The sequence below is a fragment of the Lytechinus pictus genome, chromosome 14 (genome assembly GCF_037042905.1).
Source record: "Lytechinus pictus isolate F3 Inbred chromosome 14, Lp3.0, whole genome shotgun sequence".
In the NCBI taxonomy this organism is placed as follows: domain Eukaryota; kingdom Metazoa; phylum Echinodermata; class Echinoidea; order Temnopleuroida; family Toxopneustidae; genus Lytechinus; species Lytechinus pictus.
In genome coordinates, this window is record NC_087258.1 from 6,448,872 (window position 1) to 6,593,050 (window position 144,179).

At 37.7% G+C, this 144,179-nt stretch overlaps 5 protein-coding genes across 5 annotated transcripts; 3 read left to right on the forward strand and 2 right to left on the reverse strand.

The window, feature by feature from the left end:
• The first annotated feature begins 580 nt into the window (after positions 1 to 580).
• On the forward strand, positions 581 to 30,884 carry LOC129276713 (BLOC-2 complex member HPS3-like). The gene is made up of 21 exons (XM_064109489.1): positions 581 to 689; positions 4,628 to 4,873; positions 5,394 to 6,189; positions 6,933 to 7,039; positions 7,602 to 7,786; positions 8,409 to 8,519; positions 9,430 to 9,566; positions 10,230 to 10,481; positions 15,403 to 15,520; positions 18,859 to 18,942; positions 19,398 to 19,555; positions 21,017 to 21,188; positions 22,269 to 22,367; positions 22,677 to 22,778; positions 23,311 to 23,409; positions 23,652 to 23,715; positions 24,287 to 24,444; positions 25,554 to 25,682; positions 27,146 to 27,326; positions 27,986 to 28,209; positions 29,785 to 30,884. The coding sequence occupies exons 2-20, from the start codon at positions 4,660 to 4,662 to the stop codon at positions 28,162 to 28,164; spliced, it is 3,345 nt and encodes a 1,114-aa protein (XP_063965559.1). The 5' UTR covers positions 581 to 689; positions 4,628 to 4,659; the 3' UTR covers positions 28,165 to 28,209; positions 29,785 to 30,884.
• Positions 30,885 to 34,834: 3,950 nt separating this feature from the next.
• On the forward strand, positions 34,835 to 54,250 carry LOC129275979 (RING finger protein 207-like). Its single transcript, XM_064109089.1, has 15 exons — positions 34,835 to 34,927; positions 38,767 to 39,013; positions 40,282 to 40,393; positions 40,937 to 41,081; positions 41,753 to 41,834; positions 42,391 to 42,639; positions 43,211 to 43,352; positions 44,034 to 44,257; positions 44,766 to 44,982; positions 46,529 to 46,621; positions 47,417 to 47,509; positions 48,012 to 48,181; positions 49,951 to 50,154; positions 51,612 to 51,815; positions 54,162 to 54,250. The coding sequence occupies exons 2-13, from the start codon at positions 38,796 to 38,798 to the stop codon at positions 49,991 to 49,993; spliced, it is 1,788 nt and encodes a 595-aa protein (XP_063965159.1). The 5' UTR covers positions 34,835 to 34,927; positions 38,767 to 38,795; the 3' UTR covers positions 49,994 to 50,154; positions 51,612 to 51,815; positions 54,162 to 54,250.
• An 11,735-nt stretch (positions 54,251 to 65,985) lies between these two features.
• On the reverse strand, positions 65,986 to 74,850 carry LOC129276712 (protein-S-isoprenylcysteine O-methyltransferase-like). The gene is made up of 4 exons (XM_054913110.2): positions 74,598 to 74,850; positions 68,825 to 69,083; positions 68,187 to 68,404; positions 65,986 to 67,845 (listed from the first exon to the last, which is right to left on the reverse strand). The coding sequence occupies exons 1-4, from the start codon at positions 74,814 to 74,816 to the stop codon at positions 67,669 to 67,671; spliced, it is 873 nt and encodes a 290-aa protein (XP_054769085.1). The 5' UTR covers positions 74,817 to 74,850; the 3' UTR covers positions 65,986 to 67,668.
• A 21,205-nt stretch (positions 74,851 to 96,055) lies between these two features.
• On the forward strand, positions 96,056 to 106,643 carry LOC129276710 (integrin-linked kinase-associated serine/threonine phosphatase 2C-like). The gene is made up of 8 exons (XM_054913108.2): positions 96,056 to 96,124; positions 97,168 to 97,392; positions 97,809 to 97,926; positions 98,400 to 98,600; positions 99,537 to 99,624; positions 101,952 to 102,073; positions 102,710 to 102,911; positions 103,667 to 106,643. Exons 3-8 carry the CDS (start codon positions 97,862 to 97,864, stop codon positions 103,808 to 103,810), a joined length of 822 nt encoding a protein of 273 aa, XP_054769083.2. The 5' UTR covers positions 96,056 to 96,124; positions 97,168 to 97,392; positions 97,809 to 97,861; the 3' UTR covers positions 103,811 to 106,643.
• A 17,436-nt stretch (positions 106,644 to 124,079) lies between these two features.
• LOC129275975 (alkaline phosphatase, tissue-nonspecific isozyme-like) lies at positions 124,080 to 135,599 on the reverse strand. Its single transcript, XM_064109728.1, has 8 exons — positions 135,458 to 135,599; positions 134,558 to 134,781; positions 134,083 to 134,257; positions 133,398 to 133,573; positions 131,588 to 131,789; positions 131,099 to 131,242; positions 124,512 to 124,703; positions 124,080 to 124,186 (listed from the first exon to the last, which is right to left on the reverse strand). The coding sequence occupies exons 1-8, from the start codon at positions 135,597 to 135,599 to the stop codon at positions 124,080 to 124,082; spliced, it is 1,362 nt and encodes a 453-aa protein (XP_063965798.1).
• Positions 135,600 to 144,179: the final 8,580 nt, after the last annotated feature.

Below are 144,179 nucleotides of genomic sequence, written 5' to 3' on the forward strand. Positions count from 1 at the left end.
CATTTGTAGTGACCCCTGAATATTACTGTTTTGTGAAAAGACATGTCATATAACCTCATCTTATCTTGCATCCGATTTTGATGAAATTTTCAATGCTTATATTGTTTGATATTTCTCTTTTTATTCAAACCAATTTTTTGTTGGTGGATTTTTACCAAATAATCATAGTGGGCCTAATTTATATGCACATTCAAGGTTGTGATGGAACCGATGACGTCACCTACTCACTATCTCTTGTATTTTTACAATATGAAATATGAAGTGTTTTTTTTTCTCTCATTACAATATGAAACAATTTTATAAGGTTTGACTCCTCCCTGATCATGCCATTTTTGCAACTATTGTGATTCTTGTTGTGAAATCCTTATACGGTAGTGTGACAAATAGTAAGTGAAACCATATTGCTATATCATTTTTATTTCACATCCAATTCAGATGTAATATACAGCACTAATTGATTATCTCTTTTTATTCACAATAACTTTTTGTTGGGTACCGGGGGCCGGGGGGGGGGGGGTACCGGATGGACTTGCCCTTTTATAATCATGGACCACCAACAACCGCAAAATAAAAAGGAAAAGTCTGACTAAAGACTAACCTTCGTGATGGACATAACAAATATTGTTTGAGGAAAAAGGAGGAAAACATCTTCATACACGGTCTAAATTTTGTCCTAGTGCCATACTTTGGTTAGTTGTATGTATATGAATTATGTATGTTGATTTTATATGCTATTTATGTATGTTCTTTCTGTCCGTTTAAGATTGTTTATGTCCGTGCGTGAGCTCATTTCTGCCTGGCCGTGCATCCGCCGCCGAGCCTTGGCCCTGGCTTGGCCTTGGGGGAGGCGAGTGCTGCACTGCTGGGGCCGCCGGACTCGGCCCGGTGACGGTGTGACCATGAAGCTATTAATAATAGCTTCATGGTGTGACTGTGAGTGTAACACTAACGCCTAACGGTAAAAATTAAGTCAAAGACTAAGTTTAATACAGTCAGTGTGGGGGTAAAACCACTGGCTTTGCATTTTTAGGAAACATATAAACAGTAGAGGCGCTGGTCCAAAAATTGGGATTGTCCCAGAAAACAACTTAACAAGGATATCCTCACTCCTCGGGCTCATCATATTCATATAATATAAACCAAGACAAATCATGACTCATGTCTTGATAAATTGAGACTGTCCTGTCTATGGGGACGTTTTTTTTTCACTCCCCCTACGGCAGTACGGGACAAAGACGTCAATTACGGGAATTGAGAGTGCCAAGTAGATTCAGTGACCGTAATTCCCCCTCAGTTCACCATCTATTTTTCATGACTTACTGTCTTCCATTAATGAAACCTGATATGTTTACATTGACTAGTGCACTTGATTGGTGTCGGCACTTGACAGGTGAATGAAATTTACTAGATTTCTTGTGTGAAGAAATCTGTAATAACTGGGACAATCCCAATTTTCTGACCAGCGCCTCTACTGATAAACTAATAAGTTAGGACAGGAATAACCATCTTTTCTCGTGATTCCTTTATGCATTTATTTCTCACATTTATTTACTAATAGTTTTTACCATGGCCATGCATCATTCATCATTTTCATGAATAAATCATGATCATTTTTAATGGCAACATTTTTTTAACATTCTCATCTGATTATTTTTTTGTCCTAGATCTAACGACAACAATACTGTTAGAATCTAGAAACGGTTTACTTATCACAGACTGACATGACGGATGTCAGCCATGCCCATGGCTAACCTATCCTATTAGGCTCGGAATGGTGGAGGTTCGACTGACGCGTAACTGCACCATCTAAAAGGGTGGGCTATTATTGGCTCTCTTCGATTAGATCAACTCCTTAATTCCTGTTTTTGAGGGAGAAAGTCGAAGCATGTGAATGAAAATTAAAATTTTAAGAATATTTATCAGCATAGGCCTGGAGACTAGGGGCCCGTTTCTCAACACCTGGACAAATTAATCATATCTTTATCCACCAACCACGGAGTTAGTTCCATTCTTACTAAACCTGTATCACGAAAGGCTTCCTAAATAGAATACCTTGATATCGATACTATCGGTAAAAAGAGCAGACGAGACGTAGCCTTAGTCACAAAATAGCATAATTTTCAAAAAGAAAATTTATGACAAAATTGCAGATATTGTGATGAATTGGGAAATACATCTTTTCAAAATAATAGCACAGGTGAATTATGCATCGATCATACATACTTAGACCATGAAGACTGGAGCATTCAATTGCTGAGAAAATTAAATTATGAATAATTCAATTTTATGACTAAAAATCACTTGTGAACGTTGAGATGGGTACCCCCGGGATATCCAATTTTAATAGTTTACGAAAGTAAACCATAACGATTTTCTTTGTAAAATGATGATAATTATACGGTCTTTTACGATTCCAAACGTCATCAAAATATAGTTTAACAAAACACTTTTAAATCTTTGATATATCACCGAAAGATACGATATTTGACAAATTATATGCATAAATTAGAGATAGAATTTATCCAACTGTTTAATAATAGGGGTCTGAAAACAACAAATACGAGTCCAGTTATGGATGGCCTGACGTGGTAGAATCTTTATCGATTAAATTTTTTCAAAATGAATGGTTTTGTGGTGTTTTACCAACAGTTTTTATAGTTTATTTGTATTACAATTATCAAATGAATGCATTATCCCACTTGTTTTTTTATGTAATTTCAACCTCTATGATTGATAACGTAAGATTATAATTTTAAAATTTCTTAACACTTTTGCACGTCATAGTCTACCCACGTGATGCCACTACGTCATTAAGAAAGAAGTTATGACAGGTTCGGAGGTGTCATAAATATTTAGTGAGGTTGTTATACCCGATCTTGGTAAAGAGGACTATGTGAAACGGTTAGCGGACAAGTAGCTCACTGTCTCCGATTTAGTCAAGAAGTTAGACTTATGACAGTGTTGAGAAACGGGTCCCAGAGGTCTATACCAGTTTCTAATGTGATTTAAAATCCAACATTTTTATTCCAAAGAGCTAGTGTGGTGTCGGGTTCCATCGATCGTTCGTTGTCATGTTTCTATTGCAGCATATTCATACGAACGAATGTGCCAGCCAATCACCTTTGTGTTACCATATTGTTTTCTCCGTCAAAAGGGGGAATTGAGGAGTAATCAAAGAGGGTATGGTAGCGCACCTTTTTCTCCATAGACGCTGTTTTCGCGATGCAGAGGTACCAGAAATGTACCTCAAAACACCCCAAAATTATTTTTTAAATGGAAATTGTGTACGGTGTACCCACCTCAATTCTATGGATAGGCTATCCCTTTTCCCGGTCCATAGTTGTAGAATAGAATTATGATTCAAGCTGGTTTACCCTGAAAAAAATGATGAATAGAGTCAGGTACCAATGCGCAGGCAGGAATTGCAATTGCTCATGTACTATATGCTCACGCAGAGGGGAAAAGACAAAATGGGGAATTCTCTGTTTTTAAACTCTGCCAAGCAGTACACAAAAGCATCGGTACCTGTTTGGCCATTTTATGCATTGAAGAGATTGAATGCTGATCTATTCATCATTTTTTTTCAGAGTTAACCAGCTCAAATCATAATTCTATTCTGTGGACCGGGAAAAGGAATATCCATAGAATCAAGATGATTGTATAATTTCCATTTTTAAAATAATTTTATTGGTGTTTTGAGGTACCTCTGCATCGCAAAAATCCAATAGTTTATCTATGAGCGCAATTATCTTTGTCATTTCCAAGTCCAACAATACATGAGCATGATGAATTGAAGTGGTCAATATGGTCATGATGTCAATCCTAGCAACATAAACAACAGTTTAAAATATCAATGATCAAAGAGGAAAATGCATTGTTAATGATGTTAGCAGCTACTCTCGTAAAAGTTACTGCCATAGACTACTAGATTCTAGAATTCCATCTTGTACTGCTCTCTGGTTGAAAAAAAAGGGGGGGGGGTGTAATAACCATCAGCAAATCGCAGCCTCTGTGTTAAGTTCCTTCAGCAAGAATTCATCCACAGTCACTGTGCTGCAATCTACCCAGGTGAGCTGGGGTATGGCAAGAAGGAATTCCTCAAGCTATGAACACAAAATTAGTAGCCTATCTAAGCCGGAGTAATCGGCATCATTAGCACCTAATAAGGTGGATACGTGCTTAATTTTTTTTCTACCTTTTTAATCATGGTTTTTTTCTTAGGAAATTGCTAACCTCATACAAATTATTTTATAGATAGGTCTATTCAATTCTGTATGAATGTTTGCGCATTGTGATTGTGTACAAAATATACACTATATTTTTAAATTACATTCTGTGTACTTTGGATGAGATATCCAAACCCCATCCCCTCCATTCTCCCCATCTCCATTCTTATCCTCTTTCCTCCTCTCCCCTTCCCCTCCCTCTCCCACTTTGCTTCCCCTCCTCTCCCCATCCCCTCTTCTTCCCCTTTTCTTCACCTCTTTCCTTCCCTTCTCCATTTCCCTCCATACCTTCCCCTTCATCTTTTTCCCTCTTCCCCTTTTTCCCTTTCCTATCCCCTTTTTCATGAAGAAATGGGACTTATCAGTTGAAAACAATGAGAAACTTTCAATTTATTCTGCAGGGCCTATAGAGCAATAAAAAGTAGAACCAGACATGGTCCAGGTACTATCCTGTCACCACTTCAAGTCTCAGACTGTTGTGAGTCCAAGCCACGAGCCTCACATCATCTTTGCTTCAGGAAAGCACCTCTTTGTGGCTACATCGCATCACACAGTTGAGGTGTACTTGCTTGATGGATCGGACTGTACCCTCGTCCATATAGTCAAGACTGCTGGCCTTGCATGGAAAGGAGCATTCTGTCTACCTGGTGAGAGATTCAAATATAACCTTATCACCAGAGAAAAGATGATGAAAAATTCTTTATCAAAGTCAAATCTGTTGTGTAATTATTTAATACCTCATTTAGTCAACTTATATCTTGTTAATATTTTTTTCCCACTTATATTTAATATGGTTGCATTGCTTATAAATGATTTATTTTACACTAGATCTATACTTGGACAAAATTCATATTCATGTGGATTTGTAAATGTTCTTCATATTACAGAAGACTAATGTAAAAAAAATAATGTACTCTGATCTTATTATCCTTTTGAAATTTGAATGATACTAAAATGAAGTTTTTAACAGAAAATTAAAAAATGAACTTGCTAATTTGACAATCAATTGCAAGACTGATTGATTGATTTTTAAACCAAATATGAACCTTCAGTTGATTTGAGCTCAGTGAAATCCGATAAGAGTTGCTACACAGAAATCTTGTAAGACATTGAAATTGCTGTGTCCCATGGACCTTCTTATATTGAATAAATAACTTATTATTCCAGGAAATTACATACTTCTCCTGGAGGACGAGGATGGCAAGTTTAACAATGTGAGAGCTTACTTCAACTGGGATCAATGCAAAGATACAGATGAGTCAACCAAAACTAAGTCAGGTTCACCAACCAAAGTAGTTCCAACTGAATCACAGGGCTTGGAGGTTGTTGAAGTGCGCCCCAAGCGTCATGTGCAGTGTTTCGCTTGCTGCAGTGGGAATGGGAACCTGGTCTTGGGCATGAGGGATATCATCAGCATTTACCGATTACTTCTCCATTCCGGCCAGCGCGAATTTAAGCTTTTCATCGATATCGTCATTGATGGCTTCAAGATAGCCAATGTTGATATCTGCGGTGCCCATCTTGCCTTCACGTCATTCCATGAAGCCCACGTCCTCCGCATCAACTCCCAGAAATTCCACTTATCCTGTGCTGCAGATGGTATCCCGGCTGATTCAGCAAGTGTAAGAGCCACAGGGTCGTCGAAGCCTTTGGAGGGTAAGTCCCACACGTGCAAATCTGCGTTGGATTCTGTCCCGGACCCTAAGCCATCGGATACAGAGCAAGACAATTACTTTGTCAATGATTCCCATTTTATTGAATGTACTTTTGATGCCAGGAGTCTGTCAGTGAGACCCTCTGAGCCGTCGGCAACTCACAATCGAATAATTCTTCCAAGTATCCTTGATGAGGAGTACCTTAAACAGAAGGGCGGTCCTGCGGAAACCCTTGGGCCAGTCAGCAGTATTCCTGGCATTGCACCATTCAAAGTTAGACATGCTGAGAAGGCCAAATCAGGAAAGAGGTAAATGAATATACATGTTTATACAATCATTTGTGTCTTTAGATAGACACAACAAATAAATTGACAAATGGAGGCTTAAAATCAAAGTTGGATAATCATTTATATTGTCTGTTGTGATGTTGTGGCCCTTATTTTATTTTTATTTTTTTACTTCTCTCATTTCTATATTTCTCTTTACTCTTGCCATAAAGGCAAGTTTACCGCAAAAAGTACTTGTTCACTATTCAAGAAATGGTGTCATTTTGATAAAATTTTGTACTTAGGGTAGCCTATATTGTGCAAAACTAAATATGGTTGATTCCTCAAGGGAAATGGGATTACCGTAAATGGCAACAAATGCTGGTTAATCTTGGCTGCTGGCTGTAATAGTCAAACCTGCTTAAGTGATCACCTGTCTCAAAAGGCCATTAACTTTGTTTCCCTTGATAAGTATCCCCATTTAAACATGTATCAAAGTAACATGTTCATAAAGACCACCTGCTCAAGACTATTTTTTCTTGTGTCCCTTGGATGGTCTTTTATAGTCAGGTTTCATTGTATTTAGTTGTTTATTTAATTGAAACAATTGATTGTTAAAGGTATACTGTATTCACGCAAGTCTCAAGTTTATTATATTTCTCTTCAATAGATCATCTTATTATAATAAATATGAACAGATGATTGCATAATATTTTGCATGAAAAGAAACCACAGGAAGTTTTGGAAGGCGTTTATGGTATTAGCTCCTTATTTTTCAACCTTAGGTCCAGCTCAGAGAAAGTTCCATCCTATGTTCATCTGCTGTACTGTAGGTTTCCCAGTACAGAAGCCGGCCTCATGCTCGCACAACTCCTGCCTACCTACACAAAAGGTATTGACATAATATTACTATGGTTTAGGGAGGTGCCCTTGCTGCTGTACATGTTACGGACTACTGTTTTTTTTCCAGACTATTCTCTAGGTTTTATCAAGCACACACAACTTAATATTTCACTCTTACATTTCAAGTTAAACAATTTAACACTTTAAATTTCATATATTATTGTTTTCAAGGAAATCATTAAAAAAATGGAATCAGTTTCCCCAAAATTTCAGTCACTACTTCAGTCTTTCCCATCCATCTTTACTTTTGTACTTTTTCACACACACAGAGAAGAGAGAAAAAGAGACAGAGGTGATGCAAAAGAAAGAGATTGAGAAAGAGAGAGTATGAATTATATATCCTTTATCATGTTTAATAATGGGACTTGCTATATTTCCTGTTTCAGCCTTTTCACACTGGAGAAAGCTCAGAAAGAGAGGGAAAAAAACGAGGGGGGGGGGAGAAAAAGAGTGAGTGAGCGAGAGAGAGAGAGGGGGGTGGGAGGAGATAAATATCAAAAGCATAGCCTTTGTCATAATTGATGAGATTTCTTTGTGATGTCCTGTTTCAGCCCCCTTTACACTGGAGAAAGCTGCATCGGCACAAGCACAGACTTCTGAGTCATTCCACAGTCGAAAACTACTTGGCATGTGTTGCCTCCTCAGTACCCCCAAGCAGGGCCTGGTCTATGACGTCACGGGCCAAGTTAGTCCCCTCTCTTGTTACCTGTATACGGGAGAAGCCATATCTTTGCAGGTAAGTGGTGGATACATGTAGTTTTTGCACCCCCCCCCCCCACCCCGAACTCAGGCATTCTTGGGGCCATTTCATACAGCTATGGTAACTATGGAAACAGCCATGGTAACAAAGCTCAGCAGCCAATCACAATCAAGATTTCCATGGTAGTAACAATAATGGCATAGTTACAATAGTTGTAAGTCATTGTGAAATGGGTTCCAGGGGCTACAAACCACTGTGTTCAATATTTAATGGTGATTTGTTCCTTGTAGATTGAATGTCGCATTGAGTAGGCATCTATATATTGCTGTCTATCTAGAATATTCTATTCCAATGCAGAAAATTTTTATCATTACATTTTCTCTAGCTCCAAGTGCTGTTTCCAGTGCCCTTTGCATTAAATTATTGAATCCTACCCATTTACCCACTCAGCATCAAGTGCATTCACACTTTGATGAATGATATTTCTATGTCATTGAACAAGTCCAATCTGGCACATAGTATACTTCAATTTTTTTTGTTATTCGTAACACAGGTATTCAGTGATTTTCACTGACTATTTCTGATTGGCTCAGAGCAAATTTGTCGGGAAAATTAGTGACAAGATGCTTTATGAAACACTCCCCTTATGTTTCCACAGGCTGGGGAGGATTTCCTGTATGCTGCTTCATCCAGCGGCCTGGAGACCTACTCCCATAGAGTGAGTGCAGCCGCTATCTACAATAAAGAGACATTCGATTGCAAGTCTAATGTGAGTGGACTCCCTTTCTCTAATCTTACTCCATAGCTTTATAGTGATATCTTTTAATGTTTACTTTGTGTATAAGTATATATCAAAGACGAAGCAGAGGCCAGACTGTCCGAGGCCAACACCAAAGATGAGGCCAAACTGTAAGTGGCCAAGACCAAAGACATGATCAGACTCTCTGAGACCAAGACCAATGACATTATCAGACTGTTTGAGACCAATACCAAAGACATGGTCAGACTATCTAAGAACCAAGGCCAAAGACAGGGTCATATTATCTAAGAACCAAGACCAAAGACATGGTCAGACTGTCCGAGGCCAAGACCAAAGACATGGTCAGACTGCCTGAGACCAAGGACATGGTCACCAAGGTCTTCTGAACCCCAATCCAAGGACTTGATATCTGAAGCCAATTATGAGGCCAAGGCCACAGTTTTGTCATTGAGTCTGGCCTCAAAGGAGCATAAATTTATTGTAATTTGAATCTTTGGTAAAGATCCTGTAATAATCAAATATAATTATACTCCCCCCCCCCCCTCAAAAAAAGAAAACTTTCAAAACCAAAGTGGCCTTTAGATTTTTTTTCATCAGTTTGACCATTAATCAGATTTGAGTGCCTTCTTTAGGTTATGGTAAACATTTTTCTTAATAATGGGCCGTTAAATGCTTTACTTGTAAATTATGTTAATATAAGAAAGCAATAAAATAAAACAGTAAAATCTTCTTTAGCAACCACCTGAATAGAAAGACCACAAATTATTTTCCCTTGAATAATGTTTCACATTGAATAGTATTAGAGAAACCTGTCTATGAAGAACACCTGCTCATAAAGACCAGATTTCTTGTCTCCCTTGGTTAGTCCCTATAGACAGGTTTCATTGTATAAGGATTGTATCTCTACCTCTCCAATTAGGCTTGCCCTGATCCGACTACGGACATCTGCCTAGTAGGACTGCGGCCATTCTTGAGTGTTCAGAAGGTGGTGTCATGTGACAGTCATGTGATTCTCCTGTGTAAGGCACCCAATGACCAGGGAGAGGAGTCGGGCAGGTGAGTCCACCTGTCACTTTCTAATAAACATTAGACCCGGTGGCTGTTTCATAGAGCTTTTCGGAAGTTACGCATGACTTGTCCTTGACTTTATGCACAACTGGTGACTCTTTCTTGTGCTAAATGATGTATCCCTATGTAGCTGACTTGGCATCTAAGAACATCTTCCAGTCATGTGTAAAGTCGTACATAACTTTACGCACAGCTTTATGAAACACTACCCTGCTTGCCAGTCATAGCACCAAGTTATATATTGAAACTAGATTCCATTTTAATAAATTGATTCATGAAATGTTATTGAAATAAGTAATTGCTTGTGTTCCATGATATAAATTATCACCAAAGCCTTAAACCTGGCATTGTATTTTGATATTCTGTATGATGATATACAGTACATTGTGTTATCTTGCCACTGCAGGCAACCATTGACATATCATACGAGATATACATCATTTTAAACAATTCATATTCAGACAATTGATGTTCTATCATTTGTAATGGGTGTCTCGGCACTTCAGAGGTACAGAATTATTTTCACTAGCATATGTTAAAAGCTACTGAAAATCCTTGCATCTGATTGGCTGAGAGCACATTATTCGGTGAAAATCAATGACAAGACTATGTATGACATTCTCTTCTGTATTCTTTCTCTTTCAATCCCAGTGATTGGAGTGTTTATGTTCTTCAGAAGGCCCCAGCCTCCGACCTCCTCGAAGACATGATCGAGCTTGCGACAGGTTTCCGACAAGCAAGCATCTCGGCCTACCAGCATCTCATCATGGAGGCCCATCTGATGATGCGATCCAAGATGCTCCAGTGTTGCCATGGCGATGAGGAAGACGAGACTGAGGAGTACAGAACAATCGAGCATCAGTATCGAGAGACGAGTGCTCTTCTTGGCCAGATTTATGCGCAGTAAGTCACTTCCTCATGATGCATTTTAGGTCTGCATGTAATTCAATTTATTTGATGCGAAAATCATTAATATTTTTTGTGAGATTTTTACTTGTAATACATATATTTATAAGCTTATGGTGTGTTTTTATGCAACCAATTTTGTCAAAAATATTTCTGATTTTTTACAATGGAGACAGACATATTTCTAGCTGTTGTACCATTCTTAATTTTATTTTGTATTTGCATTTGTAATTACATTTTTATATCCCCTGCCAGACGAAAAAATAAGTCGTGCAGTTCAAACTACTACCTCAGTTTTTAACCAATTCTCATGACATTGGTATTGATGTAAAGATGTGCGAGACATATTTTTTTCTGTGTTTGTCAGAAATCATGTTGCCATGGTAACAATATGATATGGCAAAAATTGGGTAAAATAATTGCAGTTTAATTACTTCATCACTATTCAACCAATTCTCATGAACTGTGGCTCACACATGGGTTACGAGATAAAGATGGGCAAGACACATATCTTGTGTGTGTCGTAAATTGTGTTGCTATGGTAACAACATATTTTTTGCCTAAATTAGGTAAAAATCTGTCGGTTTAAACTACTTGATTAGTTCTCAACCAATTTTCGTGAAATTTGGCTCACACATAGGTCTTGGGGTAAATGGGCAAGACATACCTTTTTCCATGTGCTGGAAACTGTTGCTATGGTAACGGCAAAGGGCCTGGGTATTAACAACCTTCAGTGATAGTTCTAGTTATTCATTCATATGTTTATTATTTTATTATATTTTATTTCTTTGTTGTTATTGTTTTTTGGGGGGCATCTCGCATTTTGTAACCTTGTCAATAAAAATCTTCTGTGTAAATTACCTCAGATGAACAGCAAATGTGAAATAAAAATGTTACAACTAAAAAATAATCATGCTTCATAGATATTGAATTTAATATTGTTGATGCAAGGTTTTATTTGTTCTAACAGACTTTTAAGTCTATGATAATGGAATAATCACGGAGATATGTGAATGAATTGTACTACTACTGTTTTGAGACAGGGGAATACATTCAATGACTTTACCTCGTACATGCTTCAAAAGATTTTGCCCTATTGTTTATGAAATCTGTATTCTGTGTTGTGTGATGATTTATCATTGATAATGGTAAATGTTAATTATGTCAAGGCATGTAACATTATGCAATTAAGAATAAAAAATGGTTTGTACATGTAACTTTGTCCAAGATTCAAAATGAACATTGCATATTTATCTACAGTCATATCATGATTATAAGGTTTTAGATCAGATATGAATTGCCAGAACTCCACTATTTTTTATATAAAAGTTTTAGGTACTTTTTACTGAATTACTATGCTCTAGAAAAAGATCGATATGCCTCTTATCTTGTCAGAAACATTTTTTTCTTTGAGTAAAGTTAATCCCTCCCTTTGAAGAGCAATGGAGATAAAATGCCTAACTCAAGGGCGTAAGTGCTGAAGCAGGAATCAAACACATATGCATGTACCATAATAGGTTTATGATCATTTGGTCTACAAGCAGTCAACCGCGTAGCCAGGATTTCATTTTGGAGGGGGCGGTAAATGCACGCAAAGCGTGCCAACACTTACAGAGCGCGCGAATCGCGCTCCCTAGGGGGTGGGTGCAGGGAGGGGGAGTTTCCCCCTCCCTTGCGAAGCGCAAAGCTTTTGGTGTTTCATAAATTAAAATGAAAAGGAGCCTTGTCTCTAGTAGCTATATTAGCTCCAATTCAGTTGACTATATTGTGATTTTGAACCTTGTTTTCATGAACCTTGTTTTCAAAAGTGATTGTGAATGCACAAAAAAGGAATACAATGGAGGAAATTAATATAATAATAACCCCGCGCGAAGCGCGGAAGCTGAAGCGTTTTATCATTTTTTTTGCCATGAAAAGGGTCCTGAGAAAAGGGTATTCTCAATGATATATTGAATACTTCCCTTGGAAAGATCAGATTTGATTCCAAACAATTTAGCGACAGTGCACATATTTAACTCGCAAAACAGAGGAGAAGAAGTGTATATGCCGGGAGGAAGATATTCCTCCCCGCGCAGAGCAATGAAACTCTGGAATTTCAAAGAGCGGACGTTTCATCAAATGCAGATATCTCTAATACCCCATCGCCTCTAATTCAATTGAATTTCTAAGATTATTGAATTTCATTACAAGGAAAATAGTGCGCCAAAAGTTGAAACTTCTGTGATTTATATTGAAATTATATAAAAAAGGATGCCTAATTTCTTTGACTTATCCTGAAGCGCTTCATTTTGAATTATAAAGAAACTTAAGTGTCATTCAAAATTTCAAACTGAGGGCGCAAAACAGGACAGGAGATGAATGTGCAGGGAAATGACATGAAGTTTAATAGAATTTGATAACAAATATTGTACTTTTTTATTTAATACGACACGAATTTTACACCTTCCTCTTTTAAAATTAGGAACCTGTATGCCCCGAAATTATGGTTGTTTAGTAATGAGCTGAAAAGCGGGAGAAGTTGACTTTATGGAGGTAACGGCAGAAATTGATATAAAGATTTTACACGCCCGGAGCCGACCCGAACAGAAGTTGCGCGATCAATTAAAAAAAAAGATAACTTCATATACTTCGGCCTAACCTTACTCTAATTCCATGCCCTAATATATACATTTGAACTTTAACTGGCAAGAAACACATATAGCTGAGGTGGAAAAACAGTGTTGGGAAACAATGGAGAACTTCAGTATTGTCATTTAACCGCGCGCAGCGCGGAAGCAAAATTCATATATAAATTTAGAGCAAGAGTGAAGGAGTTTCTCTTTTGAGAAAAAAAAAGAATAAAAAGAAAAAAAACACAAAGCTACCTTTCTTCCCTTTCCTCCCTTCCCTTTTCCTTTTCTCCTCTCTTTTTTCCCTTCTTTTTTTTTCTTTTTGGGGACGTTTTTGGGGGGGCGACCGCCCCCACCGCCCCCCCCTGGCTACGCGCCTGCAAGCAGTTAGTCTACTCCTCGAATAATCTTGACTAATCTTTGTCTACACTACAGTTGGTCTAATACCCACTTTGTAGTCTAATTCTCATTTAGTCTAATGCCCAGTTGGTTTAATTCCATTATTCTTACTTTGTCAACTTGATCAATAAACTGTTCATCAATTTTTTTATTCATTTATTATTCATTCGGCACTTGAAACATAAAGCACATCTAAATCATATATACTAAAGTGTTGTTAGACTAAATGGAAATTAGACAAAATAATAATGGACTAACTAGCAAGTGAACTAAATTGTTAATACACAAACTGGTTGTTGACAAACTAGGATTAGACCATGTGGGATAAGACCAAATGGAAATTAAACATTTTTTTTAAAATAAACTAATGATCCGACTAAAGTGGAGTTAGACCAAATGGACTTTTGACAAATGGGCTAACTAGCAATTGGACTAAATGGTCTATACATAAGCTTGTTGCAGACCAACTCGGATTAGACCATGTGGGATGAGACCGAATGGAATTTAGACCAAGTGAGTGTAGACCAAGTTGCAATTTACCCCATAATCCACTTGATAGATCCTGCATGTATCTGTAATATTGCCTTTTAAGCATTATCTGCTCACACTGTAAATAAAAATATATATCTCCTGCAATGAACAGTATATCTGGTCTTGTCCAAATGTTACTTTTGAGCAAACATTAACATTCTGTTATTATTCTATTAACTCTCAAGGAAATATGGCCATTTACTGATAAGGAATAATAGCCATGCTCCTACATCAGTCTTTATGATGCAGTTTGACATCCTTTATGATATTGCCTTTCCTAATGCTGAAATTACATCTCGTTTTAAATAGAAGGCCATGTAATTGTTAAGCATTCTTCTATTATTGATATTCTATAAGCTATCAAGAAAACATGACCTTTTTCTTATGGGGACAGTAGCTCTACTACACACTTATCTATTCACAATGTTCTATATCTTCTACATAATAATTGCATGTATACATGTGACTTATTACACACAAATTGAACATACTGAAAGAATTGTATATACTTTTCAAATGGGCATTTTAACCTTTTATTATAATTCTTGTAGTGTTATTCTTTTGAGGTATCAAGGAAATATCATTTCCTTACTGAAGAGAGTAATAGATCTGTCCTTCCATAACCTCATAATATTGTTGGTTTCTTGTTGGTGAAGGCAAAAAGAAAAAAACAAATAAAGCATTCTAACAGAAATACAGAGATTACATGTATTTCCCAGCAAAGTAAAGTGTGTTCACATATATTGGACAATTACTTTATAGTAGTTGATAAAAATCTAAATACTTGAATGGTGAAGTCCATAAGAACCACTTTAACGTTTCATGAAAGTATGTTCACATTTTTGGAAAATTATACAACAGTAGTAAATAAAAAGCTTCAATTGAATGATGAAGTACAACATGAGCATGAAATGATAACAAATAGTATTTATTTTATTCTAATTGAAGTCATTCAAAACCAAATGAAGATTGAATATTTGTCAGGCTGGAGTGTTTTTTTTAAATGAAATGTGTTAACATTTCCAGGTTAAAATAATGCTTGTAGGTTAAAGATTATTTTTTCTTTCATAAGTGAACATTTAGGACTTTACTATCTGTATTTATCTGTACATGTACAGTACACGTATACAGATCCTTAATTCCTATACAATTTTATCTCTCTTATGATCCATTGTGCATGCTAAAGAAAAAAGAAAGAACTGACACAGTTCTCCCTTGTGGCCAATAAAAACAAAATCCCAAATCTGTAATCTCTGGTTTTCCCTCGTGCAAACATATACGCATGCAATAGAAAAAAAGAGAAGATAATAAATTGACACAGTTTTCCCTTGTCGACCATGAAAAAGCCCTAAATCTGGGATCTCAATTGTCTTCCCAAGGTCTACTAATGCCACAGACTCGTCGCTTGCTGTTCCGTACCTCACGATGTCTGAGCATTCTTTGTCAGAGGTGTTAGAGGCAGTCACTGGATCCTTCACAGAGCCTTTCATACCAGAGGTAATTTTCACATCTTTTGAGTAGTTACAGTTGATACAGATCATTCAAAACTATGGAAGGCCAATACTGTCATAATTTACGATCTAGAAGACATGCAGAAGTACTATGAAAGGGGCGTGTCTGAGCATTCTATCTCAGAGGTGTTAGAGGTAGTCACTGAATCCTTATAAAAAACTTTCATGTTAGAGAATTTCATATCCCTCAAAGAGTTTCAATTGATATAGATCATACCTAACTATGGAAGGCCACTGAGAGCACATCTTGAACATCTTACAAAGCTTTGATTCTAGAAAGACTCGTATTATACAATGACAGATCAAACAGGAGAATGTAATAGATGAAATTTGAGCAAGAGAGAAGAAATACAACATTTCAAAAATCCTTCAAATATCAAACGAGAGGTAAATTTCCCTTTTTTCTTGCAAAAGAGGGGAGACACATTGGAGTAAACGATGAAGGATGTTTCTTCAAATAAGCAAAGGTTTATTTACTGTTTAAACACTCTTGTCTGAAGTGCTCAAGGCTACTACAATAATCCTTCACAGAAACTTTTCTACAGGAGTTGATATTTACCTGGGCCACGTAACATAAAGCATAGCGATTGATCGTGGGTCTGATTTTACAATTGATCATACACAATAATCAATGTAATCAATCATAGAAATCATTCTCACGATCATTCGCTTAGGTTTATGTGAACAAGCCAAGGCCATGATTTCATAGCAGGAGAGAAAAACAAAAATCATTCACTCAAGCTTCGTAGCAGAGCTTATCCGCTCAGAATTCAAACATATAACACTAAAAGAAAAACATTGATTCAGACTTTTGGAGTAAAGATAATCTCTATTTGTAGAATGGGAGTGTTGGGTAGGAGGATCATTAATAATCAGATTTAATGGTTGCTTGGTTTCTATTGTAGTTAAGATACATGTAAAGATGGCGCTCTTTCATTGTAATGAGCTTGCAGACAATTACTATGTGAGGCATTCTTAAGGAAATATTTGGTCATCAAAGCAGCATTATAGTTTTTGTTCTCACTATCAATATTTTTATTAAAGTCAAAAAGATTTGTCACCCCCCCCCTAGAAAAAAGGAATGAGACATTGAATTTTTATTCTTTATTCTTGATTTACTTAGCACTTTCTAGAATAAAAAAAAAACAGTATCAACAAATTGATAACAAAATTAAGAGGACAAAGACTACAACGTTGCAATTTTGTTAACAGTTCATGTAGTGTAACATATGGCGACCATAGTAAAGGAGGAGAGGAGACAATGAATACAAAAATTATTCAAACCACCCCTGATCATTAATCTTAAACATTATTCTTACTCAGTCCTTGACAAGCGCTCAATGGAAATCTTATCCGTAAAAGAGTTATGTAATATAATCCCATATCCCTTGAGGCTTCATTCGCCCATGAGTAACATTAATGTGCTTTGTGAGATGTAATCCTATCTATCAATTAGTGGCATGGGGGTATTTTGTCACTTTGCCACCAATTCAGAAGTCTACATCAGGGCCCTGTCACATAATGCTTAGTGATTGATTGTTGAGCTGATTTTTACAATTGATCATACACAATAGCTTATATGGAATCGATTGCAGAAATCAGCCTCACTATCAATCGGTAAGCTTTATGTTACAGAGCCCAGGATTGTCCTTGATGCCCAAGAGTTGCTCAAGTAATGTGTCCTTCCTTTGCAGAATACTTTGTAAAGGGTCTGTCACACGTAGGGTCCCTTGCAGATAGAGTTGCAATTAAACGCAAATCTAAAAATCAATTGCAACTTGATTTTAAACCAATGACATGCATACATGTATTATAAGAATGATAATAATAATAACGTCATATTTTACCCAGGGTAGCCTTTTCACTTCTCCCAGTGGGCCCTGATAATGTTATTATGGACTTGCGCTTGAAGTTTTCAGTCGCGTTTAATGCAAATCTTCATGCAACAGGCCTCTGGACAAATAAAGCCACCGTATACCAATATATTGTGGCATGACAAGCCATACTACGACATTGCATCATGGCACTTGACAAGCACAAAAAAGTATGATTATATTCCAATAGAAGTCTGTACACAAATGGAAGAAGGACCTGTGAAACCTGTTTATTTATGTCAATAATTGTATTTTTTTCAATAATTGAAATTGTGCAGGTCTGACAACCCCTTAAGAAGAAAAAAAGTATAGAGGCTCCCCATGATTGCTTTCAAAAGATATATTTACACCTTCCCTCTCAGGAAAAAATCCCATAAATCATGAAAACTTGTTCAGGTCTCAAAACATGTTATAAGATGGTTATTCTGCCTGTACCATGTAAATTTCTTACAAGTACTTCTTAGCCTTTAATAAGTCTTGCATTCCTATAGCAAAGAAGGTGCATTCTTTCTTGCTTTGCTTGAAAACTTATTATTGATAGTTTTTACACTGCAAGTACATGTATCCCTGTGACCTTAATCCGCTTTTATATAGCGCTTAATACATCGGAACGATGTGTCTATGCACTTTACAGATACATTATTACCCCGGTCATTGGATTCAATCAGTCATTCCCGCACACCATGTGTGCACATCCTCCACTCCCCTCCCTGGGGAGTAGAAATCCTGCAAGCATTTTTTTGTAGGGATATCACAAGTACTTATGTGCATGCTGTCAAAATATTAGGGTCCTGTTTCATTAAGAATTACAAATGTGCTAAATTTGTAATTTGTGTAACTACACCATGATGGAAACCTTGATTGTGATTGACTTCTGAGCCCAGTTACCATGGTATTTGGCATATTAAGCCTATTTATGAAACTGCCTCCCCCATATTTTTTCATGATGAGGTGGTGTGAAAGCACCTTTAGAGGCTTCTTCACAGATCTGAAGGAGCGGGTCTTAAGGGTTTACGTCTGTTCCCATTGTGATGGGAATGATTAAAGAGGTATCTTGCAAGGTTTCCTGTTCATAGCAGGATTCTTTGTGATTCTACACAATAGAATTTGCTTAGGCTATGTTTACATGGAACCACTCTAAAACTTGTGTGAACCTTACTGATTTATAGAATGGGTTAACGTGTCGGATGTCACTTAGTTTCAGCCAAGAGAATATGATGTTGGTTTGATGAAAGCATATTGATTTGTCAATGTGATGACCAAATTAAAAACTTCCTCTACAAAGTTCACATGTATCACTTTTGGTAGTCCTTCCATTTCTGTTGTCAATATTTTTATGTTTTTTTATTTGGATTTCTAATGGATAATTGATTGATGTATTTTTTTTTAATCGCTATTTTCGGCCCTTATATGCATTAAAACATTTCTATACATCTTTTTTTTTTAATAGGATCATCAGTTTGGACTAGGGTTAACAGATTTCTTAGACGTCAAGCTCTTCCAGGAGGATTCTTCCAATGAACCACTGAATGAGGTCAGAATAAGAGCTTTATTGTGATCCTTCTCTATTGGGTTAGCATGATATGGAGTCACCCCCCTCTCCCCCATGTTTGACAAGTATTAAACAAGGGAACAAAAAGGAAAGGAAAAAGAAGGGGAAAAAAGAATGAAGAAAAAAGAAGATTATAAAGAAGAGAGGTCTGGATGTACACTCTATTACCCATGTTACTTCTTTAACAAAAAACGATGTCCTGTGGATAATCTTGACCCCCTCCCACCCCCAATCGCAATACCTTGGCACTGCTCAAAGGTTGAGGTTCAAATCCCAGCTTAGCGCACACATTCTTTCTGTGACTCGGACATTGATTTAAACCAATTTCATGAGCTTCATTAAAATTATGCAAAGGGTGCTCTTCCCAGTGAAGCCAACATTGTTGAAGCTTTACAAACCTTGTCATCAATATATTCATCTTAACATTATTTCTATAGGAGATTGCAGAACGTATAGTTGATGTTTATCATCATATCGTTCCTTCGCGATGCTCGCAGCTCTTTCTTTCAACTGAGGTCAAAGGTTATTTGAGTCCACAGAAGAAGTTGGAAGTCCTTCAGAGTTTAAAGAAGCTGCAGTCAGAGAATAGTTATCAGTGAGTTTTTAGATTTACCCCCTTCATACCTTTCTAATTTAATTGTATGGCTATGCAAGAATCTGTTGTATGAGAATTATAGCTGTTAACAATTGCTGTCTATCTACATTTAGTCTGAATGTCATGTAATGTATGTTTGGAAGGTACTTGTTTAGTTTTGTTTTCGATGAAAATTCGGTTGAATATCTGCTATTCACCGTTGACTGACAACTGGTACTTTCTTTTCAATATTTCAACATATTTTCAAAAAAATGGTTGAAAATATTCATATCAGCCCTAGCCCTCAGAATACTACAATTCCCCTCTCCCTCTATTGAGTCATCAACACTAGTCTGTAGGCACAGACCCTGATTAAAATTTAGATCAACAAGTGGGTCTTCACACAAGACTAGCACATATGCCTTCATTACACAAATCATTGTAGGCTACACATTCAGACCAATTAACCCAAGTGAAGGGTTTGCACAACAGACTACATTAACATCATGCTGTTCAAACCCTTACTTTGCAAATAGCACTTGAGTATTGAAATGAAGACTGGGCAACAGATGGCGCTATTCTACAATAATATTTGGGACTTCCATGCAGGCTCAGTCAGATCCACATCAATACAGTTGAAAATAGTACCTTACTGTGGAAATGAATTGGAATGAATTAAGTGAAACTTGATGACAGAAGCAGAGGTGGCTTTATTGAAGGATTTGTGTAGGTGTTAGAAGATGGGGAGGGTTGATCCCTTACAATTGATGTTTTATATGAAAGTATTGAATTTTGTGTGATTTTTAGCTGGTGAAAAAAATGTGCAAAAAATGCCCTGGCACACAAGGTTCATGATAGCATGCAGAAATCAAGTGGTTAGAACATAATAAGTGCCAGTTTAGTGGAGCATTTTGGCCTAGTGGATTAGTCGCTGGACTTTGAAAAGAGAGGGTCATGGGTTCAAATCCCAGCCATGGCATAATTTCCTTCAGCAAGAAATGTATCCACATTGTGCTGTACTTGACCCAGATGAGGTAAATGGGTATCTGGCAGAAATCAATACCTTATAATAATAATAAATAATATGTCCATTTACAAAACGCAGTTACAATGCGCATATTATACTCAACTGCGCTTTGATACTTGGTATCATAACCCGGCTTTAGCTGAGCCGCCATATTAGTAGGCGCTTAAGCGTTCAAGGAATGAATCCTACTGGGTACCCATTCACCCCATCTAGGTCGAGTGCAGCACAATGTGGATAAATTTCTTGCTGAAGAAATTACCCAGTGGCTGGGATTTGAACCCGCGACCCTCTGTTTCAAAGTCCAGAGACTAATCCTCTGGGCCACAACGCTCCACGTATACCTTGAAATGCATGTGCTTTGTAAGGCCGCCATACTTAAGCCAGGGTAATAATAAAGTATTCTAAGTCATTAAAATGATCATCATCAACACCTCCTCTGTTCTCTAACAATACAGGTGGTCAGCCAGTGATAATATAGCCATGATCCTCATCAATCTAGAATTGGGTGAGATGGAACAAGCAAAGTTTGCCACGTCTTGTCTTACGTCGGATGAAGTAACGCATCTTGTTCCCGACAACTCCTCCCTCATCCTAGATGCAAACAGACAATTCACCGACTTTGCCAAGGTAATCCAAAGATATATTTGTATTTGTATTTTTTCCAACATTTCCTGTATGTTAGTAAAAAAAAATGTGATAGTGTTAATTTATCTTCAATCCTTTCTAAACAAAGGGACTCCATTTTGTTATGGCCAAATAGATGCAGAGAAATCCTACAAAATGCACTTGAAGGAAAGGAAACAAATTTGTACAGTGAATGTCTATTTTCAATGTAACAGTATACAAATAATGAATGTTTATGAGTGCAATGGACAGAATACTTCACGAGGTGAAAGATGAAATGATCCATTCAACGAGGCGTAGCCTCGTTGAATGGATCATTCATTTCATTTTTCACTGAATGAAGTATTCTGTCCATTGCACGAATGAAAAGAACTGTCATTATTTGGTTTATATGACAACTAAAAATAGATTCTTTTTCATATGAACTTTGTGAATTTCGATGCAAAATATCCTCATGCAGTGCGAGCAAGGTCTGTTGATTATCGCGTACATACAACATGTGCGCTACAAACACGAGTGGTGTCTGTAGTCTGGGTGCGCGCATGCTATGGACAAAATCGTATGGATCCAAAATTGCACAATGAATGGATATAAACTTGCACGGTTGATGACGTCATTGTAAAATGGGCTGAATGATCGATATCAAACAACCAATCAAATGACAAGGACCTATCGAGGTGTCATATGATATTTTTTATTGTCATTAAAAGTCCCTTAATTGATGACTGTCAGCAATCACCCAAATTTGGGTCTATAGATATTTCCTATTCCTAAAAAGAAAATGTAGTAGTGAAAATATGCTTGATGTTGCCAATTTTAGGAATAAAAACTGATCAAATTAGGCTTTCAAGTTTTGTCATGAATGTGTCAAATGAATTTCCTAAAAGATGTCAATGTCGTTGGAGATGTACTGGAATTTTCCCAAGGAGTGGAGATATTGCATATATTGCATGTAGGAAAGGTTACACCTTATCACCAGCCTAATAGTATGTTAAAAAATTCCATACATGTACATTATGAATCAAAGGAAGGCCATTTTTTTCCTATACTTTTATTTTAAAAATTATCTTCGTCTCTTTACAGCTGATGTGTAAAGAAGCAACAGAGTGTATGGTTGAGGTCTTACTCTGTCTCCTAGATCATGATCAACTCACTCTCAAAGAGACTCTATGTATTCTCAAGGTAAGAAATAGAGAGTCAACAGAAATGACTCTTTGATATGGTTAAGGGAGCAAAATGGAACTCAGTATCAAGAGATCTGATATAACCTAAATCCTAATATAACTAGGTGATGTTTCTTGACCCTTTCATTGCAGTGGATAATAAAAGGAATTCATAATGCATACGTCTTTCACAATGAGTGAAATACATCCTGGTACAAATCCAAGGATGTGATATATTATTCGTAGTTGATTTCAAGGCATTTCAACTTTGTTCCTCTTTGCGATCGCCAAAACTTTGGGTTAAAGTCTCTAACCTTTTTTTACGCAGGAATACAGCCCTGTTTCACTAGGCAGCTGCCCGTTGCTGACCAGATTACTAGAATTGGTGATGTGCTCTGGAAAATGGCAAAATCTTTACTCTGAAGCTATGGTGAGAATTCGTTTAGAGATTTTCATTCTTAGATATATCTCCCACATATACATTCAAACCTGCTCTAGCTACCACCTGTACAGAAAGACAACAAGTTCTGTTTTTCTTAGATAGTTTTACCCATTGCAATATGTATCAAATCAACCTGTACAGAAAGAACAAATATTCAGTTTCCCTTGGATAGTCCCCCCCCCTCCCCGTTGAAATAAGTATCAAATAAACCTGTCCAGAAAGACCACATATTTGGTTTACCTTGAAAAGTTTTCCCCATTGAAACAAGCATCAAATAAACCTGTCCATGAATGAAGAATGCAAGTTAAGTTTCTTTTGAAAAGTTTTCCCCATTGATATGTGCATCAAGTGAAACTGTCCATAAAGATCGCAAGTTTGGTCACGGGTATCAAAGGAAACTGTTTCCTAAACACCACTTTTCTTGTTCTTGTCTCTCTTGGGTTGTCTTTCTTGGAGAGCATTGAAAATGCTGGTTATTATTACTATTTTCATGAACTTTGATATTTTATTCCTATTTTAGCCAGAGATTGTCTCGATATACCTATCCCAGTTGCTCCATGCTGACCAGCCTTCTATGATGAACACATCCAGAGCTTGCAGACGTACACATGCACATGTGGTAAGCTACAAATATCATATCCTCAGCCCACAATATGCTTGGGAGTTGCCTTTATATAAAAAGGAAAAAATATATTTATATTTTATTTTGCTTTTGGTTGTTGTGATCCATTGTTCAAGTATAGAGTATTCCCCCTTCCCCCATTGTTTTTGGTTGTTTGGGATTAAACATTTAATAGTCATTATTCAGACCCGATGTAGTCCCCACCCTTCATTCCATCCTTTGCATTTATTTTCTTACAGCCACAGGGAGACGGCTGCTTTGCTGCAAGATTCAACTGGCTTAACAAGCTCCCTCCTTTTCAAGGTAAGAAACACTTTATCAGGGGAACATTTCATGAAACGATAATAAGATTTGCAGTGATTATTTGTTATAAGCTACTGAAATCTGTGCATCTAATTGGCTCAGAGAAATAAGTCAGTGAAAAATCATGAATTGTTTCATGAAATGCTTCCCAAGGTCAGGATAATTCTAAACAAGTTGAGGATTATTCAAAAGGATATTTTTAGGAGAGAGCAAGTCTGGGGAAGTCAGGAATTATTAATCAAATCTTCTCGAAAGTCATGGAAAGTGATTTATTCAAGATACATTTTGAATGATGTTGAATTGATTTGTGTAATGAAGTACAGTTAGCAAAAAAATAATAATGATAATAATCCACACTCAGACAAGCCCTCGATGAATGACATTCAATAAACACGGAAACTAGGAATCAGAATTCATGTTATGGCAGGAGAGGAAAATTAATAATTACATGAAATGCATTAGCAAATTAAAGCAAAAAACGTGTGTAGAGGATAATTAAACTTGGGGCAAGTTTCTTGTTAAACTAGAGTAGTGGTGAAGTGCTTTTTTTTTTCCTTCTTCATTTTTCAAGGTTCTTTGAGGCAGACCTGCACTGGTCTAGAACAGAAGGCCAGGACCTGGAGGCTACAGAGAGGCCGGAGTGGTTCAGTGACCCAGCCCCAGACTCCCACAAAGAGCGGGGCTCCTTGTCCATGCTGCTGCTGTAATGAAGTCCTTATGAGATTACAGGTCAGTAAACCTCAGTCAAGGTTCCAACTTATCAATGTTAGTGTGTGGAGATGCAATGATTAAGGGGTTCATGAACATAACTTTTCCTTTTCATGGTTAGACGCTGACAAAGAGTAGGGATTCTTGTTCCTGCTCTGCTGTAATGAATCTATGAGATTACAGGTCAGTAAAGCTCTGGCAAGGTTAGCCTTGTGCCATGTGGAGATGCTGTGATGTAAGGGTTCATGCATATGACTTCTCTTTCCAAAAGGTAAATGCCAACCAAGAGCAGCGTCCCTGTTTCCCTAATGAGAGCACTGGTCAGTAAACCTCAGTCAAGGTTCCAACATAGCCATGTGGGTTTTCTGGAGATAGATAGATAAATGGTTTATTGATTAAAACATAATTGCGACAAAGCCGAACTGCAATGAGTTTATAAAGGTACAGAGGCTGTGATATAGGATTATTGCTTGCTGTGATTTAAGATTGCACATTGTTTATTTTTTTGTCTGAAGGGTTTAGGGTCCAATTTTGTTTTGCTTACCAAATTTGATTAGCATTTTTGTTCATAAGAAAAAGGCTCTCAACTACTTTCTAAACAGTTCTATGTAAAAATCTGCTACACAGAAGACTCTTTGTGTAGCATTCTTAGAAAAAGTGTAGCAAATTTGGGGAGCGTTTCATCAACATTTTCAACCGAAAAGTTGTCAGATCTGACAACTTTCCTTGATTCTGATTGAGTTAGAAGCACTGATACTATGGTAACAGTCAGATAAAACAGGACTTGTCTCATAAAGTCCTTTCATGAAACACTACCCTGGAAAATTATTCCCTGTATCTGTAGGGATGGCATCCTTTATGCAACTCTCCACCCAGGGGGTGTTTCACATAAATTTAAGACTTAAATGTGTAGTTGCGCGCGATATAAAAGGCACGACGGCATTGGTCAGATCATGCCAAGAGGACGCGCACTACTGCGTATTGATCAATAAGATTGCATGTTGCATTTCATGTACCCGTCGGCATTTAAGTGCGACATAAGTCTTACTTAAATCTTTGTGAAACACCCCCCAGGTTGTTAAGTTGCTTGGTGGCAATTAACGAACAGATTTCCTCTCTCTTTTGTATAGAGTCTTCTCTGCTCAGAGCACTTGACGGATGAAGTATCATTGTATGTCATCAACGGCATTGAGGACATGAAAGAATGCAGGGGAAGGGGATCGTTGCAGCTCCTTTGCCAAACAAAACTAGATACAAAGGTCAGTTTGATAGGAGGATGTAAAAAATGAAGTAACATCTCATCATGATAATATTTCACCGCTTTAGAGCCAAGTACCTGTGTAGTTGCAGCAAAATATTGTTAAATGAAATGAGTCTTTAAAGAAGATGAGATTAGATGAGTCTTTAAAATCAAAGTTGTCACCGTTTCATCATATATCTAGATCTGGATAATTTGCATGAACCTAACGTACGTGTAGTGAAATCATGAAATCTAAGCTGAAAAATTACAACACTGGATATTACCAACACAGATAAGTACATGTGGGATAGTGTGTTATTATTACTTGGCAAAATACCTGACGCCTGACTAGAATACCATGCTTATTTACACATCCTCTTCCCAAATTATTGTGGACATATTTTCTACTTGGGTGGTCTTTTTATTGGATTTTGTTAGAATACATTGTAAAATCTTTAACTCTATATCTTTGATATAATACTCAATGCAATCAGATTTCTCTTATTATTCAAATCAACCACTTGTTGGGATGGACATTGAACTTTTTAAAAGCACACTCTTCAGCCCTCGTGGGCAATGGGTTGAAATTGTTAAAGTCCAAAACTGGATTATATTATTGTAATGAAATCACATCAATTGAGCACAGCTAACAACCTTTCCTCTCATAAACTCTCTTCAAACTCAGTTTCAGTCATCATCAACCAGGGGAATCACATTATGATTTTATCATGTGATATAATGCATGGAATATAGCATTTATGAGGCGCTGATATCTAGTTGCTTATACAGTGATGCACTATTTATACAATTCCCAAGAATGTTCTGTAATCTGATTGGTCCAAATCAGATCACATGATATTCAGCGAATTGCACTATTGCTTCCAAAATGCACTATCCTGCACTCTGACGTCATACCAAATGTACTATCCTGCACTCTGACGTCAGAGTGCAGGATAGTGCGAGGTCTGGAATTATCTACAATTATCTAGAATTTAGATCAAATATTATAGCATTCGGGGAAACTCAGTAACATGGGGGAGAGGTGGGGTTGTATAAAACAAACAATGCACGCACCCTTGTGCATAGAGGACCTACATGTACATAATGAACTCTGTGCTCGACTCGCCAAATGGATATACCGCACTCGGTGCGGTATATCCATTGGCTCTTCTCGCACATCGTTCATTATTAGGCCCTGCATGCAGGCGCTTACGTGCATTATTTGTATAATATTACCCTGATTTTAATCCTGCCAGAGTACCCGCTGAGTGCAGCACCATGTGGATCAATACACATTCCTTCCAATAAGAGTGATTGACAACATCTGTTACTGTATAGGACCCTGGGAGCATTTCATGAAACATAAAGATTGTTATAAGCTACCAAAATCCTTGCATCTGATTGGCTGAGAGCAAGTTTGTTATTTAAAATCACTTTTTGTTTCTTGATTGTATGAATTTTTTTGTCACAATGTTTTCCCAGGCTGCTTTGTCGGTAGTTATCCAAGACTACCCTAGCATCGCGGTGGAGTTCTCAAGCCAACACTGCGGGCATCGAGAAGACCTATGGTCTCACGTTCTCTCAGATCTTGTCAAGGGTCTGGAAGAGAAGACTACTGATGGGATGGAGACTCGCAAAGCCATCTCTCTTCAGATGTTGTCAGGTGATTATTTTACCAGGGTAGCTTTTCACAAAGCATCTTACTAGTGGTTTTCAATGACAAATCTGTTCATGTCTGTTAATGGACCAATGAGGTACATGGATTTCAGTGGCTTATAATAACTGTCTTGTGAAAATAGTGACCAATTGCTTTATGAAGTATTCCTCTATTCAGGGTCTGGGATCCTGTTCCTTACAACTCATTAACAATATTGAAGAAAAAAAATGTTAGAATTCTGTGAGATATTTGCTCTTGGCCGCACAAATTGCACCATTCATGAGTTTTAATAAAATTGACACTTATTGATATCACTGCAAATGACAACGTATGAATCTGAAAAGATTTAATAACTCGGGAATTTGCTTTTTTTTTATCATGACAATATTTGACATTATCTTGTTGACATATATACTACAAATTAATGCCAACTTTTCAGCATTCTGCCTGAATCTAGCTTAATCGTACTTTTATCGCATTTCTGGCTTCATTTTAGATAGAATATAAATAGGCTTCTCATCTGAAATTATTAAAAGTAATTTGCATCTCTGTGTATTACTTTCCGCATGAGTTGTTTGCGTATGGGGATTTAAAGAGTGGATTGAGATAAGTCTCTAATTTTTTTGTTGTTGTTGATAATTTACTTTTTTTCAATCTCCTTGTAGGTGTACTTGGCTACCTTGTACAGGAACTGGAAGCATCGGCCCTTATATCCCTTTTGCCCTCTGACCTGCCTTTGACCCTTACCATGCCGTATATGGAGAGGTCATTGCTTAGAGATCGAGCTAGCAGACTGAGAGAAGAGATAGTAGCAACAGGGATGGAAAGCATTAAGGGTTGCTAAGGAGATAGAGAGAAGGAAGAAGAGGAGGCGTGGGGTAGATTAAAGGTCAAGTCCACCCCAGCAATATGTTGATTTGAATAAATAGAGAAAAATCAAACTAGCATAACACTGAAAATTTCATCAAAATCGGATGTAAAATAAGAAAGTTATGGCATTTTAAAGTTTCGCTTATTTTTCACAAAACAGTGGTGTGCACAACTAGGTGAGTCAGTCGATGATGGTACATCACTCACTATTTCTTTTGTTTTTTATTGTTTGAATTATACAATATTTCATTTTTTACAGATTTGACCGTAGGGACCGACTTGACTGAACCATATATTATTAAACAATGCTTATTCCACATGTATAGGGAGGAATTAATCACTGTTTCACTTGACAATGAGGAGAAATTTAGAATATTTCATATAATAAAATACAAAAGAAATATTGAGTGGATGACGTCATCAGTCTCCTCATTTGCATACTGACCAGGATGTGCATACAACTGTTTTGTGAAATTAAGCGAAACTTTGAAATGTCATAACTTTCTTATTTTACATCCGATTTTGATGAAATTTTCAATGTTATGCTAGTTGGATTTTTGTCTCACCTGCATAGCAGAGTGAGACTATAGGCGCCGCTTTTCTGACGGCGGCGGCGACGGCGACGGCGGCGGCGGCGGCGACGGCGGCGGCGGCGTCAACACCAAATCTTAACCTGAGGTTAAGTTTTTGAAATGACAGCATAACTTAGAAAGTATATAGACCTAGTTCATGAAACTTGGCCATAAGGTTAATCAAGTATTACTGAACATCCTGCCTGAGTTTCATGTCACATGACCAAGGTCAAAGGTCATTTAGGGTCAATGAACTTAGACCATGTTGGGGGAATCAACATCAAAATCTTAACCTAAGGTTAAGTTTTTGAAATGTCATCATAACTTAGAAAATATATGGACCTAGTTCATGAAACTTATACATAAGGTTAATCAAGTATCACTGAACATCCTGCATGAGTTTCACGTCACATGACCAAGGTCAAAGGTCATTTAGGGTCAATGAACTTTGGCCGAATTGGGGGTATCTGTTGAATTACCATAATAACTTTGAAAGTTTATGGATCTGATTCATGAAACTTGGACATGATAGTAATCAAGTATTACTGAACATCCTGTGCAAGTTTCAGGTCACATGATCAAGGTCAAAGGTCATTTAGGGTCAATGAACTTTGGCCAAATTGGGGTATTTGTTGAATTACAGCCATAAATTTGAAAGTGTGTTGGTCTAGTTCATAAAACTTGGACATAAGAGTAACCAAGTATCACTGAACATCCTGTGCGAGTTTCAGGTCACATGATCAAGGTCAAAGGTCATGTAAGGTCATAGAACTTTGGCCACGTTGGGGGTATTTGTTGAATTGCCATCATATCTCTATAAGTGTATTGGTCTAGTTCATAAAACGTGGAAATACGAGTAACCAAGTATCACTGAACATCTTGTGCGAGTTATAGTAGTTTTCAAAATCAGCACTGCTGCTATATTGAATCGCGTGATGCAGGTGAGACGGCCAGAGGCATTCCACTTGTTCTCTTTTTATTCAAATAATTTTTGTGTTGGGGTGGACTTGTCCTTTAACAAGTAGATGTCCTGTGGAACGGCTGCCCTTGACCTTTATTATGCCCTATATAGAAGAGTCATTGCTTAGACATTGAGTTATCATAAAGAACTGAAGCAGGTGAATGTTTCCTAAAGCTGTTCATAAGTTATGACCTAAGTTGTGAGTGACTTAACGAACGACTGGTGATCCTTTTTTGTGGTAAATAATGTATTGCAAATGTTCATTGGTGTTTTATTTAGCTTCTAACAAAGGATTACCAGTCGTTCGTAAAGTCGCTCGTAACCTTCAAACAGCTCTATGAAACACACATTCGGGCTGAAAAAAAAATTAAGCATTGCAAGGAAGAAAAATAGGGAAAGAGAGCTTTAGAGAGAAAGAGAAGAGTGGAATCAACAAAGTAACTGAAGGGCATCAAAGGCTTTCAGGGTGAGAACGAGAGAAAGAGAAGGCAAGATGAACAGTAATAATAAAGAATTAAATGTAGATATATGTAATGTTACATTATCAATAGGTGCTATGGGTGTCCTGAGAGTATATTGTTTATAAGAGTATATCCACTTGAACTTGTATTATGTCAAATATATTGTTTTAATACTTTGGAAATGTCACAGTTTAACTAAAAAGTGCAATATTTAAACTATATATCTCATGTAAATGTTTGTATTTCTATGCATTTTTGTTATGCATGGCCCCATTTAAATTAGCATCTCATTTACTGATGGGGCTACCATGTTTTGAAATAATATGCAATAGATAAATATATATATATATATATATATATATATATATATATATATATATATATATATTTATGCCTACATCCTACTTAAGGGCGAAGTCTATGAATGGGTTTATTCCTTCATAATACAGATATAGACGTAAAGACGAAGGTAGAGGGCATTAAGGCGCATTACGAACATTGAAAGAAGACAAAAAAAATTTGCCTTAAACACGGATGTAGAGAAATATATATATATATAAAATGATAAAACAAGGTTGACACGTTCATGCTTTGTTCCAACATGGTTGTACATGGAATTGCATATCTCTGTTGTCAGTCACATGAGAAAGACGATAGGACATTGTCTAAAATTTGTGCATCAAATAAACTTATATGTTGGAACAAAGCATTGTGTCAACCTTTATCATTTTCATCGTTTTTATCATTATTGATCCAACACATGGACTACATTCAGAATATATATACCAATGACAAAATGGGGATGAATGAAATGTGTATCGTATCGTGCATAATTGAAATTGATGAACATTTGGAAATGTGATGGAAAGTTAGATGAATCTGTAAGCTTCTAAAATTCATGAGATATACTGTATATATTTGAAAATTGAAGATGTTGTACATGAATAAAGTAAAAACAAAATTATTTACAAAAGTGAATGTGTGAATGATTTTGTGCAAATAGCCCCCTCCCCCACTACCTCTAATGTAGAGGTTAAACCTCATGGGCAGTATGATAGCAAACCTAGTTTTAACCCTAGACTAAACTAGAATTTTAAACCTGACTTCTGTGGAACGCTGGCTTTATAATATTTCTTCCATATTTGTGGTATTTGTAATGTATCATTTACTTTGTTAAAATTCATTATATTTTTGTATTTACCTATTCCCATTTCACTACTCAATTAATTTTTGACAACTTTTTGCAGCAGGATAAGAATTATTTTTGATTGGTCAATAAGTTGACAACTTCAAGTCTGTCTAAACCTTTGGTAAATTGTCAGTTATGTGAACCATACTCCAGTATCATTGAACATTACAATATTAAAGAAAGCATAGTAAAATTTTGAATGCAATTTTTACCCACTAGAATTTAAATATAATAATAATAATAATAGCGGTATATTTACCCAGGGTAGCCGCTTCAGTTCCGAAAACTGTTCTCCCAGCGGTCCCTGCTATTATTACCCCTGCTTTAGCTGGGCTGCCTAGGCGCTCAAGCATTCAAGGTTATTTAAATATGGCTTTTTCCCAGCAGTTAGGTTTCATATAATGTGGTGTGTTTGATACTAGCACAGATCCCAGGAAGCCTATTGATTTTGAAGTTCAAAGGTCAAGGTCACAGTGAAGTATTTTCATCGTACCCTTCTGCAGTCCTTGTAAATGCGATAACTTCAGTTGAACTTAACCTAGGCTCATATAATTATACTAGCATGGATCCCAGGAAGCCTAATGATATTGAGGTCAGACAGTCAAAGGTGAAGTCGCCACCTTCCACTTTTCCCCGGGTGGGGGGGGGGGGCACTTACATTGACGAGTGGATACCATGCGCGACCAAAAAAACATTAAAAAGGATGTCTTTTTCAAGATAAGGCATGTTATGTACGTAACGTAATAAGGGTGTCAAAAACACTAAAATAATGAAAAAAGGATATCTTTTTCGCTAGGAATGCTATGTGTTTAGGGTCAGATTTGCAAGGGTATAAAAAATTAAGACTAAAATGTTTTATAAAGGATGTACTTTTTGCCCCAACAGTCAACACTACGTGTTACACTACGTGTTTAGAGTACGATTTGCGCAAGGTGTGGGAGGTGGGGCCGTACTATTAGCCAATGATGTAGGTAAAGGTAAAACCGACGACCAACGTCTGTGACATAACAGTTACTTGTTTAGGGGTTCAATCAGGGAATTCTTGCCAAGAGTATCGTTTTGTTTCCAATACTTGTTAAGGGTAGGTTTTCACACTCCAATGCTTGTTAAGGGGTGCATTTTCAGAAAATAGAAAATACGTTTTTAGGGTGCTTTTCGAGACCCCATGGTCGCGCATGGTATCCACTCGTCAATGGAAGTGGCCCCCCGGGCACATTTCTTGCTTGAACGACATCTCCATTTTGCGCTTTACAGGCGGGCGTATTTTGTGCTTGCCTTAGTGACACTCTTGTTTTAGTTGATATCATTCACACCAAAACAGTTTAGGGGCACATGTATTGATAAAATCTAGTAATTTTTTTTTTTGGGGGGGGGGATTTACTAAAGATAAATATACGCTTTAAGTTTCAGATTTGGTCTAATCAATGGTTGCTCCAATTATCTCTTGTTCTTATACCCATTTGGGATAATTTCCATTTTGTCTAATATCAAATCTTCAAATTTTCATTTATTATAAGTAGACCAACTGAGCATTAGACTAATGAGAATTAGACTAAGTGGATATGAGACCAAGTGTAGTGTAGACCAACTGGCAATTAGACCAACTTGATAGTAGACCAAATGGGTTTAGCCCATGTAGTATTGGCCTATCTGAGAAGTAGGCTAACTGTTGACAAAGAATGAAAACTGCTTTTCCCCGTGAAGAAAGCATGAACAGATATTATACAGGTATAGGATTTTTTCAATTTCAATTCAATTCATTTATTTTCCATTAAAAACTCAATCAAAATAAATACATACAAAATTCATAAATAAAAATCGGAAGGACCCCAAGAAAAGCATAGCTTGCGAGGATGGGGCCCTGTACAATAATTCACAAAACAAAACAGATCTCACGTTGTTAAAGTGTAAATATAAAAAGAAAACAAGCCTCATACACACACACAATCACACCAGCATACCTACACACACCCATATGCAGAACATTGAGAAGTTAACAAAGTCAAAGAGTAAGAAAGAAAGGAAGCGATAGCGGGAGAGAAAAAGTAAAGGAGAGATAGGGAAGAAAGAAAGAGGGAAGATAGAGATCGAGAGGGAGAAAGAATGCCCTCTACTCAGTGCACATCAAACGTTTAAACAATAATTGTTTACATAAGCATTTGAATCTCGTTAAAGTTGAAGAATTTTTCACAACATAAGGTAACAAATTCCAATCATGAACACCCTGAAATCGTATTGTATGTTGGTTTAATGAGGTACGTGCAAAAGGAATAAATTTTGATTTGTTTCTGGTCTCATAAGAGTGATAAAAGGAATTTGTTTTAAACATATCATTGAATATTGATGGGAGCTCTTTTTTTTGAAAATTGAACATAAATATTAAATTGTTTACTGTAACAACGAGAACGAGATATGATATTTTACAAGTATTTATACCTCGGTCACACTTGCTCTAAGGCAGCCGTACGGCGAGTCGAAAACAGACGTTTTAAAATTTTTGTACCAGCTACATATAGGTGGTTTGTATAAAAATGAATAAAACGGCTGTTTTTGACTGACTGTACGGCCGCCCGAGAGCAAAAAGGAAACTAAGAGATAGTCATTATAAAGTTGAAACATATAAAATGCAAATTTTATTTTGTGCAATAAACTAGCAAACTAAAGACTTTCTGTTTTTTTTTATTTTTTTTTAATGATTCTTAAAAATGATCGTGTTTGTGTGCTGGAGAAGGATGGATATGGAGGATAATGATGATGATGATTGATGATGATTGATGATGATTGATGATGTATGATAAAGATGATGGTGATGATGATATGGTGGTGGTGATGATGATGATGATGGTGATAATGATGATGGTGATGATGGTGATGGTGATTATGATGATGATGATTACGGTGACATGAAGGTTGATAATGATGATAGATGATGATGTGATGATAATGGAGGTGGTGCTATAAACCAACTAGCTACACTATTCTCTTCTATTTTATTACATGAAATTAAGGAATTTTTGTTTTCCTAATTGTGCTGAAAATGTGGGATCGTAAAATACCGGCTTCAAATAAAAATATTTCCTTGTCAAATCTGCAAAATTGAAATATATAATTCATATGATATCATCTCTCTTAATTGCATATCACCCATGTTGTGTCTATAAACTATTTTGTGGAAATAAGTATAATCTAAACTGTCATATTTACATCACCGATTTTGATGAAGTTTTCAGCATATATTCTTGTTTTATTCTTTTTTTTTCTCTCTCTCTATTTGGGGTAGATTTAACCTTTTACATCGACCAATACATTTATTCTATAAATGGGAAATATATTGTTTTTTGAGGGAATATTATAGACACTCCCTTATATCCCTTTTCTTTTTAATTTTTCTTTCAGCAATGATTATATAAGCCTAACTATAGCGCTTCGCCATTCCCGCAATCCTTTGTATTCTCTCAGCCACCGTATACGATTCGATTACCTCGGAATTCCAAGAATTGGTGTCGTCCGCCAAGTTTGAATTCAATTGAAGCGAAAAGGAAGAGGAAAGAGTGGTAAATATTTGCTTTTCGGTATATCATGAACTTTTTAAAAATATTTGGCTTACCTTTAAATGCCACTTAACCCTTATGATTACTGTAGAAAAGTCAAATTTATGCATCAGTCTTGTTGTAGAAATTAATTATTGAATTTGCCATTTAGGAGGTCATCTAACAGTTAGGCTAAAGGCGCATGCGATTTTTATGCTTACGATATCGTATAGACATATCACAAATCTGTGATAGAGTAACTCGAACTGTACGAGAGCTGAATCGCCGGGCACCGTACAGCTACAGGTTTAGAACAGATGCTAATTTGAATGTGTTGTGTCCAGCCAGGCCCAGGACTCGGGAGGTTTTTTGACATGTTGGAGAATAAACATCATTGAATATCTACATTCAACATTGTATTGACTGCAAAGTCCAGGCAGTAGACTTAAAGTTTGAATTTCTTAATCAAGATAAAAAAGAATCTGGAAGAAAAAATTGGTTAGGCCTAGGCCCTAATCCTAACTTAAAATTTGTTTTATAAATTTCAATTTTTCGATATGTTTTTGTCGCCTTTCACACGTTACACCGTATTTTTTTAATTGAAGGTGCTAGGTGCTACTACTCGGTACTCCTTAGGCTTAAAGAGCAAAATAATAGCAATATGAGTGGATTCTTTATCTTAAGTATAAATTCTGAACTAGTATAAATTAAAAATTTTGTGAAATTTAGATGGATTTTGACTAAGTAAGAGTCTAGACGATGTTTACACTCAACATCGTTATACTTTTATTGGGTTTAAAATCGCAAAATTATTTCTCGAGACCTTGCAAATGGGTGGAATTCAAAGCTCGATAGCAGAAAACAAGCACATGAACCCATGTTAATATTTGCATATTTGGAATAATTACGTGCCAAAGTAAATGCAAAATTTGGTGAAAATGACATGGATTTAATGTGAAACGTCCTTAAAACCAAATTTCAACACCTTACTTGAAATGACCCACTGAGTCAATGATAGTTTACCACTGGCAGATGGTAAAATTGGTTCCATGACATTGCTCCAGCGACAATTGTTCAGATGGAAAATATGTGTGTTAAGCCAAACATGAAGTTTAACCTCCAAAACTCAATGAACCCTAATCCTTATTTTTGTCTCGCCTGCATAGCAGAGCGAGACTATGTAGGCGCCGCTTTTCCAATGGCGGCGTCGTCGTCTTCAACATCAAATCTTAACCTAAGGTTAAGTTTTTGAAATGACATAACTTAGAAAGTATATGGACCTAGTTCATGAAACTTGGACATAAGGGTAATCAAGGATTACTGAACATCCTTTTCTTGGTTTCAGGTCACATGACCAAGATCAAAGGTCATTTAGGGTCAATAAACTTAGACCATGTGGGGAATCAGTATCGAAATCTTAACCCGAGGTTAAAATTTTGAAATGTCATCATAACTTAGAAAGTATAATGCCCCAGTTCACAAAAATTACACATAAGGGTAATCAAGTATTACTTAACATCCTGCTTGTGTTGCAGGTCACATGACCAAGGTCAAAGGTCATTTAGGGTCAATGAACTTCAGGCATGTTGGGAGTATTTGTTGAATTTCCATTGTAACTGAAATAAACGGGGCACAAAATAATGACGCAGGTATAGAGATAAAAAAATCACTTTATTCTCATCTCCATATCTCAGTTCAGTGTTTAACTCCAATCGTCTTCAGACTTCACAAAAAACAGAGTTCACATACAACTACATGTATAAGGTTGAAGAGTGGTACATGTTGTCTACTCTCTCAATACATATCAATTGTCCTGTTCAGGACACACCCTAAAAATCAACCCCAAAATTGTTTCTATGAATAAACACCTTGCCTGGTGCAGGCATACAATACAGGCTGACCTGTATTGTACATAACTTTCACTTCAGGCTCTATGCCCAAGAATTATGCTTGCACCTGTTTGTATTTTACATATATATGTAACTTTCTTTCATTCATTCAGACTCTATGCCCAAGGCAAGAGTTAAACTTGCACCTGTAATTCATATCACTACATAACTTTGAATCGTGGAGCTAGCTCATAAAACTTGGATATTAGTGTAATAAAGTATCACTGAACATCCTGTGCAAAATTGCGGTGACATGATCAAGGTCAAAGGTCATTTCGGGTCAATGAACTTTGGTCATGTTGGGGGTATTTTTTTAATTTCCATTGTAACTTTGAATGTTTATGGACCCAGTTCATAAAACTTGGACATAAGAGCAATCAAGTATCGCTGTACATCCTGTTCGAGTTTCAGGTCACATGACCAAGGTCAAAGGTCATTTAGGGTCAATGAATTTTGGTCATTTTGGAGGTATTTTGTGAATTACCATCATAACTTTGAAAGTTTATGGATATAATTAATGAAATGTGGACATAGGGGTAATCCAGTATCATAATTGCTCATCTTTCACAAGTTGTAGGTCACTTGATCAAGGTCAAATGTCTTTTAGGGTCAATGAATGTAGAATGGTGTTTTTTTAAATAATTAGTTAAAGTCATCACTGCTGCTATACTGAATCGTGTAATGCAGGCAAGACTGCCAGAGGCGCTCCACTTGTTTCATTATTCTGAACCAAAAACTTCACTACAATCGTAACTCTAAGCCTGTGTCCTTTGAGATATGAAGATTGGAGCAAATGCTGTGTCTCCAGTAAAATTAAACCTGTAAAAGTATGGTAATAGCCATTCACATGTTTTGACAAAATGAATATCAAAATTCTGTCTTTTCTTCCTGAGATGCTAAACCAAAAGGGTTTTAATAAGAAACTTGCTAATTGTTATGCCGCCATCCTGGCTTTGGTCATTGTTGAAAGCCTTTGTACAATTTTTATAACCCGATCACTCAGCCAGACAAAATGTTGCGTGGGAATTTCAATCTAAGATGTGTTAATAAATAAGATCAGAAAAATAGAGGAAGATTTTGGTGAAAGCTTTATGAAAATCCTTCAAAGAATAAGAAAGTTATTTTCTTTTTAGTTTTCAATTTGTGACATCACATGTGAGCAGCTGCCACATGATATTGGGAATGTCATAAACATTCCATTAATTCCCATTTTTAATGGTTCATAATGACTGAAGAAAATTTACTTTTAGAAGCAGGTTTGAAGTGATAAATGATATAATAAATGCACAAGTTAAATAATTGAGAATTATCTGAGACAATTGCTGGAATTTATATCACATAATGGATGACATCACAAAGGGCCTTTTCACACATGAATCTTGAATCATCATTGTATTGATGATTGCAATTCGTCCTTAGAATCATCGGACCTTACACCCGCACACTCGAAAACTGTGTCATTTAAATTTGAATTCCCGAGCAAAAGCAGTATGTATCCTTGGTGACTTGTCAATCAAAGCACTGTATCGATACGATGAGTGCATGACATTTGTATTACGGAAGTGCTTGAAAGGACATGTAAGCTCCACCCCCAAAAGATGTTTTGGAGGTCAAACCTTTCACACGTAAAATTCGTACTGTAATTTGAGTGAAACTTAATTGGAATTCACCTCTGGAGTAGAATTAGAATTTGTGATTGTGATTAATGTTTGTGATTCTAGTTTGGTTTCACACGTGCTAAAAATTTGTCATTAGCCTTATTTTTCACTGGAATCATTCAAATTGCGATTTTTTACTGTGTGAAAGGGTGGTAACTAAAAAACTAAAGATCCATAACTCTGTTTTTCTCTAATGGATGCCCGCCAAATCTTCACTAACATTTTTTTTTCCTGATTTATTAAAACCAACTATGTCAGGGTAAACTTCCCCTTTGAATCTCAAATTTCCATATATTTATTTGAAACCGGTTTCCAGAATCCATTGACGTCGGAGTCAAGGATGCGATGTGCGATCCCTTCAAACCTTCAGCGATGTCAGGTGAGATCTTTCAGCCTCTCGAGACTTTCGAGGAGCAGGTGGAGTCCGGGCGTGGCCCCCTGACATGTCGTCTCTGCACCCAGCAGTATGACGACCCACGGATCCTCAACTGCCATCATGTCTTCTGTGGAAACTGCCTGCGTGGGAGGGCTGTGGATGGATTCATGACGTGCCCTTTATGTGGGTAAGTAACTGGATGATATTAATCAGTAACTAGTCTTGAGGAGCAGACAGCTCAGACAGTATATTTTTTTTAATACTACAAAGAGCATTTATAAAAATATATAAAAAAATAGCGCATTTGGAACTTTATTTTGTTGAGACCCCCATCCCCCGCATTAGATTACACGTATACATTTAAAATTTTGGCGAAAGAAAAGTGACTCAGTCTCACGGAGATTATGTCAATTATTTCTCACCAATTTTCATTGTGATTGTGCAGTCAACAACCAGGATCTTTGAGTGAGGGGCAGAATCAGCTCCTATAGTCTTTTTTAGGCATAAAAATAACTCTGTGTTTACAGGGTAAGCAATATTGATTGTTAACAATGAGAGCAAACTATCTAATTGGCTCTTCTTTGTTCAGTGGAAGTGAACTACCTGATATTTTACACAATTTGTAAAACAGTAATATATGGTTATATAAACCTTATCAAGGTGTCTTAGGAATGCAGCTATATTTGTGCGATACAATATTAATGGTCACCTCCTTGATAAGTTTGTCATAGAAAATTTGACAGTTTGGGTTTCTCTTTTCTTAATACACACCTTCTACAGTATTTTGTGAAGTTTACAAGTATGTTCACAGGATGCTACATAACTTCTTAGAAGCACTTGCCCAGTCAGGCAAGTAAATTTTTAAATAGTTGGAATATACTTGCCCAAAAATCTATTTCACTTGCCCGAAAAAAAATCAATAAAAAAAAAGTTTTACCTCTTCAAAAGAAAGTTTTGCGGTTTTATAAACCATTGACCTTTTTCTCTCTTTTTCCAAAGTGATTTTATCTTGCCTGCCATGACCAAAATAAGGGTCAATTTATCATATCAACCCTAATTTTGGTCATCCTACTGAGAATTTTGCTTGCCCAATTTGGGCAAGTAGTTTGGGTCTTTACTTCAAAACACTTTCCTGACTCTAACTTTTACTTGCCCCGGGCAAGTGCTTATGTAGCAGTAGCAACCTGGTTCATATGACAAGACTGTTTAATGTTCAACTCAATCCACATTCCAAACATCTCGTTATGGGATTGGTCAAAAGTAAATACATTATTTTATATACCGGTACATGTATATGTTCATAAAGCCTGACTTCATAGGTTCAACTCTATAATTAAAAGAAAATTATATTCTGAAGGTGCATAGTATGAATCTTGCTAGAGGATTGGTCAAAATCAATCATTTTGAACCAGACTGTATTCAGAGGTTCAACTCCAGATTTTTTTTCTCCAACAGTACTCGTAGCTTCCTGACCAGTGGTTCTAATCTACCACCAGCTGATCCTGTCATCAACTTCCTTCTAAAGTCGTCTGAACAAGAGAGGGCACTGTGTGCTAACTGTGACACTGTAAGTATGCCCCTGAATAAAGAACTCATTTTGCCTTACTCTACAATTGAAATGAAACTGGCAGTGCTGCCATAAAAATGAATTTGTTTATATCCGCGATTCCGTGTGCATAGTTTCTTTGAAATGTCAGATGATTATCCATGGACGAACTGTTGTAGGATAAGAAAATGCCCTTTTTTCCATTGAAGAAATATTCATGATATTTAGGGCTTCAGCATATTACTAAAGGACGCAAGAAGCAATGAAAATCTGGAATAATTGTTCCTATTTATGATGTAAAAAAAGAAGAAGAAGCTAATAGATGTTATGCATACGACATCACCTCATAGCGCCGTCCCTCAGAGGATATTGAGATACATGCTAACAGAGTTGTCAGATATGTGCCAGACAAAGATCACCACTGCATGTAAGGCAATGGCTTCAGCCTCTAAGATGGCAGAATAATAACGTCAATGCATAAGGTCTGTACTACTGTTTGAGGAGTCCCTAAGTAACATGTGCCAATACATGCATTAATGGCTTTCAATGCTTTCCTATTTTTAGGTTCAAGGTTCTATGTTCTTCTGCAATACCTGTAATCAGGCTCTGTGTGCATTGTGTAAAGAGGAAACCCATATGGCCAAAATGTTTGCCTCCCATAAGCTTGTTCCTCTCAAGAAACGAACAAAGGAACAACACAGGAAATGTGGTATGTTGGTAGATCAAACAATTTGATATGTTCATTATAATATAACTTGATTATTGTTTTAATTGATACTTATTTCTGTAACTCTCGCAGCTTTCTGCTATACATAATGCCAAGCTGGTATATAACTAATTACATAGGAGACATTTACATCTAAGTTAATCGGCTGTAGTGGCTGACCTTATATACAACTGAAATTACTCTTGGGTCTTTTTATCAAAGTGGACACTATAGCAGAGCAGGAATTCAAACTCACAAGCTCACGATCATGAATACAATGCTAGACCACATGGATCTTATGGTCTAGCGGTCCTTTACTGATCTGATAGTGCTCTGATCATATTTTTGGAAGGGGGGGTAATAGTGCTCAATAAAAAATCATTTCTATGCTTAGTTTATCATCTTTACATGCTTGGGTTTTCATTAACAAAATAGCTACCATGGCTTGAAAAAAATCTGTACATAATTATATGTAGTTATGTGGCACTATAGGCAATTCTTTATCATCTTCATATTACAGGCTTCTAGTTTTGACATTTTGAATCACTTAAATTATAACTTTTCATGTTTTTATGCTTCCCTTGTTTAATTTTATTTGGATTTAAATATTAATGAACAATACATATATTATTGCGTTAATGCTGTTATTTGCATTTTTTTTATTGATCCTGCAGCCAAACACAATGATGATTACATAATGTATTCTACAGAAAAACAAGAGCTGCTCTGCATCAAGTGCTTCAGAGATATTGAAAAGTAAGTTTTTAGTTCTTCTTTATCGTATAATATCATTCTTAGTTAAGCAATCCAACCAATAAATTATTTATAATATCATTCTCTGCATAATTCAGTCTGTTTCTTCATAATATATGACTTTGTTTGTATTGTCAATTCTACGGCTAGGACAATCTTGAGGTATATTGTGTTACTAGTATATTAAAAGTTGGTAGCATCTGAGCAAAAATCAATATTTTCTGTACATGAATTATTTCTCTTACAACTGTTTTTTCCAAATTACCTCTTCTATTGAACCACATGATAATACAACCAGGACTGCCATATATCAAAACCATTCAAAAGCTTCAGGAGAGCGTTTCATCAACATTTTCTCTGAAAGTTTGACAGGTTGTCACATATGACACACTTTGATCGGCTGAAAAGTGCAGTTCCAACAGTAATTGTAAATAAACATACTTGAAACATCTGACAAGTTCTTTCATGAAATGCCTCGCGAGCTCAGTGATGATGCCTTCATCCTATTAGCAATCTTCGATTGTTTTCATTTTTTTGTTTAAATCTATTAATTCTATAGGGATGACAGAGCATTCTGCCTGGATCTCGAGTCCGCTTACAATCAGAGCTGTCGACAACTGGAGGAACGCATCACAACAATAAGAGACTTGCAGAGCTCCGTCCATGATGCCATCATCCTCTTCCAGGCTCTGATGCAGGAGGTGAGGAGCAATGCAGAGAAGGAGCGGGTCTCCATCCAGGAGCTCTGTGCTGAGATGCAGGAGAGGATGATGGAGAAGAAGGAGGAGCTACTGAAGAATGTTGACAGGTAGGCTATGATGATGAGGATGATGATGAGGATGATGATGATCATGATCATGATCATGATCATGATGATGATGATCATGATAATGATGATGATCATGATATTGATGATGATGATGAGAATGATATTGATGATGATGATGATGTATGATTATGATGATGATGATGATGATGATGATGAGGTTGATGATGATGATGATGAGGAGGAGGAGGAGGAAGAGAAGGAGGAGAATGGAAAGAATAATGAGGAGAAGAAGGAGATGTAGAAGAATAGGGAGAGGAAGGAAAAGGAGAAGATAAGAGAGGGTGAAAGTAAATGAGAAGAAGGATAAATTTGGGTGAATAAGAATGAGAAATGTTGTAAGTATGTGTCGGGGGAAGGATGAGAGAGAGTGAAAAGCAGAAAAAAATGTATTCTTGTGATTAGAAAAAAAGCCTAATTGTATAAACTCATCCTTAAATACCTCATCTATGAACACCTTCTTTATCTAAAACACTGATCATTTTGAACTAGGGTAGGATTGACTCCATTAGATAGCTCTTATATATTAGTGTTATGTTTTCATCAATAATAGTCAACAGCTTCAGAAAGAGCAAGCATTTAAGGACCAGCTGCCGAGTCTTGCCGCCATGCTTCCTGCTCTCCAGACATACCTTGCCATCAGTACCATGTTTGTTAGCAATGCCAACAAGTACGAATTCCTGGATCTTGGTTCAGTAAGTAATCCATCCTCACCCTTTAACCTAACACAACCAGGTTATTTAGACCCATCTCACAGCCAGAAGGGCGGAATCTACCACCCCCCCCCATGATCCTTATCCTGTCCGTTCGCAATGAAAATTGGTACACACATCATCCACGACATAATTTACAAAATTCTACAATCAATTATCTGACATATGCTAATCAGGTATGCTAGTTCATTCATATATCTAGGGTGTGTTCTAGTCGACAACATAAAGCCCCAAGAAACTAGTTCTAAAGTTAAAGCAATTAGTAACTTTCTCTAGGATTCAGAATTAAAATCGCCATTCCAGCTACTCTTATGAAAACTACAAACTTGTCGGTCAAACAGGAATAGCCTACACTAGACAGATTAATCAGATGTTCAAACATTAATGCAAGCAAGAGAGAATTTTAATCTTACTACCATACCATTGAAAAATTTTCTGATAGACATAATCTCTTTGTGTTACAGACGGGGTGACTTTTTTGTATTTTGTCAGTCATATTCAGCACTGCTTAATCTCTGTGCTTTTTCATTTTACTAGTAATACTTTTACATTTTGTTTACATTTATTCACATTTAAATTGAAATGAGTACAATATCATTAGCATTATCGATATCATTTTTTTTCAATACTTAATCCAATTTTTGTGAAACTTTTGTTCTGTAGTCCTTGAATGGGAGACTGGAATCCATAGCCAGCCAGCCTCATCAGCTTCGGCCGCAGGAGAGCGGGGATATCAGTACCGACTACGAGGTGAAGTTTGCTCGATGTCTTCAACCTTTGCTTCGTATCCACCTGGATGATTGCTCTGATTGCGGGAGCAGCTCACCGATCATCCATGTTTCCATGCCGGCAACGAGCACCCCACCACCGCAGCATCCTCCACCAAGGTGAGATGATAAATTCATTAATGTCCGGTCACACCAATGAAACGATACTCCAAACTGATTAAAGTATTATCTTACTTTTTATAGTGTCAGTATGGAATCGGTTTCGTAGGTCTGAATGAAACCTTAGCCTTGTTTTGACAATGTTCTGGTGCGTAGGCACTCTGTTTTTTATAATTATGTAAAAAAAAATGACAATGATACCAGATTCAGCATTGTGATATACCCTTTTTTCACACTAAAGATTAATTCAGCTTATTTTTTTTCTCCCTTTTATGGAGTTAGTTGAAAGATGAAGTTGCTCCCTAATCACAGAGTACCTTGTGTGAAAAATTGGAAACAAATTGAAAATTTTCTTAGAGTCCCCATGACTTGATCATTAAATGATACAAAACACTCTGACTGTGAAATATATAAAACAGTTGATGAAACTTAGATCTGAGGAGAGTTGACAAAAGGAAAGTAATGAGTTTAAGACCTGAGTAGATCAATTAAATGTATTTTCTTTCAGAACCAGAGAGCAGCAGCAAGTGGCACAGTCCCTCTCCAACGCATACATCTCTAGCGCCCTCGCTCGTCACTTGTCTCTAACAAACACACTCCAGGACCCCCTGACCATGAAGGGGACAAGAAGGGGTAGTAAGATGGCTGCCAGCATCCGTCATCGCATGCAGGAGGGCAACGGCCCCTTTGTAGAACACTGCAAGGCCTTTGAAGCAAATTTCAGGGTATGTGATCAAGTAGGGCATGGTCTTACTTAAAGAGGAAGTCCACCTCAACATAACGTTGATTTGAATAAAAAGAGAAAAATCAAGCAAGCATAGCACTGATAATTTCATCATAATTGGATATAAAATAAGAACATTTTTCATATTATGACAGATATATAACCATTTGTAAAGTTATACTGTACATGACTTAACAAATGAATATAAAGTGCCAAAATCAAGCCCAAAGATATGGTTGACAGCATTTTAGATAGCTTTATTGAAGTTATGGCAATAGAAAAATATACTTCCCTTCAAAATTGTATCATGTGAATATTGATAAATTTGTGCCTAGTTTATGTCCATGTACTATAATGTGATTAAAATTGATGGAGAATCCTGTTCAGCTAATATCATAACCTTAACCCTAAAATGGCCGGGGGGGTTGAATCAACCCCCCCTCAACATTTTCTGCGATCATTCCGCCGCGCGAAAGTTTTTGACCGTGCCACTCGCAGAGTTTATACTTTTAAGTCTCGCGCATCTTTTGAGACCAAATTTACAACGCCCAGGTACGCAGTTTCGAAATTACGCAACATTTTGTAAGTGCATGTCAGACCAAAAATTGTTCCAAAACGTGATTTTGTGTACAAAGTAAAAACAAATTGAGTTTTCTCATCTTATTCATAAAGATATGATTATTTTTACTTTAAACAGCTGAAAGCAATTGATTTTAGCATAATTATACTTCAAAAAGATTGTGCAATAAATCTGGTGAAAAAAACAAAGAAAAACAAAAGGTTGAAAAACAAAGAAATACATAAGAAATTCATAAAACAATTACATACATAAGAAATTGATTTCCAAACCGAAGTTTTTTTCAATTGCCATTGTTAAGAATGCTACAAAGAATATTTTTACCAAAAATTAGCATTCTAGGAGCTTTATTTAGTGAATTAGAGCAAAAAGTATGATTTATGCATAAATTAGCATAATTAATTCATATAAAATAAAATTTCATTATTTTGGAAAATTTTACCATACAGCCTTGTAGATTACATCGCACACTACCACTACCACTCGCGCGATCAGCGGCCGAGATCTCAGGGGGTTGAATCAACCCCCCCCCCCCCCCCCCCCCCCGGCCACAGAACAGTAAAAAAAGCCTGGCCTAGTTAGGGTTAAAAGCAGCTTTATAAAGCACCCTCCCTTGGTACAGGTACTGTAAAATCTGTTGAATAAATGAAAGATACAATTCTCTTTGCTCCTGTTATTTCTGTTTGTATTTTGTGTAAGATTCATTTTGGGGGGAAGTGTAATCAATGTTTCTTGTTAAAAGTGTTTAAAAAACTTTAACTTGGGGAGCATTTCGTGAAACAAGTATTCAGTGATTATCCCTGAGTATTGTTATAAGCTATGGAAATCCTTGCATCTGATTAGCACAGAAGAAATTTGTTAGTAAAAATCACTGACCATTTTTTTCATGAAACAATCCCCTGTTGTAAAACATTTACACGAACAACTGAGATATGTAGTGGTCGTTTTTATTCTATACCATGTCTTGTAGTTGCTTCAGCATCGTATCCAGAAAATGAAGGAACAGGTTCAGGAGATCCACAGAGATATTACTCGTAGGAAATGCTTGGCAAAGAAAGAAAAGGTAAGCTCTTCAAATTAGTTTCATAACAACTAGTTCGTTGAAATATACTGCCGTACTTTGACAAAAGGAAGCAAGTTACAAAAGTATAATTTGTTGTAAATGAGCAATGTGTGTTCATCATTTACATAGGCATCAATGCAATTTTACAGCATTATTTCTTCAATATCTCTCCATAGAACGATCATTTCTTCCCCAAATTTTGCCTGAACGTGCAACATACAAAGGGTGTTTCAGAAACAACAATAACTCAAATTTGACTGATGTGTCACTTGCTTCCTTTTGCCAAAGTTGGGCAGTATAGATATAAACTGTTCACTGCCATATACATTACAACAAGCAGTGGAGATCCAGGTGGGTGCATGCCTCCTCTATATTTTGAGGATGTACATACATATTGATATAACTATGTATGTATAAGAAAATTATAATCTGCGCCCCCTCTATTTTCAAATCTGCTCTTTGCACCCCCTCTATTTAAAATCCTGGATCCGCCACTGCAATAAGTGTATAGATTATTTTGGCAGCATTCATTTAAATTTCTTGAATACATTTCAAATGCTTACTGTACTGCATCAAGAAATATCTTCCTGTATATTGATTCCCACCTACCCCTGCGTGGAGAGTGGCAAATGTACATTAATGTTTTTATTTTTATTGATTAGGTGAAGGATGTACATGGTGAGTGCAGTCAGATTGAAATCCAGAGCGGTACACATACCTTCCTACTGGTTTATTTTTACACCTGGGTGAAGAGTGGCAAATGAACATTAATGGTATTTTAATTCATTTGCTTAGGTGATGGATGTACTTGATGAGTGCAGTCAAGTTGAAATCCAGATCGGTACACATACTGCTACGCTAGAACACATGAAGGTCATCTTTCAAAAGGTATGTTTCCAAAATGCTCATAATTTTCCAGTTATGATCTAATGATGTTCCTTTTTTTTGTCTCCGCCTACCGTTGGTGGTTGCCTGAGGCATTATTTTTTAGGGTAGTCTGTCCAAATTTTTTTGGCAATGGCAGAGGCAAACGTATTTACTGCGTCTGGTTGGCTCTTTTTTTCCGCGTCCCTTCTTTTCTAAAAAATATTTCTATGGATGATCTTTAATGCATGTTAATTATGATTATGATGGGAAGAATGATATTTATATAGTAGTTAATGTATGTTTCTTTATTTATTTTATTAATGTTTTCTTTCATTCCTTCTCTATTTTCTTTCTCCCTTTTTTTCATTTATACTTTTTTTTTCCTTTCATTCTTCCTTTGATTGCAACTTCTTTGTTCTTTTCTTTTGTCATTTTATTATTTTTTCCTATATTGTCTTCCTTCTTTTATAAATTCACTCTTCTGTCTTTTCTTCTTTTTATTCCATTCTTTCTTTACATACAGATATGGCAGGAGATGTTGGATAGGGTCTCTAGCGAGCAGGAAATCTATCAGACTCATCTTAAAGACATGAACTACCTCAAACAGGAAAACAGCCACCTAGCAACCATTGCTAGGCAAATAGCACCTTATATTAAATCTATTGATACCATTACCAAGCAGATAGATCCAAGGTAATGTTTACATAGATCCTTTATTTGATACGCTTTATGATCTGTTGATAATGTATTTCAACTTTTCGTCACTCAGTGTTATTTTTATTGAATCCTTTGTGACACTATTTTGATCATTAAAAACATGAAATGAAATGTAAAAGAAATTTTAAAAGTAGAAATAATGATACATTTATGAATTTTGTATTTACAGAATTTGCATTGCATTTGTATATCAAAATCATGTTTTGAGCAATTTGGGGTCTTACATGCAATTTCAAAATAATACGGGCCTGCTAACCTGGGCATCGCAAATTTGGTTTCCTAATATGAAAAGATGAAAGATTGAAAATGAAGTAGATTTAGATTTAGATTTATTTTTTTTCCGTTCAACAAAATTTTCTATATATAATCAAAGTGAAAATACATATTCAATATAATACAGACAGTTCAATAATATTTCATAACAAATATTATATTGAAGATAAGTTTAACAAAACTAATGTGAGTTGCAATAATTTGATCTATAAAAAGAATGTGGAAATGCCAAGAAAAGCAAATCTTGTATAGAGGCAAGTCCCTAAACTTAGTTTCAATACTAATTATAAACAAACTATATATACAACTATATACAAAAATGGAGACAGACATGGAAGACAAGCTTAAAACAAGTAATCTACAAAATATCAAATAAAGCAAATTAGTGACAATAAAAATAAGAGAAAGTAGTTCAAATAATAATAATTACAATGATAACAAAAATAATAATGATAAATTTAAAAAATACTTACAAAATTATAATAGGGAGGGAAAAAGTGGTGGAAGAAAGAAAGAGGGAGATAAGGGAGGTGCAAATAAAAACTGAAAATGAAAAGAGGAACATGGCAGGTGCACAGGTCGTAATGCATTGTAGCATGTTGTAGTGTCATTTTTTAGAATAAGTAATATTTGACAAATTTATTGGTAGTTAAAGGTTAAGTTATTTTACATTTTTAGTTTAGGTTATGTGTTAGCTTGACTTGTTGGTGTGGAGTATTGACAAATTAGCATCTTTTCAAGTTTGCGTTTAAAAATATTAAGGCTTGGAGATTCTTTAAAGTCATTGTGCAGGGAATTCCAATACACTGGTAAAAAAAAGAGTTTTTGCTAATATAGTACGGGTTGGGGGTAGGTGATAACAGTTACGTTGGGTAATCGTGTATTGAGGAGTTTTTACAGACCATATTTGAAAAAAAATGTGGGGAGATCATCTTTGCTTAGTTGGCGAGGGGCAGAGTAAAAACATCTTGTGTGGCAGAATGGTCATTAAAAATGTTGGGGGGGGGGCCTCAATAAGCCAAATAATCAGTGATTTTCTCTGACTATTCTTATAAGCTACTGATGTCCTACTGATATCTGATTGAAAATCACTATTTATTAAATGAATAGATATTTAGGAATATTATTATAGGGTCCAATGCAACCGATTGTTCTTAAAGCTGCCCTTCATTTGAATGTTTGAATTTTTCATGTATTCAGTAAATTAGATCTGAATAATTACTTTTGATTAGGAGTTATGTCCTTCAGATCCTCCAATTGAAATAGTTACAAATGGGTTATGACTCATTGTAACAAAATACTGAGTGATTGCGTTTTAGCATGAAATTATAATGATAATAGCCTGGAATTCTGTTTAACAGCGTACCCCTTCCCCCTCAGTTCGTTTGTATTTTATTGTTTTCACGTGGTATTTTACAGTTACATGAAATTCTGCATGCTGAGTGGTTTGTTTGTTTTCCGCTTAAATTCAGGAGAGCAACAGACAGTGATGAGAATCAAGACAGCACCAGATGACATCGGCTGTTTGTCGCCCTCTCTTGTCACCACCTTGCATGAACTTTCAAGCCTTGACTTCCCATTCCATAACTCTTGCAATGCCTCTGTGTGATTTTCAACTAATCTTGTGTCTGGGGCTGTTGCCAGTAGCGACCGACTTCTCCTCATGTAGAAGCATGGTACGTGTTTATTTTTGTGTGTGTGTGATTTGTGTATATCTCAAGAAAGTAATTTGCCAAGAAATTCAACAATATTTTTAAAGATCAATGGCCTGAGCCCTGTATCATAAAAGATGCAACCACTTTTACCATTAAGCTTGATTGTGTGGCAAACCAAGTCATAAGATTATGCGAGGGAGGGGGTCAAAATTGATTTTTTTTTTTTTTAATGTGTTGTAATGTTGCAAGCTTATTGGCTGAAATTGGTCTCTTAATTCCTGTTAAGAACTTTTCCTTGGCAAAAATAGGTTGCTATTAATGCCGTAAACCTAAAATCAAGTTTTTTGTCTCGCTTGCGAAGCAGAGTGAGACTATTGGCGCCGCTTTTCCGACGGCGGCGGCGGCGTCAACACCAAATCTTAACCGAAGGTTAAGTTCATGAAACTTGGCCATAATGTTAATGAAGTATTACTGAACATCCTGCCTGAGTTTTGGGTCACATGACCAAGGTCAATGAACTAAGACCATGTTGGGGGAATCAACATCAAAATCTTAACCGAAGGTTAAGTTTTTGAAATGACAGCATAACTTAGAAAGTATATGGACCTAGTTCATGAAACTTGGACATAAGATTGATCAAGTATTACTGAACATCCTGCCTGAGTTTCAGGTCACCTGACCAAGGTCAAAGGTCATTTAGGGTCAATGAACTTGGTGTGGAGTATTGACAAATTAGCATCTTTTCAAGTTTGCGTTTAAAAATATTAAGGCTTGGAGATTCTTTAAAGTCATTGTGCAGGGAATTCCAATACACTGGTAAAAAAAAGAGTTTTTGCTAATATAGTACGGTTGGGGGTAGGTGATAACAGTTACGTTGGGTAATCGTGTATTGAGGAGTTTTTACAGACCATATTTGAAAAAAAATGTGGGGAGATCATCTTTGCTTAGTTGGCGAGGGGCAGAGTAAAAACATCTTGTGTGGCAGAATGGTCATTAAAAATGTTGGGGGGGGGGCCTCAATAAGCCAAATAATCAGTGATTTTCTCTGACTATTCTTATAAGCTACTGATGTCCTACTGATATCTGATTGAAAATCACTATTTATTAAATGAATAGATATTTAGGAATATTATTATAGGGTCCAATGCAACCGATTGTTCTTAAAGCTGCCCTTCATTTGAATGTTTGAATTTTTCATGTATTCAGTAAATTAGATCTGAATAATTACTTTTGATTAGGAGTTATGTCCTTCAGATCCTCCAATTGAAATAGTTACAAATGGGTTATGACTCATTGTAACAAAATACTGAGTGATTGCGTTTTAGCATGAAATTATAATGATAATAGCCTGGAATTCTGTTTAACAGCGTACCCCTTCCCCCTCAGTTCGTTTGTATTTTATTGTTTTCACGTGGTATTTTACAGTTACATGAAATTCTGCATGCTGAGTGGTTTGTTTGTTTTCCGCTTAAATTCAGGAGAGCAACAGACAGTGATGAGAATCAAGACAGCACCAGATGACATCAGCTGTTTGTCGCCCTCTCTTGTCACCACCTTGCATGAACTTTCAAGCCTTGACTTCCCATTCCATAACTCTTGCAATGCCTCTGTGTGATTTTCAACTAATCTTGTGTCTGGGGCTGTTGCCAGTAGCGACCGACTTCTCCTCATGTAGAAGCATGGTACGTGTTTATTTTTGTGTGTGTGTGATTTGTGTATATCTCAAGAAAGTAATTTGCCAAGAAATTCAACAATATTTTTAAAGATCAATGGCCTGAGCCCTGTATCATAAAAGATGCAACCACTTTTACCATTAAGCTTGATTGTGTGGCAAACCAAGTCATAAGATTATGCGAGGGAGGGGGTCAAAATTGATTTTTTTTTTTTTTAATGTGTTGTAATGTTGCAAGCTTATTGGCTGAAATTGGTCTCTTAATTCCTGTTAAGAACTTTTCCTTGGCAAAAATAGGTTGCTATTAATGCCGTAAACCTAAAATCAAGTTTTTTGTCTCGCTTGCGAAGCAGAGTGAGACTATTGGCGCCGCTTTTCCGACGGCGGCGGCGGCGTCAACACCAAATCTTAACCGAAGGTTAAGTTCATGAAACTTGGCCATAATGTTAATGAAGTATTACTGAACATCCTGCCTGAGTTTTGGGTCACATGACCAAGGTCAATGAACTAAGACCATGTTGGGGGAATCAACATCAAAATCTTAACCGAAGGTTAAGTTTTTGAAATGACAGCATAACTTAGAAAGTATATGGACCTAGTTCATGAAACTTGGACATAAGATTGATCAAGTATTACTGAACATCCTGCCTGAGTTTCAGGTCACCTGACCAAGGTCAAAGGTCATTTAGGGTCAATGAACTTGGTGTGGAGTATTGACAAATTAGCATCTTTTCAAGTTTGCGTTTAAAAATATTAAGGCTTGGAGATTCTTTAAAGTCATTGTGCAGGGAATTCCAATACACTGGTAAAAAAAAGAGTTTTTGCTAATATAGTACGGGTTGGGGGTAGGTGATAACAGTTACGTTGGGTAATCGTGTATTGAGGAGTTTTTACAGACCATATTTGAAAAAAAATGTGGGGAGATCATCTTTGCTTAGTTGGCGAGGGGCAGAGTAAAAACATCTTGTGTGGCAGAATGGTCATTAAAAATGTTGGGGGGGGGGGCCTCAATAAGCCAAATAATCAGTGATTTTCTCTGACTATTCTTATAAGCTACTGATGTCCTACTGATATCTGATTGAAAATCACTATTTATTAAATGAATAGATATTTAGGAATATTATTATAGGGTCCAATGCAACCGATTGTTCTTAAAGCTGCCCTTCATTTGAATGTTTGAATTTTTCATGTATTCAGTAAATTAGATCTGAATAATTACTTTTGATTAGGAGTTATGTCCTTCAGATCCTCCAATTGAAATAGTTACAAATGGGTTATGACTCATTGTAACAAAATACTGAGTGATTGCGTTTTAGCATGAAATTATAATGATAATAGCCTGGAATTCTGTTTAACAGCGTACCCCTTCCCCCTCAGTTCGTTTGTATTTTATTGTTTTCACGTGGTATTTTACAGTTACATGAAATTCTGCATGCTGAGTGGTTTGTTTGTTTTCCGCTTAAATTCAGGAGAGCAACAGACAGTGATGATGACCAAGGTCAAAGGTCATTTAGGGTCAATGAACTTAGACCATGTTGGGGGAATCAACATCAAAATCTAAACCTAAGGTTAAGTTTTTGAAATTTCATCATAACTTCAAAGTATATGGACCTAGTTCATGAAACTTGGCCATAAGGTCATTTAAGGTCAATGAACTTTGGCCTAGTTGGCGGTATTTGTTGAATTACCATCGTAACTTTGAAAGTTTATGGATCTAATTCATGAAACTTGGACATAAGAGTAATCAAGTATCACTGAATATCCTGTGCGAGTTTCAGGTCACATGATCAAGGTCAAAGGTCAACGAACTTTGGCCAAGTTGGGGGTATATGTTGAATTACCATCATAACTTTGAAAGTTTATGGATCTAATTCATGAAACTTGGACATAAGAGTAATCAAGTATCATTGAGCATCCTGTGCAAGTTTAAGGTCACATGACCAAAGTCACAGGTCATTTAAGGTCATTGAATTTTGGCCATTTTGGAGGTAATTATTAGATCGCTGTCATAACTTTTAAAGTTTATAGATATAGTTTATAAAATGTGGATATAGGGGTAATCAAGTATCACTGACAAGTCTTAGGTCGCATGATCAAGGTCAAATGTCATTTATTGTCAATGAACGTAGTATTGTATCATTATATGAATGGTGTTTTTTGTGAATAATTATTTTATAGTAGTTTTCAAAATCAGTACTGCTGCTATATTGAATCGCGCGATGCAGGTGAGACTGCCAGAGGCGCTCCACTTGTTTTGTGATTTGTCTTTATTTACAAGGTTTTAATATCCCAGCAACATCATGTGTCGTAGATGGATTTTTAACAAATTTTGTTAATATTTCTTATTTCTGTGCAGATCAAGATCAGCCAGTCCACAGGAGAGTGATGATGAAGTGGCAGAGGTCAGTTCTGTGCACGTCTCAAAGCTTGTACTTACCAGTAATGCCAATAACTGTGCCACGGACTCAGCACCAAGAGATTTGGATACATCCCCAAGCCAGTCCCTCAAGTCACCTGTTATCGGCGATGATAACCCACATGATACCTCCAGCATTGTGTCACATGATGCCTCCAGTGCCATGTCACATGATTCATGTGGGTCACATGATGTACAGTCACCCGAAGATGAGACGGAGGCAAAAAAGCCGTTTTATCGGACCTTGAGCGAGCAAGAAGAGTACGAAAGGCAACGAGCCAAAAAGATAGTCATGGATGCCATCATGTCTGAGCAGTGCAAGGAAGCCCTGAAAGAGAGCAGTATGAGCAAAGTCCAGGAACCTGACCTTCTCAGTGGCAGTTCTCAAAGGCCACTACCTAGCGAGAGTGTGGAGGACACTCAGAAGTGCACTGATGCTGATCAAAAGGTTAAAGATATTGATGGGCTGGATGCTGAACATCCTTGTGGAAACAGACAAAAGCCACTGTCTGGCAAGAGGCTGGAAGAATCAAAGAAACGTGTAGAAGATATGCATGTGAAAGTAACTAATGGTGTGGACATTGAACATTCTTGTGGAAGCGAACAAAGACCAAAAGTAGAGAAGGATGTAGATGAGACAAAGAAATGTGACAAGGCTGATAGGTTGTTGAAAGTTATGGATATGAATGGAAGTGGAAGTGATTTGGGTCACGACTTGGGGATTGTGAAAAGCAGAGTGAAACGCGAGAGACTTGGTGATGAAGGGATCGTCCACACGACCTCTACTGAAGCAGATGACGAAGAGGGCAGCATTTCTGTCAGCTCTCGAGTGAAGCGGTTCAGCTTGAGCGATGATCAAGTGGAGATGGCACAAAAGCAGCAAGCCACTGCCTGTCCGAGCTCTCCATGTTCTCCTCGCACTCATAAAGACACAAAGCGCATGGTTGTCAAAAGAAACGATACCGAGGTGAAGCAACGGTCTGTTATGAGTGTTACGGTAACAACATCGGAGGACAACCCCTCCACGCTTACCAGTGCTACTAGCACAGACCCCACGAAAGGGAAAGGACCGATCACAGAAGAAACGGAGAGTATCGTGTGGAGGGTCAGGAATCGTAGAAAGTTGAAGGAACAGGCAAATATGGTCAAAAACTCATTATGATACAGTCAATCCTGCATTATTTACCACCTCTATACCATGTGAGTCAAAATAACTTGACACCTCACAAATCCCCAATTTAAGGAAAAATTATGTCATTAAAACATATATGGCCTAAAAGAGTATTTTCTCCCGAATAATTTGATACCATATTTACGTGGTGTGTGTTAACGCTTGGATGATCATTTGCAGTGATATTAATTTTGATTTGCACCAAAGTAAAGGCATGACTGCAATGAATAAATCCAGATATCAATGATTTAATAATCCTACAAAGGTTGCATTAACATCCGTTTCAAAACCCCTGTGTAATTTACATTATTATTGTTTACTTTACACTTTTTACTATCAATTCTCCAATTGATTTCATTGAAAAGGGATTTTCAAATATGTTTACAATATCATGTATGATTATGACATCATTGACATCTGGATTCATCCATTGCAGTCTTGCCTTACTTTGGCGCAAGTCAAAATTTACTTCTCTGCCAAGAATCCCTACTCATCATCCAAGCGTTAACACATACCACATAAATATGGTATCAAATTAATTGGGAGAATATACTCTTTCCAGCCATATATAATGATTATGCATTCATGACATATTTTTCCCTTAAAATGAGAATTTGTGAGGTGTCAAGTATTTTTTTTTTACCTTCACGATAAAATTAGAAGAAATATTTGTCTACAGATACCACTGGTGTGGTTACAATTGAATATGAAGGAACTTGTCCATTAAGACCACCTGTTCATATTAAAGGACAAAGTCTACCCCAACAAAAAGTTGATTTGAATAAAAAGAGAAAAATCCAACAAGCATAACACTGAAAATTTCATCAAAATCACATGTAAAACAAGAAAGTTATGACATTTTAAAGTTTTGCTTAATTTCACAAAACAGTTATATGCACATCCTGGTCGGTATGCAAATGAGGAGACTGTTGATGTCATCCACTAACTATTTCTTTTGTATTTTATTATATGAAATATGAAATATTCTAATTTTCTCATTGTCAAGTGAAACAACAATTAATTCCTCCCTGAATATGTGGAATTAGCATTGTTAATACTATATGGTTCAGTCAACTTGGTCCTTATTGTCAAATCTTTAAAAAAATTAAATATTGTATAATTCAAACAATAAAAAAACAAAAGAAATAGTGAGTGATGGACATCATCGACTGACTCATTTTCATGACACTGACTTGTGCATATCAATGTTATATGAAAAAAAGCGAAAGTTAAAATGCCATAACTTTATTATTTTACATCAGATTTTGATGTTATGCTTGTTTGATTTTTCTTTATTTATTCAAATCAACATTTTTCTGGGGTGGCCATGACCTTTAAGACTGTCTTTCTTGTCTCCTGTGAGAGTGGTCTTTATAGATGGGTGTAGGAAACTGATGGATAAACTGAAGAAGAAATAAGCCAGTTTGTACAGGAATCCATGGTTGGAGTATGATTGTCTTTGGAATATTAAAGTTTTTAGAAAACAAAGGAGCTGGTGAATGATTTCTGAATCTGATCAGAATTCGATGAGAAGTAAAAGAAAATTGAGAGATCAACATCCTGTTCTCTAAAGAATTGTTATTGATTCAAATAAATCACAGATGGTTGAAATTGACCTGATCTATGGAAAGCCAGCAATGCCTTAATTTGTCATTTAGGAAAAATGTAGATATTCTGAAATAAAAACACAGCACGGGAAAGAGACCATTCAATAGATGAAAAATTATTCACTCACTGGCTGTCAGTAGTTGAGATTGAAGACAAGACCTAGCAGAAGGTTGGCCCATTTCACAAAGAGTTACATTAAACATAACTCAAATGAATCAATCACAAGTCTACATGCTTGACCCTGATTGGTTGAAAATGGGATGAAGTTATTGATTTGTGGGGTCGTGATTAAATGCTTGTCTTTGTGTAATTTGCCCAAGAAGTCTTTAAGTTCATGTAACTTGATTGATATAAAGAGAGATGGTGTGCCTTCAGATCAGGGGAGCATTTCATGAAACAATGACTTTCACTTACAACTGTTATAAGCTACTAATATCCTTGCATCTGATTGGCTCAGAACAATTTAGTCAGTGAAAATCACTGACTATTTGCTTTGTGAAATACTCCCCAGATATATATAAACATCTATGCCTTGAAGAAATGTACAGTATACATAATGAACTTTGTCTGCTAAAGAGAAATGAGTGTATATTGTAACATTGTACATGTTGTACAAAGAAAAAAATGTGTTAAGATTATAATTATATGTTGAAATACTGTATTTATTTTATTCATGTATTTGAATACCGAATTCTTGCTCCATGGCATTAAAAATGACAAACTAAATTTATATGATCAAAGGTAATATTAATTAATTTCTTTTACTGAAATTATTTTGAACAAATTCTTAGCCAATTTAAAGTATTCTACTTATAGTGATTTATACTTGCCCAATTTGTGGTTCATGGTTCATTTCAATAAGTATATGATAATATGAACATATTTAAGTCCAGGTCAAAATATTGGTTCAAAGATTTCAGAAAGTGATTTCTGTTGAGAAAATTTTGTGGGAATCTTCGTCTGACATCTCAGTTTTAAGTTAGTACCATTTCTTTTTCCTATTCTGTGTTATTGTTTTTTTTTATTGCTTTTGTTGTGATTGGTCTTTCGTTAAGAGAAAAATTAAATTTCCATTAATGGTCACAATCTTTTTATGTTTTGAGCACTACACAGAATTGCATGCAAGGTTCTATTGACAAAAAATGAAATTGATATGATTATTTTTTGAAGCAGTGTCTTTGTAGTGTCATTACAGTAGCAGTAGTAGTACATACACGGATCCAGTGGGAGGAGGTTTGAGGTGCAGGTATACCCAGTAGAAATGAGTGATCATTTTTATTACTTTTTTTTTTTGCTTGTCCTGTTTTAGGGGAGACAAAGTGCCCTTCATTTTTGAGTGATAACTTTTTTTTTGGGGGGGGGGGTTGGGCTTGTCAAATATTTGGAACAAAAAGCACCCCCTTCAAAAAATCCTGGATCAACACATGTTGTAGTAGTAGTAAACATAGTGAAAGTAGAAGTAGTAGTTATTGTAGTAGGAGCCGTGATAGTATAATTTATTTATTGATTTATTTTTTATATCTATCTACTCATTTAATGCATTTGATGCTGTTATTACTTTATAGAGGTATGTGAGCCTACAAGCATGAGGGTTTGTCTGGTTACGCTGATTGAAGAGATTCATATTTTTGCTGTGCAAGATTTTTCATATATCATATTGTGTGGCATATGACCTGTATGTTTCTTGTGAATAAGTTCCTAAAATGATTTGTTTTGTGTGTGTGATTTTAGAACAAAATTCTTTCACCCTTGCCATTGGACTATCTGTTCATCTGAATCCTGTTCAATAAAGACTTGTTATAAAAGCCAATGTATGATTTATATAACAAAATTACTATCAGCCAGTCAAATTGATTGATTTTCAGTAGCTTTCAACTGTTGCAAATTTGTTTTCAATTTTATGAAAAGGGCCTCTGTTTAGATCTGATGAGGAAAACTTTGTTCTTTGTAAGGAAAGGGGGGGGGGGTGGGGGGACTAATATACGTTGCTACATGTATTTGCATGTATCCACGACACACAATTATTTGAATAGGATGTAAATTTGTTATGTTGTGGAATGTTCTTTGTGCTGAAGCTGACTGAAATACGTACCAGGATGGATTTAGTTTTTCTCGTTTATTTCAGCCCATCGATCAAGTATTCATATTTATTAACGAGCCATCCCTGAGGAAAATATATATGTAATAAACTGATCTTTTTTTGGTGAAATATTTAAGTAAAATAATGTGTGTGTTTTGTTCGAGAACTTGTAGGAGGCAAACGAATAGTCAATGCACTATTCATGATGAAGCTTTGCAAAGGCTTACCGTTCACCATGTGTTTAGTCACGACAAAGGATTATTAGATAGTGGAATGAAGAGAAGTTGATGAGAAGTAAAAATAGGAGAGATTGGGTTTGAATGGAAAGGCAAGAAAGAGCTAGTTGACAGAGTAAAAATTTCATAACCACCCCTTCCCCCCCTAGACAAGTACCATTCCCCTACTTTTCTCTAACCTCTTCTTTTATCTGGATGTCCCCTCTGCCCTGTCTCAAATATTTTTCCCTCTCAGCTTGAAATTCTTTCAAGGGTCCCATTTTCTGAACAACTCACGACAAAAACAAAAAATATGTTCGTTTGCTGTAACTGAGAAAAAAAAAAACAATTTGTCAATTATTTTTTTTGTGGAAAAATGCTGAAAACAATGGTCGGTCAGCACTTCTTTTTTTTACCAAGGGGGCGGGGTGGCTGTTCAAAATTATTGAATAAATAAAAGTCAGCAGGTTTTACTAGGATTGGTTGGGCGGGCTACACCAAACAACCTTTTCATTTGCCGTACGGAATGTTGTCATTATGGCAACTACCATGGCAACTATACTAAGCAACCAATCAAGTTTTACATTATAATACCAAAGATACCAAAGCTCTCCCTGAAACAGACCCAGCACAAATACAATATGAAAAACACATTCAATTTCAGACTAATGCTTCTTTATTTCCCATTTCCATAATTCATGCATACATATACATGTTGATGTACATATACAATGAGTAGATAGTTATGTCACTTTAAATTTTTGTCAGACAATACTGGCTCAAAATTTAATTCTTGAAAGCTTGATATTTTGAAACGAAATGTCCACATCTGCTCCATTAATAAAATAGAACAGTAATGACATCAAAAGAAATTAATCTCTGTCCAGTGTGTTTACTTTGCATCAATTGACATAAACTGCAATTTTATCCCAAAAAAATCTTTTGCATGATTAAAATTGTGATGCAGCTTCCATGTAATTCATGGTAATAGATAAGAGTAATGACATAAAAAATAAATGTGTATTGTCAGGGGCAGATCCAGGATTTATCATGGAAGGGGGTTCCATGAAAGTGGCCCATTTTTTCTTCAAAAATTTTATGACAACCCAAATAAAATGAGGAAGAACATCACCACATTTGAAACTTTCCCGTCTACTTTTTTTAAAAGTTAAACTCTAATCATCCCCCCCCCCCCCCCTGTCACAAGGAGTCTAGAAGGCCCCCAAAATAAATTTGTTTTACACTTTTCTATATTACAAAAAAATTGGGGGGGGGGTCCCACTGGATCTGCCAAATGTATACTGCAAGTGGATTGTTTCATATTTTTATCAATGTACATGCATCAACATTTTTTATCAAGAGATTCAAGTTTGCATTCATTCCTTTGTCAAATTAGCATTTAAATCTAGTCAACCAACATCTGATGAAAATGTTGTTTGATCATACCAGCAACTCTAACCAACTCAAATCTCCCAAAGAAATATGTTAGACTTTGGAGAAATTCAACTTCAAGAGGTAAAAAATACATGTTTTGCATATTCTCAAATTATGGAAGGGCAATGCATCAAAACAACTATACATAAGAGGATATTGCAGTCATAAAGAAAATGTCTTAACACAATTTTTGGGGGAAATTGAAATTGAATAACAAAATATACCTCATCTGAAACAAGTTTTTGGTTCCTTGAACTAATGAAGAAAATTACGTTTCCTGCAGTTACAAAAACATCCCTCAAATAATGTTTATTTGCACAAGCTTATTCAAACTGACAGTAGTACAAACTAAAGGTGAGTAAAACTAAATATACAATCTTCTAATTTTTACAACATATATTGCAAACAGAAATTGTAACACTAATAGTAATACATTATGCCACTCTCACGGGCCTTATAACATAAAAGATGTTGATTTAACAGTCAAAATGTACAAAAAGTAACAAATCAATTGTAAATATTTAAAGATCAAGTCCACCCCAGAAAAATGTTGATTTGAATAAATAGAGAAAAATCAAACGAGCACAATGCTGAAAATTTCATCAAAATCGGATGTAAAATAAGAAAGTTATGACATCTTAAAGTTTCTCTTATTTTTCACAAAATAGTTATATGAACAAGTCAGTCACATGCAAATGAGAGAGTTGATGATGTCCCTCACTATTTCTTTTGTTTTTTATTGTTTGAATTATACAATATTTCATTTTTTACAGATTTGACAAAAATTGACTGAACCATATAGTATTAAACAATGCTAATTTCACATGTTCAGGGAGGAATTAATCGCTGTTTCACTTGACAATGAGAAAATTAGAATTTTTCATATTCATATAATAAAATACAAAAGAAATAGTGAGTGGATGATGTCATCAGTCTCCTCATTTGCATACCGACCAGGATGTGCACATAGCTGTTTGGTGATATTAAGCGAAACTATAAAATGTCATAACTTTCTTATTCAACATCCGATTTTGATGAAATTTTCAGTGTTATGCTTGTTGGATTTTCCTCTTTTCATTCAAATCAACTTTTTGATGGGGTAGACTTGTCCTTTAATAATATTTAATGGTTGCTTTTATGTTACACCACAAGAGTTAATTCAAAGTTGTTTTTTCAACTACATTATAAATATAAGAATTTCAACAAATGAAACTTAAACTCAAAGGTGGAATAAAAATACTGATTGAAAAAGTGATGCCTTAAGACAAAAGATGAACCCCCAAAAAACAATTTTATGAATTCAATATACATGTAACTGATATTACATAATTCAATTCAAATTTGAAATGCAAACAACGAATAAATACAGTTCAATAGATTTGGAATGACTAGAAAGAAGCAGTACAATTAATTGGTAAAATAAAAAATATCACTGTAAAATTTACATTATAAAGCAAAAAGTTTAAAAGGAAATACAGTTTAATGCTGGAGAGAGGTCTTATCTTTACACCTGAAATTAATTTCAAGGACATACCGAGGTGAATGCAAGTAAATTAAAAATATATATTTTGCAAAATATTGTACAAGTCACTAATGAAGGCTGACCTGTTTGCACACATTGGCCCGTATTCTGAAGTCGGGTTTAATTTAAACTCAGGTTTAAAGTTGTGATTTAAGTATGGAAAGCCAATTGTGACATAAATCACTAACAGTAGAGATACATTTCAGCTCATTTGACTCTCAAATCATTCATAATTGTCTAGGAAGTATAAGTAGATGATTGTCTTCACCATCGATGAATCAGGAAAGAGCACAGTAAATATAAGAAACATACGACTTAATAAAAATTTTGACATTATTGGCTTCCCATAATTTTAGCAGAGTTAGACCATGGTCTAAGTTAACCTGACTTCAGAATACGGGCCTTTATCATGAACCTGTCTCGCCATGGAAGCCAAGAGGCAATTTCTTAAAGGGGAATCCAACCTTGGTCATAAAATGGTGGGTAAGAGAGAAGAAAATAGGAAACTAAATAAAAATTTGAAGAAATTGGACAAGGAATAAGAAAGTTATAGCTGTTGTAAATATAAATCTGTCAGTAGTGGTAGGAAAGTGTAAATTTTTTTCATATTATAATATTCACTGTTATTCCTTTAAATAGACAAATGCAGTCCTTATAACTGTAATCATTTGATTAATAATTCTAATAAATAAATTTGTATTGAAAGTATGGAATGCTGCATGTACTAACATTTTGATGTTTTACACAGCACTCTTCATAACCTCTCGGCCACGAAAAATATCCTTTTGTCAATAAGTCATTCTAAATTCATGAATCAATGATGTCACGCAATTGTAATGCCTTGACAAACCAGCCATTTAAAAATAGAATTCGTTATTCACTCTGGCCAATAAGTTAGTAGGCCACACAAAATACAAAAAAAAAAACATTAGCAAGTCATAATCTCTTCACAAATGTATACAAAAGGCACATTTTTTTTTTCTTTCAAACTTATTATAATACAAAACCAGATATACAGTACATAATTGAATATGCATTTATCAATAGTAAAAATACCCAAGTCATAGCTATATCCTGAAAATCAACTTCAATTTTTTTTTTATCTGCCTTGTACATCACCTTCTAACATATAAGAATATGAGGAAATATACTATGTAATCCTGGGTGCCATTGCAAAAAACTGAAATAATAACAAATTGCAATAACAATTTTAAGCTACTGAAATCATTTAATTTGATCCATTACCCTATGTAATTTGTTATTTTTGTTAATTTGTCATTTTACAATATTCATTACTCCATTACTACAGAATCATTTGATTGATCTCAATGTATTGTATCTTGTATGTTTTTTATTTTCTTTTCAGAGATGTGAAATAAATGAATAAATTGCGCATCTCTTACTTTTAGCAAGTCTTTATGAGACTGGTCTAGAATGGGACACTAACTGAAAATGTAATTGGTCAAGCTGGCCCAACAAAGTTATTTTTAATTTTGGTTTATAAAGATCCAATTTGGTGGTCCATACTAAAACAGCAAAACTAGGCTTTCATGAAATAACATTGCCGATCCACTGTGCGATGCCGAGATGCATTAAGAATTATCTATCATTTGTAAAAAGGAGCACAGCTTCTTCCCTTTTTTCATCCCTTATCAGAGGTAAATATGAAAAGGACATAGGGGAGACCGGGGTTAGTTGGAACATTTTTGACAAAAATGGCTGTAAAATCCAAATAGATTTTATTCGTGCAACAATCAATATATCAGCTTGAAGCATATATCTGAAGGGCTTCAAATGTACCCCATAAAATTTTTAACTCTATTATGGTTACTGAAAAAATCCACCTTGAACAACACCATTGCAAACGTTCCAACTTACCCCATATACGGGGTAAGTTGGAACATGGTACGGGGTAAGTTGGAACATTGCATGGTCAATTAAGAATTATACTAAAACTACTTAACACTGTAATATTACATGGTTTTAGCCTATTTGCTTTATTTCATTCAAGTTCAAAATATTAAAGTGTAGATTCGTTGAACTTTATGTTTTCTATTATACAGCCACTCACGCAAGCAGACTGTGTAGTAGAATTCCGCATATTTGGGAGCATTTGATTTTAAATGCAATTAAGTGTACTATCCGCAATTCCATGTACTTCTGCATCAAATTTATAAGACAAAAATTAATTGTTTATATTTTTTCATTTATTAATTATGCAAATAAGCATATGAAATTTGCCCTAAATTTGTTTTGTATGTTTTTGCCTTTAACTCTATTTATTAAGCTAGTAGAATGCTAATTTTTGGTGAGAGTATCAATTTTCACATTGATAACAAATATCCACCAAAAATTGCAAAAAATATAATTTAAGTATTTTTGTTTTTTAGGTGGTCTGTCTATGACAGATCACCTCTTAATTTCGTCAGAATTTTCTTTATTATTTATTTATTTTTAGCACCTATGTTTGTTGCCAACTTTTCTCCGAATTGGCTGAATCAATTTGGCTGATTTTTCTGTCATACAGTTAGAGTCTATCATAGAGACGGCATACTAAGCTTTTCAAGGTCATCTGATTACGATGACGTCATCTACGCGCCATTTTGTAAAATTCTCAATTTGATCATATCAACATAATGGATCATCAATAATCAACCATATTTACATCACATAAACGTAAGGTTGAAGGTCATTTGTCAATGTCATCAAAGGTCATGTAAAAGTCATGACGCGCGCGTCAAAGCCAAAAAAATTCTCCAAATGGCCTATAAATTTTTTTGGGTACGTTTCAAGTCATTTTAAGCATTTCAAAATTTTGCGCACGCGCGTTTCCGCGTGTAACGCCATAACGCAACGCAGAAACACAGTTTTTTATTATATCATTGCATTGATGATATAATTCTGAGCAATTTGATACCTTGATCAACCTTCTACGACCATTAATAACGAAATTAACACCCGTTAAAGTTTGCAGCACGTGTGCGCGCGAGCTCTCACTACAGGCCATATATGGGCAAAAACATGTCTATTGAAAATTCACTGTAGCTCTTTAAATAGTCCGTTGACCCCAATTTTTTTTTTCATATATCGATAGAGTATGAGTTGTAGATTTGATTTCATGTCACCATTGTCCCTCAATTTGATCATGACGTCATCAAAATTGCGCCTAAACTGAAAATTTCATTTTTTTCAAAAATGACGTCATCAAACTTATGCAAATTTGATCATAACTCCGTAAATATTGATTTTTTTTCGCCCAGATTTCAGTATATAGTAGTTTAGAATGTACTCTTTCTCCTCAGTTATCATGAATTTTCATTTTGAAAATCGCATCATGGCGTAAAACAGCGATGAAAAGAGGCATGTCATTTTTCCTCATTTTGCGTGTAATCTCTATGGGACATGACTTTTTCTCAAAACTAGATTCTACATTCCTCTATTTCGTGAGCTATATCTCAATTTTTTCTTGTCAGTTATCTCTGAGCTTTTAATATGTTGTAGCTGAGATTCTAAGCTTTCGGAAATGTGCCCTCCATTTTTTGATCAGATGCCGGGATCATGCCCGTTTTTCGCTTGCAAAATTGGATTTGCAATTCTCAAATTTGCTTACGTGTAATCTCTATGGGGAATATCGTGGCTCAATGGATAACGCACTTGACTTGTGTTCTCGGGGGCGCAGGTTCGAGTCCTGGGGTGAACAAGATGATTTTTTTTTTCTTTTTCTTTTTCTTTTTACCACCTCGTACATGATCCTTTATGATAATTTAAAGGTATGAAAGTTAAAATTTAGCAAGATTAAACAGATTATAATTATTTTTTTCATATCACATGTATTTTCACATATCAAAGAGACCCTTTTCACAGTGCTTTATCATCTCCCGTCTTTTACAAGTATTCCATGATAATGAACATTCCGTTGTCATCATGAAGATCATATTGATCTGCTTGAACATGGTAATAGTGATCATGATGGCGAGAATAAGGACAGACCACCTAATTCGTCCACATGACGAATTAAAATCTAGTTTTATTTATATTTTTGTTTTTTAGAACCTTTGTTTTTTCCAATGAACTTTGTCGGGACTCTTTTGCGATCATAAATAGCATTTAATAAATCTATTTGAACCAACAAAAGTAAAAAATAATCATACATTTATGACTTTTGGTTGAAAAACACAATTTGCATTGACCTTGTACATGTACATGAATTGGAATCACGTTTTTTAGCAATTTTGGGTACGAACATGCACATACAAAATGTTGCGTAATTTCGGTACCGTGCACACAGGCATCGCAAATTTTGTCTCAAATGATGCGCAAGACTTGAAAGTAAAAAGTCAGCAAGCACTGTAGTAAAACAAATCGCGCGACGGCGTAGTGACGAAATTTCTCGAGGGGGGGGGGGGCTCAAATTGACCCCCCCCCCCCAGTTTGATAAGGGTTAATATTGCATTAGGGGCCTACAATAGGCCTTAAATGCACACTCAGACCTATTAAACTAAACAAGCATGGTATACAATACATATTCACAAGAGTGTGAAAACTTTATATATTTTTTTCTCATATCCAATGTTTTATTCATAATTATGTTTGGGGTAAGTTGGAACATGTTCCAACTAGCCCCTTCAACTTTGTTCCAACTAACCCCGGAGGCCCATTTGACGTTTATAAGCTTACAGCACAATAAAGGGACTTCATCATGGCATATTAATAACCTCATTTTGTAGCTTGGTATAAGTGTCTGTTATACTCCCAAACTGGCCAACTTGATCTATAAACTTCTCTGAGATAATCAAACATTTCTGAAAGAGAAAAAAATTACTCAGAAGGTCAAAAAACAAAAATTCCTTTCTAACTTCACCAGGCTTGTTGCACATGTGTTGTCTGTAATATGGTAGATGGCTGTTGATAATGACAATAAATTGAGGGCAGTATTGCAGAAATTTATTTAAAGACGTTAAAGAAAATTACAATGTTTCAACTTACCCCGTGTTCCAACTAACCCCGGTCTCCCCTACATGTAACTCTGGGGACATCTGACTGCACCGATCTCACAATGGAAGCTCATGCATACAAATAAACAACAAATGGATAACAGAAGTGTCAAATAGGGCAAAATGTAAATTAATGCCTTGCCTGAGGATGTAGGTGCTATATCAGGGATTCAGCCCCATATGTTCCAACCTACAATCTGATGTTTCACAAAGCCAAATCTTATTCAACAGTATTATTTCAGATATACTTTGAAAAAAAAAATAGTTGTCATGTCCAAGCCAGACACACAAAAAATGTTGCCTCACATAGCAACGTTGATATCAATATAACGCTGACACACAATTGTCTTGCTGTAGATATTTTGCAGGCATCAGATTATTTGGTCAGTGCGGCTCACCATCATTCCTCTGACAGGACTTTGGTCATAACCTGTAGCCATGGATGAAAGGAAGCTTGGTGCCGACCTTCTTCTGGTAATCAACATAACTCTGGCCAAAGAAAGCGACCAACGTGATCTCCTCGTCCTCAACCCGCTCGTTAAAGAAGCGCCAGGACGTGATGCTGTACGCAAGACAGCAGAGTGGATTGCATAATATTAACTGCAAAGAAATGAATCATACAGTTTATTTTCAATCTTTTGAAAGAAACACAACAGCCCCAAATAGAAAAATCAATAGTTTTTTAAATTAAAAACGGTCATAATATAAATATGCAATGGGAAGTATCATGGTCTAATGTTGGTTTCCTCTTCACTAGAGGGTTAATGCCATTTATAAAAGCAAATCTGACAGTGTTATAGAATCAACCCACACAAATGATGATAATCTGAAATGCGCCATACAAGAATGGATCATTATCATCATTATTTTCTATGCCCCCCTCATTTATCAAATCCCTGATCTGCCCCCACCACAGGGTATTCCACAATCCTCCAACAAACCTGCGTTCCTATGCTCCAGTAGAACCAGCCCACGTAGGACGGGTGTCTTGACCAGGAATACACCCCGTGAGTGACCAAATCATGGTCATCGGCTTTAGTGGTCTGGATGTAGTGGTTGAAACTCCGGCCAGCGGTCAGCATGGCACCCTTCCGCAGAAACTCTCCGCCCACACACAGCGCAATGCCGAGAAGACTGATGTACCACAGCGATTTCAATCCTGACAAAGAGGGAATATACCAGAAGTTGTCAAATGTCATATAGGAATTCTTTAATTACTTAACAGTTTATACTTTAAAAAGTTTGAGCACTATGTCTTAACAAGAAGCACATACATATACCAGAACTCTCAAAATGATACTGTCCCTTGACACCAAATATATACACGTAAATGCAATAAAATTGTGATTCATCTGACAAGTTAATCATTATTATAACTATTTCAATTCTAGCAAATCTTATGAGTATTACAAAAAAGTATGTCTGAAATAAAAAAATAAGAGAATAAAAGCATGAATTTAGTGATGAAGACCAACTAAGTGTGCCTTTTGTGTGCCATGTTTTAGTTGCAAGATGATGTAACCAAACTCTACATGCATGCTCTAAAAAAAGACAATCCACCTACATAATATAGGCTTACCTGGGAAGAAGTAGAGTTCAATGAAGAACTCCAGCCAGCTAGCGAGGGCCGCCACATGGTACGCTATGCTGTGGTTCAGGAGGTAAGAATCCAGTGACAGGCTTTCGTAGTTGTAGATGCAGGTGCTGAAGAATTCTGAGAAATGGAAGAAACTGAGGATGACAAGGTACCAGCCAAACGGATGAAACGTGTTGGACGTGAAGCCGATGATGAGCCCTGTCCCGGATAGTACGCCGAGAAGACAACCCTGGAAAGCTACCTGTTGGTTAGAAATAGAGAGAAGTCAGGAAATCTAGTCCATCACTTAACTTATCCATTCATATCCAACATCATGTAGATCTACACACCAATAATAATAATAATAGGCATTTATCCAGCGCCATCTATCTAGAAATATTCTATTCTGAGGCGCGTTGTTATTATTATTACCCCGGCTTTGGCTCGAGCTGCCTTTCAGCGCTCATGTATTCAAGGAATTAATCCTGCCAGGTACTCATTCACCTCACCTGGGTTGAGTGCAGCACAATGTGGATAAATATCTTGCTGAAGGAAATTATGCCATAGCTGGGATTTGAACCAACAACCCTTTGTTTCAAAGTCAGAAGACTTATCAACTGGGCCACAACGCTCCATAATCTAACATCTAACATCTGAATTTTCCAGAAATTGATCATAGTTTCTGAGTTAAGAAAGAAGGTAACATTCCTCTTTCAATCTTTCTTCCTCTTTTTCTTAAGAGTTTCCAACTAAATCAAATACAAACATTAGATGGGCATTTCATGATCGTTTTAATGTTAGGTTAATCGGATAGTTGTTGTAATAGTGAAATTTCAGGAACCTCCAGGGAAGGATATGACCAGTCAAAAGTTGACAAAATAGCCTGGTGGTAAACATCTATGGTCTTATTTTAAGTGATTGTTTGAATGGGTAAGACATTTTGACATGGGCCTAAACAAAATTTATATCTGCCAAGTGCCCATTACATATTTCGAATTAAATCTCTTCTAGAATTCATGTACTACATATTGATTCCTGAACATAGTTGAGAGCTTTTTCTCTTATGACCAAAAATGCTAATCAAATTTGGGAAGCAAACTATTTCCCTGTATTCATAATAATCAAATCGAAATTCTCCAGACATCAAATTAAAATCTGGCAAAAGATTGGGCACTGGCTGAATATCCCATTTGGACTAGGCCTATTTAAAAAAAACATTGACCTTCGGGCTGGCTGACATAAAACTGTCAATAAGAAATAGCCATTTCATGGTATGATTGGGCAGCTGCCATTTGATGAGCAGGGTAAAGTTTCATAAAGACTTGTTATAAACAAGTGGAACGCCTCTGGCAGTCTCGCCTGCATTACGCGATTTAATATAGCAGCAGTGCTAACTTTGAAAACTACTATAAAATAATCATTCACAAAAACACCATTCATATAATGACATAATACCACGTTCATTGACCATAGATGACATTTGAACGGTGACTTAAGACTTGTCAACTACACCCATGTCCACATTTCATTCACTCTATCGATAAACTTTCAAAGTTATGATGGCAATTCAACAATTACCCCAACATGGCCTAAGTTTGTTGACCTTAACTCACCTTTGACCTTGATTTTGTGACCTGAAACTCACAGGGGATGTTCAGTGATACTGGATTACTCTTATTTCCCAAGTTTTATGAAATAGATCCATAAACTTCAGAGTTAGGATGGTAATTCAACAAATACCCCCAACACGGCCAAAGTTCATTGACCTTAAATGACCTTTGACCATGGTCATGTGACCTGAAACTCGTACAGGATGTTCAGTGATACTCGATTACTCTTATGTCCAAGTTTTATGAACTAGATCCATAAACCTTCAGAGTTAGGATGGTAATTTAACAAAGACCCCCAACACGGCCAAAGTTCATTGACCTTAAATGACCATTGACCATGGTCATGTGACCTGAAACTTGCACAGGATATTCAGTGGTACTTGATTAACCTAATGTCCAAGTTTCATGAACTAGATCCATAACTTTTCAAAGTTATGAAGGTAATTCAACTAATACCCCCAACTTGGCCAAAGTTCATTGACCCTAAATGACCTTTGACCTTGGTCATGTGACCTGAAACTCAGGTAGGATGTTCACTAATACTTGATTAACCTTATGTCCAAGTTTCATGAACTAGATCCATAAATTTTCAAAGTTATGATAGTAATTCAACAAATACCCCCAACTTGACCAAAGTTCATTGACCCTAAATGACCTTTGACCTTGGTCATGTGACCTGAAACTCGGGCAGGATGTTCACTAATACTTGATTAACCTTATGCTCAAGTTTCATGATCTAGGTCTTTACACTTTCTAAGTTATGATGTCATTTCAAAAACTTAACCTTCGGTTAAGATTTTGAAAATAATTCTCCCAACATGGTCTAAGTTCATTGACCCTAAATGACCTTTGACCTTAGTCATGTGACCTGAAACTCAGGCAGGATGTTCAGTAATACTTGATTAACCTTATGTCCAAGTTTCATGAACTAGGTCCATATACTTTCTAAGTTATGATGTCATTTCAAAAACTTAACCTTAGGTTAAGATTTGATGTTGACGCCGCCGCCGCCGTCGGAAAAGCGGCGCCTATAGTCTCGCTCTGCTATGCAGGCGAGACAAAAATTACTATCAGCCAATGAGATTGCAATCTAAAGGGCATTGGGACCTTGAATTGAAAAAAGCTGCAAGAGTAGTCAGATTTTCAAGCACCATTGTACAAAATCCACAGATATTTAATCAAAATGTATACCTTAGATATAATTTGTGATAAACTGCAATAAACAATAACAAATTTCACTCAAAAAATTTCATAACTAAAAGGACACAGATGCCCCCGCTTAACGCGGTCAGAAATTAATTCAATATGATTGAACTTAATATCGTCCAGAAACCAATATGGATATAAAATATAATGAACAAATTTAGACCTTTGAACCAACTCGCATACATAATGAGCTGTGACCTTTGACCTGCGGACTCCGAAGTTAAACTTAGCCTATATTTTGGTGTCATCTACCTACACCCAAAAAATTTGAAAATCCATTAAATATTTGTTGAGTTATTGCGCGGAAACCAATTCGCATATTTAATGAGCTGTGACCTTTGACCTGCGGACTCTGAATTCGAACTTAGCCTGTATTTTGGTGTCATCTACCTACACACCAACAATTTTTTAAATCCATAAAATATTTGTCGAGTTGTTGCACGGAAACCAACTCGCATATTTAATGAGCTGTGACCTTTGGGCATAAAAATACTAAGTAAAATTACTAGACAATTCATCCCACCAACAAGCCTTGTCGTCATCATTGTGTGCATAATGTGAGTTACCGCAGGTGCCCACTTTCTACAAATGCACACCGCGCTATGGTCGCCTAGGAGTTCAGGGGCCTGTTTCATGAAGATATATGAGCGATACGTAGGAATGTCCTAGGACCATTCTTCCGAGATATGAAGATTGGCGACAAATCAGTGCTTTCCGTTTCACAAAGGCAATTTTGTCTTCCAAGGAAATCCATCTTTGTTATGATGTGTCTCTTATAAATGGGAGGCAGTTCAAGGCTCCATGATGAAGAAGTATATGTCAAAATATTTAAAAATATCATCATGGAGTCCTTAAGGCTATGCAAAATCAGGAAAAAATTGCGCTACTTTAAAAATTATTGGTTGCCCGATTCGGGCCACCAAAACTTAGCATTTTTCAATGATGGTTGCCCGAGGTGAATTTCTGGTGGCCCCGGGCCACCGCTAAGGTCAAGCCTTGGATAATGACATAAAAATAAATAAATGATTTAGCATGTTTAGTAACATTTTATTTTTGTATTGTTTTTTTGTTTTTTTTTGCTGAACGTCCATAAACATACCATTTAATACCATACATAGTTTCTTTTTTTAAATTTGTTTTCATGTTGTTTATCTAATGACAAAGCATTCACGGGTCAGAGAGATTGCTGCCCATTTTGATATATTTCAAGTTTGGTTGAAAAAAAAATGGAAAAAGGGTGGGGAGAAGAGGGAGAATTGTGAGAAAATAAAAGAAAACATATTTTTAAAAAAATATTTGGGCCTAAATTACCCCAGAGAAGTTAAAACGACATCCGTTTTGGCTCGTCTTGCACTGAGCTGAAATTGATGACAGCCCCCATATAAAAATAACTTGCCGTAAACGCATTTTCTATCAATGCCGAAGGTGGCGGGCGGTGTGCAAAGAAGATTATGCATGCCAACTCCAGAGTCCAAGGACCATTCTTCGTATCGCCCAAATTGGCTTTGTGAAAGAGTTGAGCGACATCTCATTCTTACTTAGAACGGTTCTACCAAAGACTATTTCATGAAACAGGCCCCAGTACTGTTGCATCATGTATGTCTTGACCGTCCTTATTGGAGTGATATCAGATTGGCTTTTACTTAGTCATGTAAGTAGCTTTTAACAGTTATTGTAAATTTACAAGTTTTATGGAATGGATCCCAGTTTAGGACCCTTCTCAACAAGTCAACTTCCTCAACTCTCAGTCTCATTCTCAGTCTTATTACTCAACTAAACTTAGTCTCATCTTCTCTCTCAAAATGCATCGAAATTTTTTTTTAATCGACAGCTGACAGACATGTCATCACTCTAGGCGACACCCCAATACTTACCCGTGTTAATAAACTGGGACTCCACTCACGCACATTTGGGCCGCCCTAGCTTGGAACTAAGCATCAATATCAATTTAAAATATATATCTACAAGTTATGTATAACCTATTTACTACTTTGATAATGTTTAATCGGTACTCACCAGTTCTTTTGATGTATTTTCTCAAGAATTCCCACGGATTTGTCCCAAATCTTGCGACAAACCACGTCGCGGTAGACAGCTGTACATTCTTTTTTATTTATAAATAGAGCGCCCCTTACGATAGTTGTTAAGAACGCGGCCAAATTGTTAGGTTTTTTGCACTGTGTCCAAGGCGTTTTTATTATTTTTTATTTTTTAATAAATATTTTGTTAAATAGCGATTTTTACGTCAAATATTAAATTCATATCACAAAATATTTTTAATTGTAGATATATATAATATCATGCAATTATTTATTCTATATATATTTTATAATAAAATTTATAATTGTTGCGGTCTTTAAAAAAGGATAGTCGATCGATCAGGTGATGACTACTCGTATCACGTGATCTGAAAATTAGCTTCGTACCGCTTTGATCGCACTCGACGGGACCAGACTGACTGCCAAGAAAAGATCGAAAAAGGACTCAAATGTAAGTTTCCCTTTATTTTATAACATTTAAAGTATGAGTAGGATTATAGTTAATGGGTAATTTTTTAATAAATGCTAAACAAATGAGGACAAAGCTTGCATTTTTCGAGTAATAATCACTAATATCATAAAAATACTTGGGTGCAGGACTTCTAACCTGTTTTTAACGCATTGTCGCCTATGAGGTCCATACATGTTAATGTTTGGACCTCATTGGTACTACTATTACTAGGAGTGCATGTCATGACAGTCATGTTTGCACATACATGTATGTAATCTAATTCATAGATTTGCAGGTAAAACTGCAGAATTATGTTCAGTATCATGCTGGATGTCAAGTTCACAACGATTGCCCACCACACACACAAATTGCACTGCACAGACCCAAGGACTTATTAAGGTCAAAATAGAACGAACAATTTTGACAACGATTCACACACATATTTTGTAACATATGGGACAACACAATACCTGTCTGGTGAAGTATGTCTTGTAAAAAATCCAGCAATACAAGAAGTTGATGAGTGCATATACGACGATAGATTCGAGATATCGCTGGGAAAACGTTTCGATAAATGGACTGGTTGATGGGTAACTTCTCAGCAAAAAATACAAGACGGATATGCAGTTTCCCTGGATAAACCAGCGAAGGCTAAACGTAGCTTCTGGAGGAACTCGGAGCGCGGCCATTTTTCTTCTTTCCTTTTCTAAATTTAGATCGCGATCGCTGCATGCATGCTAGTTGAGACGCGCGATGACGATGATGAAGATGATGAAGAATGATGATGATGATGAAGAATGATGATGATGATGATGATGATGATGGATGATGATGGATGATGATGATGATGATGGTGATGATGATGATGATCGATATGATGATGATGATGATCGATATGATGATGATGATGATGATGATGGTAGTGATGATGATGATGATGGTGATGATGAGGATGAGGATGATATGATGATGATGATGGTGATGATGATCGATATGATGATGATGATGATGATGATGATGATGGTGGTGGTGGTGGTGGTGGTGGTGTTGATGATGATCGATGATGGTGGTGGTGGTAATTTTTTTTTTTTTAAAGGATGTTTTATTGTATTCTCTCAAATCAAAATAAACATTCACATTCCATAAGCAAGTTGTACAAACTATTTGAAACATGATTATAAATTATACAATAAATCCATAACAAATATAATTATACAAACTATACATCAAACTTCAAAGATACTAGAAATTAATACTAATGCGTTTCAGCAATTACAAAATGAAATATTAACAAGATGTATGAATGATAAGAGAGAAAAAAAAAGATAAAAAGTGTTGTTCTACCTCCCAACCCCCCGTCCCTAGGTTAGGAGCACCACTAGCGTACCTACGGGGGGGGGGCAGGGGGGGCACTCTGCCCCCCCTGACGAGTCACAACCCATGCAAAAACGTATCTTTGCCCCCCCCTGACGGGCTTGAAAAACCTTTTTTGCCCCCCCTGACGAGCTTTAAGACCTCTAATGCCCCCCTGACGAGCTTGAAGACCTTTTTTTTTTTTTTTTTTTTTTTTGCTTGTCAATTTTTTTTCTGGAACGAAATCCTTCAAGACCTTTTTTTTTTTTTTTTTTTTTTTTTTTTGCTTGTCAAATTTTTTTTGGAACGAAATCCTTTATTTGTGATCGAAGACCTTTTTTTTTTTTTTTTTTTTTTTTTTTTTTGCTTTTTTGCTTTTTTGGGCGGACGGTTTTGCCCCCCCTGTGGAAAATCCTAGGTACGCCACTGAGGAGCACCCTCCCCTTTTTATGCCTTTACACTACATGGAAGGGACTACAATTCTCCGTATTTATTTATTTTTGTATTTTTTGTGTGGTTTTGTCTCTCGTTGTATATATACCTTTGCCTCACTCTCCCTATATATTCTTTTAATTCAGATTTTCCCATTTCCTTAAATGTAGAGACATCTTACCTCTACCTAGCGCCAGCCTTCTTTCTTCCCATTCTTCTTCTTTAAATTTCCTTTTAATTTCATCCATGGTTATAAGTGCACCCTTTTCCCTCCCTTTGAAGATTAAAAATTTAACAAAGTTTGAAAATGATTGACTAAACGTTCCTTTCCTTCGTCCTTTAATTCTACACCTACAAGAATTTCCTCCCAGCTTAAATTGCCCGTCGAAATAAAACCAAACATCTTCTTACAATTATCCCAAACCAGACAAGCATATTCACATTCCAAAAATAGATGGCGATATGTTTCTTCCTCTTTTTTACAATAACAACAAATATTATTCTGTGAGATTTTAAAACGGAACAAGTGATAATTTGTATAAGCAATGCCGTGTAACATTTTAAACTGAAACTCTCTTAATCTACTGTTCAGAGTACATTGTCTTGGTCTCATAAAAATGTGTTCAATCTTTTCATAAGAAAAACTATATTTGTTTTTTAACCTTTCGAAAACATCAGGTATTGTGAAGTTACATTTCATAAAATTTGCATAAACGTTTTTAGATACTAACTCCTCTATTGACAAAATTCTTTTTCCAGATATAAATGATATTTCTTCCCTAAGAGAAGCCTCTTTGCTATCTATTTTCATATTTCGTTTCCAGCTGACTTGAAAAGTTTTATATATTGACTCTATCAAATGAAAATCATTTATGTTTAAACCCTGTCTTTGGAAGTACGAAAATGACCTTAAGTTTCCATCACAATCCATAATATGTTTCAGTCTGTAAATATTTTTTTCATATAATTTTTGGTTAAATATGCATTTCCCTTCAATTCGTACGAATTTATTGTTAAAAAAATATCTCATTTCCTTTATATGTTTCAGATTTTAATCGAAAATCCTTCGTCTCTATCCATACTTCTAGCAAATCTATATCAAATTGCGGCAATGCTATCTCCAACACTCCAAGCAAATAATCGCATGAAAATATAAAATTTCCTCCTAGATGTTTTGTGGCATAATTGAAATATTGTTTCCATTTCATTGCATTATTTTCTTTTAGTCGTTTAATCCACATAACTCTTTGTGCCTTTATTAACCATTGAAATTCATCATTTTCAAGCCGCCTTGATGGTAATCTAAATACATCGTTCTTTTATTGATCTTATTTCTGCCAACCCACAAAAAAGTAAAAGCCAACTGATCAAGTTCAACATAAACCCATCCTGGGATTGGTGTGAGAGATGCCACATAATGAATTTTGAAAAGATAAATTGCTTTAATAATTGTATTTTGCCCATCAAAGTTAAATCTCTTTGCTTCCACCAGTTTAACAACTTCTTTATTTTACTTAATATTTCTTTATAATTCAATCTTTCTTTTACTTCTACATCTAAAGAAAAAAATACACCGAGAATCGTTATAAAATCCACCTTTTGGCCAAAAGATAAATCATATGATTTTCCTTGAGAGGAACCAAGTAATAAAACCTTCGTCTTATCGCTATTAACTCTAAGTCCTGATTCTTTTCTGAATTTTTCTAAAATTTCTATTACTTTTTTGACTGAATCTAGATATCGGACAAAAATAGACATATCATCTGCATACAAAACCTGTTTTACTTCTTCCTTTCCAAAGGAAATTCCTTTAACATCATCATTATATCTTATATTATGCGCTAATACTTCTATGCATAAAATGAAAAGATATGGTGAAAGCGGATCTCCCTTCCTTACCCCTCTTTCCACATGAAAATAGCTTGTAGAATCTCCTCCATTAAAAAATACAACTTTGGCTATTTGTATACAATATTTTGACCCATTTGCGAAATTGCTGGCCAAAACCGAATGAACCTAATGTGTGGTGTAAAAATTTGTGGGATATCGAATCAAAGGCTTTTTCTAAATCAATTGCTATCATATACCCAGGGATATTATTATATAACGTATGAAAAAGCATATCATCAATTAATCTGATAGCTTCTCCTATATTCCTGTTTTTAATAAATCCTATTTGATCTGCTAATACAACGCTTTCCAAAACCTCTTTAATTCGTTTTGCTAAAACTTTGGATATGATCTTATAATCTGTATTCAATAACGAAATGGGTCTATAATTCTTTACGTAATGTGGGTCTTTCCCTTCTTTAGCTAATAAAATAATAATTGCTTGTTTTTGTGATGCAGAAAGTTCTCCAAGAGCAAAAGCTTCATTGAATGCCCCAATCAATACATCCTTTATTTCAGCCCAAAATGTACAATAAAATTCAACTGTTAACCCATCGTTTCCAGGGGATTTATTTTGCTTCATTTCTTTCAGTACTGAAATACACTCCTCTTCTAATATATCCCCTTCACAGCTTTCAGAATCTTGAGATGTTAACGTTGGTACATTTTTAAAGAAATCCCTAAAATCTTCCGTGTATTCCCTAGCATAAAGATGGGCATAAAATGATTTAATTTCATTTAAAACTTCTTTCTCATTTTCAGTAATTTCTTCGTTAACCTTAACTAATTTTGTAATAGTACTTTTCTTCTTGTTAGATTGTAATAGTTGACTAAAGTACCTTGTATCCCTTTCTCCACTTTCGTACCATGTTGCACGAGACCGAATTTTAATACCTTCATTAATATACTCGTAACTGTCTGCAAGTTCTTTCCTTTTCTTTTCTATCTTTTTAATCAATTCTTCACCAATTCCGTTTCGAGAGATTCTTTTTAAATTTTTTTTTCCTTAGCCAGTTTTTTCGAAAAAGTTCTTGTGAAAGACATTATTTTCATTTTCAAATAATCCCATACAACTCTTCTATCTTTAACTTCTGTCTTTATTTTCTCCTTCAATGTAAGTATTTCTATTTTCATCTTTTTCACATATTCTACATTACCACAAAGGCTATTATTAAATTTCCAATAAGAACCATTCTTTTTACGCATTTCCTTATCAGTTTTATCATACAAGAACAAAAATATAGCTGAATGGTCAGGAGCTATAGATGGTAAAATTTTGCACCTAATAACAACATTTACCAATTCATCTGATATTAGCCAATGATCTAATCTGCTTTGCATAAACGGATTATTTTTAGTGAAGGTAAATTGTCTTTTAAATGGATTTCTCTCCCTCCATATGTCTATCAATTGTAGTTCCTCCATAAAATTTTCTACTTCTTTACTAACCTTGTCATGTAATGTTTGTTTCACTGTTCCATTATAATCTAATTCAGAATTCATAATAATATTAAAATCTCCTCCCATTAAAACAGGTTTGTTACAACTATTTATTTTGTTTAATTTTATAAGCATATCCTTTGAAAATTTTATTTTATGATTTTCTTTATCCCTCGTAGGTAAGTATACATTACAAAGGACCATTCTATGTCCTTGGATTTCACAATCAATGAGTATGTATCGCCCTTCGTCATCGTGTTTTATATTTATAAGTTTAAAGTCTAGCGAGGTTTTGATAAGAATGAGTACTCCTCTGCTGTGATTTGATCCATGACTATAGTAACATGACCCATCCCACCCAGAACTCCATCTATCCTCTACATCTTTTGTACTATACGTCTCCTGTAAAAAAATTACATCCCCTTATTCTTTGCACCATGAAAATATTCGTCCCCTTTTCGCGCATTCTCTTATTCCTCTAACATTTAAGGAAACAAAATGATGATGATGATGATGATGATGATGATGATCGATATGATGATGATGTACGTTGTTGCGGGATTAGGCCTGCTTAATTGTTAATTTGACTACCAACTTACTGATTGTGTACTTTTTGTGGGACTTTTTGTCAATTTGTTCAATTTCTATGTAGTTCATATTATTTATTTTATTTTCGGTTGTCATTAACGACAGATATGTGCGCTATGTTAATCTTTTATTATTATTATTATTATTATCATTATTAGTATTATTATTATTATTGTTATTATTTTTTTTTATTATCATTATTATCATCATCATTATTATAATTATTGTTATTATTATCATTATTATTATTATTGTTATTATTATTATTATTATCATTATTATCATTATCATAATTGAAAAATTGAAAAATTTGACAAATTTAAAAACTTAAAAAAAATTGTAATATAATATTATGTATTTCTCCATTTCAAATTTGCTATGCCGTTATTCTAATTTGAAATGTAGCGGATTTTTTTCATTATTTTCAAAATGAGGAATATGGCCTATTATTGATCAACATGATTACAAACTCTTGTGTGTTGAAAAACATGGGGAAATCGGTTTTCATTATAAAACTCTGGAACAATTGTCTTATCTCCATTCGTGAGCCCTCCACTCTCGATTCAATTAAACCAGGGGCAGCGATCTGGGGGCACAGCGGCGCCCCAACCCCCCCCCCCCCCCCCCCGCCCCGGGCTTGGTACAAGTCGGTATCATAATGTGGAGTTGAGAATAGATCTCAAGGATAAGTTAACGTTATAGAAAGAACATATTGAAAAATATCTGATGACCCTAATTCAGGCACCAATCTGATCGGAACTCAAGGCATCTTAGTAATTTGCCCTCTTGACTCTAGCTTCTTCTTCCTTAATTTGATCCAGACCAGTGCCACCAGCCACCACGTACCTTTTGAAGTACTAAAATAGTGTCCCTTTTACCCAAGAAAAAAAAACCGTTCCCTTACAAATGTGTTGAAAGTGCCTTTGATCTAGCTAATTAAAATTGCCCATTCTCAGATAAATTCGCCCTTCATGCCCGATAAGCGCCAGTTTTCCTTTAATGTTTATAGCATTCCGTTCCCTACTGCATGTGCATCTTTTAACTGAATAATCCCTTTCAAAGATGTGTGTATTGCCCCTTTAGCTCCCTTTTCCATGGTGAATTCGGGGGTGAACTTCCATTGCTGCAGTGCACCCCTTTTCACCTCCGATCAATAGTTCCCAATTTATTACGTCCTTATATTTACTTCTGATAAATGCCCCCTTTTTTGAAATAGTTATTGCAATTATTAGCGCCCTTTCCTTTCTCCAGGGCAGCTGTCGGTCGGAAAAGGGGTGGGCAGTACGTGGCACTTGCTCCACCCCCCAAAAAAAAATCCATAATAATATAGTTCTCTTTTTTGGGGGATGAAATATGCCTTTTGTGGGGATCATTTTTTTCAATCTCTCAGTATTTTGAAATTAATTTCTTTTTTTTTTAATTCGTATTATCTTTTTTTAATTCACACCTGGAGGGGCACGTATACAGAGAGTGAATTCTATTCAACAAAAATTATGCCTTAAAAGGGGAATTTGGCCTCTCTTCTTGCCCTCGGGATGGCACAGTTCCCTCGAGGATGGCCAATTTGTTTGTTTCAAGCAATAAAAGTGTCTTCCGTTAGAGAGAAAATTCACAAAAATAGTGGCCATAATCCTTCAATTTCACTTTAGATGCAAAAGAGGCTCCATATTCCCCATTAAAGCTTGGTTAATGCTTCGCTCTTTCGCTTTCGTTATTCAAGTTTCTTCGAAAATCATTTTTTTACACATCTTGCTCCTCAATAAAAAATTCTACTGACGTAAGTTTAAAATGGCAAAAGAAGCTGCTGAAAACTGCTTATCTAATAAAAGAGAGCCAATGGAGTAAATTAGAAAGTCAAAAGGGGCCTAAGCTTTCGATCCTAGCAGAATTATCTTCGTCGGAGGCAAAATGAAAAAAAAAGAAAAACAAAAGTTTAAAATATAAAAATGGTAATAAAAAAAAGGTGCACACCGAGTTACCAAGAATTCATTTCCATTTTGATTGCAGATAACTTGCTCACGGGCATCTATATAGGTGCCTTACCCTTGACCGGGGATCGAACCCTGGACCCCCCTTCCCTCCTCCGCCATGGCATTAATTTGTACACAGCTGCATGCATGCTGCTCTTAGCTCTTTGAAAAGCGCTTTTATTTTTTCATCTTTGAAGATACCATTACGCTGCGCCAATTTCACTTCAGTTCAAAATCCTGAAAACACTCTGATAATATTAATAAAATGGATATGTTCTCGGACCTCCCAGCTGCTGGTAAGTCTCAAATCATCTTCTTCGACTCTTTTTATATTGAATTTTCTTTCATTTGATCTATTTTTTTTATAGAATAAAGATGACCTCAAACCCTGATCGACATCCTTCAAACTGCAACTCAGTGCCACTCATGATTCAGTCATTGACATTGCCTGAGTACGGTGTTGAAATCTGGTGTTGGTGTTGTGACAACACCAACACTAACCCAGAGAGCTCCCGCCCGCGCAGCGGGCGGGAGCCCAGAAGCTCACAGTGTATTCTACCATTGCCACCGAACAAGGGTGATTTATGGTCTAAATATTTCTCCAAATGAATTGTGAAAACAAAAAGTGTACAATTACCACGATTATATGGATGAAGGTCTAGCGAGTGGCAGATTCCTGACATCTGAGCACAGTCTGGAACCTCAAAAAAACGAAAAGTTCTCTGCTTCTACCCCGTCTCGATCGGCCATTTTTGTTAAAAATCGTAACAAAACGGCCGATCGAGACTGGGTAGAAGGAGAGAACTTTTCGTTTTTTTGAGGTTCCAGACTGTGCTCAGATGTCAGGAATCTGCCACTCGCTAGACCTTCATCCATATAATCGTGGTAATTGTACACTTTTTGTTTTCACAATTCATTTGGAGAAATATTTAGACCATAAATCACCCTTGTCCGGTGGCAATGGTAGAATACACTGTGAGCTTCTGGGCTCCCGCCCGCTGCGCGGACGGGAGCTCTCTGGGTTACACCAACACCAGCCACAACACCGTACTTGAAATCAGGCTGGTGTTGGGATTGACCTCGGAAAATATGACGTATATCCGGCAGTTCGTGTTGAATGCTGGGCTTACCTTTAGAATCCAATGTCATGAATCGATTACAAAAATCTCTAGATTTTAAAACGAGAAAACAACGGATACGACGTACCGGTACTTGTTAACTTTTTTAGAAATTACGTTTTTGAGATAAAAGCGGATACATGGATACTAAGATACGTGGATACTGGGATACGTGGATACTACTACCGTACTGATAAATGGATACATGGATACGAAGATACGTGGATACGCGGATACGTGGATACTACTACCGTACTGATAACTGGATACATGGATACGAGGATACGTGGATACGCGGATACGTGGATACTACTACCGTACTGATAACTGGATACATGGATACGAAGATACGCGGATACGTGGATACGAGGATACGGGCAGCTGGGATAATGTTTGTGGATACGGGGGAGGGGGTACAGGGGAGTATCCAGCTTTCGCCAAAGGGGGGGGCGCGTAGCCAGGGGGGGCGGTGGGGGCGGTCGCCCCCCAAAAACGTCCCCAAAAAGAAAAAAAAAAGAAGGGAAAAAAGAAGGGAAAAAAGGAAAAGGGAAGGGAGGAAAGGGAAGAAAGGTAGCTTTGTGTTTTTTTTTCCTTTATTTTTTTTTTCTCAAAAGAGAAACTCCTTCTCTCTTGCTCTAAATTTATATATGAATTTTGCTTCCGCGCGGCGCGCGGTTAAATTATAATATTGAAGTTCTCCATTGTTTCCCCCACCCTTTCTCTAACCCTGTTTTTCCACCTCAGCTATATAGTATATGTGTTTCTTGCCAGTTAAAGTTCAAATGTATACATTAGGGCATATAATTAGAGTAAGGTTAGGCCGAAGTATATGAAGTTATCTTTTTTTTAAATTGATTGCGCAACTTCTGGACGGGTCGGCCTTGGGGCGGGTAAAATCTTTATATCAATTTCTGCCGTCACTTCCATAAAGTCAACTTCTCCTGCTTTTCAGCTCATTACTAAACAACCATAATTTTGGGGCAAACAGGTTCCTAATTTAAAAAGAGGAAGGTATAAAATTCGTGTCGTATTAGATAAAAAAGTACAATATTTATTATCAAATTCTATTAAACTTCATGTCATTTCCCTGCACATTCATCTCCTGTCCTGTTTTGCGCACTCAGTTTTAAATTTTGAATGACACTTAGGGTTCTTTATAATTCAAAATGAAGCGCTTCAGGATAAGTCAAAGAAATTAGGCATCCTTTTTTTATATAATTTCAATGAATCACAGAAGTTTCAACTTTTTGCGCACTATTTTCCTTGTAATGAAGTTCAATAATCTTAGAAAATCAATCGAATTAGATCCGATGGGGTATTAGAGATATCTGCATTTGATGAAACGTCCGCCCTTTGAAACTTCAGAGTTTCATTGCTCTGCGCGGGGAGGAATATCTTCCTCCCGGCATATACACTTCTTCTCCTCTGTTTTGCGAGTTATGCACTGTCGCTAAATTGTTTGTAATCAAATCTGATCTTTCCAAGGGAAGAATTCAATATATCTTTGAAAATACCCTTTTATCGGGACCCTTTTCATGGCAGAAAAAAAATTGAAAAAACGCTTTAGCTTCCGCGCTTCGCGCGGCGTTATTATTTTAATTTCCTCCATTGTATTCCCTTTTTATGCGTTCGCTCACAATTACTTTTGAAAACAAGGTTCATGGAAAAAAGGTTCAAAATCACAATATTGTCAACTGAATTGGAGGTGATATAGGTACTAGAGACAAGAGAGACGGCTCCTTTTCATTTTGATTTATGAAACACCAAAAGCTTCGCGCTTCGCAAGGGAGGGGGAAACTCCCCCTCCCTGCACCCACCCCCTAGGGAGCGCGCTTCGCGCGCTCTGTAAGTGTTGGCACGCTTCGCGTGCGATTACCGCCCCCTCCAAAATTAAATCCTGGCTACGCGGTTGGTGGAAGGAGGGAGAGTCGTGGGGGTATGTTATACAGGGGAGGATCCATGCACCTTTCGCGAAAAGGGTGAAAAGAAGGGAGAATCAGAAAATATTTTCATCCACATTTCAGTCGGTCGATCTGTCGTTAACTAAAAGTAGAATTTTGTTGGTTTATATTCTTTTCTTGGTTTAACATGGCCCAGTGCAGTACGTGTCTCAGTCATCTTATTTTAAAAAAATCATTTTCAAGACAATACAGGCATATAGCTCATTTTTTTGTCCTTGTTTAAACACTTTTCCTTTTCCTTTACGTTGTTTTTCTCCTTTCTTTTCTTCTTTTTTTTAAATATATTTTTCTTTTCTCTTTTATATTCTTCCTTTCTTGTCCATTCTATTTTTGTTTCTTTTTTAATTAAAAGAAAAATTGTACAGGCCTACCTATTTTTTTTTAAATCAAATTCTTGTGATTTTCACAGTAAATTATAAGACAGAAAACTGGACTTTTGGTTCGTATAATTAAAATAATATATACATGTATATACCCTTCTTTTTAGAATTGTAGAGCAATATTTTTGCTGTTTTTTCTCTATAAATCTAGAGATTATGATGAATATGACATGGATTCTGAATGTTTAGGAGGATAAATATGAAGCGATTCGTATAATATAGGCATAGCTCATTGACGAGTGGATACCATGCGCGACCAAAAAAAAAACACGTAAAAAGGATGTCTTTTTCACGATAGGGCACGTTATGTACGTAACGTGATAAGGGTGTCAAAAACACAAAAATAATGAAAAAAGGGTATCTATTTCGCTAGGAAAATTACGTGTTTAGGGTCGAATTCGAGGGGATGATAAAACAAAATTAAAATGTTTTATAAAGGATGTCCTTTTTGCCCCAACACTTCGTATTTAGAGTCACGATTTGCGCGAGGTGTAGAAGGTGGGGTCGTACTAAACCAAATAAGGTAAAGCCGACGACCGAAGGACCCGTAACAATAAAACATTCCTGTACTTGTTTTCCTTTACGTTGTTTTTCTCCTTTCTTTTCTTCTTTTTTTTTTAATATATTTTTCTTTTCTCTTTTATATTCTTCCTTTCTTGTCCATTCTATTTTTGTTTCTTTTTTAATAAAAAAAAAATCGTACAGGCCTACCTATTTTTTTTTAAATCAAATTCTTGTGATTTTCACAGTAAATTATAAAACAGAAAACTGGACTTTTGGTTCGTATAATTAAAATAATATATACATGTATATACCCTTCTTTTTAGAATTGTAGAGCAATATTTTTGCTGTTTTTTTCTCTATAAATCTAGAGATTATGATGAATATGACATGGATTCTGAATGTTTAGGAGGATAAATATGAAGCGATTCGTATAATATAGGCATAGCTCATTTTCTGTCCTTGTTTGAACCCCGCGGGGGGGGGGGCACTTACATTGACGAGTGGATACCATGCGCGACAAAAAAAAAACACGTAAAAAGGATGTCTTTTTCACGATAGGGCACGTTATGTACGTAACGTGATAAGGGTGTCAAAAACACAAAAATAATGAAAAAAGGGTATCTATTTCGCTAGGAAAATTACGTGTTTAGGGTCGAATTCGCGGGGATGATAAAACAAAATTAAAATGTTTTATAAAGGATGTCCTTTTTGCCCCAACACTTAGTATTTAGAGTCACGATTTGCGCGAGGTGTAGAAGGTGGGGTCGTACTAAACCAAATAAGGTAAAGCCGACGACCGAAGGACCCGTAACAATAAAACATTCCTGTACTTGTTTAGGGGTTCATTTCAGGGAACATTTGCCAAGAGTATCGTTTTGTTACCAATTCTTGTTAAGGGTAGGGTTTCACGCGCCAATACTTGTTAAGGGGCGCATTTTCAGAATATGGAAATTACGTGTTTAGGGTGCTTTTCGATACCCCATGGTCGCGCATGGTATCCACTCGTGAATGGAAGTGGCTCGCGCTTCGCGCTCGCATTGCCTTTGTAATGATTCCCATTCAAGAGAATTAAATGACATTTCATATATCCAGTTTTGAAATCAATTTGCACACAATGTTTTAGCTCGCACCTCAAGCTTTCATTATTTTGTTTGATTTACACAAATTGTTATATAAAAGTTTCCAGCTCGCGCTGCGCACTCGCATTGTTTGATTTGTGAGATACCTATCCTCTTTGGAAATTCTTTCCAAAATTTGTCAAAATGCTCCTTTATCATGTCAATATACAAAAAATTAAGCTCGTGCTTCGCGCTCACATTTAATTGTTCGAGACACACAGCTTGTTTTTTAAGGCGGTTTTCCACTAGGGCGCGGACAAGACCAGGAAGGGTTGCGGAAGCTACTTTTGTCATTTCGGCATGCTGTCCGCAACCAAATTCCGTAAAAGATTATGCAAATGATCTTGTCCTAGGACACGACCAGGACTGTCTGCGTATTGTCGTAGGACATTCCTGGAACTGTCCTGGGACAAGATTATCTAAATCAATTTGTCGGCGTTCGGCGCGGACAGCATGCAGATCGTATTAGGACAGAACCGGAGACATTTAGGACAACGTCACGAGTGGTAAATTTAAGGACGAGGACAATAAGAATAATTTTCGGAAAAATTGCGAATACTCCAAGAAAATTATCGTTCATATATTTTTTTTAAATGAATTTAGGGGTGTTATTTGGGGTTTGGGGTGCGGTTTTTTTTTAAAGAAACATTGATTTTCTTATTAAATCCGATTTAGGAGCAGGCGAGAATGAAGTAATTCGTCATGAAAGTACGCTATTAAAAAAAAAAAAAATCGACTACAAAGACGATGTAGGGTTTTCTTTTATTTCAAATCAAATTGCATACATTGGTGGAAATCCCTGGGGGACAGGGAGACGCTTCCCCCTCACTTTTTGGAATTTGATATCAAATGCCCCCCCCCCACTTTTTGGAACGAGCAAACAAGAAAAAATGGAAAGAGAGGAAAAAGAAGAGAAAAGAGAATAGAAAATGAAGAGGGAAAAAAAGAGGAGTAAGACGAGTGAATAAAATAAGATGAGGGGGGGGGGGGATTTCATGTCACTATTTTAAATTTTCGCTCGCTTTGTGCTCACATTGCCTAATCTATGATATACATAACTTGCTCAATAGGCTTATATTGAGCTTAAAATATCAAGTTTTGAAGTAAATATATGAAATATTTCTCGGACACAGCTGAGTTTTCAATTTGTTTGATTTACAAATATATTTTATAGTTTTCTGTAAAATGACTATATTTTATGGTCTAAATATCGACATTTTCCGCTCGCGCTGCGCACTAGCATTATTTAATTCGTCAAGTAACTATTCTCTTCGTGTATTCCATATTTTTTTGAAAAATATCAATTTTTAGGCTTATCTGATTCTGAATAGTATCAGCTAAAGCTGCGCACTTGCATTTTCATTGGGGAGTAATGTATACCTATATCAATTGTAACAAATTATTTTAAATTCCTCTTTCTTGACAGTTTATCAAAATTTTCGGCTTGCAATTTGCGCTCGCATTATTTTTAAAGTATTCTTAAAAGTATATTAACCCATGCATCCTTTTCATGATTACAAAATGTCCAGTTTTTTTACCTTGATATTAATTTCGCGACCTCATTGGGCTTATTAGATTAATAAGTAAGATAATAATATTTTCATTATTTCCTAATAATCATTGTCCGGTTTTTTTTTCAGAACGGAATATCGACAAGTTTCATCTCTCGACAAAAACAAAAATGTCCTTAAAATTTCCCGGTCGCAACTGGAAATATATGTATTGATAAAAATATCAACTTGCGCTTTGACTCGCATCATTTATTAAGCAGAATCCATATCCAATTCGTAATTGCGCTTAAATTAACTTTTTTTGGGGGATCGGAAAATCAAATATCTTTAGCTCGCGGATCGCGCTCTTATTATTGATATTATGATAAAGAATGTAATTAGAATGTCCAGATTCTAGGTTTGAATCTAAACACACGCACGCATATTTATTTAGATACGAATCTTGTTCCAGTTTCAGATCAGATTATCAAATTATTAATGTAGGAATGTTATCCATTTATCCACTTATCCATCCTTTTCATGATTTACAAAACGTGAGATGTCGAATTTCGTTTCGGCTCGCGCTTCGCGATCACATCAAGTGTATAGTCATACCCCTATCCTGTTCGTGATTTTAAAAGGTGCTTAGAATGCCCTGTATATAGCTGGGAATGTAAGAAATATTCAGCTCGCGCTTTGCGCTCACATTATTTGATTGTTGAAATATGTAGGCTAAAAACAATTGTGTTTGTCGGTGTAATAGTATTCACTTTTTGAAAGCAGATTTTGTGCATTTTATACATGACAATAAATTATCTCGGATCTAAGGTAACTTTAAAAAGACTGCATATGTTAATAGCAAAGTCGAGGCTCCCTTTATAACATTACTTTCTAATAGTTTTTTCCACAAATTAATACATATATTACAAAAGAGGAAGAAAACGGGAAGTTAGGATGCAAATTGCATTCGACAGGCACATGCAGACCAAGGGGCGAGGTGGTCTTGCTTACCCCTTTAAAAAAAGTACAAACAGAAGAAATATAAGTAAAATGGAAAGGGAAACTTAAAAAATGATATGGTGGAAAAGAAAAACAAAGGGGGAATGTCGTGCTAATACGGCCCTCCTCTCCCTGCTGCTGGATTATCCCTCCCAGTATTAAAGAGATATACAAACAGCACAAAAGAAATAGGAATTACAGGGGCCGCGGAACCGGGGGGGGGGGGGGGGGCTGGGGGGCTTCAGCCCCCCCCCCCCCCACTTTGAAAACCGTTCCGCGGCCCCTGGATAAACAAAGGAGATGAATGAAATGAGGTGAAATAGAATCAAGTAGGAAAAAAAATCGCGATAATGAACAGAAAATAATTGGCCAAGATTGTGAATGTGTAAGATTAGAAATATCAGTTTTAATTTTTGGACAAACTTGTGAATCCAGTGTCTAATCGCCTTTGCCTCCTCTTGTACCAATTAAAATATAGACTAAAAAAGAAAATGTAAATGGGCAATTCCAGGAGGCCGAATGCGATCTCTACGCCCTATTGGCTGCGTAAAAAGGAAAAATGGAATAAATGCAAAGAAGAGTGGAAAAGAAGAAAAAGAGTGAAGAAATTTACAGACGGGAAGATATCAGTGTTTCAGCTAGGTCAATTTGTTAAAATTATTGGTTCATTTCGCTCTTCATGCTTTTAATACTTTAATTAAGAAGATTGTGCATGCTATTCATTTTTACGAAAAATACTTAGGTCTTTTCGTCCTTGATGTTTGAAAGAAGTTCGCGCTCATATTTTATGTTTATGAGAAACATGTTCTGTGCACGACTTTTTCAGGAAGGCCTTTTTTTTAAGAGTCGTGGCGTATAGTGGTTCTGACTCCCGCCTTGTAAACGGAGAGTCGTGTGTTCGATTCTCACCGCGGTCTATATACCGTCCTTTGGTAAGACGTATTGCCGGCACACCTTGCCACTCTCGACCCAGGTGCTAAATGGGTACCCGGTTGGATGCGAAAGTTATTGTATGCTTGAATTTGCAAGCGCCATTTCGAGGCTGCGATGAATGCAAGGAATGCTTCCCAAGATGTGGAAATTGTGCACTTTTCATGCGGGATTGAAATGAATCATGGGACAATAATATGCTGTAAATCGTTTTGAGCCGTTCTGAGAAAAGCGATATTTATAAACATGCTATCATTTATTATTATTTCTTATTAATAAAATATCATTCACGATCAAACAAAGTGCTTAAAATGCATTAGGAATATAAACTTGAATTTCTGTTTTTTCTTATATTCCTTTTTCACATTTTTTTCTCTTTTTTTATTTCATCTTTCTTTCCTCGTCTCATGCCGGTCTCACGTTCATGCCGGTCATTAACTTCAATAGATTACGTAATCACTATTAAATCTTAATCCCTCCTTTCAAGAATTTGGGGTATTAATCTTACACGGTATCCCTATAGTCTCAAAGGCATTCACAGGTGGTTCTTTATCAATGAACTGAAGGAATTCTGAAGTGACATTTTTTAACATAATTAAATCGAATTACATGTGTTGTGCAAGCACGTCATATTTCAAAATTTCCAATTGTTGAAAATAAGCGTATCTTTAAATGTCATAACTTTCTTATTTTATATTCGATTTTGATAAATTTTCAGGATACTGCATTCGAGCAAGACAGTATCTATTACCAGTTTATTAATAAGGTGATGTTGTAACTGTAGGTATGTCGTGTATGCATTTTTCGTTACAGCATAATCGTAGATGATAATAAATATTGGCAATTAAACACATTATTTAACGTAAATTACTAAAGAATTTTTAATGCATACAACAAGACCCCCCCCAAAAAAAAAGCAAGGAATGTCCGTTTTTAGGTCTAAATTTATGTACAAAACGTACTTAAAATATGAAGTTTCCGATCGCAATAGGCCCTATAACATATTTTAAATCGCGCTTCGCACTCGAATCAGTAATATTCTTTAGTCAGATATAACATTCCTGTTCACCATTTCAAAAAACGCTAAGAAAGTCATGTCTTTTCATAAACCGGTCAACTTATTCAATTTTTAACTAGGTCTAAATTCATAAAATATTTATTTAAAAAAACAAATCATTTTTGATAAAAATTAAGATATAGAACGAATCATATAGGACTAATACTTATCTGTATTTATAATCAGAACGAGACATTCACATTACAACCCACCAATTAAAGTTTAATCCAATTTATGCTTAAAACGAGATATTATATCATAGGCGTCATTGCATGCCGATGTTCTGTTACAATTGCAGTTCTCCATGCTCTCTTGATAGTCTTCTGGATGTATAAGTAGGAAGATAATTTTTGAAAAGAAGTAAATTATATGCCAATAATGCAATATATCATTCACAAAACTTTGTATTGCACTCCCTTACTTCATATTCCTATTTTTCTTCATTCTCCTCCTCCGTCTTCTCCTTTTATCCTATTTTCCCCCTTCTGTAATTCCTCTTCTATTTCTCTTCATCAAGTTCACTCTTTCTATAATTTTTGAAAAGAAGTAAATTATATGCCAATAATTATAAATAGAACGAGTCATATGAGATAATTTATAATCAGAACGAGACATTCACATAACAAGACATAGGAATGAAATTAATTTGTTTAAAAAAAGGATTGTGATATTGGCCCTATGATGTGTCTCGTTGTAATTACCAACAGGAGTGAGTGAAATTAATTGTCGAATTGTAACCAATGTTTTGAAATTGATTGGTCATTTTAATATAACCAAAACGTATATCGTTCTTATTATCCCCTTACTTAACTATTTTGTTGTTCTCTGTTGCTCGTGTCTTATTACTTATCACTGAGTTGTACATGATTGTAATTGTTTTGCGAAATATAAGCGAAAAACTTCCAAATGTCATAACTTTCTTATTTTACATACGTTTTTTGATGAAATTGGCTTGTTTCTTATTTCTCTATTGATTCAAATCAATAACTTTTTGGGTAGACTTGACCTTTAAGCTGCATATTCGTACATGTTATTATATTAGCCTTCTTTTATGTTGACTGAAAAATCTATAATAATCCAAATAGTTTATTTATATTTTGTTTACTGAAATCAACTTAATTAAATAAAATCAATCCTAAAAAGGATTAAGATTAATTGGTCAAATTGTAATCATATGGGCTTAGGGAATTGATATATGTCTCGTTATAATTATAAAGAGAGCAGCCAATTTTTTACGATTCACTGATGAAAGTAGCCTTTTCTATCTTTTCTCTCAAGAAAAATACAGATTAAAAGTGACGATGTCAATTATCTGAAAATAAGGTAATTAGGGTCTGTGATGCTTCGTTCTAAAAGTACACTTAGTATCATGCACTTCTTCATGTGTTTTCCATGTTCCAGAGTATCAAAAACTCCTTGATGTTCTTATCCAAGTATCTATGTATCTAAGTTTTCATGTAGGCATGTGCCCGTAGCCGCGTATCCAAGTATCCATGTAACCAAAGGTATCTAAGATCCCCGTATCCACGTATCCGCGTATCCACGTATCCAAGTATCCAAGTATCCAAGTCTCCAATAGTATCCAAGTATCCAATAGTATCCACGTATCCGCGTATCCACGTATCCAAGTATCCGCGTATCCAACAGTATCCAAGTATCCACGTATCCACGTATCCGCGTATCCGCGTATCCACGTATCCGCGTATCCGCGTATCCACGTATCCACGTATCCAAGTATCCAAGTATCCAAGTCTCCAATAGTATCCAAGTATCCACGTATCCGCGTATCCGCGTATCCGCGTATCCACGTATCCACGTATCCAAGTATCCAAGTATCCAATAGTATCCGCGTATCCACGTATCCACGTATCCGCGTATCCACGTATCCACGTATCCACGTATCCAAGTATCCAAGTATCCAAGTATCCAATAGTATCCAAGTATCCACGTATCCACGTATCCGCGTATCCACGTATCCAAGTATCCAAGTATCCAACAGTATCCAAGTATCCACGTATCCACGTATCCAAGTATCCAATAGTATCCAAGTATCCACGTATCCGCGTATCCACGTATCCAAGTATCCAAGTATCCAATAGTATCCAAGTATCCACGTATCCATGTATTCATATCCATACATGTTTTAATATAATAGTATCCAAGTATTCTGTATCCATATATAGATATCAACGTATATCATTCCTTAAACAACATCATCAACATAATTATATACCATTGCACGTGTCCTCGATCACGCGCCCCCTCTTTGATCCCTTCATATATATCATCCCTTTTTAAGTCCTCTGATTATTATATCACCTGCCATTACTTCACTCTCTCCTACTACATCCACCACATTGGACAAGTCGTGTACTCCCTCTACGGGGCCATCCCCCCTCCCCCATCTGCCCCCTCCCCCCATCCTTTATCCATCTCCCGATCCGATTCCTGCTTGTCGCCGGGGACTCTTAATTCACTCACGAACGTAGAGGGCGACAAAACTGATATCGCACCACACCGGCAGCAGCAATTAGTAGGTAATTGCTCTTTTGTAATCGATTCATGACATTGGATTCTAAAGGTACTCCGAATGCTGGTGTTGAATGTTGTCTGCTGAACCCAGCACTGCGGCTGGTGTTGACGATCTACGTCATTGGCATTACCATTACCTCTGCTGGTTGATGCATTATTAATTGAAGTACGGACTACGGTATGGTATGGTCCTGGGGCCCGTTTCATAAAGCTGTTCGTAAGTTAGGAGCAACTTTAAGAACGACTGGTGATCCTTTCTTGTGGTAGATGATGGTCACCATTACATGTTGGTGATTATTTAGCGCATAAGAAAGGATCACCAGTCGTTCTTAAAGTCGCTCTTAACTTACGAACAGCTTTATGAAACACCCACCGGGTACCGTACCCGTACGGTATCTGGCGCGGCGGCGAGCGACCATCAATCATTGAAATCTTACAGTTACACGGGCAGTAGAGGCGCCGGTCCAAAATATTTGGATTGTCCCAGAAAACAAGGATAATTAGGGAAGATAACCGAACGACAGGGCAGGGTGACCAGATTTCAAAAATGAAATACGGGACAATCGACAAAGCTGGAACAACCGAGCCAGGACAGGTGTTAATGAACATGAATACGAAAATTAAAGTCAAAGGAGGCTAAAAAAATTGTAAAAAATTATAAAGAAAAAGAAGGGAGGGGGAAAGAAAGAATGAAGGGGAAAATAAAGTTAGAATAAAATGAGGTTGAAAGAAAGAAAAAAGGATTTCGTCATTCTTGAATAAAGAAAGAAAGGACTTCAGGGAAGATGAATGAAAGTGTGAATTGGTGAAAGAAAAAATAAAGGAGAGAAAGTAAACAAATGTTTTCTTTGATAAAAAGAAATAAAGAATGAATGAAGGAAAACAGGAAGGAAGGGAAAGAAAGGATAAGGGAAAAGAATTAGAAGGCCAAAGAAAGAATGAAGGAAATAAAAAAGAATGAAAGTATGAGAGCGTAAGGAGGAAAGAAAAAAATGAACAGAGAAATGATCAGGAAAGAAAGCAGGAAAAGATTGGAAATAAAGATAGATGGATCAAAGTCTCAATCAGAGTCTGTGCCTGCAGACTATGGAAGATCGGACAGTACATAGACCCCGCAATGAAACGCTCGGGAAGAGCGCCCTACAGCGTTGAGTAAGTAACAACCTTTTTTACCTTTGCGTATCGCGATATAGCTGTGTACAAAACATGAGAGAAATGGTGAAGGGGTGAAAGAATAGATGATTTTTACATTTTAGACTGTTTTTTATTCAATTTTTTTTCTTAAATCAAAGATGAATATATTTCAGAGGTTTCTGAGTAATAAAAGGTGGAATTATTGCCATGCGCCTTCCTTGAGCCCTCTTCAAATTCCCCTCTCTCATCTTCCACATATGTTTCATACACAGTCGCGTGCCGATGTGCAAAGATTTACTTACTCAACGCTAGTGGGCCCCCTACCCCATGTGCATTAATCAAGCGTTTCAAAAAATCGCCAAAGTGTCCGATCTTCCCCTTGTAGTATCTTTGCTAGAATCCCTTGATATCGATTCTATCGGTAGGAAGAGCAGACGAGACGTAGCCTTAGTCACAAAACAGCATACAAAACATACAATTCAACAAATTCTATGCATAAATTAGAGATGAAATTTACCAAAATGTTGATGTTGAGGGTCTGAAAACAGTGAATACGAGTCAGTTATGGATGGCCTGACGCAGTAGAATCTTTATCATTTCCATTTATTGTTGCTATTTTAAAATGAATGGTTTTGAGGGGTTTTACCAACAGTTTTTATGGTTTCTATGCATACAATTATTATTGAATGATCTAACCCACTTGTTTTGTAATATAATTTCAACTTTTATGATTGATTTCGTAACATAATTTTCAACTTTCGAGGCACTTCTGCATGTCATAGTCTACCCACGTGATGCCACAACCTCATTAAGAAAAAGGTTATGACAGGTTTGGAGGTGTCATAAATATTTAGTCAGGTTGTTGTCCCCGATCTTAGCAAAGAGGGCTTTGTGAAACGGTTAGTGGACAAGTAGCTCACTATCTCCGATTTAATCAAGAAGTTAGACGGTGTTGAGAAACAGGCTCCCAGGATGGATGGACATGGAGGGATCTTGACTTTACTTCAGCAATCTTTTTCTTGTTTTTTTTCAGGGAAAGAACATGGAACCACAATTTGGTGGTAGGAGACTTATTATTTGAAAGTATAAAAGATTGAGGAAGTACGTACTTTTTTTTTTTCTTCATATTTTGGATAAAGTTTACTTTGGTAAGCTAAGCTAGCTCTCTGCAATTTAATTTTTTATTTACAATTTTGGCAAGTACTACCAGGCCCTCCCTGGAAATCCATCCCAAGGAACTTCTACTTCACACATGCACAGAAAATCTGTTGTTAATGGCTGAAGACAAGTTAAAAGAAGACGCAGAGGTGCTAATAGGTCTTGAGATAAGTTATGACCAATATCAGGTTAAATAATGTTAGGTAATAAAACAAATTTGAAAAATATTTCTGGTTAGTATGACTCCCTGGTTTGACCTTACACCCATCTCGATGCCTGTGACATGAACGTATTGATGTTGATGGCATGGCCACATTCTATAGTATCACACGGAGCTCAACATTATGGACTAGCGGGCGCGGGGGTAACCAATGACTTTGCCTAATTTTGAAAATAATTTGAAATAAAACAAAATTAAAGTTTTGCACTTACATTGATTCCTTACTCCAACCTCTTGAATAACGGACCCATAAATTAATTTGTGAATCCAAGTTATTTCCATGAAAAAAAAAATCAACAAACAGTCTGTAGTGGTTATAGTTCTTCATGGTTTTAATAATTGAACCAAGAGCTTAGAGATCACAGTGTACCTTGTGCAGCAAAGCCAGATATGCAACTCTGTAATGTTCTTCAAAATAAGAATTGTGTCAATTTTTTGCCCTATTTGAATAACAAAATATTGACATATATCAATTGTCAAATAAAGATAAGTCACTAGTTCATCACATTTGTCCATTCACTGACCTAGTCAGTGCTGGTGAAATGACGGCTTTCCACTGACATGCAAATTCTGCCAGTTGATGTCTATGTCCATATTTGTATTAAAAACATCTCAGAAATCATAGGTTCAGTGAACCAGATCTATTGTTCTGTCTTTTGTTGAAATATTACAATTGAAAATTTGTTGAAGGGTGTTGTATATTTGACATAAAAACTGAAGCCTTGACAATGTTTGCAAATTACGCTCTCTCACTTTCCAATTTCAGGTACATGTAATACAAACAGGGCTAAAGTTCATCCAGGTGAACCTGATAAAACAGATGTTATAAAGGTATCTGCAAATGAAACATTGGACAAGGAAAAACAAGAAACTGCTTCATTATATCAAGCTGAAGTTGGACGAGAAGGGAGAGAGGAGGAGAAGGTATCTCTAAAGAGAAAATCAATCGATGAGCAAGGAGACCAAGTATCTGTCAAACGACTTGCTTCAGGTAAGATTGAAGACCAAATGCATTATCCTCCCCAGCTGCCATGAAATCCACCAGACCAAGGCAAGTGCATACTTCATAAGTCAATTGTCTTGTTTTTTATTGTCAAAATTCATAATTGTCAGATCAAATTTTAATGGAATAACGGCTATTGCAATCAATTCAGTACTGAAAAAAAAATTGTTGGCTAGTAAGAGCGGGATTCAATCCCATGCCAGTACGTCAGTGAAGCATACAGCTTTAACTTGACACCTTTGAACACTTAACCACCGTGGTATCAGGGCTTAACAGCCAATCTAAATCAAGGATTTAATTGAAGCCACGATTGTGTGCTAAATTTCAGACACTATAACTAATGCAACAAGGCCCAGGAGAGGTTTGAATCTTAGTGAATATGAGCTCAAATTGTATGTTTGCAGGAGTGTACAATCTACGTGGCTATTTCACAGAACGAAAAGGAGAGAGAAATGAAATGCAGGATAAGCACGTCATTCTTGATGACTTCACGCAACAGTTCGCAAATCTTCCCTCTACTGTGTGAGTTGACCATCATTCATATAAACATTGTTTGATTTTGTACCTAAGGCAGGGAATCTGTATGATGATGGTACAATAATCCAATCTACTTTGTTTAGCCATTCAATTCTCTATGAAGCCATTGATGACCAAGTATTTGTAGCTCTTGTCCAAATAGACACATTTCTGATTTGTGTAAAATTCTTTGAAACCAAATCCAACATTTTTTTTTTCAATCAAAAATTTTGTTTATAGTATGTTGCATATACATTATCAAGTAGTTAAATATAATCTCTTGTCTTTTATTTTGTAATTTCTATGTATTGATTTTATTAACTAGTATAATTGGTATAAAAATATTGTAGGTCTAATTTACTTTTAAAAATACTGCATGTAAAGACGGTCTTCTTTAATCATTATGCTCATAAATTTTGATTGTAATTATTATTATCATTAAAATAAGTTTTTGTCTTTTGAAAATAATTTCCCAACAGTTCCCGCCTGTCTTTTTACGCTGTCTATGATGGACACAGTGGGGACAAGGCATCAACACACGCAGCAAAGACGCTCCATAAACACATCATCAGTAAATTCCCGAAGACGGAGATGACGAACCAGGACAAAGAGATCAAGAAGTGCCTGATTGATACATTCAGGGTCACTGATGAAGAGTTTCTCAAGCAGGCCTCAGCAAGGTGAGAACATTATTGGTACAAGTACAGTGTGTCCCATAAAAAGGAATCCCATTTTTCAGGAAAATGTTAACATCATCAAGTATACTTGTAGATTGGTTTCAAATTTGGCTCCAATCGAATGAATGACATCTCCTCTTTGATTGAGACCAAATACTTATTAGATTGGTAATGTATAGCAGATTAAAACCAATAAAAAAGTGAAACCTGGCAGAAACAATATGCGCAGAAAATTGTGATTGATTCTTCATCCACCCTTTACAGACACAGTGAAAGAAACATAATGAACTAAAAATAAATGCTAATGAGTTTTTCTGTTTTCTGTTTTGTACGTAAGGTATTTGCTTCCTAAACAAATCTTGACCAACTTTTCTGCACTGCTTGATTTTGATCTAACTTCTGAAGGTTTCCATGGCGAAGAAGAATAGTGTAGTAGGTTTCACAGTACACCATGTATATTTCTTGGGCAAGTGTTAGTCCTGAAAAGGACCACCCAAACTTTGGGTGGTCCTTGCCCAAGAAAGATGCATGGTGTACCGTGAAACCCACTACACTATTGATTTTTATCATTTCTTAGCATAGATTTCATGATTTCACAGAGTTAGGTTAATGTTAGTGAACCTGGTGGGTGTTTCATAAAGCTTTTTGTAAGTTACGAGCGACTTCACCTTTCTCAGGGTCGTTATCAACTCCCCTGTAAATTTGGTGTGTATCATTTACCACAAGAAAGGATCACCAGTCATTCGTAAACTCGCTCGTAACTAACTAACAGCTAAGTGAAACACCCAGATCTAGATCTGGGTGAAAGGACTTAATGTGAAAGACTTTTAAATGATATTATTGTGTGCTGCAACTACAGGTACTTGGCCTGAAGCAGCAAATAATTCATATAAAATTATTTTCTCTGTATTTTCTTTTAATTTCTCTTTATTTCCTCAGTAAGCCTGTATGGAAGGATGGCTCGACAGCAGTCTGTGTTCTGGTGGTGAATGACACACTCTACATAGCCAACCTTGGGGATAGTAAGGTTCTCTGACTTATTATTTATGAGTACCCTTAGTCAAAATGGTGATACGCCACTGGGTTTACTCCCACTTTCTCTAATGTACCTCATCAAAAACTCTTTGGTCTGTATTCTGAAGTCGGGTTTAATTTAAATTCTGGTTTAAAGTTGTGGTTTATGGATAGCCAATTGTGTCATAAATCTATAACGGCATAATTTCAATGTATCTGCTCATTTCTCTCTCAAATCATTCTTAACTGTTTCGGAAGGATAAATAAGATAGCTTTCTTCACCATGACGAGTTAGGAAAGAGCAAATTAATCATAAGAAATATATAATGTAAGTTAATTTCAAATGTAAATTTTAGCACAGAGTTAGACCATGATCTAAGTTAAACCTGACTTCAGAATACGGGACCTAGTATTTTAGAAGGAATCCCAGGGGATCATTTCATCAATATTTTGTCTGACAAGTTGTCATATCTGACAACTTTCCTTGATTTTGATTGCCTGAGAAGCACGGTTACTATGGTAACTGTCGGATAAAATGGGACTTGTCGAATAAAACGTCTGGCAAATCATTTCAAGAATGCTCAGATTTCCCCATTGTTTAGACTATTATGAAATGTGACAATTCACCCTAAAATGGCCGGGGGGGGGGGGGGGTTGAATCAACCCCCCCTCAACATTTTCTGCGATTATTCCGCCGCGCGAAATTATTTTACTGCGCCACTCGCAGAGTTTATACTTTTAAGTCTCGCGCATCTTTTGAGATCAAATTTACGACGCCCGGGTAAGCGGTTCCGAAATTACGCAACATTTTGTAAGTGCATGTCAGACCAAAAATTGTTCCAAAACGTGATTTTGTGTACAAAGTCAATGCAAATTGTGTTTTCTCGTCTTATTCATAAAGATATGATTATTTTTACTTTCAACAGCTGAAAGCAATTGATTTTAGCATAATTATGCTTCAAAAAGGTTGTGCAATAAATCTGGTGAAAAAAACAAAGAAAAACAAAAGGTTGAAAAACAAAGAAATACATAAGAAATTCATAAAACAATAAAATACATAAGAAATTGATTTCCAAACCGAAGTTTTTTTCAATTGCCATTGTTAAGAATGCTACAAAGAATATTTTTACCAAAAATTAGCATTCTAGGAGCTTTATTTAGTGAATTAGAGCAAAAAGTATGATTTATGCATAAATTAGCATAATTAATTCATATAAAATAAAATCTCTTTATTTTGGAAAATTTTACCATACAGCCTTGTAGATTACATCGCACACTACCAGCGTGCAAATTTTTGCGGCGCTCGCGCGATCGGCGGCCGAGATCTCAGGGGGGGGGTTGAATCAACCCCCCCCGGCCACAGAACAGCCAAATAAGCCCGGCCTAGTTAGGGTTAATATTGAAAGGCTGCTTGCGGAATTCCCACATGAAATACATGCTTCTGGCTTTTTACAGTGTATCTAGTTCCCGGTTATGTTAGTTCGATTTTTTTTTCCATTCAATTTAACATTGATGCTGTGTTGGACTGGCTCTTGTACTTTTGAGTGATGCAATTTCCTTTATTGTCATTTGCTAATATTTTGCTCATATAAAGATATAAATGTTGTGTTTTTCCTTTTTTTTTACTTACACCTAATGGCCTTTGTTGTAAAGCCAGTTTAATCTTACACTATGGTCAAACTCTGTGCTAAAATTATGGGAAGTAATAAATGTCTAAATTTGTTAACATGGTATGTTTCTTATGTTTACCGTGCTCTTTTTTAATTCTTTCCCAGACGGTTGAGAATGATTTGAGGGTCAAATGAGCTGATTCATGAACCTATACTGTTAAAGATTGTATGTCATAATTGGCTATCCATTACCTTTACTTTCGATCAGAGTGTAAATAAAGTTCCGAATTCAGGCCAATATGGCTAGTAAAATATTGTTAGCACTTGTCCCACCACAGTGATGACCTTTGGTAATTCCTCACAGAATGACTACCAGTATGAAAATGAGATATTGCACAAAGCCAAGTTAAGATAGAGTTAGATATATAAGATTATACACGACCCAGGCTTTATAAATACATTCAGATGCTACAGAAAATCTTATGCACTCAGTATTTGTTGACAAAATGCACTGGAGAAATGCATACAAATATATCTATTATTTTCCTTATTCTTGCTCTCCTCCTCCTACTTGATCTTCTCCTTCTCTTTCTCATCTTTCTTCACTTTCTCCACTTCTCCTCTTCATTCTCCTTCTCCGTCTGCTATCCCTTCACGTCCATCTCTTACTTCTCTTCCCCTTCCTCTTCCTCCTTTTTTTTTTTCTTCTTCAACCTTTCCTTCAATGCAGGCCTTCCTTTGTCGCTACAACCCTGAGACTGAGAAGCATCAGTTCTTACCACTCTCTAAGGACCACACCCCAACCCAGTATGAGGAGAGGATGAGGATACAGAAAGCTGGTGGCACTGTAAGGTACTGAATCATTTTATCATCGTTTGTATCTACATGTTCTAATAATTATTTTTAATGATGATGATGAGGATTACAATAGTAATAATAATAATAATAAGTCTTTTAATACAGATATACCGTATAATTACTCTGGTCATTGTATTTTGATTTCCCCTCATTACAATGTATGCACTTTCTCTACACCTATGCAGTATTCCAACAAGAGTCTCCAAACTCAATTGTTATGCATACTACATACATGTAGTCTATCTCATCCTATTTGGTATCAATTTAACACCTGGGCAGAGAAAGGCAAAGTGTGGATTGACCACCAATTCTTCAATGCACTGTTATCAATATTTTTCAATCACTTTATAGCATTTTATTCAACAATTCAGATGTAAATATTTGTGAATGAACTGTAAATAGCACGCGAAGGGATGTAGACTGCAGTCGACACATTAATATTTTTGTAAGATTTTTAATCTTGAAGGAGACAGACACAATCAAAAGAAGAAGAAATTAAACTGATCAGAAGTGAATTTTATCTTGAAGGCATGATATTTTGTGAAAATATTTGTCAAATATGGAATTTGAATGAAGAGAAAGCTAACAAAACCAAATGAAATTAAAATCAGGAGTGATTTATTCTCGCAGGAATGGAAGAGTAATGGGTATCATGGAGGTATCGCGGTCAATCGGTGATGGCCGCTTCAAGCATTGTGGGGTCATCTCGACTCCGGATATCAAGAAGTGTCAACTTGGAGACAATGACCGCTACATCCTCCTTTGCTGTGATGGATTATGGGAAGGTTTTGATGCCGATACTGTCATGCAATTCACCAATCAAATTCTAGACGTAAGTGACCTTGAATAGCTCCAATCTTGAATTCCTCAGATTGTTGAACTTCTTACCCATGATGCAACATTTTTGTCAGGGCAATGTTTCACAGTGTCTGTAGTGTGACTTAGGGGGTGTTGCAAGACAATATTTGCAATCAATTGCAATTATTCTGTTCCAATTTTACAACTGATCGATCAAGTTTAATAGCAAATGAAATCACACTCCATGTTTCAAGAAGCAGATTAGCAATCAATCACAAATTTGCAATTAACTACAAGACCTATGATTGATTTAGGGACCAAAATTAGATTTGCAATTGATTGCAAGTTTCTTGCAACACCCAATCAGAGTCATGCCAAAGTTCCCAATTGCACATGATATTTTAAAATATTATTTAAAAATGGAATCTCATTGATTAACGTGCAGTAGCAGCGTGTTCCCTGATCATATTTGATTAATGCAATGATGCGTCTCATGCTACTGGGAATTTAAGTGTGACTTTTATTCACACCTAAATCTTTGTGAAACATGCCTTTAACTTTGAAATTCAACAATTTCATAATTATAGAGGTTCATCGATCTTCAGCGATATTGTCATTGATTTCCAGTGTTCATTGAAACATCTTTATCATCGGGGTGAACTTTCACTTTAAGAACTCTAATATGGCATTGACCAGATACACAGCCAGTCTGAATAAGTGCAAATATGATTTACATGCATATCATTCTGACTGTTTGCTTGCATTTTTTTCCTTTTCTCTTTCTTTCAGGGAGAGAATACCAAACAATCAGAGGGAAAGTCTAAGGATGATGTTTTGTTTGAGACAGCATGTAATAGACTGGCTTCGGAGGCTATACGGAGAGGGAGTTCAGACAATATAACAGTCATCTTGGTGAACATTAAGAAGAGCTAGGGGCAAGTACAGGAGTTTCTTTGATAATTATTGAATTGTTTTGTCTGAGTAACTAACTCCTGTGGCTCACCGAAAAGTACTCACAATTTTGTCACCCTAGAGGAGATTCGGGAGGTAAAGGGTTGCTAGACAACTCCTGCGAGCCTGCTTATTTGGCAAAAATTGCTGTGATTCATGTCACCTCATCTCATTTCTCATTATGAGTCTGGCCAAACTTATCACCCTCTCAAATCTATGATTCATTTGTCTTATGTCATCACAACACTAAGAGCATGCTGCATAGAGCCCAGAAAATACTTGCATATTTAACAATAGTAATGCACTGGTCCCTGTCTGCACCCTAAATGTAGGGTGTTGCTTTCTTTATAAGTAATATCTTCACAAAGTCTGCAGCAAGTTTGCCAATAAGACATCAACCAAGAGTTGAATGCTAGTCATAAAGCAAGATTCTGCATCGCAGAAATTGCCTGCAAATTGAAAGATGCCTGTTATGAAGAGAAAGAGGGCTACATTAGTTATATCTCAATAACATTTTGTACGTGGTCGTGTGCATTATTTTACTAAAGAGTCACCAGGGGGTTTTAACATAAAAAGATACGATTGATGTTAAAAATTTATTGTAACATTGTGTACATGATTTGTCATAGACTTGCAGTTATGCCAAATTGTACAATTGATGATATATTTTATATTACAGGCCCCAGAAAACTAAGGTGGAATAGTAGATCACAATTTGATTATTTCATGTAAATAGAACAGTTTGTCTACATCTTAATCAGTATCACGCAAATTAAACATTTACATTTTCACTACTAAACTTAACCTTTTAGTTGAGACTTTGAGGTGCTTGGGTGCCTCAAGAGAGAGTGTGATTGTTCCAGTAGTATGTCTACAGAAGTACTATTTCAAAGTTAATTGCCAATTGGTCATCACCCACTTTGTCTACTTCTGTTTGGTCTCACCACACATCAAAGTATAATCCTAATTCGTCTGCAACCCAGTTCATCTACTAACCATTTGGTCTAATTCCCATTTAGTCCATTCACCATTTGTCTAATTTTCAGTTAGGCTATTCCCATTTCATCTAATATCCACTTGATTTAATGTAATGTTATAAGTGAGAGCAAAAACCAAATCGAAAATCAAATCAGCAGTTCAGCTTCTAAGATGGATATCAAAACAAAAATTGAATCGGCAACATATGGAATCACTGGACTACATTAAACTCTGTTTGCGTTCGTGTGCGTTTAATAAATATTAACAGATCTGGCATGATGCAGCCAACAACATTATCTATGACGTTGATGACTTCTACTCTATTTATTTTCCTTTCTAAATTTGTCTGGAAGATATGTGAATTGTGCTTCTTCCAGGAGAGTAAGAGTTCATTCTTAAGAATTTCTAGCACCTTGAAACTATTTCAAAACATTTTCCCAACAATCGTGCATCAATTTTTGATGTTGATGACTTAATAAATCAAATACCTCAAAACTATTTCAAAACATTTTCCCAACAATCGTGCATTAATCTTTGATGTTGATGACTTCAAGTAGTACGATCGTGGCAATACATCTGTGCTCCGTAGATTTTAATTTTTTCTTCAAGAGGAATGATGAAATATCGGCCGATGATCACTAATTGTGGTAAAATCAAATTGCGATTTTGAATTCGGTAACAAAACTTAGTCTGACAGCACTTGATTGGTTAAATGAACTGCTCATGAACTAAATTTGCATAAATTTGAAAGAGTAAAAAATAATTGACTGAATGGGTATTAGACCAAGTGTAGTGGAGACCAAACTGAGATTAGACCAAATGAGTTTTGCCAATGTGACATAGGACAGTTTGAGAAGCAGGCCAACTGCTTGTTCGACTATTACGGCCAATATCGGGTTATGGTTGGAAAGTAAGTGACATGAATGCAATTATTTTCCATAGGGGCAGCACCCCTAAAGAAATGGTCACAATTGTGACATATATATATATATTTGGTTTATATCTATTCTATTTTCTAAAGAGCAGACTGTAGACTCTCTCTATATATATATAAAGCCTAAATAATTGTTTGTATTTCTATAAATGGATTTTATCTTAATCTTTCTTCTTGTAAGAAGAATCACAAAATCCAATCCAATCCAATTATGTGTGATAATTTATACAATTTAACTCTACCGTCAATCTCCATAAAGCTTTGTGTTATGCACTGGAAATCAATCTTAATTTCATAATAGCTTGGAGGTTAATATTGCCTCGTAGGCTCTAGTTATCAAACAAGCATGTTTATCTAACATAATGCCATAATATTCATCAAAAAAATAAATTTCTTTGCAATTTTCTTTTGCAACAACTAAGTACAAAAAAGTTGACCTTTATTAGTTCAAGACTTGTCGTGTTCAATATGAATTTTTGTTTTTCTTAATGTGTCAATTCTTTCGTTGAATTCTAGTAAGAGCATAGTTCTTGATGCCCCCTAAAGTTAGTGGTACCAGTTATACCAGCCAACCACCTGTGATTTTTAATCAAAATGGATTATAAATATGATGATGTAGCATTTTGATTGACAGGGACAAAACCCCCTGGGCAGCATTTCATAAAAAGTTTAGTCACTGAAATTCACTGACAGATGTTATAAGCTATTACAAATTCTTGCATCTGATTGGTTGAGAGTGAATTAGTCCGCGAAAATCACTGACAAATCTTTTCATGAAATGCTCCCCGGTCTGGATATAAAAATCGAAATTTGTTTCATTTGTAAAGAATTTAACCTTACATGACCTGATGTATAAATGTATATTTGTTTCGCAAGAAAATTGGAATAAACAACAGTTGTTTTTCAACTACTTCTGCTCAGGTTTTCCATTTTGACATACATTGTTGAAGATTAGGGGAGTAAACTATATTTGAAGTGAAGTCAGAAATATGTTTGAAAGGGCTTTTTTGCCTCTTTGATATGAGTGGAAAAAACGAATGCAGAACTTACCCCTTTTCATGGTCTTCAACCTATTAAAGAAGCGTTTCATCAGTCTTCTAGAAAAATTTGAGGTCAATGTGCTTTTACCAGATGGTAGTGTATATGACAAACATATGAATACCCAGAATCATAACGTCACTCTTCCATTTCATTATAGTAAAAATTTATTATAACAATGGTACACAATGAAAATATACATCAAGAGGAACACATGTGAGTAAAATCAAACTTAAAATAAACCTAATGGGTTATCACACCAGATGGGTGTTTCATAAAGCTGTTCGTAAGTTAAGAACGACTGGTGATCCTTTCTCATGGCAAATGGTATATTCATTAGCGATGGTTTTGCGCGTAAGAAAGGATCACCAGTCGTTCTTAAAGTCGCTCTTATCTTAAGAACAGCTTTATGAAACGGCCCCCAGGTGGGTGAAAGGTGTTTGTAAGTTAAGAGCGACTTTAAGAACGACTGGTGAACCTTTATTATGCGCTCAACCATTGCCAGTGAACATTTTGGTGTACACCATTTACCACAAGAAAGGTTCACCAGTTGTCTTTAAATTCATTTTTAACTTATGAACACGAACAGCTTATGAAAGGCCCCCCTATGTTTTAGCCATCATATATTAATGAATGTATGATAGGCCATTTTATCATTCAATCCTATATCTTGATAAATAAAGAAATTAATTTTTGTTACAAGATTTGATTTCTTGATAAGCAAGATTGAATTCTTTATATTAAGAAATAAAAATGAAATTAACAAATACTGGCTAGCCATACATACGTTGTTATATGCTCGTTAATCAGCATTTCATTTATTGTCTTTGATTAAAATCAGTTAAATGGGTAGTTCACCCTGACAAAAAGTTTATCGTAAAAATAGAAAAAATAAAAAATATTGGCGAATGTTTGAGGAAAATCCATCAAGGAATAAAAAGTTATTAGAATTTTAATTATCTGATTGTGATGTCATATGCAAGCAGCTTTTCTACATATCGTGTGGTAAAAAATCAATGAAAGTTCTTTTCTCAGAAAGTTGAAAATGGTTTTTATTGTACCTTCAGTATATCAATACGCAAATCATTTCACACCCGCTCCTAAAAATAAAATAAAAAAATTAGTTATCAAGAACCATTAAAAAATACAATTTATGCTTTTTATATTACATAGCATATGGGATAGCTGCTCGTTTATGACGTCACAAGTCAAAAACTTGACAATCTAATAACTTTCTTAATCTTTAATGGGTTTTCCTCAAACCTTCACCAATATTTTTTACTATTTTTTCTGCTATTTTTAAAACAAAATTTTTGTCAGGGTGAACTTCACCTTAAACAAAAAGAAGACATCTTGGTAGTTAGCAAGTTAGAATACTATTTCTTGTTTGTAATGTGTGTTTAAAGCAACTAAAAATAGGAGATATGCTGGATGTTTCAAAGCACTCCATAATCAGAAGAACAACAATGAATGACATACAATGAATGACATACATTGAATTTGTCCACTTCTCAGGCAATACTGAACATAAGTGAATTATATATATTTGGAGTTTCGTAATTCTTTTGACACAACATACGTATATGGTCATTCAAACAATATTCTTAACTACCATTGTGCATCACAAAGATTTTTTTTTCAAAAATAAAGGGTTTCCCATTTTTCCTCAAGTCATACAATGAAATGACCTGTCGATCAATGATATTCATACTGTTTGCATTGAGAAGAATATAAATAAGGTAACTTTCTTTTGTATTGCTTATATCTGGAATGACTTCTTTCATCCAATATTAAAGGAAGACTACAGATGTACTTTCTATGATTTTCTTACCACTCAAAACAAACTTTTTACAAGAGTACGATATATTGGCATCTGGGGCCCGTAACAGAAGCCTGATACCCCTTTCATGAACCCAATTGTGCGGATAATATCCGCATAATTTGGTCGTAAAATCGGAGCGGGACCAGAGTTATCTGCATTATTTCGATGCTGCAATTATCCGCATAATAGCGGCATCGGGACCAGATTTTTACTTTATGAACGCATTTCCAAAGTAATGCGGATAATTGCCATGGTGCGGTCACAAGGTCACCCTTTTCCAACACAACCCCATCGGAGGGGGTGTGTGAAGTTGCCATGACAATTATCCGCCTTTTTCAGGTCGGGCGCTCGTAAAAAATAGTGCGGATTATTTCGGAGTTTGTGAATGCAATTTTTATTGAATTATCCGCATTACTCTTAGGTGGATAATTGGAGGATGGGTTTGTGAAAGGGGTATTAGTGATCATTCGTAAAGTTGATTTATACCATTGATTGCATATAATGTTCTATGTAATCATTCATAAAAATCAGTCCTATGATTTAACCCTATCACTGCAAAAACACAGCTCGGCATCTATATCGGTCCACACCAGAGAGGTATTGAAACAATATCGGTTTGGTGTTAGGCTAACACCAATTTGGCATTTAAGTAACACCAATTAGTGTTAAACCAATATCTGTTTGATTCTTAACTGGTGTTGTTTAAACGCTTCTCTGGTGTGGACCGATATAGGTACTGGGCTGGTGTTAAATCAACACGATGTTATGCAGTTTAAGCTCTGTGCTATTGGCCCCCTGGTTGAGGAGACAATGGATTATCATAGTTGACCTAGGGCGAGTTTAATAAAAGGACTTGAAGGACGCTTTATCCAACAAGTCCTGTTTTATCCGACAGTTGCCATAGTAACAGTGCTCCTCATCTAGTCAGAATCAAGGAAATTTGACAGATCTGACAACTTTTCAGGTGAAAATGTAGATGGAACAATCCCCGGACCTTTGGCACAAGTATGATATAAACGTGTATGTGTTACTGACAATATGTTTTGTAGCTAGAAATATAAATCTGTACTGCAGCATATGCATAAAAGATGACCAATTCAAGCATTGGTTTTTAGGAGAGGAGGTATTCTAATTATAAAGCAATACTTCTATCAAAACCAACTTTGTTAAAAAAAGAAGAAGCTTTTTCTTGGCCTCGGGTAATACGGCACCTAGCTATCTTGTATCGCCACACTCTATTATCATACCATTAAAAATCAGTGAGACTATTTTCTTAGTCATTTTCATTCATATAAGATTTAAACAAAGGGTTCAATTACAACGATACCAAAGGCAATGTAGAAATATGTTCAGAGGTATATTATAACATATACAGTATAAATGCACATCATAAAATGGTATTAATACAAACAACTACATTCTAAAAAATATCCATGAAAATATGTACATACAATATCACTTTAAACATACACAAGTAAATTCATGTATACAATAGTACAGCCAGTTTAAAGTCAAATCCAGTACTTTGTTCACATAAAATAATTAATATATATATAAAATACCCTGCATTGTCTCTGCATAAATTTAGCACAGAGATATGTCAATTTAATAAACACAAGGTACATTTACCATTGTGTCATAGCTATATAGAAGCTCTACACTGCAAAAGTAGTGTTCAAATAACACCAGTCACCATTAAGACTACATAAGTATGCGTTGTGAGAGGACAGCACCAAGCAATGAACACCAGGGTTATATCCATTGTGTTAGTTTAACCCCCATTGGTGTTAGGCTACACCAGTCATCGTTTTGAGACGAACACACCAATCACTTAACACCAGTGTTAGTTCAACACCCATTGGTGTTAAAAACGACACCAGTCAGTGTTGTAAGGATCCAAGTATTTTAGACCAGGTGTTACATTTATGGGTATTAATTAAATACCCTTTGGTGTTAGAACTGCACTAGTTGGTGTTATGAGAGGAGTGCACCAAGCATGTTACACCAGTGTTATATTCATGGTATTAGTTTAACACCTTTGGTGTTATTTTGATTGTTATATCAACACTATTTAGTGTTATATTCAAATTCCATGGTGTATATTAAATACCTGAATGGGCAGTCCTATGAAATTTGTGTATTTTTTAAGGATAAGTCTTGATGAAAAGGAACCTAAATGTAGTAGCGCAGCAGCCTTGCCATTGAGGAGCCCATTATGATAACTAAGTGATTAGTAACTTCTAAAAGTCATTGAGAAATTTGATATATGGGTAAGGAGTTGAAAGCCCACCTCTTCCCCAATTTATTTCCAATTCGTTTAATGCCAATTCGTCCAATTGCCAACTCGTCTACTATCATTTGGTCTACCATCAGTTCGTCCACTCACCACATGGTCTACTTTCATTTAGTCTAATAATAATAATAATAATAATAATAATAATAGCCAATTTTTATAAAGCGCTTTTCCCAGAATGGCTCAAAGCGCGTTACAGCATATTATTACCCCGGTCATTGGATTCATTTCAATCCCGCACGAAAAGTGCACAATTTCCACTCCCTGGGGAGCATTCCTCGCATTCATCGCAGCCTCATTATGGCGCTGGCAAAATCAAACATACTAATGCCATTCCTTCTAATAACCAGTTGGTCCAATAGCCATTTAGTCCATATACCATTTTGGTCTAATCAAACTTAAGTGTTAATTAGACCAACTGGTTATTAGACGAAATGGTAATAGATGAACTGGTGATTAGATGAAGTGATGATCGGACCAAATGGTTATTGGACCAAATGGTTTTTAGACGAAATGTTGGACGGAATGGCATTAGACTATTAACATGAAGGTAGACCATGTGGTGAGTGGACGAGTTGGCAGTGGACGAATTGGCAATTTACCTCTACCCCCCACCCCCTCCACCAATCAGTATCAGACATCTACACTACCTAATACTATTATAATAAATAAATACATAATTATTAATTTCATAAAGTCAGCACACCCCCATTATAAGAAATAACTACATGATTGGTGACTTCATAAAGTCATTGAAGAGTTAGCTATGAACATGGGTAAGGACTTAGCAGCACCACTCCTCCCCCACCCCCCCCCCCCCCCCCTCCCCATCCACCTTCATAAGACAACCAGACCTACTAATTCTGTTACTGGGAAAGAAAGAGCAGCATACTTAGTGGTGTTTTGGTCAAATCCTACACTCGCATCACTGAAATCCTCCAAACCGATTAATGATATAGGCCCTACTGATAATAATAGGCATTTATATAGCGCCATCTATCTAGAAATAATCTATCCGAGGCGCATTGTTATTATTATTATCATTACCCTGGCTTCAGCTCGAGCTGCCTTAAGCACTCAATGCCTTCAAGGAATTAATCCTGTCGGGTACCCATTCACCTCATTTGGGTTGAGTGCAGCACAATGTGGGTAAATTTCTTTCCGAAGGAAAACATGCCATGGCTGGGATTCGAACCCATGTTCCTCTTATTGAAAGACGAGAGTCGTAACCACAAGACCACGGCAACCCCACATAATAGCTTTTGTCAGTCTGGGGTTTTTTCCAGTGTGACTAGTAAAACAGACCTGAGACAATCTAGCGTAGTAACTCCTTTATATTCTATGGATCTATGCATAATTTATAATTATTTGGGATCAATATTTCTCTCTGCAGACAATGTAACATATGTTCATCATACTGTAATTCAAAGATGTGTAGAGCCTTATAGCAAGATTCATGTTCGGAAAGAAGTAGCACACTGAGACTTGGTAGGGTCTCCAATTCTGAGGATACTATTTACTTGGTTATTCCCAATGTCAATAAAAATGGATGCATTTTTCCTTTCTCGACATCCTTCATTAAATAACACTAACCCGTTTCTCATGGAATGCAAAACACAAAGGACCATACTTAAATCGGATACTAGGTTAGTCAGTCGAGGACATTCACCATTAATAAATAGACACAATACCGATTGCTAAGCATGTGGACACAATAACTTGGAAGATTCCGGTGTGTGTCCTCCAACTAATGGCTGACCCACCTACGTGAGCCTCGACTTCCGCTTGATCCTTGGTCCTGCTGCTGCTGCTGCTACTGCTTGCACTGGCTGTAGCACCCTCACACCAACGGGCCTGCCCGTTGATGCAGTGTTCGGTCTCGCCCGCGAGGCATGCTGCGTAGCGAATCGCGTGAGGTATGTAACTCTGTTCTTGGACACCGTGGAATAGGTGGGACATCGGCCCCCGGGCGTACACCATGACGTCCTGTCCTCCGTGTGTCTCTTCGTCAAAGGGAACCAGCGCCTGCTGCTGATGACCTGTCTCCTCTGAAAGATGGAAAGTGGTAAATTGAGCACAACCAAGTTAATAAGGGTCTAGTGGTTAGATCATTGGACTCATAATCGTGAGTTTGTGGGTTCGAATCCCTGCTCTGCCATTGTCTCCACTTTGATAAAAAGATCCGAGAGTAATATCTGTCATCTATGATTTTCCCGCCTTCAAAATTTGATGCATCGATGTTTGATCGAATTAAAGCTGTTGAACACCGGTTTACAAAATAATCGATATAAATTTGATCGTAGTACTACTTATTTTTACCTCGTTATTGATGATTTGTTTGAAATGTAAACTTTTGCAATTTGGCTTTTGCTGCAAAGAAAGTATTTTTAATAAACCATTTTGAATTGAATTGAATTGAATTGAACTATAACGGCACACCCACATAAAATTTCTTAATCTTTAAATGTATTCAAACAGAATTTTAACATTAATAACTCAAAATTATTCTTTGTTAATATTGGCAGCCTTTTAGTGTGAAAGTGTATTTTAGACTAGTTCAGATGAAATAAATAAACTTGATATTTCTATTTACCTGTGTCTACCGTGGTTAGATTTTCACGAGTGCCATGCTTTCGATAGGAAGATGCTAAATGCAAGGCTCCTGGACCGTTGGCATAGCTGAGAGTAGCATAGGGCAGATCATCATCGGCCAAATAATGGTCCTCTAAACCTGCATGTGAAATACATCGGTAATCAAAATTGTTTCTAAAACATTGGACTTGTCTCTAAATAATTTTGGATCACAGAATATGTTGGAACTAAGAGAAATTTGATTTAAAGGAGGCACATTATGCTTGTTTTTAATGTATTATCTGTTCTAAAAAGAAGTGAATGTTCAAATTATGAAAGGTCGACATTTTCTACTATATATACACATGTATATATTTTTAAAGAGAATTGAATAATGAGATATGAATGTCTGTAGGGGCGACACCACATTTTATTTTTGTTAGGGGGAAGACAACTTAAAGATGACATCACTTTTTTTTCTCTCAAATGAATAACATGGATATTATAGACTACATGACCAAGACCTCTCATTCTAATATTTTTCTTTCTTCAATTTTCTTACTGTTTTTCTTTTTCTATATCGCTTCTTTTCCCCCCACTTCATTCTTTCTTTAATCACTACTAGGTTGAACATCAATTCAGCGCCCCCTATGTCGAACATCAATTCGGCTCCCATAAGTAAAACATCAATTCAGCACCCCTAGGTCCAATTAGGCACCCCCCCCCCCCCCCCCCGGTTGAACATCAATTCGGCATCCCCCTATGTCGAACTTCAAATCAGCTCCCCAATCCCCCAGGGTTGAACATCAAGTCGGCCCCCCTATGTCAAACATAAATTGGCGCCTCTTGTTCAAACATAAATCTGGACCTGACCCACCTTAGTTGAACATCAATTCAGCGCCCCCCTATGTCGAACATAGATTCGGCACCCCTAGGTCAATATCAGTCTGGTCCCCGGTTCAACATGAATTTGGTGCCTTCCCCCTCGGTACATCAAGTCGGAGCCCCTATGTCTAACATCAATTTGGCGCCCCTCAGCAAAACATCAATTAGGCATCCCTATGTCGGACATCGACATTTCGGCGCCCCTAGGTCTAACGTTAATTTGGCGCCCGACACCGATGTTGAACATCAATTCGGCGCCCCCTATGTCAGACATCGATTCGGCACCCCTAGGTCAAACATCAGTCCGGCCCCCGACACTGATGTCGAACATCAATTCGGCGCCCCTAGGCAAAATATCAATTAGGCATCCCTATGTCGGACATCGACATTTCGGTGCCCCTAGGTCTAACATTAATTTGGCGCCCGACACCGATGTTGAACATCAATTTGCCCCCCCCCCAGGTTGAACATCAATTCGGCATCCCCCTGTGTCGAACTTAAAATCAGCTCCCCAATCCCCCAGGGTTGAACATCAAGTCGGCGCCCCTATGTCAAACATAAATTCGGCACCCCCCTAGGTCAAAATGAAGTCGACGTCCCCTATGTCGAACTTCAAATCAGCTTTCACTTCTCTAAGTTGAACATCAATTCAGCGCCCCCCCCCCCCCTATGTCGCATATCTATTGGGCTCCAATAGGTAAAACATGAATTAGGCGCCCCTTGTAGTTGGAACATCAATTTGGCGCCCTGCTAGATTCAACATCAATGCGGCGCCCCCTATGTCGAACATCAATTGACCGCCTCCCTATGCGCCCCCAAGTACAACATTAAGTCGGCGCCCTTATGTCAAACATCAATTCGGCGCCCCTCGGCAAAACATCAATAACGTATCCCTATGTCGGATATCGACATTTCAGCGTCCCTAAGTCTAACATTAATTTGGCGCCAAAACAAACCTAGGTTGAACATCAATTCGGCATCCCCCTATGTCGAACTTCAAATCAGCTCCCCAATCCCCCAGGGTTGAACATCAAATAGGCGCCCCTATGTCGAACATAAATTTGGCGCCTCTTGGTCAAACATAAATCCGACCAACCTTGGTTGAACATCAATTCGGCATCCCCCTATGTCGAACTTCAAATCAGCTCCCCAATCCCCCAGGGTTGAACATCAAGTAGGCGCCCCTATGTCAAACATAAATTTGGCGCCTCTTGGTCAAACATTAATCCGGCCCCCGACCAACCTTGCTTGAACATCAATTTGCCCCCCCCCCTATGTCGAACCTCAATTAGGCGCCCCCCCCCCCCCCCGGTTCAACATGAATTTGGTGCCTCCCCCTTAGGTCGAACATCAATTCGTCGCCCCACTAGATTCAACATCAATTTGGTGCCCCCTATGTCGAACATCAATTGGGCGCCCCTAGGCAAAATATCAATTCGGTGCCCCTAAGTAAAACATCAATTAGGCGCCCCCTGTAGTTGGAACATCAATTTGGCGCCCCGCTAGATTCAACATCAATGCGGCGCCCCCTATGTCGAACATCAATTGGGCGCCTCCCTAGGCGCCCCCAAGTACAACATTAAGTCGGCGCCCCTATGTCGAACATCAATTTGGCGCCCCTCGGCAAAACATCAATTACGTATCCCTATGTCGGATATCGACATTTCAGCGTCCCTAGGTCTAACATTAATTTGGGGCCAAACCAAACCTAGGTTGAACATCAATTCGGCATCCCCCTATGTCGAACTTCAAATCAGCTCCCCAATCCCCCAGGGTTAGACATCAATTCGGCGCCCCTATGTCGAACATAAATTTGGCGCCTCTTGGTCAAACATCAATCCGGCCCCCGACCAACCTTGGTTGAACATCAATTTGCCCCCCCCCCTATGTCGAACCTCAATTAGGCGCCCCCCCCCCCCCCGGTTCAACATGAATTTGGTGCCTCCCCCTTAGGTCGAACATCAATTCGGCGCCTCACTAGATTCAACATCAATTTGGCGCCCCCTATGTCGAACATCAATTGGGCGCCCCTAGGCAAAATATCAATTAGGCATCCCTATGTCGGACATCGACATTTCGGCGCCCCTAGGTCTAACATTAATTTGGCGCCCGACACCGATGTTGAACATCAATTTGCCCCACATGTGGAACATCAATTCCACGCCCCTATGTCTAACTTTAATTCGGCACCCCTCTAGGTCAAAATCGAGTCGACGTCCCCTATGTCGAACTTCAATTCGGCGCCCGAACCACCTTTGTTGATTATCAATTCGGCGCCCCCCTATGTGGAACATTGATTCGGCACCCCTAGGTCGAACATCGGTCTGACACCGATGTTGAACATCAATTTGCCCCCCCTCCCATGTCGAACACCAATTCGGCACCCCTGAGTAAAAGATAAATTCAGCACCCCTAGGTCCAACACCAATTAGGCACCCCCCCTCCTGGGTGGAACATTAACTTGGCTCCCCCATATGTCGAACATCAATTCGGCGGCCTCTCCCCTAGGTTGAACATCAATTCGACGCCCCTTTGTCGAATATCAATTTGGCACCCCTCTAGGTCAAAATCAAGTCGACATCCCCTATGTCGAACTTCAATTCGGCGCCCGAACCACCTTTGTTGATTATCAATTCGGCGCCCCCCTATGTGGAACATTGATTCGGCACCCCTTGGTCGAACATCAAATCAGCTCCCCAATCCCCCAGGGTTGAACATCAAGTCAGCGCCCCTATGTCGAACATAAATTTGGCGCCTCTTGGTCAAACATCAATCCGGCCCCCGACCAACCTTGGTTGAACATCAATTTGCCCCCCCCCCTATGTCGAACCTGAATTAGGCGCCCCCCCCAGGTTCAACATGAATTTGGTGCCTCCCCCTTAGGTCGAACATCAATTCGGCGCCCCACTAGATTCAACATCAATTTGGCGCCCCCTATGTCGAACATCAATTGGGCGCCCCTAGGCAAAATATCAATTAGGCATCCCTATGTCGGACATCGACATTTCGGCGCCCCTAGGTCTAACATTAATTTGGCGCCCGACACCGATGTTGAACATCAATTATCCCCCCATGTGGAACATCAATTCCACGCCCCTATGTCTAACTTTAATTCGGCACCCCTCTAGGTCAAAATCAAGTCGACGTCCCCTATGTCGAACTTCAATTCGGCGCCCGAACCACCTTTGTTGATTATCAATTCGGCGCCCCCCTATGTGGAACATTGATTCAGCACCCCTAGGTCGAACATCGGTCTGACACCGATGTTGAACATCAATTTGCCCCCCCTCCCATGTCGAACACCAATTCGGCACCCCTAAGTAAAAGATAAATTCAGCACCCCTAGGTCCAACACCAATTAGGCACCCCCCCTCCTGGGTGGAACATTAACTTGGCTCCCCCATATGTCGAACATCAATTCGGCGGCCTCTCCCCTAGGTTGAACATCAATTCGACGCCCCTTTGTCGAATATCAATTTGGCACCCCTCTAAGTAAAAATCAAGTCGACGTCCCCTATGTCGAACTACAATTCGGCGCCCGAACCACCTTTGTTGATTATCAATTCGGCGCCCCCCTATGTGGAACATAGATTCGGCACCCCTTGGTCGAACATCAGTCTGACACCGATGTTGAACATCAATTTGCCCCCCATCCCATGTCGAACATCAATTCGGCACCCCTTAGTAAAAGATCATTTCAGCACCCCTAGGTCCAACACCAATTAGGCACCCCCCCTCCTAGGTGGAACATAAATTTGGCTCCCCCATATGTCGAACATCAATTCGGCGGCCTCTCCCCTAGGTTGAACATCAATTCGACGCCCCTATGTCGAACATCAATTCGGCACCCCTCTAGGTCAAAATCAAGTTGACGTCCCCTATGTCGAACTTCAATTCGGCGCCCGAACCACCTTTGTTGATTATCAATTCGGCGCCCCCCTATGTGGAACATTGATTCGGCACCCCTAGGTCGAACATCAAATCAGCTCCCCAATCCTCCAGGGTTGAACATCAAGTCGGCGCCCCTATGTCGAACATAAATTTGGCGCCTCTTGGTCAAACATCAATCCGGCCCCCGACCAACCTTGGTTGAACATCAATTTGCCCCCCTCCCTATGTCGAACCTCAATTAGGCGCCCCCCCCCCCAGGTTCAACATGAATTTGGTGCCTCCCCCTTAGGTCGAACATCAATTCGGCGCCCCACTAGATTCAACATCAATTTGGCGCCCCCTATGTCGAACATCAATTGGGCGCCCCTAGGCAAAATATCAATTAGGCATCCCTATGTCGGACATCGACATTTCGGCGCCCCTAGGTCTAACATTAATTTGGCGCCCGACACCGATGTTGAACATCAATTTGCCCCACATGTGGAACATCAATTCCACGCCCCTATGTCTAACTTTAATTCGGCACCCCTCTAGGTCAAAATCGAGTCGACGTCCCCTATGTCGAACTTCAATTCGGCGCCCGAACCACCTTTGTTGATTATCAATTCGGCGCCCCCCTATGTGGAACATTGATTCGGCACCCCTAGGTCGAACATCGGTCTGACACCGATGTTGAACATCAATTTGCCCCCCCTCCCATGTCGAACACCAATTCGGCACCCCTGAGTAAAAGATAAATTCAGCACCCCTAGGTCCAACACCAATTAGGCACCCCCCCTCCTGGGTGGAACATTAACTTGGCTCCCCCATATGTCGAACATCAATTCGGCGGCCTCTCCCCTAGGTTGAACATCAATTCGACGCCCCTTTGTCGAATATCAATTTGGCACCCCTCTAGGTCAAAATCAAGTCGACATCCCCTATGTCGAACTTCAATTCGGCGCCCGAACCACCTTTGTTGATTTTCAATTCGGCGCCCCCCTATGTGGAACATTGATTCGGCACCCCTTGGTCGAACATCAAATCAGCTCCCCAATCCCCCAGGGTTGAACATCAAGTCAGCGCCCCTATGTCGAACATAAATTTGGCGCCTCTTGGTCAAACATCAATCCGGCCCCCGACCAACCTTGGTTGAACATCAATTTGCCCCCCCCCCCCTATGTCGAACCTGAATTAGGCGCCCCCCCCAGGTTCAACATGAATTTGGTGCCTCCCCCTTAGGTCGAACATCAATTCGGCGCCCCACTAGATTCAACATCAATTTGGCGCCCCCTATGTCGAACATCAATTGGGCGCCCCTAGGCAAAATATCAATTAGGCATCCCTATGTCGGACATCGACATTTCGGCGCCCCTAGGTCTAACATTAATTTGGCGCCCGACACCGATGTTGAACATCAATTATCCCCCCATGTGGAACATCAATTCCACGCCCCTATGTCTAACTTTAATTCGGCACCCCTCTAGGTCAAAATCAAGTCGACGTCCCCTATGTCGAACTTCAATTCGGCGCCCGAACCACCTTTGTTGATTATCAATTCGGCGCCCCCCTATGTGGAACATTGATTCAGCACCCCTAGGTCGAACATCGGTCTGACACCGATGTTGAACATCAATTTGCCCCCCCTCCCATGTCGAACACCAATTCGGCACCCCTAAGTAAAAGATAAATTCAGCACCCCTAGGTCCAACACCAATTAGGCACCCCCCCTCCTGGGTGGAACATTAACTTGGCTCCCCCATATGTCGAACATCAATTCGGCGGCCTCTCCCCTAGGTTGAACATCAATTCGACGCCCCTTTGTCGAATATCAATTTGGCACCCCTCTAAGTAAAAATCAAGTCGACGTCCCCTATGTCGAACTACAATTCGGCGCCCGAACCACCTTTGTTGATTATCAATTCGGCGCCCCCCTATGTGGAACATAGATTCGGCACCCCTTGGTCGAACATCAGTCTGACACCGATGTTGAACATCAATTTGCCCCCCATCCCATGTCGAACATCAATTCGGCACCCCTTAGTAAAAGATAATTTCAGCACCCCTAGGTCCAACACCAATTAGGCACCCCCCCTCCTAGGTGGAACATAAATTTGGCTCCCCCATATGTCGAACATCAATTCGGCGGCCTCTCCCCTAGGTTGAACATCAATTCGACGCCCCTATGTCGAACATCAATTCGGCACCCCTCTAGGTCAAAATCAAGTTGACGTCCCCTATGTCGAACTTCAATTCGGCGCCCGAACCACCTTTGTTGATTATCAATTCGGCGCCCCCCTATGTGGAACATTGATTCGGCACCCCTAGGTCGAACATCAAATCAGCTCCCCAATCCTCCAGGGTTGAACATCAAGTCGGCGCCCCTATGTCGAACATAAATTTGGCGCCTCTTGGTCAAACATCAATCCGGCCCCCGACCAACCTTGGTTGAACATCAATTTGCCCCCCTCCCTATGTCGAACCTCAATTAGGCGCCCCCCCCCCCCAGGTTCAACATGAATTTGGTGCCTCCCCCTTAGGTCGAACATCAATTCGGCGCCCCACTAGATTCAACATCAATTTGGCGCCCCCTATGTCGAACATCAATTGGGCGCCCCTAGGCAAAATATCAATTAGGCATCCCTATGTCGGACATCGACATTTCGGCGCCCCTAGGTCTAACATTAATTTGGCGCCCGACACCGATGTTGAACATCAATTATCCCCCCATGTGGAACATCAATTCCACGCCCCTATGTCTAACTTTAATTCGGCACCCCTCTAGGTCAAAATCAAGTCGACGTCCCCTATGTCGAACTTCAATTCGGCGCCCGAACCACCTTTGTTGACTATCAATTCGGCGCCCCCTTATGTGGAACATTGATTCGGCACCCCTAGGTTGAACATCGGTCTGACACCGATGTTGAACATCAATTTGCCCCCCCTCCCATGTCGAACACCAATTCGGCACCCCTAAGTAAAAGATAAATTCAGCACCCCTAGGTCCAACACCTATTAGGCACCCCCCCTCCTGGATGGAACATTAACTTGGCTCCCCCATATGTCGAACATCAATTCGGCGGCCTCTCCCCTAGGTTGAACATCAATTCGACGCCCCTTTGTCGAACATCAATTCGGCACCCCTCTAGGTCAAAATCAAGTTGACGTCCCCTATGTCGAAGTTCAATTCGGCGCCCGAACCACCTTTGTTGAACATCAATTCGGTGCCCCCCTATGTCGAACATTGATTCGGCACCCCTAGGTCGAACATCAGTCCAACCCCCGACACCGATGTTGAACATCAATTTGCCCCCCCATGTCAAACATCAATTCGGCGCCCCTAAGTTAAACCTCAATTAGCGCCCCGAGATCGAACACCAATTAGGTGCCCTCCCCCCCCCCCGGTTCAACATGAATTTGGTGCCTTCCCCCTCGGTACAACATCAAGTTGGAGCCCCTATGTCTAACATCAATTTGGCGCCCCTGAGCAAAACATCAATTAGGCATCCCTATGTCGGACATCGACATTTCGGCGCCCCTAGGTCTAACGTTAATTTGGCGCCCGACACCGATATTGAACATCAATTCGGCGCCCCCTATGTCAGACATCGATTCGGCACCCCTAGGTCAAACATCAGTCCGGCCCCCAACACTGATGTCGAACATCAATTCGGCGCCCCTAGGCAAAATATCAATTAGGCATCCCTATGTCGGACATCGACATTTCGGTGCCCCTAGGTCTAATATTAATTTGGCGCCAAACCAAACCTAGGTTGAACATCAATTATCCCCCCATGTGGAACATCAATTCCACGCCCCTATGTCTAACTTTAATTCGGCACCCCTCTAGGTCAAAATCAAGTCGACGTCCCCTATGTCGAACTTCAATTCGGCGCCCGAACCACCTTTGTTGATTATCAATTCGGCGCCCCCCTATGTGGAACATTGATTCGGCACCCCTAGGTCGAACATCGGTCTGACACCGATGTTGAACATCAATTTGCCCCCCCTCCCATGTCGAACACCAATTCGGCACCCCTCAGTAAAAGATCAATTCAGCACCCCTAGGTCCAACACCAATTAGGCACCCCCCCTCCTGGGTGGAACATTAACTTGGCTCCCCCATATGTCGAACATCAATTCGGCGGCCTCTCCCCTAGGTTGAACATCAATTCGACGCCCCTTTGTCGAATATCAATTTGGCACCCCTCTAAGTCAAAATCAAGTCGACGTCCCCTATGTCGAACTTCAATTCGGCGCCCGAACCACCTTTGTTGATTATCAATTCGGCGCCCCCCTATGTGGAACATTGATTCGGCACCCCTAGGTCGAACATCAGTCTGACACCGATGTTGAACATCAATTTGCCCCCCATCCCATGTCGAACATCAATTCGGCACCCCTTAGTAAAAGATCATTTCAGCACCCCTAGGTCCAACACCAATTAGGCACCCCCCCTCCTAGGTGGAACATTAATTTGGCTCCCCCATATGTCGAACATCAATTCGGCGGCCTCTCCCCTAGGTTGAACATCAATTCGACGCCCCTATGTCGAACATCAATTCGGCACCCCTCTAGGTCAAAATCAAGTTGACGTCCCCTATGTCGAAGTTCAATTCGGCGCCCGAACCACCTTTGTTGAACATCAATTCGGTGCCCCCCTATGTCGAACATTGATTCGGCACCCCTAGGTCGAACATCAGTCCAACCCCCGACACCGATGTTGAACATCAATTTGCCCCCCCATGTCAAACATCAATTCGGCGCCCCTAAGTTAAACCTCAATTAGCGCCCCGAGATCGAACACCAATTAGGTGCCCCCCCCCCGGTTCAACATGAATTTGGTGCCTTCCCCCTCGGTACAACATCAAGTCGGAGCCCCTATGTCTAACATCAATTTGGCGCCCCTCAGCAAAACATCAATTAGGCATCCCTATGTCGGACATCGACATTTCGGCGCCCCTAGGTCTAACGTTAATTTGGCGCCCGACACCGATGTTGAACATCAATTCGGCGCCCCCTATGTCAGACATCGATTCGGCACCCCTAGGTCAAACATCAGTCCGGCCCCCGACACTGATGTCGAACATCAATTCGGCGCCCCTAGGCAAAATATCAATTAGGCATCCCTATGTCGGACATCGACATTTCGGTGCCCCTAGGTCTAATATTAATTTGGCGCCAAACCAAACCTAGGTTGAACATCAATTCGGCATCCCCCTATGTCGAACTTCAAATCAGCTCCCCAATCCCCCAGGGTTGAACATCAAGTCGGCGCCCCTATGTTGAACATAAATTTGGCGCCTCTTGGTCAAACATCAATCCGGCCCACGACCAACCATGGTTGAACATCAATTTGCCCCCCCCCCCTATGTCGAACCTCAATTAGGCGCCCCCCCCCCCCCCCAGTTCAACATGAATTTGGTGCCTCCCCCTTAGATCGAACATCAATTCGGCGCCCCACTAGAATGCTAGATTCAACATCAATTTGGCGCCCCTAGGCAAAATATCAATTAGGCATCCCTATGTCGGACATCGACATTTCGGCGCCCCTAGGTCTAACATTAATTTGGCGCCCGACACCGATGTTGAACATCAATTTGCCCCCCCCCCCCATGTTGAACATCAATTCGGCGCCCCTAAGTAAAACATCAATTAGGCGCCCCCTGTAGTTGGAACATCAATTTGGCGCCCTGCTAGATTCAACATCAATGCGGCGCCCCCATGTCGAACATCAATTGGGTGCCTCCCTAGGCGTCCCTAAGTACAACATCAAGTAGACATCCCTATGTCGTACATCGACATTTCGGCGCCCCTAGGCCTAACATTAATTTGGTGCCCGACCCACCGAGGTTCAACATCAATTCCTCGCCCCTAGGTTGAACATCAATTTGGCGCCCGACCCATCTAGGTTGAACATTAATTCGGCTCCCCATATGTCGAACATCAATTCGGCGGCCTCTCCCCCTAGATTGAACATCAATTAGGCACCCCCTTGGTCGAACATCAGTTAGGCGCCCCCCCCCCTAGATTGAACATCAATTCGCCACTCCCTATGTCGAACATCAATTTAGTGCCCTATGTTGGAAATCAATTCGGCGCCCCCCCCCCCTTCCCGCTTCTCTTTCTTTTCCTTGTCTCTTTCCGCCTTTTTCCCTCTTTCTCTTCTTCTTTCCCTCTCTTATCTTCCTCTTTTTGGCCTTCCCCGGGGGTCAGGGCCTCGAGCCCCCCCCCCCCCAGAATACGCACATAAAGAACATTAAACTATTCATGTAAAACGCTGTTTTCGTACCGAGAATTGGATTTCCCCTTGATGGGTAGCCCGCCATCGTCATCACGTGGGCGTGGTCAGCAGTAGATACGATCAGCGTATCTTCTGAGCTTGTAAGACGAAGTGCAACCCCGATGGCGTCGTCCATGGAAAGGGTCTCTGTCAAGGCGTCTCGAGCCATCCCGTCGTGGTGGCCGTGGTCGATTCGACCAGCTGGAGAAACAGATAATTGGAAGAAAAGATGAATAGATTCTAGGATTTTGAGGATTAATAGTGAGCTAAAAAGATAGAAAATTGCAGGGGCGACCGACTCCCCTGATTATTCAAGCGTTGTGATAACGTTTTATGTTTCTTTCCTTTGTGAGGTGTGGGGGTCTGAAACATTTTGAAGCATGGGCAATTAAAAGACAGACTTAGAAAGTGAAATAAAATGGTTGAAGTTAGATAGCACATGAACCTGAACGTGGGTTTAGACTTTAGAGGGCAAAATAGATAGAGAGCGGGATGGGGAAAAAGAGGGAGAACATGAAAGTATGGTAGAAAAAAAATTTGAGTGGAGAATATCAGGTCATTCGTGGGAATTGAACGAAGGAGAAAAGGTAAAGATTGAAGAACGTTTAGGGAATAAGATGATAAAATGATGAATGTTTAAAAGGAACAAGTGTAAAGTGGTTAATTAACTTTGTGCATTATTATTGTTGTTGTTTTAAATGCTTGCACAGTTTCGTATCGCACTATTATGACCATCATCGATATAAAAAAGGTTTGCTTCTGAACTCCCACAGGAGTAAATTTGGAAATTTATATTTAAGCATGTAGTAGGTCCATGATTTAAGGCACCGCTTTGCTGCTTCCCGTCCGCTGCCGCCCCCCCCCCCTTGCTCTCCCCCTCCAGCCCACCTTAAATCGCTCCCTTGGCGGCGACTCTCAACGCGAGAAATATGACTGTCACTCGGCGTGTTGAGAGAGATTTTTCAGGAATAAGGCTAAGCACTGTCGCCAATATGCCAAATGACCACAGACATGAATAATGGCGTATTTCAGGATGGGAGAAAATCGCCCGGTGTGGGGTGTCAGAATCTATATGGACTTTTGGGGACTTGAAATATGAATGGTAAAAAAGCACCAAGAAATACCTCAAAGTCTGTCTGTAAAGGGTTCAGAAATGTGAATAATATTTTTCGTATCATCCAACATTCGAATGTTAACAAGGGTACTGGTCCCGGGTAATGGTGGAGATTCCGACCAAATTTGATTTTCGTGGAAAGCCCCCCCCCCCCCCCCTATCGCTATCGCGCCGACAAACATCATGCACATATATCAGCTGGTTATATGTTTGAGATTTTCGCAATATTGTCGGCTATCCCACTACTCACATGACTCACAAATAATGCCGAATCCGTCCCCAAATCTACATGGGGGAGGGTACGAATTGCACCTGTGATATTCGTGAATAAGATGTTAACATGCATGGGCATAATCATAAAGCATTGGTCATCATTATTGGTTTCGAATTGATACTGGATTACCAAAGGGTGTTATGGGTGGCCGCATTCATGTCGTGCCGTATACGACTGACGAAAGTAAGAATGGCTCTGGGTGCGTTGATACCCCCCCCCCCCCATTTTCATAATTTAATAATATTGTAACATAACCACAAAGCATTTATCATCATGGTTTCGAGTTCATTACCGGATTACATCGCACCGTTCTCTTCTAAAAGAAACTTTCTACCAAGGGGACATTGTTATGTAACTTTATAGTCAGATTCTTTCCTTATTTAATTTTACTCACACAACTTTGATTTGAATTAATGGTGGTCGATATTTTGGCGCTGACCGTTTCGATTGTTTGGGAAAATGGTACCATTTAACGAAAAGACAAAATAAAATGCGCATATTTTTCATTAAAACGGAAGTATTGTTAATAGAAACCACGGCGTGAAATTTATAGTTCATGAACTATAAGGCTGAATGATTTAAAACAATATACTTTTGCCAAAAATGTCCACATATAGAGAATTTGAAAAAATCGTTTCTTAATAAAGCATTTTGTAAACCAAACACCTTGTTGAAAGTGACCGATAATAAATGATCGCCGACAATTCATTTTAAAGTTTTTTTTTTTTTTTAACTGGAACAAAATATCATTGCTCTGAAAGAAAGTTAAAAAACAAGGCATTTTCGCTATTTATTTCGACTCACAGTTCTCCTCAAAATATATATAGACTTCTTTTTCATCTGTTTGTATTAAGAAAATACGGAAACTGTATATAAAACATGAAATAAACAAGACGAAGACGTTACCCAATTTTATTTATTTTCGTTTTGAAAGAAATATACACAGTGATAGCAGGGAGTAGAGAAATGAAAATACGGTACAAATTATTTTATAAAAAGAAGGGTCTAGATTTCTTCTAGACTTTCTTCTCGCGTATATGTTATCATCCTCAAAAGCCTTTAGACAAGAACATCCGATGAACATTATTTGACTGACTGGTGGTCTGTACAATATTGCTGGAACTGCCGACATGCATGGCATGATGGCAGGGAAAATAAAGACATATTGCTTGTTTTTATGATCCGTTTTTAGAGCATGGTTTAAGAGCGACGATGACAGGGAGAAAGACAAAGAACTTAGAAGAAAAAACAGGGAAAGAGAGAGAGAGAGGAAGGGGATGATGGAGAGTGACAGAGGGAAAGGAGAGAGGGTGAGAGATGGAGAGAATGGGGGAGAAAGTGTCTTTTCTTTAACCCATTGCCTTAAAGAACTAGGTGATCCCTGTACAAAACAAATAGGAATGACTGAAGCCAGTGATCAACAGGTTAACACACTGAGGCCATGGACATCGTGGTGGTCAGATTATTTAAGTGTCCATAAGACATGTAAGAAACTACCTAATCGATATTATAAGGGGGAATCCATTCGCCCCCTAAACAGAACTCGTAATATTTGTTTCACTCACTATTCAATGGAGTGTAGTTATGCTTACAGTCTTGAGTTCTAAATCTTTAGTCGTATGCATTTCACTTTCCAATTTGCGACTTTAGGTGCCCTTACCTTTGGTGTAATCAGACCTCCTCCGCCGATATTTTACGCTTTCGTATCACGTGATTTTTATCCTGAAGAAACTTAGAAGGGGGCGAAATATTGATCATACAGTCTGATTAATGGAATCTTCGTTTATATTTCGTTATTTGTGATTGACATTATGGACCAATCGCGGATTTAAAAATTCGTATTTGACCAAGAAATCCTTGCTCGAACCCTTTTCCCTCTTGAAAATCTGAGTTCATACACCCATTTATAAAATCTTGATATAGATCACACGACACGGTGATAAATAAATTCCCAGAGACTTAATATATGAACCTGATTCGTTATATATTTCTAGAAATTTACTATAAGGCGAACTTTTTTGTATAGGCCTACTCCATCATGTCTGTCTCGCCTTTTAATCTTCATATTTTTTAGTTGACGGAATAAACCCTTTTGATATAAAATCAATCATTTTGAGGATATACAACCCTTAGCATTTATTGAAAACAAGGTATTTAATTGATCAAACCAAGTTATTTTCATAAACTTATTATCCTTCATCACGTATTTTGGGGATTGATGGAATTGCATGATATGACATTGAAAGAAAGTTTATTTCTACCAATAACATTCACGTGCAGAATGAGTTTCCGCCATATTTGGACTTTCATAATAAAGTCCTATCGTCACTGGCGCCTCTTGGGGGTAGTCTATACATGGTGACATGACCATGTGAGGGGGTGAAAGAGTGAAATATTAACCCATCGTCTCCTAAACTTCATGTTTCGGATTCCTATTGATGTAAATTTATTTTGAGTTGCCACCGTTTCAACGATGAGATATACGTCATTATTACGGAACCTTTAAAGAGACAACTTTACTTGGCGAGATATCATATCAGTGACGTTGAATTACTATTCCAATAATATTATGTCAACATGTCACATAAAGTATCTTGCGAAGTCGTCTTATAAAAAAAATTGTATGTCGACATGGCGAGATTCGCTATCTTGCTAAGTTTACTTATAAAAAAAGTTATATGTCGACATATCGAGATACAGTACATTATCTTGATAAGTTGACATATGAACAGCAATATCGACTTGGCGAAAAACATGTGAGATACATTCGCTATAACCACTGAATATCCTTATTATGTCGACATGAGGAGATTCACTATCTTGCAAAGTTGACAAATAAAGAAAGTTGTATCTCGACTTGGCGAGATAGGCTATCTTGCCAAGTCGACTTTTAAAAAGTTGCTTGTCGACATGAAGAGAAACGCTATCTTGTCAAGTCGACTTTTAAAAAGTTGTGTGTCGACTTGACGAGATACGTTATCTTGCCAAGTCGACTTTTAAAAAGTTGTGTGTCGACATGAAGTGATATCTTGCTATATGAATATTCATATATCGACTTGGCGAGATACATGCAAGATACAAGTACACTATTTCGCCAAATCGACTTATTATTTCTAGTATTGTCTTCCTGGCGAGATACGTTGTATTGCCAAGTCGATTTATTAAAAGTTGTATTTCAAGATGGCCGCCATATCACTGCTTGAAGAGATGGCAACTTTGGCAAGATAAAATATCTCACCATCTACTATAGAAATGTAATTCTCATCACTTTGAGAAGACCCTAAAGTCAAGCCCAGAAACAAAGTTTGCTAACCTCCCGGCTATGAAACTAAAGTTTTTGTTCGAAATTCCAGTGCCCTGCATGGGCAAACCACCCAGTGGCTACATCAACACGAGAAGGGCGGACACTTGTTATTAAATTTCATCTTGACATATTCGGGGGGCCCATCGCAAAAAAGAAAGAGTTTCGTTTTAAAACGCAATTCAGAAAATCAGACGCATGCTCCAAAATGCGCGTGTGTGATTGGTTGAAAACAAAATCAGATTGGGGTTGATTTTAATAGTTTGGTTCCATTTATCTCTTTCTGCATTGCCCCCAGTAACAAAAGTGACTATGTATACATTTTACAGCTAGCTGAAGGATGACATATATTTTCATTGTTCAACCATTATTTATTGTTATAAAAGTTAATTGTTAACAATATACTTCATTGTATTCACTTTGAATGACTGTATTCTAACATTCATATTTTAAACCTGGGGCCCGTTGCATAAAAGTTACCATTATGGTAATTTTGCCATCCAATGGTAACTTATATGGAATCCTTGATTTTGATTGGTTGGTGATCAGCGTTACCTTGGTAGTTGCAATTGGATTGCAAATTACCATAATAGTAACTTTTATGCAACAGGGCCCTGGTCTACAAATAGGGGAGCCCCCCCCCCCCCCCCGCCGCCAAAAAAAAATATATTTGAAAGAATTGCATTTTATTTTATATGACGTGACGGGACCCCAATTATTTTGCTGTTTGACAAATCTCATTCGCTATATCATTATAACGGGGCTCATTCTCACTGCATTATTATACGTTGCAGCGTCAACGATTTTTATTCATTTTTGTTTTCTTTTTGTAAATTGCAGAAATCTTTCTGATTGTTAGTTTGATTTTGGCTTTTTTTATTTGTGATTGTTTGTTGATGTTTTGTTTTGTTTGCAAATTGTGCAAATCGTTCATACAGCTTCTTAAAAATTGAAATCACTTGTTCGTTAAGATCGTTTCTTGTACCACAAGGTCGGAATGTTAACGCACTTTGCCCCATCAAATGACCCTTCAGCGTAACTTGCCTGTCATCGCTACGCGTCCCGTGGGTGCGTTCAGATACACATGTAAAGGTAGCCCGATACGGGCCGATAGTAGACTGTGTGTTTACCGATCCATCTCCGTTAAATATCTTTGACAACTTGATGATCGACAGATATGCTTTAAGATAGTTTGATATTTTATTGGAATCTCAGTTCCCTTGCAAATCACAAGGGAACAATGGTGATACTTCAGGAGATCGTCTAACAAGGTGTATCGAATTTTGCGTCATATCTTCACCGTTTTGTTTGTTTTTAAACAAGCTCTGATTCACAACCCGATTTTATTGGAGACTCGAAATATGTACACTGCAAAAACGCCGGTGTTAATTTAGCACCAGCCAGGTATCTATATTGGTCCACACCAGAGGTGTTGAAACAACAACAGTTAAGAATCAAACCGATATTGTTTTAACACTTATTGGTGTTGCTTATAAAATGCCAAATAAACGCCAAACCGGTGTTGTTTTAATACTTCTCTGGCGTGTGCCGCTATAGATACCAAGCTGAATTAACACTGGCGTTTTTGCAGTGTAGGCCCGAGCCTATATCCTAGTCCAGAAGACTGGCCATATATTTTCCACGTCCATGTATGAATGCAGAGGTGTTAGTGGATAAGTCTCTGGACTTTGAACCACAAGTTCAGGGGTTCAAATCCCACCGCAGCACTGGCGTCCTCTAGCAATGCATTTATCTACATTTGCCACTCTCCGCCCAGGTGTCAGATAAAAGATAATCACCATATAGCAGATTTCAGTTCCTTTTTTCGGGGGGGGGGGGTGGTAGTGCCCAGTGCCCCCGAGATCCCCAGCATCAAAAAAATTCTCATTAGGTCATACTGTACCTACCTTCGACAAAAAGGAAGAATCCGTTATCGCTCGTCCGTTGAAGTATTTTGATAGCCTTCTCTGTCATCTGAGCAAGGGACGGTTCCCCGGCCCTGTCCCACCTCCGATCCGCTTCGTATTTCATATGCGATGGCTGGAACAGACCTGGGTATTCATAAATGTAGGGAGTCAGTAGAGTTTTTGAAAATGACACTTGCCCTCGTCGTGTCAAAAGTTCACGTTCACAAAAATAAATGCAAGTTTGATTTTTTGCTAGGGAATTAATACTTGTATATTAAATACATGTAAAATAGATGCAATCATGAGTTTCTAACGGCTTTCAAGTGTCCTTATTATGTCACTTCAAATGCTGAAGCCCCTATTCGGCAGCTGTGTGAAAGCTGGGGTTATATTTAATTGTGGAGCGCGGTGTGAAAATATAATCAATTCTTGTCATTTAAAAATTATAAATAAATGAAACCCAACCGTGAAATAATTAATCATAGTCACCGATAAGATGGTCGGTAGTCTCCGGATTGACTGAGTCGAAGTCGCCAAGGTTCCAGACGTAATGGGACCTCATGGAATCTTTGTCTTTGAGCCAGTCTTCGATGAGATTACGACCATCGCGACGCTGTCCGTAGTCGCCATCGTATTCGGGATCTTCCACGTTGCGTGGCGTGAGCTCGCGACGACCACCGCCCATGATAACCTGATAAAATAAGAGTGTTTGTAATCATGGCAATTGTGTTTATCAGAGTTTAACGTGATGGCGCCGATGTTCGAGTATTGAAAATAATCATGGTTAATGAATTTTAGTCATTAAACCATCATCAATTGCAACATCTTCATTTTCATCATCACTATCACAACCACCACCACCGAAACATTAACAGCAAGTCAGCAACAACGGCAATGATAGGCCTAACCATCATTATCTCCGTCATCATTGTCATCATTCTAATAATCATCGCCGTCATCATCATCACTATGATTATTATCATCTTATTCTTCATCATTATATTCATTTTCATCATCATCATCATCATCATTTTCATCATCATCATCATCATCAGCTTCATCATCATGTTTAGTTCATTTTTTGTCTCGCCCACCAGAGGTGAAGGCGAGACTTAAGGATCCAAATGTCGTCCGTCGTCTGTCGTCCGTCCGTCGTCCGTCCGTCACAAACTTTATGACACATAACTCCACAACCGTAAGTCACTTTTCAACCAAACTTGGATGGTAGATGGACTTGGGGGACCTGCATGTTATGCTGCAGTCGGAGGTCATATGGTAAGGTCAAAGGTCATTTTCAGGTCAACGTTAAAGTTTACATGCAAGACTCTCTTATGACACCTAATTCCGCAACCGTAAGTCATTTTTCAACCAAACTTGTATGGTAGATGGACTTGGGGGACCTGCATGTTATGCTGCAGTCGGAGGTCACATGGTAAGGTCAAAGGTCATTTTCAGGTCAACGTTAAAGTTTACATGCAAGACTCTCTTATGACACCTAACTCCGCAACCGTAAGTCACTTTTCAACCAAACTTGGATGGTAGATGGACTTGGGAGACCTGCATGTTATGCTGCAGTCGGAGGTCACATGGTATTAGGTCAAAGGTTATTTTCAGGTCAACGTTAAAGTTTACATGCAAGACTCTCTTATGACACCTAACTCTGCAACCGTATGTCACTTTTCAACCAAACTTGGATGGTAGATGGACTTGGGGGACCTGCATGTTATGCTGCAGTCGGAGGTCACATGGTAAGGTCAAAGGTCATTTTCAGGTCAACGTTAAAGTTTACATGCAAGACTCTCTTATGACACCTAACTCCGCAACCGTAAGTCACTTTTCAACCAAACTTGGATGGTAGATGGACTTGGGGGACCTGCATGTTATGCTGCAGTCAGAGGTCACATGGTAAGGTCAAAGGTTATTTTCGGGTCAACATTACAGTTTACCTGCAAGATTTTTATGACAAGTTTTATTCCATCCCAGTCATTTCACAATGAAGTTTCGATACAATTCTGTTGCGTGCCCTTGCAAATCACGATATTTCTGGTTATTTTCATAAGTGGGCGAGACACAAAATCGCTTTGCCTTGTTTATACTTAAGTAAGATAATTACTTTATTACCATCACCACCATTGCATCATCATCATCACCACCACCACCACCACATCAACCATTCTAAATCTTCATCATTCTCGTCATTCTCCTCCTGCTCCTCCACTTTCTCCTCATTACCATCAGTACTATAGCATAATCATTTCGCCAGCAATGTAGGCATAGCTATCATTATCACTAGACTTACGTTCATGGTCTTGCCGTGTTCGATGAGCTGGAGGGCGATGTCCTTACAGCCTTCTCTGACGTCACTTTCATCGAGATCCTTGTCATTCTCCCACCTACGATCTGGGGTGTGAGCATAGAGCGCGGCTGGCGAGGCGTGGGTGACCCGAGCCGTGGTGACGAATCCGGTACTCTTTCCTGAACGGAAAGGAAATGAAATAGAGTTTAGAAATGAAGATTAGATTGATTGATCTTTATTCGAAGATGGTTAAATGTGGTGCAGGCGGTGGTGGTGATGATGAAGGTGATGAACATGAAGGTGATAATGATGACGATGATGATGATGGTGGTGGTGGTGATGATGATGAGGATGATGATGGTGAAGATGGTGATGATAATGGGTGATGATGATGATGACGTTGATGATGACGATGATGGTGAAGATGATGATGGTGATGATGATGAAGATGATGATGGTGATGATGACGATGATGATGGGTGATGAAGGTAATGATGATGATGGTGATGATGATGATGATGATAATGGTGATGAATGTGACGATTTGATGATGATGACGACAACGAAAATGATGATGATGGTGGTGGTTGTGCTGTCGTTTGTGATGGTTTTTATAATCACGATTAAAACATATGAGTAATAAAGATAAACATATCCTCAACTTCATTCCAATTTCTGAACAACTCACCAGCTTTCATTGAATCTATTAAAATCGAATCGACTGCAGCTCCCTCTATCGACGAACACTTTCCCCTTTCCACACGATCATCGACTCCAAGAGTTCCAAATTTACTTTTCACCCCACAAAGATATGCTGTTGCTGTTCCCGCCGAATCGGGGACCTGGCGGTCTGTATTATAAGTCTGCAGGGATAAAAGAAAGGAAAGAAAAATCATTCGTATGCAGTAATCTCCAATTTGACTAAAACCAACTTAACGCTAAGGAGAACTTATCCTTTTAATAAAAGATTCGATTCATTGTGCAATTAAGTTTGACAACATTTACGATGATTTTTCAAGTTTCTCCATCTATCCTTTCTGCCTTTTCTTCCCTCTTGTCTCCCGTCTCTTTCTCTATCACGTGTACACACATTCTCTCTCTCTCACACACGACCCACCCCCACCCTAAACACACAAACACATACACACTATCTAACTTCATACCTTAACTAGCCCTACATGTGGAAAACTTTCAAAATGCAGCGATGCTTCCTCGCCCAAACCGCCGGCGAGCTGACCCTTTCGTATCCTCGCTGCCGTCGTCGTCGTGACGTCGAGGCCGTCGCCGAGGAAGAAGATGATGTTCTTGGCGATATTGAGGTTGAGTCTCTGGTTTTGGAGCGCCTCCTCCAGCGCGGCGCGACCTCTAGCATTCCAGTAGGACGCATCTGAAAAATGGGAGAAAATAAAAAAGGGATTGTTAACATACTTTTGCAACACTATGCAGACGCTCTCTTAAACGATGAGAATCTATTGTCAAAAGTCCTTCATGTCGAAGCATCCTTTGTCGAAAATTGGTGAATCAAAAACAGCAGTGTCGTCATGGACTCCGGACAAACGACATATTTGCAATTTTTCATCAGCTCCGAATCTTAAGACAATCTGCTGTCACGGTTCACCAATTTTCGACAAAGACCTCTAAGATGTCCATTGTGATTTGACGGGAATTTTCAACAGATTCACTCTGCTGTAGAATCCGTCCCCGTTGCGATAGCGAAACTCGTTATTAACGTTTTATTTACAAACACTAAGAACGTTGTTCCCGTCGCTCAACAACAATTGTTAAACAACCACTATCAGGAGTCGGGGGGGGGGGGGGCTGGGTCTGCAGGGTTTTTTCATGACTCGGCCAGGGATCGAACCACAACCTCCCGTTCATGAGTCAGGCGCTCAACCACTGAACCACCATGCCCGGTTGTGTTGAGATGTTTTGATTTTAGAACCTGCGCTTGGAGCAAATGATAATTACAATGGATATGTAATCCCTGGGCACGACATAAATCTGTATTTGTCGTTCTCGACACAGGAGTAATCATTCAAATTTACAATTTTACCTAGACATACCTATTCTGTCATCATCGTCTTGATGTTCTATCGTCCCTTTATCTTTATCATCGGCACCATTTCCATCACAATGGTTATCAATTTTGCCAGCTTCATCGTCACTATATACATGTATAATGTTCCGATAAAATGAATCAGTCATGATATTACGTTTGTGCATTTAAAAAAAGTCAGTTTTGACTTCTGGTCGTTCTCAGTGAGAGGAAAGGCTATAAACCTACTCCACTCACTTGTTGTTGAGGGGGTTTATAACCGTTGTCCCATTCCTCTTTAAAATATTTTATCAAAATGACTTTCCTTTTCCAACTTTTGAGCAATCACGATTCCTAATAATATTATGATAAATTTCACGGAATCTTTCCTTTCGTATTAGCTTTTCAAGCACTTGGGCTACCGATGACCTACATAACTATAAACCTCTCCACCATTGAGTGTTCTTTTTCCACGAGTCCAAAACGCACAGAAAGCATCCCTTGTATTCGCGCCCAGCAAGAGAGGGGAAAATTGGTGTTTCGATTTCGCATTATGGCCCAAATCATCCCCAATTTAACTCCCAGCAATCAGGACGTTCATTATCGAGATAGTTTTACCGTGTGTGTCCAATCATAAGGTGTCTTCATCACACTAGCATCCTTGCGCATCATTTAGCATTTCGTGGCATCCGTTTCCACGTATATGCATTGGCCGGCAAATTGCCACTTGGTCAACACCCACTTGGTCTAATATCCATTTGGTCTCATCCCAAAGGGTCTAATCCTACTTCGTCGACATCCCGTTCGTCTCTTAACCATCTGGTCTAGTTTCCATTCAGCCCATTTGCAATTTCGTCTAATTTCATTCTAATACCCATAAGGTCTAAGACTACTTCGTCTCAATGATTGAATGGTCTTTTTAAGAACCAAAATTCTTTAGACAAAGTGCAACATAATAATAGCGCGAAAGTAAATTTAAAAAGTCCAAGTAAATTCCGTTAATATATTTATTACTAATACATTTTCATCGAAGGAAATAATAATATTGAAAATACTTGGAAAATATTCCAAAGGGAGCACATTGCCCATCTGTACTTCCATTAAAAGTATGAATCGAATTATTTCGAAACAAATGAAATAATGTACTTCTAAACTGTGTCAAGCCACACATATTTTCAGATACTTTTCATTTGGTATTCACAAGTTTTCTCAATAACCAGAAAACATCCACCACCACAACCACTGCCACCACAACCACTTACTGGTGCCGCCACCGCATGAGTTCATGTTGTAACATAATTATGTACGATTCATTTCCGAACTTGAAATGAAGAATACATTCATCCGAGCGCGCTATCTTGATCTGTTGCTGGTCAAGGCAACACGACCTAATTTCACCCGCTCCCAAATTAACCCACCATAAAGATAGCTTTTGTCAGAGGCGAGAATATATTCACATCTCAATCTCGTTGATGTTAATGTGGGAAATAGTTCCAGACATCTCTTTTAGTCATTTTTTTACTGGGCGAGAAAAAAAAACCGGGGCGCAAAATGTGACTTGGAGTTCAACAGCCAATCAAAACGATGCGTCGACCTTAATTAACATCACGTGGGTAAAACGTCATGGAGAGTTGTGTCGTCACGATTTGATGAGATGGGAAGGGCGGGGAAGATAATTTTTGTAAGTTCGTTTCGATCAGGGATTTTGCTGGTTGGACATGGTGTTTTATTACAGATCATTCATAACATTAACATTTTGAAATAATACGGATGCTTTGATTTATTCAAAACAATTAATAGGCCAAGAATCTCCTCTCCACATACTCCAAAAAGGCCTAAATCCTTTTTTTTTTGTTCCTAGTTAAAACAAGCACATTTTCTGCCTGTGCATTAAGGTTCTGACTGATAAAGAAAACATGACCATACGTGACTATTATGTTATAATTTACCTGTGACAGAAACACTATATCAATAATAAGTACAAGACAAACATCGTGAAAACGTTAATTAATAGGCCCATCTGTTCATCTAATCTGCTCCCTTTTTTGTCTCACCTGCATAGCAGAGTGAGACTATAGGCGCCGCTTTTCCGACGGCGGCGGCGGCGGCGGCGGCGACGGCGACGGCGGCGGCGACGGCGGCGGCGGCGTCAACACCAAATCTTAACCTGAGGTTAAGTTTTTGAAATGACAGCATAACTTAGAAAGTATATGGACCTAGTTCATGAAACTTGGCCATAAGGTTAATCAAGTATTACTGAACATCCTGCCTGAGTTTCATGTCACATGACCAAGGTCAAAGGTCATTTAGGGTCAATGAACTTAGACCATGTTGGGGGAATCAACATCAAAATCTTAACCTAAGGTTAAGTTTTTGAAATGTCATCATAACTTAGAAAATATATGGACCTAGTTCATGAAACTTATACATAAGGTTAATCAAGTATCACTGAACATCCTGCATGAGTTTCACATCACATGACCAAGGTCAAAGGTCATTTAGGGTCAATGAACTTTGGCCGAATTGGGGGTATCTGTTGAATTACCATCATAACTTTGAAAGTTTATGGATCTGATTCATGAAACTTGGACATAATAGTAATCAAGTATTACTGAACATCCTGTGCAAGTTTCAGGTCACATGATCATGGTCAAAGGTCATTTAGGGTCAATGAACTTTGGCCAAATTGGGGTATTTGTTGAATTACAGCCATAAATTTGAAAGTGTGTTGGTCTAGTTCATAAAACTTGGACATAATAGTAATCAAGTATCACTGAACATCCTGTGCGAGTTTCAGGTCACATGATCAAGTTCAAAGGTCATGTAAGGTCAAAGAACTTTGGCCACGTTGGGGGTATTTGTTGAATTGCCATCATATCTCTATAAGTGTATTGGTCTAGTTCATAAAACGTGGAAATAAGAGTAACCAAGTATCACTGAACATCTTGTGCGAGGTATAGTAGTTTTCAAAATCAGCACTGCTGCTATATTGAATCGCGTGATGCAGGTGAGACGGCCAGAGGCATTCCACTTGTTTGCTGTCAGGGCCTGAAACAAGAGAAAAGCACCAAAATTGGCATCTCTGATGATAACATTTAATTTCTCAAACAACTATTTATTTTCTCCCTGTCTAATGTCTCCAGGTGATATTTCCGAAAGTGCAGGAGTATCACATTTGCTCCAGCCATTACGACAAAGTCACGTCAGCGAAAGATATTCCAGGCCTACCAAACCCATTGCGTTATTTCCAATGACAAACCATCGATCGGTTTGGAGTCAGTTTTATTAGTGTGAATGTATCGTTACTGTACCATAGGGAGTTTTTACAACCACCGCGCAGACGCTCTCTGGAACGTACAGAATGCATTGTTAAAAGCCCTTTATGACAAAGCAGTCTTTGTCGAAAATCAGTGAATCAAAATAGCAGTGTCGTCCATGACTCTCGACAAATGACCTAATATTTACCATTTTCGTCAGCTCTGAAACTTACGACGATCAGCTGTCCTGGTTTACCATTTTTTCGACAAAGACCTCTCAGCTGTGATTTGACAGGCATTTTCAATAGATTTACTATGTTGAAAAAATCTATCCCCGTTGCATTAGCGAAATCTCGCTATGGAGGAATATCGTGGGAACATCCCTTGGGGGAAAAAGTCGATGTGAATTAGATGAACAGTGACTGACAATTCTATAAAACGGTCATATGAAAATTAAGGACGTAATCTGAAAAACATACATGAAGTTCGAGGTGAAAACTTGGACAGGAATGATTTTACTACAGCACTGAATTACCTGCACCGCTTTACTTTTTTACTTGATTCAAGTTATTCCGCCTAAAAATGAATTATTCCGAAATTAATAAAAAAAAAACAATCCTGCAATATACAAAAATATATCCAGACATTTTATAAATGAGATACGATTCTTTAATGGACAGATTAATGTTACATTTAGTGAATGGTGATGATAACATAACTTTTTGATCTTTAACGTGTAAGAAAAGTTTCGCAAGCGAGCAGGACGAGTGAGCACAAAATTTATAGTCATACAAATATATCTACCTAAATTTATTGTATATATTTGGTCAGTCTTCGTCACGGGTATATTACATTCACTTCACCTGGGTAGGGAATGGCAAATAATTATACAGACTATGTTGTGATGTTTATTTCATTAGTATATATACCTTTTAATTCAATAAATATATATTCGGCTATCTTTCGGCTATCTATCATTAGAATGATGACGTATGCGAGTGTATCCCTTGGGTATATCGTGTGCAGAGACCTGTTTACTGTGTGGAAATATCATTATTTGATATTAAATGGTTTAAAATGTGGAATGAAAATAATAGTTGTCAAATACGGAATCAGAAAACATCATGACAGACTCAATTTTAATATAGAAGACAAAATACCCAATCTCTCCCTGCCTCTCTGTCTCTTTTTCCCTTTGTCTCGTTGACCCCTTCTCACAGGGGCGTCGATCCATGCTTCGGAGGGGGAGGCAAAAGTTGGGAAAAAGCGTCGAATTTTCATGCAAAGATTAATGGTTTTATAGTGCTTTCCAATGTTTTTTAAAACGTATATTTGCATTTCACTATATGAACTCATCATGGAGGGGGGGGGGGCAAATTGACATGTTTGCCCTAAATATTTTAATTCGGAGAGATCACCTGCCCCCCCCCCCCGATCAACGCCTCTGCCTTCTTAGTCTCTCTCTCTTTCTCTTTACCAGTCCCTCTACCTTTTCATCTCTTTACAACCTCTTCCCTTCTCTCTATCCATCTCTTTGCCTCCTCTATATCTCCCGGTTTATTTTCAATTCTTCTAATGCCAATTCGTCCAGTTGCCAACTCGTCTATTATCATTTCGTCTACCATCAGTTCGTCCACTATCCACATGGTCTAATTGCCATTTCGTCCAATCACCATTTCGTCTTATAACCAGTTGGTCCAATAGCCATTTAGTCCATATACCATTTGGTATATTTGGACTAAGTGTTAATTGTGCAAAATGAATGAAAATGAAATGGATAGTAGACCAGTTACTGGTTATGAGACGAAATGGTCATATATAGACGAAATGGTGATAAGACGAAGTGATGATTGAACCAAATGGTTCCTATACGAAATGTTGATGAACGGAATGGCATTGGACTAAATGAAAGAAGACCATTTGGTGAGTGGACGAGTTGACAGTAGACGAATTTGGCATTTTACCTATCTCCCTCCCTCACTCCCATTTCTTTCTCTCCATTATCTGTATATATACCTTCCTTTCTATTTCTTCTCACAAAATCGAACAATGATAGAAGTGTATTCAGCAAGGGAATGACAACTGTTTATCAAATCTGCCCGAAATCGACGGCAATTTTAGGAAGAAATTAATCTGGAAAATCGCTCTGTTTTGGTTCCGAGTTTGGGATATGACTTCTCCTGCGTGTCACTGAACCCGAAAATATGACAGAAGCCATTTTCATTATCGTTTTTACAATGATTTTGCAGCGGCCCCAATAGAAATTGTGAATTCCGTTTGATAAAAATAATTCACTTTGATGGAGGAAACATTTCAAATTGCAAACGTGCATGCTGATCAGTATAGTCTAGTCACCTGTTGATTCAAATTTTAATTATTATTTTTTTACCAGAAATACAATTGTTTACATTGTCATCAAATACAAATTGTCACATGCGGATGAAGTATGAATATTGCTCTTTTGGGGATTTTTATCTTGTTTTTGGAAAATGAAAATTACATTGATACTTATTTCCTATTTATTTAAATCTTATAGACCTACTTTTTAAAAGTCCTAAATGAGTTAGCTTAAAGTTTAAATTGCATATTTTCATACCATCTCTATTCATACTCTCATCGAGTGATTTCTGAGGTCATCATTCCAAAATGAGTTAAAATCCACATATTCGCTTATTCAGGAGTGAACTTTTTATCCCTGTAAGTCACTACCTCTAACGCTCTTGACATCTTTGCAAAGGTATTTACATATTGTTGTTTGTGCACTACTTTACAATATTATAACGGATACAAACAAATGTCACATCATGAAAATTGTCTATTCAAACATACAATATAAGATCGAAGAGAAATACTTTATCGTTTCACGTTTTCGTAACCATAAGATGATGAAGAAAATGTCGTGCATCAGTAAAAAAAAAAAAAAGTAAGACGTTGGAAAACCTAAGATGTTTTTGTTTACTTGATGGCACCAAAGAACTCGGCAATAACAAAAATAAGCTTTGATCGGTAAAGCAGGTTTGTGTCTTAATATGTTTGTCCTTTCCGAAAGAAATTATTTCATATTTTTTAAGTCGATGGGGGAAGTTTTCGTCCACAAAACAGGTGGTGCTCGAGGTCTGGTCCCTATGACAAGGAGCGCCACACAATCCAAGGTGGTGGGGGTTTGGGAAATTGATACTTTTTCAAGACTTAGGAGGCTGGTTTTGACCCAGATATGATGATAAATGAAAGGATGGCGAGAATATAGACAGAGAATGGGATGTGGGGTGGGGTCCAGAGAAGGGGAGAGAGAGAGAGAGGAGGAGGGGGAGAGGGTGGACTTGGGGGAGAATATAGAAGGGTGAGGGAATAGGGTGTGAGGAAAGAAGAGGGGTGTAATAGCAGTAGCAGGACAAGTAGTGTAAGAAGAAGTAGTAGTAGTATTAGTAGTATTAGTAGTAGTAGTAGTAGTAGTAGTAGTAGTAGTAGTAGTAGTAGTATAGTAGTAGCATTAGTAGTAGTAGTAGTAGTATAGTAGTAGCAGTAGTAGTAGTATAGTAGTAGTAGTAGTACTTCTTCAACTACAAAAACTACAACTACTACTGCTGCTGCTGCTGCTGCTGCTGCTACTACTACTGTCTACTACTACTAATTATACTACTACTACTCCTACTACTACTACTACTAATTCTACTACTACTACTACTACTACTACTACTACTACTGCTGCTGCTACTACTACTACTATTGATAAGTACTGTACTACTATACTAGTATAGTACTTTGAATAATGGTATAAGACGCGAAGCGTCCCCTTTTACATTCCTTTTCCTCTTTTCTTCCCTTTCTCCATCTTGTTTCCCCCCTCTCTTTGTCCACTGCTTGAAAAAAAAAATTGGGGCGATGGCTCCCTCCCCCCCCCCCCCTTTCCTGTGGCGCCTCCCCTGCACCAGCGCTCCTCTTGATCTTCTGCCTCCCAACTCCGAAGAGAAACGGATGCTAACCGTTGGAGACAAGAGGAATCTTTTTTTAAGAATGGCGCCCGCTGTGTTTCGTTTGCTATTTACAGGGGGCCCTTGCCCATTATAGTACAGTTTCGCTCGAAAGAAAACATAAAGTTTACCGGACCCCTTGCTGTGAAGTGTACTTAATAATTAAACAGTAGACCGCAGTCACCGAAAATGAGTATATTCAAGCGGTCCGGCCAGTGGAGAGGGGCGCTTCAGTCATTACCTCCTGAATATTATCATATAAAAGAAGAAGGTGCAGGAGACAGAAAAAAACGTGACTCGCATATCAATAAGAAAGAAAAACGGTGCTATTTGCACCCTTCAGATCTTTATACACATATAAGTGTAAACTTTAGGGGAGGGTGCCAATTTTTACCCTTTTTAACGCAAAAATTATGCTTTTTTGCAGAGTTGCACAATTCAGGATTTTGATGCGAAAAAAGAAAATATGTGCATGTTTGTACCATTTTTTTACGCACGGTGAATCTTTACGCATAATTAACGGGTTCTCCAAAGTTTTGAGTTGTCCAGCCATTCAACATTTTAGAACGACAACGTTAGGGCCCCCTCACTGGTCGGCAGCTGGATATCACCCCCCCCCCCTTCCCTCATCCATGACTGCATACACCCTCGAGCACTGCTCATCGAAACAGGGAAGAACAACTGTGGGGGCTATATTTTAAAATAATCGGGGCTAAATTTCGAACCCCTCTGAAATCCTGAAGATGATTTCAGGGGGGAAGAATGTTAATTACACGGGTCAGACACCCTCATCATTACTGGCCGCTCACCGGGAGCGCAGCGGCCCGCATACCTCTCATCCTCCCGCTCGCTTTCACTGTCCCTAATCATACCTGACCATGACCGCTAAAGCATACAGAGTGGGTTGGCTATAGTCACACAAACGAAACAAACGACACCAAATCGAGCGATGAAATGTCATTCGAAGGTACGTTAATGGTTTAATCGATCCGGAGTTTATTTCTTCGGTGTGACGTACGCATTAGGGATGAATCGTGGCAGTTTGCTATACGACTAAGAGATTATTCCTCTTGGTAACAAAAATAATTTGTCATTTTTAGAAATACCTGTTGTCCAAGTTGACCAATATTTGGGACGATGCCATAAAAGGACAATAAACCCCATCCCAAAACCTATAAAGACGAAGCATTCTTTCCTAGGTTTAAAATCATCGGGAAATCATCGAAAATTATTTTGGTCAGGTTTGCATCTCAACGTTACGACAGGTGACTCTGGCGAGGCCGCACTCGATCATGACTAGCACGTGAAGAAAGATAAATGGGCCATGACACAATAAGGGAATGGGGTAGCTGGCCTATGCCCCCTTTCAAGGGCGTAGCCTACCCGTTAAACCGTCAAACGGTCAGTAGGGACGAAATTTTCTGAGAACCCCCCCCCCTCCCACCGAAAAAAGGATACTCATCACCTTTACTGGAGGCACTTTTCACTCTCAAATATTCTGAACAATAAAATGATGAAAAAA

What these genes read in the sequence shown, in the direction of transcription:
- LOC129276713 (XM_064109489.1), top strand. Translation starts at nt 4,660, where the DNA reads ATGGTCCAGGTACTATCCTGTCACCACTTCAAGTCTCAGACTGTTGTG. An exon ending in CAAGCTCCCTCCTTTTCAAG is followed by an intron (nt 23,716 to 24,286) that starts GTAAGAAACACT and finishes TCATTTTTCAAG; the next exon opens with GTTCTTTGAGGCAGACCTGC. An exon ending in CTCTCTTCAGATGTTGTCAG is followed by an intron (nt 27,327 to 27,985) that starts GTGATTATTTTA and finishes ATCTCCTTGTAG; the next exon opens with GTGTACTTGGCTACCTTGTA.
- LOC129275979 (XM_064109089.1), top strand. Translation starts at nt 38,796, where the DNA reads ATGTGCGATCCCTTCAAACCTTCAGCGATGTCAGGTGAGATCTTTCAG. An exon ending in TGTGTGCTAACTGTGACACT is followed by an intron (nt 40,394 to 40,936) that starts GTAAGTATGCCC and finishes TCCTATTTTTAG; the next exon opens with GTTCAAGGTTCTATGTTCTT. An exon ending in CTACTGAAGAATGTTGACAG is followed by an intron (nt 42,640 to 43,210) that starts GTAGGCTATGAT and finishes CATCAATAATAG; the next exon opens with TCAACAGCTTCAGAAAGAGC.
- LOC129276712 (XM_054913110.2), bottom strand. Translation starts at nt 74,816, where the DNA reads ATGGCCGCGCTCCGAGTTCCTCCAGAAGCTACGTTTAGCCTTCGCTGG. An exon ending in AGACATACTTCACCAGACAG is followed by an intron (nt 69,084 to 74,597) that starts GTATTGTGTTGT and finishes TCTAACCAACAG; the next exon opens with GTAGCTTTCCAGGGTTGTCT. An exon ending in TGAACTCTACTTCTTCCCAG is followed by an intron (nt 68,405 to 68,824) that starts GTAAGCCTATAT and finishes CCTCTTTGTCAG; the next exon opens with GATTGAAATCGCTGTGGTAC.
- LOC129276710 (XM_054913108.2), top strand. Translation starts at nt 97,862, where the DNA reads ATGCAGGATAAGCACGTCATTCTTGATGACTTCACGCAACAGTTCGCA. An exon ending in CTCAAGCAGGCCTCAGCAAG is followed by an intron (nt 98,601 to 99,536) that starts GTGAGAACATTA and finishes TTATTTCCTCAG; the next exon opens with TAAGCCTGTATGGAAGGATG. An exon ending in AAAGCTGGTGGCACTGTAAG is followed by an intron (nt 102,074 to 102,709) that starts GTACTGAATCAT and finishes TTATTCTCGCAG; the next exon opens with GAATGGAAGAGTAATGGGTA.
- LOC129275975 (XM_064109728.1), bottom strand. Translation starts at nt 135,599, where the DNA reads ATGACTGATTCATTTTATCGGAACATTATACATGTATATAGTGACGAT. An exon ending in AACACGGCAAGACCATGAAC is followed by an intron (nt 131,790 to 133,397) that starts GTAAGTCTAGTG and finishes TTATTTTATCAG; the next exon opens with GTTATCATGGGCGGTGGTCG. An exon ending in ATTCTTCCTTTTTGTCGAAG is followed by an intron (nt 124,704 to 131,098) that starts GTAGGTACAGTA and finishes CTGTTTCTCCAG; the next exon opens with CTGGTCGAATCGACCACGGC.